The sequence below is a fragment of the Cyrtonyx montezumae genome, unplaced genomic scaffold (assembly GCF_038088225.1).
Source record: "Cyrtonyx montezumae isolate F1298 unplaced genomic scaffold, pur_monq_1.0 scaffold_3, whole genome shotgun sequence".
Lineage (NCBI taxonomy): Eukaryota > Metazoa > Chordata > Aves > Galliformes > Odontophoridae > Cyrtonyx > Cyrtonyx montezumae.
In genome coordinates, this window is record NW_027072034.1 from 39,880,735 (window position 1) to 40,002,630 (window position 121,896).

The window sequence follows — 121,896 nt, forward strand, 5'->3', positions numbered from 1 at the left end:
TAATTATAACACTTTCTATCTTCTTAGAATTTACTTTTATTAATAGCAATTGTTATTTCATATTTAGATTAAAGGAAAACACCAGAAATCTTATGTGACTATTTTCAAATGCAACATGACTTTCACACTTCTGTTTCCTAGTGAGATAATATTTTAGAACTAAAAGCATTCCTGACATTTTATTGTTTTGTTATGTATCTTGACCAGCTCTGACATGTATATACCTTTATAACCTACTGTAACCTATTTTCTCAAAAGAAATATAAGACAGGTCCTTTGGGTAAATAGCTCAAAATCAGGTAAACATTGAACGTGCAGCAGTTGATCTACCTGTGGTAGGTTTCACTGAGTAGAGAGGCATGTTCATTAGGCTGCACTAAAACCAAAAAAAGTAAGAAGAAATCACTGGCATTTGACTTGGTAATAGATTCCATCAGAACTGCCAGAATCAGACCTACTAAGTAATGCCAAGGTTTTGAGACCTACACCTGGATATGCAATAAAGAGTGGTGATGTAAAGCCACAGAAGCTCTGAAAAAACAAAAGGACTTCATGGAAAAACCATTGAGGCTCTACTAAACAAGAACCTATCACAGAAGGATGTAATATCGTAGGCAAATTGTTCTTTCTTACTTTTATTTTCTATTTAGTTTTGATTTTTGCATTTTACTTCTTTGTTTCATGTTTCCTAGTGTATACACTATTCAAGCAGCATGAAAGAAAGGAACAAAGGAAGAAATAAAACCCACACAGGTAGCTTCTGACCTTTTACCAGCATTTAAAGCTGTTGAAAATGAAAAAGCTGAACTAGTTCAAGATAGAAAGAAAAATGCTTTCTACTATTATCTCATACAATAACAGAGTTGAGGTTTTTGTCTGTTAGTTTCCTTTTCTACGAACCAGCTATGAACTATTTTTTTTTCCAAATAAATAGCAGAAGTCCTCCTGCAAAGTACTGCTGTGGGGCAATGGATGACTTATGTTGATAGTTGTCTGAATAGTTAAACTATTGGCTCCTAGTGGCTGATAAATCAATTCTGCAAACATTACAGAAGGCAGAAAAGTAGATAATTCACTTCTGATCCCACCCTTTTTACCCAAAGTCTGAAAAGAAACCTGAGTTTTAGAAGTGACACGGCTTCTTTGTTCTCCTGTGGGATATAATAGGAAAGGAGGGAGAGAGAAAAAAATGTGCAAAAAAATCTAGACAAGGAAGCTATTTGAAATTTATGATTTTTTTTTTAATTGGCATTAATCTGTATATGCATTTTACATTATTATTCTGTTTGCTACATGGATTGTGCCCTGGCAGTGTCAGAAAGAGTCAGCATTGCTCCTATTTATGAAAGATTCCTACATTCTTTCACTTCCTGTCTTTTCTGAAGTTATGTAGCTGTTTTTAGCACTGAAATGTACAGATATTATTTAAAATTATTTGTATGTCATGAACTTCATCTCTTCTTAGATCTCTATAAGTCAGGTCAGTTCTACAAACAGTAATTTATAATCTGACCTCAAGCACATTTATACACAATGCCATTTCAAAATAATATGTAAACTGACATTCAGTGCAGGAATTGAAGGCTCCTACCACTTTCCCTTCTTACAGGCATAATCTACTTTCTAAGTAGGACAAATACTGAAATGTTTCTCTGAAAACTGATAAGAAAGTCCTCACATTTAGTGCTTATCACCACTTTAGACAGAAGAGCAGTGGAAGGGAAATATTATATATCTTTGATCTTACAACTCCTAATTTTGAAGTAAACAGTAATAAACAGTTAACAAGTTAGTTATGGGCTGTCATGGTTTTATGATTTTTGGTATTGGTATTCCACATCATAACATAATGTATTGCATTAAATGTTAAAGAGTTAATGCTCCAGCTCCAAGGATCAATAGTTCTGGGTGTACCTGTCTCAGAAGAGAAGAAGAACTACATTCCCCAGAGGACTGTGCGATGCTTTGCATTTTTACGTGTTTCTGCCCAGAGGGAAAGATAAAAACTGTCTGCAGTCATGGGACGTCCCTCTTCCCTTCGGGACCGAGCTCAGCAGTGGGTGTTTGTTGCAGCCGTCCGCCTTCAGCGTTAGCGTAAGGCCTTCGGTTTATTGGACACTCTCTTGCTCATTTTATTTATTAGCTTCAATTCCAATTATATTGTATTATATTGTGTTATTTTGCTTTCCAATATCTATTTAGTAAATTAGCTTTCCTCTTCAGATCGTTGCTACTGTTTTGTTCCTAGGCCCATCGCCCTTTTTCCTTTCCCCCTTCAGCCCTTTCCTGGGGTGTTGGTCCATGGGTCCCCAAAACCAATTGTCACAGAACTGGGCCGAACCAGCCCGTAAACTGTTGACACAGGCAAAGATTCAACATAAAGTCATAGTTTCTTACATTTGTAAGCAATCCATCCAACTGAATAGTTGGAGGCATTTACTTGATATTTTCAAAGGGAATTAGAATTTCCACAAAACCTTCCATCCACCTGAAGAATCCCATACCAAGGAAAAGAACAAATGCAAGGCTCTATATTTTTAAATTTTGTCACCAGTACATCCCAGAAATTGTCTTCAATTTTAGCTGTTATCTTTTGCTGCAGTTCTTTCTTTGTTTTTATTTAAATACATAAATCATTTCAAACATGTTAAATTTTTTATAGAATCCTGTGGGACTTATTTGTGAAAGGTTATATCATGTTCATGTCAAGTGACTGAAAGATCAACACTTCAAAATAAACATATGCTTCCAACACCAAACAACCAAAAAACACAACAGTAAATGAAAGAATTTGTAGGAAAACATTTTCGATTCAAGTTTATTCTGCTTTTAACATAATACATTGATGATTCTTTGAAATAAGGGAGTCTGAATGTATTGCTTCATATACATAGTACTATAAAATACAAGTCCCTTAATATCTTCGGCATTCCTGATGAGTAGAACCCCTGATGAGCAGAATCCTTGATGAGTAGAATGATTAGAACAATACCAAGCTGGGAGGGAGACTTGATCTGCCAGAGGGTAGAAGGACTCTACAGAGGGACTTGGATAGACTGGATCAATGGGCCAAGTTAAATTGTATATGTTTCAGTAGGGTCAATTGTCAGGTCCTGCATTTTGGTCACAGCAACTCCAGACAACACTATAGGCTTGGGGAGGAGTGTCTGGAAAACTGCTTTGAAGAAAGAAACATTGGTGTGCTGATGGACAGTAGGCTGAAAATGGGCCAGCAATGGGCCCAGGAGGCCAAGAAAGCCAATGGAATCCTGGCCTGTGTCAGGAATGGTGTGGTGAGCAGGACTCTTCCCTTTGTACTCAGCACTGGCAAGGTCCCACCTCGAGTACCATGTAAAGTTTTGGGCACCTCAATACAGAAAGGACATTGAGGTGCTGGAGCAGGCCCAAAGAAGGGCAACAAGGCTTGTGAAGGGCCTGGAGAACTTGCCCTATGAGGAGCAACTGAAGGAACTTGGGCTGTTTAGTCTGGGGAAGAGGAGGCTGACCTTATTGCTCTCTTTAAATACCTGAAAAGTGATTGCAGTGAGAGTGGTTGGTGATTGGAGAAAGGGAAATGGTCTCAAGTTCCACCAGCAGAGGTTCTGGTTGGATATAAGGAAAAACTTCTTTACAGAAAAAGTTGTTAAGAACTGGAATAGGCACGCCAAGGATGTGGTTGAGTCACCACCACTGAATGTGTTTAAAAACTGTCTGGATATGCTACTCAGGAACACGATTTAGTGGTAGGTTTTTAGAGTTATGATAGTAGGGTTAGGCTGAGGTTGGACTTGATGATCTTGAAGGTCTTTTCCAACCTTAACAATTATATGATTCTGCTTTGTCTTTTTTCCCTATTATTGGCCTATGAAGTTATCCAAATTAGGCCAGGACAAGAAGCATATCATAAAGCTTCGCAGTCTTCAAAACTCAGGTGAATTATTTCAGTGAGTCCATATTACAATGCAATAAATAAAAAAGGAGCTGTTTGTCACTGCTGAAATGCAAGTCAACATTTGTAAGTAGTTCACTCTGACAAATGTCTATTTTCACTCCAGATCTCTCTCTTTTCATGCACTACATCCTATCTGATGAGAAATCTCTTAAATTTTTTCTTGTATTTACTGTTAAAAACATGAAGTCCTGCTTGATTTTTTTTCACATAACTTTACACAAGTTATAAGTTTAAAAGGTACTCTATACGCATAACTATATATGTACCTAATTCATCAACATCAATAGAAACACAAAACAAAGTATTCCTACAGACCCCTAGAAATGTTCTACACCTACAGCATCATCTACTGTATAAGTTGTCTTGTTCCATTTTCTATTCCCTTTCTTTCTACATTACTATTTTTATGCCTCTCACATATCTTGCTGATTCACATTAAAAGGCAGATTAGAATTCTATATTTTAATTTTTTATAGCTATCTGAAAAAGTGGTGTCAAAATTGGGTAAGGCTAGTTACAAAGAAAACTAATCACTGAAGATTTTACAGTTAATGTTGATAACACAAAAAGTGTAATTCTAGAGCAGTTGCAAAGGAAAAGAAAACATGCTAATCTTTAGTCAGTATCGCTCAGTGATTAAGTGATGCCTGATATTCATTTAATGCGGAAGTAGATTATAATCTTTAACTGATTAGTGATCAAAATCCTTGAAATGTTACATCAAATTTTAGATGATTTAAACAATTTTTAATCAGAGGTAAGCCAAATTATTAGAAGGTAAATGAATGATCTTGGGAAAAATAAATTACTTCAATGTTCATTATATAAGGGATTTCATTAATCAGTTATTTTCAGGTGTTTTTGTTTTTTTTTTGAATATACTTTTTTTTTTTCAAAATCTAATTTTAAATAATGGATCATCATATCATCTGTATAACATCATGAATAGGAAACAGGAATGTAATGTTCGTTCCACTGTTACTTTTGTTATCTGCTAGGCAGAAATGAACAGTTTCTGTCATCTTCTTGAAAGTCATTGGCCACTACAGATTCAAAGACAAACTTTGTGCATTTCTTTTATATACGTCCCAAGTTACCTGGCAAACATATGGAGCTCTTTATGAGAAGGAATGTCTGCGGGGTTTTGATTGCCATGGTTATTATGTTCTCAGTACAACATTCTCCTGGGAAATAGAAGAGGTCCCTGGTTGTTTCTGCCAAACATGAATATAGGTTTATGACATGCAACATAACATAATTCATAATGCTGAAGGAAAAAATAAGTAAGAAGAAAGGGAAGGTAGCGTACTCAATAACAGAATGAAAAAGAAGTTTGAAAGTATACATCCCTTAAGAGTGGGAAAAGTACTAAGAATAAAATTGACTTTTTAGAAGTTCCTAATTCTGTTTTAACTCTATTTTTCACTGAATCCTTTGTTGATAATCCCAAAATAAATAGAAGTTACAATATACTGAGCACTTAAAATACAGCATGGTGAGTGGCATAGAGAAAACAGTCAATGGGGAACAAGCATTCCCTGTCTTTTCTTATCAAATATCAAATTAAATCTTTTGATTTCAAGTTAAAGCAAGAATTATAATTTCTTCAATATAAAATGAACGGTTACATTACATTTTCAACACAGGATGTTGCAGAAGCAAAACTCACGGCAGAAAATCCATCAGGACTATTAAATAAAAAAATACTTCTGCCTTTAAACACTTGCTCTTTGGTCATATTATGAAAGAATTCAAATTAAGAATTGGAGATGATTTGAATTCTCAGTTAGAAACATGATCACTGCTATCCTTGTCCATATTACAAGAAACTTTAAAAACTGGGAGGAAAAAAAGCAAGAAAAATAAATAAATAAATAATATGACTTTATTTCAAAGTTATTCTGGAACAAGCTAGGTTTCTGTGAAAGACTGAGCTTTCTGCTTATCCTTTAAGGGTATATATCATTCAGAAGGTAGTTCTGCTCTAGACTTGTAATAGCAATGCAATTAAAATAGCTAGTGCCTGGTAATGCACATCATGTATTCCCTATGCTTTAATTTTAAGATCAAATGCTATTTGATGCAATTTCAGATGTTACTGAAGTTCCGCAATTGTTAAAGGAGTCTCCAAGTTTCAGTTGGACAAAATTTTCCGACAAACGATTTTTTTAAAATTTGTTACATTTCATGAAAACAGTATCAATTATGGAAACCTTCTGTGGGCATGACTCTGAAATCAAGTGGCAAGAACCAATTTTCAACCACGTTTGTTAAAGCTATTCTTGTGTAAAGCAAATTGTCTGTGTTTGTACTACAAAGCACTTTGCCTTGAATTTCCCCTAGGCCCTTTGTGCTCTGAGAAAATTATTTTTTTGTGAAAATGTGGGGCATGAGGCTCCGTGTGTTGTCTGAGATTATAAAACTGCTGAGAGATGAGTATGGTTTGAAGGAGCAAGAGCCAAGATTGGGGAAATTTTGTTGGTATGCTGGAATGAATGGTACATTTTACCACAGGCTCCTGCTGTTGGCGCTTGCCCTAGATATGTTGTACGTATGCTTGGACATTGCCAATCCTGTTCTGACATCCTTGACATCTTGTTGCTATGGACTTGTCCAGCAATCACTACTAAGTGTTTGGATCTGACTAGCTTTTTGCATGAGAATTACAGGAGCACTTTCTTGTTGTTGAGGCCAGTGCTCCATCTGCTTTGCTGTCACGAACGTTTCAGAACGTCTCCTCCTTCATTTTGCCTTGCAAAACAGCCAGTCCTTGCTGCTCCCTGGCGGTAGGTCCTTAGTGAAGTCACAAAGGACTGCACCTAGCGAGAACTACTTGGAGCAAACTAAAACAGAAACACAAAGGAAATTAACAACTGATCTTTCTGGGTAATGAGTGTACACATTTGTTCAAACTTACTACCTGGGACCTTTTCCTAACAGCAAATCAACTCAGTCTGTGACTGCACTGATTCACAGAACAGAACTATTCGAAGTCTACATGGCTGGAAGACTGGCAACTGAAAGCTTCTCACTGTTCTCACTACAGCCTCCACACTCGTCTCCCTAGCAGATAACCTGAAAATTCTAAATACACATAAATCTCCACCCAGATCAGGACTCCAGCCCCCTAGAGCAAGAAGTTAGCCTGAATTTGATAGTTCCACTGCAGAGCAGATTTCAGAAATCATATATCAAAGATGAAGGAAGACAGCGTAGGAGGAAAGAAATTGAGGAAATAGTATAAAAATTTTCTTCTTGGTTTTTTTTTTTTTTTTTTTTTCCTCAGAACCCCTCCTGGAAGTACTGAACTATCCAGAGTATTCAAAAGATTCTAGTGCTTCAAACTGATATTACTGCAATTACAAAGAACTGCAGATACTTGAGGAGGTGGGGGACTAGAAAGGGCAATAATATTTACATGTGATTGAATCATAGAATGGCTTGGGTTGAAAGGGACCTCAAGGATCATCAAGTTCCAACACCCTGCCACAGGCAGGGCCAACAACCTCCAGATCTGGCACTAGACCAGGCAGCCCAGGGCTGCATTCAAACTGGTCTTGAACACTTCCAGGGATTCCTGTGATACTCTATCACAGCCTCTCCGGACAGCCTGCTCCAGCACCTCACCACTCTTTCCTCCTTGAGCTTAAAACTATTCTCCCATGTACTATCACTATCTACCCTTGTAAAAAGTTGACCTTTTAATAATCCTCTTTTAAAGACTGGAAGGCTACAATGAGATCTTACCCTTCTCTTCAGCAGGCTGAACAAGTCCAGCTCAGCTTTTATTCATAGGGGAGGTGATGCAGCCCTCTGATCATCTTCATGGCCTATCTCTGGATTCTCTCCAACAGCTCCACATCTTTCCTGTATTGCCAGCTCTGGACCTGGACACAATACTTCAGATGGGGCCCCATGAGGGCAGAGTAGAGAGGGACCAATCATCTCCCTGTCACTGCTGGCCGCCACTCTTTCTGATGGAGCTCAGGATTCCATTGGCCTTCTGATCTGTAAAAACTATATGTATATATATGTTTCTATATTTAACACTATATATAGTACCAAAACACCTATCTTCCCCATTAAAGAAAGAAAAAAACAAGGATTCTAGGAAACGTTAAAGTCCTTCAGATTTCACTGAAGTATACCTAGTATTTGTTACTGGCAGCACTAAGGAAATGATCATAACAATTTCCACACACAAGAGAAACTTCAAATGTAGGTCAAACAGAAATCCAGTGTCTTAATTTTCCTTCTTACAAAGATTTAATTAAAGAGATACTAAAAAAAAAAGTTATATAGCAAATTAAAAGCCAGAAATTATTTGACAGTCCAAATAGATCTACATGTAGATAAGGAAAATACTGACCACAAGGTTCTCTAAAGAACTACTATTCCCACCCCAGATAGTCACTTTAATGCAAATCATAGACTAGTTTCAAAAGGATCATCTCACTACATTGCATAGCTTGTCTTCTCCATCAGCCAGAAGGGTCAATAGCAGCAATAAAAACACCTTATCAGCATTTGATAAAGGAAACAGGAAAACACAGTACTGTACTTGGGATGTCATGGAAAACTTCCAAAATCAGAGAACAAACACATATGGATGTATTTGGAGTGCAATATTTCATATTTGTCATATCTATGCTTAAATGTGGCTAATTGGAGATTGTAAGACAGTATAGATCACTTGGCAAAAATCATTAAAGCAGGACTATGATGTTATAAATCTTATTAACTTCACACAAAGATCTAAGTGAATACTGTAAATGCTGATATCCAGAATACTGAGAACTGTAAGTAACCAGTGACAGAAACTAGGAAAACTAGAATAGCTGAAATTGAAAATACCTAAGCAGACTTACAGTTTTTGTAAAGGAGAGATTTGTATTCCAAAAGTGCGTGTGTGTTTGCAAAGTCCTTAGATTGTTAAACAACTTATTATACAATCTAAGGCACACACTTTGAAAGAGAGCAGGATCAGCTTTGAAGTCTTGAGGCGGATTAGTGCTCAGAGTTCTTGTCTGCCCAGTACCTTTCACTAGATTTTCTAAGGGAAAAAAAGAAGCTCGAGAACAATTCCAGTACCAAATCAAGTTCAGAGGTACTGATCTTGAGGTTGGAGTCCTCTTTGATACATGGCAGAACATAACAAGATGGGAAATGAGCCTAGAAGTAAACCAACAATCTAAAGCAAAAAGGCACTGTGTACATTACCTGAAGATGACTGTTAGGTAGCTTAGTAGGATTCCACAAATATAAGGACTCATAATACACAAAATGTAACATGTGAAATTAAGATAGTGAAATATTTTGACAGGAGAAAAGAATGAAAAAGGATAGTGCTTTTCTTTCTTTTAATCAGAGAGATTTTTAATAGCACAGATTGTACTTACATTGCATTGTGGATTGAGGGTACTTAGGAGATATAAGTAGTTCTGCAGGAATGCATGAAACATTTACTGAGATGCTGCACAGATTTAACATGTCACAGTTTTGCAACTAGCATGTGTCAGAGAAAAGAAATGGCTGATATTCTACTGTAAAACTTTCCATTGGAAACCTATAATACACCAAACCCAACTAATTCCATAATTCTGTTCACATTTCTATTGAAGAATTGCAAAAGTGATTCATTTTTATAACATCAGAAGTAATAGATAATTTTGAGTTCTGTGTAGATCACTCTGAAAGTAATGCCTTTTATTTATTTTCATGTAAACTACAATAGATATAAAAAGAGAAAACAATATTTGATAGATCAAATTCTCAGCTACGAAGCACTATTTTTCAACATAGTCATCACCATTAACTATGCATTTTCACTAGTGATGAACAAGAGCCTGCATGTCATGGTTGTAAAAATCTGCACCAGCAGAGGTTACCGTCACTGCTGACTCTACTACCCACCTCCTGCTGTGCTCACATTCACTCTTTGGTATCCATAAACATCCAGCAAGTATCAATGAATGTCAATGGTGCAATTTTTTCTGTGTGAAGGAATTCACTGGAACAACTCTACTTCATACGCACTTCCATGTCAGATGTCATTTTGTCAGACTGCTTCTTTGCTGCCACCTGTCATACAAGATATTGGCAGAAAGGCTCAACCTGTACTGCCATACCACCAACATCCACTTCTGACACTGTGGGCCAACAGACTGAAGTAGGAGACATCACCCTTGGTACAGATGAAGTCATTGTGTCAATAAAATCAAAAGTAAATATTTCAGATTTATCAAAACAAACCTTGTTTGAGCACATTGTTTCATAAAGCCAAAGGAAATACAGTTTTCCAGAATAACAATTTTAATTCTGTTTTGAATTCATGTTTTGTTTATTAAAAATGCCACTGTCAAATCTGAAAAGTTCTGAAGTTTATGAAATTCTTGTTTCATGCTCTTATGTACTATACTGAGAAGAAGAAGAAAAAATACCATGAGAAACAAGTAGTTCTACAATTGTCTGTAAAGACTAATACTTCTGACTATTTGATTTGGGTTTGAAGTTGTCAGATTCTCAAAAAGCAATGGGCCATTCGCACCAGGATTTCTCTTTAACACGGGATATGTAAGCTTCTACTTCACAACTGAAAAAAAATTCTTAGAATGTTTGGCATATAAAAAAGGGCATATAAAAATTCAGTACAGGGAACTTATGTGCTGCTGTTCATTCTGGTAATTAAACACAGTTTCAATATCCATTAAATGTTTTTCAACCTTATGAATTTCTGGTTTTCCCTCCAGTTTATCCTCTCTCAGTGAATCTGTAGACAATTTCAGAAGTTTTATATTAAAAATATATTACATTTATAAATTTTCATTTCTTAATCACTGTTCATGGAAATATCCTTTACAGAGCCAAGATTTTATACCACTGAATACCAAGCCAATATTCACTGTAGACAGCAGTAATGTACTCTGTAAACATCTTTTTACAGATTTTGCTGTTTTCCTGAGAATGCAACCTTTCATGTAAAAATAAATTCTCACACCCTTTGGCTGTGGAAATAGCTTTCATTTCCTAGATCAATGGATTTCTGTCTTGTTCACTCCACAGTCAAGATAGACACAACAATATAACACCTGCAGAGGTGTGAACGTCTTTCATCTGAATAGAATTGTAACTACAAAAATCAGTCTTTGACTCTTTAAATGCATTTAGCTCGATTTTTTATTTGTTAAAAACCACAGACAGTGACCAAAATCACCATTTAGCTTCCAGTTATTTCTGTTCTAGCAACAGTCAACCTCATACAGCTTACTTCCCAATGTACTTGCAGGGAACCACATGTGACTGTGCAGCCCACAGTCTCACCACCTTGATAAGCAACCCAGGGAACAGTTTTCTGCACAGCTTGTACTGCAACTTCAGTAAGGCCAATTTGGAAAGGAGAGCATGAGCTTCCTCTCCCTCTGCTGGGCAGGTCTGTCGAGGGAATTACAGCCTTGCTAGGTATACAAAGCAATTTAACAAATAGGTTCCAGGTGGCCAAACCTGTATTTTTACACACAGCATCTGACACATACACAGGATATTATGCAAGCTCATTCACATACAACAAAATAAAAGGCATTTCACTGTTTTACATAGGCGAGTGAAAGCCAAATCTAACTGAACTGTATGCAAATTATTTTTGCCCTTCATTCTGCACCATTCTTAGTCCTAGACATAATCATAAGCATTTTTACACTGTGAGAGACTCGCTGACGTCTCATGGAAAATATTGACTAACTCTCAATGCTAGGAAACAACTGACCCCCTTATGAAATATAATGACTAACAACCTCAAGTATACCCAGGTGGAAACATTGATCAAAACAATTTTGCCTATGTTTCATTCTTAGGATAAAAATCATTCATATTGATTTTCCAGTAAAAGAAGAAAGACTACATTGATAAACGTGAGTATCTAATATTATTGGAAGACAGTTTTAGAAGTATTTTACACATTTAAGATTTTCAAAGTAAAAATACTTGCCGCAAAACTAAGCATAATATTAAAACTGTTAAGTTCAGTTTCTAAAACACTGTGAAATAAGATGAACTTTGCACTGTCTTTGACAAGTATCTGAAATGCAATGCAACATTTCCAAAGTTATTTTATGTAAACATACATGCTGTACGAGCACTTTGGTCCTGTTTACTTCTGTTTTCTAGGAATGTTACCATCTTGTGAGTCTTCAGTTCTTCAGGCACCGTAAATTAACCTAACTTTCTCTTAACAAGTGACCCAGGATGATGCAGGACGTTGATCCCACTGTTAGAAGAAAAGACTTTACCTCTACATTGCTATGCAGGCTAGGTCAGTTATGATGAAGACTGCAAGAGACATCAAGAGGTTAGATGTGGTTAGACACTTCCCATAGAGGATGTAGAAAGTCTGAGCACAGTTTTGTTCAGCTGGAGGAGCATGTAATACAAAACGATCACTGGACTGTGGACACATCCTTAGCAAAGACGGTAAGGGTGACTTTTTGGTCAGGATTGGCACTTCTTTAACTATGAAACGTGCTGTGCACCATTTAACTTTTTTCACACTTTACTTGGAAAAAGCAGTACAAGCAAGGTAAAGAAGCCATGGAGTAGGACTACAACACTGGCTGCACAGGAAGCTCTGCTCTGCATGGTGCCTGCAGGCTGCAGGGGAATGGCCTGGCTCTCCATGGACATCTCCTGAGTTGCAGGGAGCTGCTGCTCTAGCCTGGAGCACCACCTGTCCTCCTGCACTTACCCCAGTTTCTCATACTTTTCTTAGGCCACACCTCTCTCACACACTGTCACACAGTGTTTTTCTTGCCTTTTCTTAATGATGTTTCCCCAGCTGAGCCCTGCAGCGGGGCTACTGGAACAGGCTGGAACCACCTGTGTCTGACACACATCAGTCCCTGCCATGCCTCACAGAGGGGCCCTGCAAGCCTCACCATCAAGCCACCAACACCAGTGCACCAGCAGCCTGTGCAGATACAGATAATCTTCATGCCTTCTGGAAAATTCCCCAAAAAACAAATTTTACATCACTTTCTTGCATTTTAATGTTCCCAAGATCGAGATTGCTGAGATGATAGCTTTTTTTTTCCTTTTACAATTTGTGAAAAGCAAAAGCAGGTATGCCTCTATCTCAGATGAAAGCAACCATAAAATTACGGCTATTAAATTCTGTAATCTGCAAATATTTCCAATTATTTCTGAGGCTAAATGCATAAGATGTTTATTAACAGAAGACAGGATGCCTTGATCTTCCTAATTTAGGGTCAAAATTCTTTGGAACAGAGGCAGATAAAAAATGTAGAACATAACCCAAAATCGCAAGAAGCATAAATCAGTCATTGAATTCAAAAATATACATGTGAATTTTAAATAATAAATTAATGGAAGGAAAAGACATAAAAAGTGGCTAGACAGAAGGATGGTGCCTCTGGCTTAATCTACAGATATCATAAATCTGACAGCACATAATTCCTTTTTTTTTTTAATATATTTTTTCTAAGAACAGGAATAATTTATAAACTACATATAAGAAGAGTGAAAAGTATATTTTTATTTTTTTATTCCTGTAATACATATAACTCTAAAAGTCAGCTATCTTTTTAAGACTTAACTCCAGTAAACAGTGTTTCGCTGTCTGTGTAATTAATATAAAATCAATTTCAGTAGAGAATGAGTTTAAAACAAACAAACAAACAAACAAACAAGAAATCTGTTTTCAGGAATGAGAAAGAAGAAAAGCAGAATGTAAGGAATGGATAATCAGAAACTGATGAAGGAAGAATTTAAAAATGACAAATGTGAAATAATTCACTACTATATCTTTTCCTAAGCCAGGTGGTACATTTTCAGACAGTGATTTTTGAGGTGAAGACCCACAGGAATTGACCTTGAAAATCTAAATAAAAGTTTTATCCATTTTCCCTTCAACCTCAGTCAAATAAAAACAGTTAATTGCAGACAAGGTGAGGAATTTCTCTTGGCTACAGTATTTGCAGCAAGTCTGTTAATTGGGAAGGGAATGTATCATTTGTTCTGTTTTTAGTGTGTCTGGAGGAGTGCACAGAGGATCCATAGTCAATAACTACAGCCACTTTAGTGATAGCATGGCTAATTAATAGCAATCCATGTGTACTATAAAAATTTAACTTCTCTTTCAGGAACCAGATGCTCTGTTCAGTAATCATTTAGAGCAAAAAGGATTTTAAATCTCAATGTGTAAGTTCTAGATGATCAGCACTGTATGACTCCAACATCTGTGATCTCAAAGTGGTTCCAAATGCTTTTCTAAAAATGATGTGGGACTTCTTGGTGGTGGTGTTTTTGTTTTGTTTTTTATTTAATTGGAATTGTTGAGGCAGTTTAGCAGAAAGCATACGCTGCTATTTTTAGTTCCACTTTAGATTAAAATTAACCTCCTTGTTCATTCAAGCAAACCTACATCACTAGATTGATTATAAATGGATTGGTGACAGTAGCTGCCACTTTACTGGCAACGTTGATAAGCTAACTAGAAAGGCACAAAGGGCAAGATTTACAAAGTGGACTGAGATAAGTAGTTGTCTTGTTAGCTGCCACTGGCAATTACAAAAATCAACTTATCTGCCACTTATGGTCCTAAATTCCCGTTTGTGCATAATTCTGAACAGACTTCACAGCTAAGTTTACAGCTAAGTTTGAGAGTGGTTTATAGAACAGCCATTCTTATTATTTCACTTACCTACATACGCCTATTCTGTAAGCATTCTCAGAGTTTCTAGATAAATAATGCCAAGAAACTACTATTCAGAAATTTATTATGGACCGTGTATAAGGCATTAAGTATTGAGCTTAATTCTGAGCTCTAATTTTTAAACTGGAATATGGATTTGTTCTTCATTTTCCCACTCTCTCCTTCCTTCTAGGTAAAGCAGCACAGGCATCAGTTCTTCTTACTCTGGTCTGCTTTATGCATACTAAAGCACATGTTTCAACCATAATATAACAGCGACACCATGGAAAAATGAACAGGAAATCACCAGTGCTCGAATTCCTCATTAACATCCTCATCACTGCTAACAAGTTTAACAAGAGAGAATTTCTCACACATTAGTATACCTCAGACACATACAGAAGAAATTCATGCATAAAAGCATGCTTTGCATGGCTGAAATGAAGATTAAAATTAATAGACTATGAGAACCTAAATTTTATTTAGAAGAAATATCTGCTGTGGCTATCTAGTGTCCAAGAAGGAATAATATTATGCAAACAGAAAGACTTCTCTCACAGCAAGATGGTGTCTCTTAGTAGTCAGCTTAGATTGACTTCCTAGTGAGTCCCCTATATAGCTGTCTGCCTCATCTAATAGTCATAAAGCATGTAGTTCTTGTATGTGTGTCCTTACATCAAGGATCTGAGAGTGCTACCAGACCTTACTGCCCCTGCCTAATCTCACCTGATCACCTCCCTCTGACCAGGGGCTTCTTCAGCCCAATCTTTGCCTGTCAGTCCCACTCCCCTCTGTATCGCTGGCATGGTAGCCTCCAGCCCTGACCCTGCTTGCAGGAGGGGCCTTGTCTCTCCTCTGCAGTTGCCTCATCTCCTGGATGAACCCTTAGACATCCACCTTCTTTTGCCTCAGGCTAGAGCTTTGTCCTGGCTCTGGTTCATTGCCTTGCCTGAGACTGTCAAAGACCCTGTCACCTGCCCTGTGAAGGCCTTGAGTGGTCGCCCCTTTGAAGAGGGCACAGCATGCACTGGGGTCATCCTCAACCAACTTATATAACCCAAGAGTTTAATTCAGACTTTTGAATTTCAGTAAGTACATGTGCATGATATTGTGGCACTGAGTAATCTCTGACTAAATTCCTGCTGTAACTATTGCTCCAGCTGCCTCCTAAGCTATATGTCCACCAGAGTTCTGTAGAGCGGGAAAAAGTAACAAGTAAATTCAGGTTTGGGGAAAAGAGAAAATGGAAATAAGTGTTTGATCCCCAAATGAAGCTCATGGTAGCTTAAGGGAACATTCACCTACAGGGAGTAAGTCAGGAAATCCTCACTTGAAGGAAAAATGAAACAGCAAACTTCTTAGTCTTGAACTGACAGAGAAAATCTTGGTCTCTGAAGGTGATTGTCTGCATGTTTCTCAGACATATCTTTAAAAGGCATAAACTTATAGGCTACATTCAAAGTATATGGAGAAGAGTCTGTTACAAGTCCTCACTTTTAGGAATCCAAGTGTAAAAAAAAAAAGTTTTAAAGATATCACTGACACAACTCCAAATTGCCTTTTCTATTCCATGAAAGGAACATTTCAGCACAAAAATTGTGCAGCTGTTAATGAAGCTGTTGAGCTTCATTTTAAATGTGCAACCAGCCATCCATGCTCTGGGTTTCATGGGTTATGATCTCCTTGTTAGTATCAAGCAACAAATTAAGGTTCCTCTTCTTTGGGTAGCTGACCCTGAAGCCTAGCAGCTGATTCTGCAAATAACTTGTGATTTAAATTTTATTTATCTCATGTAAGATATTAAAAGAGTTCTCTTTGCATAATGAATTGGTATGACCATTTCAGTACGCTGAGAATGTATTTCATAAAAAATGCAGCCTCCACGATAAAGGCAGCAGGACTAAGTGTTGAACAAGCAGCTATTTCCTCTGTGAAATATTTAGCTCACCCTGAGTAACAGACTCAGCAATCTCACAACCTCTGTAGCAATTTCACTCAAGTCACTGGAAGTGTCAAAAAAAGTTCGGGAAGTATTACCAGTAACATAAATTTCACACGTACTCAGGTATATGCCCAAACACCAAGTTTCTACTACAATGCCTATAAACAGTGCCACTTATTTCTGCTTAATGCCACGTTTCTGCTCTCAGACATTTGCAGTGTCAGTGCTGTTTTCATAGTTAATAAGCTGCTCAGAGGTCAGCTCAACATGGAACTCTGACAGCCCTCCAAAGTACATTTGTTGGAGCAGTCTAAATCAATAGCAGACTTTGAATAGATCTCGAGATAGAACCATCCTGAAGGACCAGCAAAAATATGAAAGTGTATCCTGAAAGATGTTAGATATGTAAATAATTTATATACTGTCTTAGAAGTAAACAGTCATATTTGTAAACATAAGGCAAAATTCCTCCCTAACAAAAGCTACACATAAAACATATCCATTCTCTCCCAGCAATTAAATACCATCTTGGCTAAACCAGGTCTTTTTCAGTTGCCTTCTTGATTATAATATGTACCTCGTGGCAGCAAAACACCAAGGAAATGAGCATGTAGAAGTCAAAACACCTTTAAGGACCTGGAAGAACAATATTATTTCCCTCAGATTTATTCTTTTCCTTAGATATTTTTTTAGATTATTTTTTCCTTAGATATTATTTTGCACTCTACCACTTCCTGAAGGGGGGTTGTGGTGAGGAGGGGGTAGGTCTCTTCTCCCTGATAAGTAATGACAGGACGAGAGGGAATGGCCACAAGTTGCGCCGGGGAAGATTTAGATTAGACCTCAGGAAGCATTTCTTTTCTGAAAGAGTGGTCAGGCACTGGAATGGCCTGCCTAGGGAGGTGGTTGAGGCACCATCCCTAGCGCTGTTCAAGAAGCGTTTAGATGAGGTGCTAAAGGACTTAATTTAGTAGTTGGGTAGAGATAGTGATAGGAGGATGGTTGGACTAGATGATCTTATAGGTCCTATCCAACCTTATGAACTTATGAACTTATGAACTTATATGCGGTTCAGTAGATTTCTGAGTTTCATCCGGTGGCAAAGGAGATGCCCACATCCAGTGAATTTTTTAACTTCTTATACTTTGGATAAAACGTGCTCCAAAATGTTTTTCTGAAAGACATTTGCTGGCTTCCATTTGTCATAAATTACACTCGACTTGATAAATGGAATATGTGCTCAGTCAAAAATATTTTTGAAGTCACTTGCATTCCACTTGGTTTTGCAATTAAGGCATATCTACAGATATTTTCCAAACTTCTCCCTACTACTCACATATGAATATTTTTAATATATATTCTGATTTTAATATATATACTGATGACCACTGTGACATTCTATATTGGTAAAGAGAACAAAGCAGTCATTTTTCTCATGTATTTGTTTGAAACTTTCATTTCAGTTTATAGGCAATGAAGAAAGCAATGAACCTTATTTTCTGACAGATCTGCATCTTTAGGGGTTTTGCTCATTTAAGATAAAGGTTTTTCCTTTATAAAATAAAATATTATTCTTTTCTGCTCTCATCTGGCTGGAAAGGTGGAAAGTGCTGGAAGGTGTCCAGGCAGGCTTTGGATATCTCCAGAGAAGGTAACTGTACAACTTCTCTGGACAGCCTGTTCCAGTGCTCTGTCAACCTCAAAGTAAAGAAATTTTTCCTCATGTTCAGATGGAACTACCTATTTCCAGTTTGTTCCCATTGTCCCTTGCCCTGTCACTGGACACTTCTGCAAATAACCTGGCCCCATCCACTTGATTCCCACTCATTTGATATTTATAAGGATTGATTTAAGAAATGTTATATGCTAATAAAGCCACGGGATATGTAAGTTTCCTGAAAAGATACGGACCAGAAAGGAGCAGTGTTCTCTAAGCAAGTCTTAAAATAGTTCTAACTTACCAGATGTCCTCCATGAATCCTGGATATTTAAAACTCCTCTGGGAATCTAGTTTTCTTTAACAGTGAAGTGGTAAAATTACAAAATAGAAAACTCTTGAGCTGCTAATAACAACCTGATATTTTGTTCATTGATTCTGGGCTTCTGTAGCCCAAACTCAGCGTATGGGATGCTGAAGAGAATTAACTTCTTATAAAAATCACGAGCAATATTGAAAATAACAATTTGAGAAACCCTTTGTCTCAAGAGTGGATGAAAAGTCTACTGCTTTAAAGAAACAATGTCAAAAGACAATGGAAGAGGGACAAATTTGATGAGGCACAGTTTAGTTGTTGAGTCCGTATTATACAGTACCGTGAGGTACTAAATTCTGACAGATGAAGAATCTGTGTAAGTCATTTTTCATCTTTAACTTGAACAAATTTAAACAGGTCAAGGTCTAAGCTTGAAAGTAGATCATGACTATTTATCTGTAGCTGGCAGAAAGTGGCATCAGTAAATCTTGTATTTCAGTTGACTTAGCACATTGCCTTTCTTTGTGTCAAAATGAAAGGAGTTTTTTGTGCTACTTGGCTTTAAAGACACTTGGTCATAAGGGTTTGTTTTGGTGTATGTTTATATTTCCTGGCTTTGTTTTGTGTGTCGTCCCCCCCCCCCCCAAAAAAAAAAAAAAAGCTTTACTTTTTGTTTTAGTGTCACTATATGAATTTAGTCGGGCAGGAAGAACAAATCAGTGACTTTGAAGCAGCAGCAGTCTCCTGAAAATGACAGGAGCTGGGGGACACAACTCCTTAAAGATACACAGCCACCTTTAAAACTGCACAAAATTCTTTAATGTTTGTTCACTGCAGTTATACACTTGATATGATAACTAAAAAAATGAGTTTTTTGAATTGAAGAATAGACTTAAGTTGAATGATGTCAAAACCATAAATTCCAAGACATAACAGCTAAAATTGAATAGAAAATTTTGCATGCTTCTTAGTACCATATATTCATGTAGGATGTTAAAGAAATTCATAGAGGAAGGTTAATTCATAAAGTAGAGTTGAAATTTAAAACAAAGTTCATAAAATGGTTGGGATGGTGTGAAATGTGGTATAATTACTTAAATCCAGGAACACTACTGAACCTTCCAAACTCAAGGATCTGCTGTGGATGTTTCAGCACATCCTACAGAATTCAGAGACTTTGTTTTCAATATTTGGAGCATTATCAGAGCATCACTAATTGTCTTTATGCTTTCACATGCACAATGATTGTACTCTTTAAAAAAAAGCAAAAAAGACAATTTTCTGTATCTTCCAAATCTGAGAAGAAAGCAGATGACCTGAACATTGACTCTTACTACAGATCTAGACTGAGGTTGAAGGGGAGCTTGTTCATCTCTTTAATACTGTTATTTACTCACCACTTCAAGAAAATTCGGCTCCCTGAAGTTGTCACCATTCAGTGCCTCTCCCATACCAGGGTATTCTCTTCCTGAAAAGCTAGTTTTATCTCTAGCAATGACTCAAAAATGTTCTTTTTCTTTCCTGTCTGAAGGCCAACTAAAAAAGCTAACAAGGGGGAACAACTTTCCATTACATCCAATAATATTAGTTAACTGTTTATTGCTGAAATAAGCATTGTGGCCTTCATGTTCTGGGCATGCTCTCCATGGCTGTCTGTTGTTTATGGGAGCAAGAGCAGGGTTTTAGTCATATGTGTTTCCAAGACTTCTTCGGATTCTACTGAAGATAAAGTTAAAAGCCCCTTTCAAGTTAGATTTCTTTCAATTAGGGAAATAGATGTTTCTTCCTTTGTCCAAAAAATCTGCTGTTGAAAGTACAACCACAAGCTTTCCTTTCATTCCCTTACGGCCTCACATGAGGCATGTGAAAGGGTGTGGATGGTCTTGGGAGATACTCCTTTCTTAATAACTCTGCCCCAAGGGCACAAAGGCAATAAATAAAATTCTGACCCACATATAGCTATTTTAGGTCCCTAGAGCCTCTAAATCAAGACACAGCGATGTGGGCAGTATTTTTTTTTTCCTATTAATTAAAATGAAAATTGGCCAATTACTCAGTATTATCTTCAGTTTCTCAGAGGGAAACAGCAGAAAAATGAGTGAAGCAAAGTCTGTGATATTAGCATCACCATGCTAGGGATTCTAATCTACCTCTTGCATAGTAAAGGATCACAGTTAGGGTAGCATTTTCTAAGCCCTTACCTCAGAACTCTCTGAAGAGCCACTAGAACTAAGAATCAAGTCCTAGAGTAGAGTCAACAGCTAATTATTGGTTGGCAGTGCATATACTGAAGAAAGTCAAACTCTGATGGTTATGAAGAACTCAAGGAATAATTTTGGATAACTAAAAAATAAAAGACTAAAAACGGAATACTGAAATAGATTGTTCTAGTAGTTCCAAAACACAATTCATGTAGAAGCGAAATGACTTTGATGAATAGAAGCATCCCTCTAGGAAACCTAATTAGAAAAACTTCTCATCTTCCCCACTCACCTTATTCAAAATATATATTTTTTACCAGTTTTTCTTATTGTCTTCACAGTTTTTTTAATAGCACTCTGTAAACAGTTTTATATGAAATAACTCAGTTCCAGCATAAGATATGCAAGCAATTCAGTATCTCTTGCAGTCCAGATGGAAATTGCTGTAAGAAAGAAGAACACTTCAGAAACAGAGACAAATTTAGAACTTACACTGGGTCTCCAGTACACCATCACAAAATTGTAGGGGTTGGAAGGGACTGATAGAGTTCATCTAGTTTACCTCCTCTGCCAAAGCATGTTCCCTAGACCAGGTTGCACGGGGTAGCAGAGTAACTACTTGGTTGGAAATGAAGATCAGCTTTGTATTTCTGGAGTAACATACTATCTACAACATTAAATCTTAACAATGTGAACCTGGACTTTTACTGTTGCTAAAAGTACCTGAAAAAGACATCTCATAAAACACTATATTTAAAAAATAGCTGATGACAAATAAACATGTTTGAGTGAACTTGAAATGTCCTTTTTTCTCCTCTTTTTTATTTTTACTGGGACTTCCAAACTTTTTTTTTAAAACCAAAAACATAAATAATATCACCATAATCATAGTTTTTGTTTCATAGCAGGGAAAAAAAATAATTTACTTTCCCTTAAAGGACTGATATATTTTAGATCCCATCCTTTTCTGATTAATTTTATTAAATGTTGATATACCTTCAGCTTGTTTCATGCTAGCAAAGACCAAAGTAGTTGACCTTGCATTTGACTAGAAAGTAGTAAAAATACTAGTTGCTTTTTCAGTTTCTTTAAGTAGTGAATTTGTCTTTTTTATTATGAATTCCAAAAATATAATGACTCAGTGCTTTTTTCATGTAGTTAGGTAGTTAAATTCTGAAGGTCAGAGTAACCCACACCTAGCTCAGTCAGAGGCTGGGAAACACTAGATGAAACATCACACATGATTCAGTGTGCTTTCTATCAGGCATTAGTGCCAAGAGCAGAACGGTAGGTGTAGGTACTTGCTGTGTTCAGGCTTCAGTAAGCCTCTTTGTGATAATTAATTCATGAGACAAGAAAGGTATACATGATTAGGGTTGTTTCATCACCTAGTGATATGTGAGAAGTCTTAGTGTGCTGTTGTTTGTGTATAGGTTATTTGTAAGCCAAGGTTCAGAGGGGTCCTAGAAACAAAGGGCCGTTTTGATGATTTGTGTGATATGTCTTCAAATGAAGTAACAAATATGATGGAAAGCTCCCTAGGGGTTTTCTTCTGCCTGCAGGCATAACCTCCATCTTACCTGAATCTCATTTCAATTAACTCCTCATCAGCTATGTGCTGAACTCAGTCAGGGGCCAGACCAGTCATCAGTCTTCATAACTTGTGACTAATAAACAAATTTGAAAAAAATCTTAACAACATACAGAGTCCTAGCCTTTCTTTCATATTTGGTTGCTAACCATGGATAACTTCATTCAGCATTGCAATGCATTTTTGCACAGTTATTTATGCTCTATTCATAGTCTGAAGAAAGGTACCTTCTCTAATTTGAAATTCTTGCTTTATTTTGTTCTGCAATATCAGTGAATGGATACCTAAACAATTGATTTATGCTTTGATAGTCTATGTTGTTTTAATTTCTGCCTTTCTTTAGGCTTGCTAGGTAACATCTAAAACACTTTATCCCCAAGACATGTAAATTATTTATTACCTGCATAGCTAGCAACTATGTCTATATTATTGTAAAAACATTTGAGTCAAATGACTAATTTAAATGCAGACATAAACATTTAGCCAGAACAAAGTACCTCTTAGAGTGTATTTGAAAGCTGCCCATAGTTGGGCTGGCAAAAAACTTTTTAAAATAGTACTTCTAACCATTAACTGATATTAAAATACATATCATTTTCTATCACTTGAAAACCAGTTTCTGTTTCACTGTCATAGGTTTGTTCGGTATGTCAGAAACTGTGATAAAAGATGCTGCCTAGGTAGACACTTGCTGACAAAAACATACATCTTACTCATAAACATGATGATGAGAAACTATTTTGAAAAAACAGGTAAGTTTAGTATGGCCTCTCAACACACCTTGGTGAACCAGATTTATTCCAACTGTTTAATGGAATGGGAACCTAGAAAAGGGTTCCTAGTAAAGGAAAGTGTAAAATTTCTGAAAAAAAAAATCAGAAGTCCTTGCACATACATAATATAAGTGCTGTCCCTGAGGTGCCGATAATATTCAGCATCTTTATCAATGTAATCAATGGTGGGATTAAGTTCACCCTCAGCAAGTTTGCTGACACCAAGCTGAGTGGTGCAGTTGACACAGTAGAAAAAAAATGGATAACATCCAGAGGAACACAGGCTTCAAAAAAAAAAGAGAAGGTAAAATGTGAAGCGTTGCACTTAGATCAAGCTAAATATAGATATGAGACTGAGAGAAAAGCTCATTGAGATTAGCCTTGCAGAGAAGGACTTGAGGGATGAAAAGCTGACCATGAGCCAGAAGCATACACTTGAAGCCCAGAAGGCCGACAGTATCCTGGGCTTCATTGGAAGAGGTGTGGGAAGCAGGCAGGGGGAGGTGATTGGACCCCTCTTTTCTGCCCTTCTGAGGCTCCATCTGGAATACCAAGTTGAAGCCTGGGGCCTCCAGTAGAGGAAGTATGTGTAGCTGTTGGAACGCATCCAAAGGAGGGCCACAAAGACAATCAAGGGGCTAGAGAACCTCTCCTATGAAGAAAGGTTGATGGAGTTGAGTTTGTTTAGCTTGGTGAAGGTACTGGGAAGTTCTCACTGAAGCCTTCCAGTACTTGAAGCGAGCTTACAGGCAGAAGGGAGACTAACTTTTTACAGCTGGATAACAACAGGACAAGGGGGAATGGCTTTCAATTAGAAGAAGGGAGATTTAGGTTAGCCATTCTAACTCTAGAGGGTGATGAGGCACTGCCATAGGTTGCCCAGAGAGATTGTGAATACCCCCATCCTGGAGTCGTTCAAGGCCAGATTGGATGGGAACTTGGGCAGCCTGATCTAGTGGCTACTTACCTTGCACATAGCAGAGGAGTTGGAACTAGATGCCCCCTCTAGTCTAAGTCATTCTATGGAAATTCTCTGATCTCCACGTCTAGCAGCATGTTTTAATATGTAGCCTGAAACTTTTTTATCAAAAAAAAAAAAAAAAAATAGAATACTCACCTGTCTCTGAGGATTAAGACTTACAGGAAAAACTCTACAGAGGAGGGATGTCCAACAAGGGACTCTTCCTCAGAGACAGTCAGCCCTTAAATGAGGACTAAGAGGAGTGAGCCTGGCTTCACCCCTTCCAGTCACACAGGTGAATTGCTTTCATCTGTGCTCCCAGAGCTGACCAGGTCTTTTCTCCAGGTGCTCATTCAGTTGTTTGGCTGTGACTCAGTAGTTGACAAGGAAATATGGACTGAGTTGTGTATTGGTTTTTGTTTAACATGGCAGTGAGGACATAAGCTTAAGGCAAGCACTGAATGTTATGAATAATTTTTGAGAATTCAAGCAGATCAGGTGATACTGTAGATGCCTGGAGAAGGTTCCTTGAGGAGGATCCCCACTGATATCCTGCTAAATGATCATTTTCAAAATAGTCCATAGAAATTTGATGCAATTCTATGAATGGAAGAGCAGACGTGAAAAGAAAGAAATAGTATGGCTTCAAGCTGTCTTCTGTTGTTGTTTGTTTGTTTGTTTGTTAAAATTACAGTGTTCTCATAAGCAAGTGGAAACATAAATGAAATTAACTAAAAGCAAATACAGCATTAATAAAAATGGTAGAATATAACCTAACTACTACGGGACGATGGGTATACTTTATTTTCTAAGACTAGTAATGTTCAGTATTTTCATTAGTAACCATGAGAGTTTTGGCTGGGATAGAATCAGTTTTCTTCCTAGTAGCTATTATAGTGCTGTGATTTAGGAAGAAAGTAATATTGATAACACATGAGTGCTTTAGTTGTTGCTGAGTACTGCTTACACTAAGTCAAGAACATCTCTACTTTTTCATGCTGCCCTGCCAGAAAGGAGCTGGGAGGGGATACAACCAGTACAGCTGATCCAAATTGGACAAAGGGATATTCTCTATTACAGAGGGTCATGCTGAACAATAAAAAAGGGAGGAGCCCCTGCTTTGGTGCTGGCTGGGCATTGTTCAGCAAGTAGTACAAAACTGCGTTGTATTTTTTTTTTGTATGTTTCTTTATTGTTGTTGCTATTATTCTTGTTGCTATTACTATTTCCCCCTACTTTTCTGTCCTATTAAACTGTCTTTATCTTAACCCTTGAAATTTACCTTTCATTTTCCATTGTCTTCCAACCCACTTGGTGGGGGAATGAACCAATGGCTATATGGTGCTGAGCTGATGCTGGTTTGACCTACAACACAGTGGGATACAGTGATGACAAAATATTAAAATGACATTGATCCAGCACAGGATTCAGGCTTTTTGGAAAACAACCTCAGAATGCAAATTTATCTCTTTGGTTTGTTATGATCATCAGTTGTAAAGTCCTGACACTAATGGTAAAACAAAATGGATGATACTACTAGGTAGCCAAGCAGGTCAGAGTAGGATTACACCAAGAGGTAGATAATGAGCACTAGTGGAAATGGAAGGACATCTCTTGAGTATAGTACATTGATTTTACAGCAACATTTAAGAAAAATTTAGGCTAGTTAGAAAGAATCAAAATGAGACCATCTGAACCACTTAAAAATTATAATATTCAGATGTGAGGAAGGACTAAAGAAATTTTGTCTCTGATTAGATTAGAGAAGACAGAGATTGAATCTTCCACTATAAAAGGTTACTATTAATGAGAGTGATCAATTGTTTTTTATGTCCCCTGAGTGCAGAACATTAAGTATTCAGCTTAATTTCCAGCAAAGAAAATCTTGGATAGATCAGAAAACACACTTCTGACTATAAGGATCATTAAAAGTCAGAACAGTCTGTTTAATAGGCTGCAGAAGCAGTATAATTTCAAGTCTTAAAAGAAATCACACTGGCTCCTTTCAGAGAAAGGCTGGCTGTATCTGAATTGTACCAAAGTAAGAAGACAAAGGATCTTTTATTTATCTATTTATTTATTTATTTGCATTTTTCAATTCTACATTCCTCCTATATTACTTAGCTATTGACACTGCAGTATTAATAAAGCCAGTGCACTAGACTAGGTTTCCGTTACAGCTAACTACTAAAACGCACAAAAGTTCTAAATAAAAATAGTAAAATAAAGAATAAAAATAATAAAAATAATTTTCAGAAATTGAGAGGGAAATTACTCTGAAAAACAATTATTGATAAGTGCTGCATGTTTAGCTAAAAAGGATGAAATTAACTACAATTTGATAACATAGGAAACATTAAAGGGAGTCTTAATAGAAATATAATGTAGGAGATAAAGACTTTAGAAAAAAAATAATTAAAATTCCAGTAATAAAAAAGTCAGCTTTTGAAACACTACCTGAGGAGGAGATATAGTGTAGTCATAACATCATGTAGCTGGAAGGGTAGGAATAGAAGCTATAGGCTATATCCTGAAAAGAAACAAATAAGCTCTAGAACAGCATGTAATTCCCATTAAATCATGAGTCATACTGAAACTATCAGAGACACAGAAGAAAGACATAGAGTAAGAAGAAATTATATTAGTCTTCCATGATGAAAAGTCCAAAACAGTCCAGAATCAGCAGAGAGGAGAGGAAAAAAAAAAAAAGTTTTTTTTTGCTAAAGCAGGAGAACAGTAGAAGACAAATGATTTTTAAACAATCCACGAAAATAAAGCAGAAGAGCAGAGGTTCATGGTCACAGAAAAAGACCATACCATATCCACCTGCAAATCTTGGAAGCAGTTTATCAATGTCTTGCTTGTAGTGAAGCAAATGGGAAGTGAGCAATAAAATTTCTCTATATCAGCTTAGTAACATAATAAGAAAACTCTGCTAATCTTGTTAGTTCAGGAGAGATGTTATTATTTTGTCCCAGAAATATTGGTGCTGCCTCTTTTTAATTTCCTACCAGTCAAAAAAAGGAAAATGATTTGATTAGCTACTTTACTAATACTTATATTTTTCATTTAGTATTGTGCAGTAAGTATTCAGGTTGCAGCCAGGAAGTCTAGTCAGTGTAATGAAAATAAAGGACAATGTTTCAGTGGTATTACTTATTGAAACTTATAGAAGTCAGTATGTTAAGAATCGCAAACTCAGAATATGACAAGAAAATCATTGGAATCCTGATCTTGCTGTAGATGTCCCAACTCAATGCAGGGAAATTGGATTAGGTGACCTTTAGTGTCCCTTCCAACTCAAATGGCTGTATGATTCTATGGCTTTATGAATATCAAAAGTCCAAGGAAGAATGTGATAGTGTCCCAGAGGTATATAAATTATAATTTCTTCCACGAAGTATTCAGACATGGGAAAATAATTTAAAATACTCAGACACTGCATAAACTGAAGTCAGTAGCAATTATCACTTCTCTTCTTATAAAATGACTATTAAAACCTCATATGGAGTATTTTATTCAATTTTAATTTTCTTACATTAAAAATGACAGATATTCTGCAGTTCTATCATTGCAAACGAGTTGAATATTCTAAGATGTTATATTATAAGAGCTTACTGCACTAAGCACCCAGGAGAGCCATACAGGGCAATTCTGTGAGACTGACAATTGACATACAGGTTATGTAGGTGAAAAATACCTTTTTCCATTATGTAAGAATGGAAAATCTGGAAAGAGAATAAATTTGAGAAAAATTCTTATGTGGGAGTTGAGAACATAAGCATTTAGAGAACAATGTGAAATACTGAGAACTTTGTGCATACAAACATTTGCTCACGCGTGTATTTTGAGTTAAAGAAAACTCCAAACATAGTAATGTAGGTTGGTAGGTACGATTAATGCTAAGAAAATTTATAAGACCACTTGAAATATTCTATCCTATCACGCTACCAGTTATAATTTCAAGGATAGACAATGCATAAATAAAAATAACATCTGAATAAATCATTTTTTTAAATCACAAATTGGAATTTGAAATAACAATTAAAAATACAATTTTTCATTGTTTTACTTTATTTGATTTTTCTGTTCATCATTTTTTCTTATTTTGCAATAAAAACACATAAAAAAAAGAACAAACAGGAAGTGAACTGATTTACTTAACTACACTCTGTTGAAGTGCAGTCTCTGTGATATTTCCTCCACAGATAACTGTATTTTTATGTTTCTGTGTTATCATAGACCCAACTGTCCTTTGATCATTGTTACATTTTACAAATCTGTAGCTAAGTTTTAACATCCATCATTCTCTTATTATTTTGGGGAAAAAAAAAAAACTATATACCGAGCCTAAATTTTCAGTTCATGAGAAGAAAAATGTTAGGACAAACTTAATAAAGAGACAAGATCCTCTGAGACTGCTTCTGCAATCTGCAAAGGAGAAGGAAACTAAGAAAATTTATACTGATACTTTTGGGTGCCCCCAAAATGCAGTATTTTTCTATATAAGAAAGGTGCTCAGCATGCTCTAGAACATGAAACGCCTTCAGTTGAGCAGCAAAAAATTCTCCTTGCCTCTGAGTTAAAAAGGAAAAATCTGAAAAAAGTCCTTACGCTTTTCCAATAATTTTTATAGAGAGTCCACAATGGCATCTACAGTGGTGCACAGTATTTCATCTATACAAACTGAGCTCATCAGTTTAGCCTGATAGCTGAAGAAAATTATAAAATTACACCACCTAAGGTCTAGACGAATATTTAAACCTCTTTAAAACAAAAATATCTTGCATTTTTTATTCTCTTTACCTTCAAATACTGATGATTCCATTTAATATACTTAAAAGACTTGTATTCTTTATATATACTGCTTTGTACTAGGAATAGATTGCCACTTTTGTTCCCATTGCAGGCTATTAACTGGAAATTTGTAACATTGAATCAGCCCCATTGTTGCTTTTTCCCATAGGTGTTCCCTATGAATTTGAACTTTAATCTTTACATATTCTTAATCTTTCAATTTTATCATTTAATATTACTGAAATTCAGTATGTAAATGAATAATTTTAGCCATGAGAGAAAAGATGAAGACAGCCAATTGTGGACTTAAACCTTCAGGGAAAGAACAAGAAAGACTGCACTTCATGTGCAGGGCCTTACATGTTCAAAGTGCTGCATGAGCATTCATTAGAGGAAAGTGTCTCCTTTCATCCTCCCATGCTAATTACTAATATAAGTAGAAAAAAATTAGCAGTGTTAGTGCATATACACTGCACAATATAGTACCTCATCATGTATTAATTAGCAAGAGAATGAGAAAGAAAACTTGTACTGGAAATTTTCCTGCAGAGCAAAAGCAGCAGGAAAGGAGAAAGTCTGTCAATGTTCTTGAATACAGCAAAGTGCAAAATCCAAATTAAATAAGTAAATCTGAAGAGAACTGCTGTTTTCTGATTTTGGTTTCTCTTCTGAATGCTCTGATTTTGTCTTACTTTTTTTTACTTTTTTATTATTATTTTTTTATTGTCACACTGAAGCAGGAAGTATTTTTAATGACAGGTTTCCATTCAACCTCATTCAACTTGCTGATACTCAAAGAAAAGAGGAAGTGTTGTCTGAACTTCAAATAAATGATATTCGTAAATTCTCTTCCATTATAAACCTGTTTCTTCCCCAAAGTGAGCTTGTAAATCACACAAATTAACCAATGTGACCTTCTCAGATACTGTGCAAAATGAAGACTCAGATCTCTAATGCCTTATTAGAATTACTCTTTTCCTTGAGAAAATCTCTATCAGGAATTTGAGCAAAATTATTTTTTAGAACTCTGTGGCAACATTTCTTTTTTGCTTGAACCAGTTTTTCTAATTTTCTTCATCAACGAAAAATGCAAAACTTTTATCATAATTTAAGAACAGTATCTATTCACTTATATGGGAGAAATCTTATTTTCTATGGGTGTTTTTTTGGGGGTTTGCTTGTTCACTTGTTTTTTACATAGCTTCTCATTCCACTGGTAACTTATGAAGGAGGAAAAACTGACCTGTCTCCTGGTGCAAGGGGAGGCAAAAAAAGATTGTTTTTGTTGTTAGTTTTTTTTTTCTTTTCTGTAAGTATATAAAGCTAAAATTTACAGTTAAATAGTTTTTATTTCCAAACGGTACCAGAAAAACTGAATATAATTACCCACTCTTTCTCTCCCCCTAAAAAAAGCACCCCCCCAAGTTAGTTATGAATGATCCAAGAAAATCCTCTAAATAGTACAGAATCTTTTGTTTCAAAACAAGTGTATTAACTAAAGAAAAATACCAATTGTTATACCTCAGTCTTATGTCCTTCAAAGCCACGTGTAGAAGAAGCAATTACATTTTTCAATAAAATGGATACCTAGTCCAAGGTAAGACATGTTTTTTCTCCTACTGTGTTCCCTAAAGTTTGGAATCTCTATGGTAGGGAATGCAATTAAAAATATAACTCACATCTGGCTTATGAAATTTTTATTCAAATGAGGAAAGATGGAATATCCTAGAAAAAGTCAGAGTTGATTAAGAGAACAATGCAGCTACATGGAAAATCACATACTATTAAAAAAAAAAAAAACAAACAAAAAAAAAAGAAACAAGCATTTGTACTACACATATTAGTCATGCACATTTGTGCTTATTTATTTGTAAGAAGGCATCCTTTCTGCCAAAGAAATTTTGCCCCCCTCCCCTCCTCCTCCCTCTCCTTTCTCCTCCTCTCCCCTCCTCTCCCCTTCTCTCCCCAGCTGTCCCCTCCACTCCCCTCTCATCTCCTCCCCTCTCTGAAAATATTCAGAGGATATATTCTTTTATATCACATATCACATACTCGCTTGTATCTTATTTATGTTGTTAGTATGACAAACCTGCAAAATATTTTTATGAGATCCTACCTGTGTTCATCTCTGAAAACTGGTAATCTTATCCAGCAGAAGTCCATGAGGACAATCAGAGGGCTAGAGCACCTCTGAAGTTAAGAAAGTCTCAGAGGTTCAGTCTGGAGGAGAAAAGGCTCCTAGGAGACATTATAAATGCCTTCCAGTAATTAGAGTGGCCTATAGGAAAAATCAGAGTAGACTCTACTAGGGAGTATAGTAAAAGGACAAAGGGTAATGATTTTACAGTAAAAAAAGGGTAGATTTCTATCAAACATAAGCAAGAAGTTCTTTACATGGAGAGTGGCGAGGCACAAGAACAGTATGTCTAGAGAAGGTGTGGATGTCCCATCCCAGTGTTCAAAATCAGCTTCTATGGGTCTTTGGCCAACGTGGTCAAGAGGATGATGCCCATGCCTTTGGCAGGGGGTTGGACATGGGTGATCATGAAAGACCTTAAAGGTCTTTTCCAACTCATAACATTCTACGATTCTCCAATTTTCTTACCTGAAAGGGAACATCTTCTGGAGAAGAGGAGGCTCAGAGGAGACCTTATTGCACTCTACCACTTCCTGAAGGGAGGTTGTGGTGAGGAGGGGGTGGGCCTCTTCTCCCTGATAAATAATGACAGGACGAGAGGGAATGGCCACAAGTTGCACTGGGGAAGATATAGATTAGACCTGAGGAAACATTTTTTCTCTGAAAGAGTGGTCAGGCACTGGAATGGCCTGCCTAGGGAGGTGGTTGAGGCACCATCCCTAGCGCTGTTCAAGAAGCGTTTAGATGAGGTGCTAAGGGATTTGATTTAATAGTTGGGTAGGGATAGTGATAGGAGGATGGTTGGACTAGATGATCTTGTAGGTCCTATCCAACCTTATGAATTTATGAACCTATGAATTTAAATGTGTGAAATATCAATTAGGTGAAACACTGAAGATTTCTTCCTTTTTCCTGATACGTTTGTACAAAAGAAATGGACAGTGTGAGTTCTAATTTGTTTCCATTTCTCTCTCTAACCTCATTGTCAGGGGGAGTGAGTGAACTGCTGTGGTGCTGAGATGCCTGCCAGATTCAACCACAACACTGTTTTAAGAAGATTCAAGAGGCATATTTAAGACCTCATGTTACCATTTATCTCCCTGCTCGAAGTATTAAAAATTGGTCATTTTTATCTTTTAATGTGGTTTTACATACATTGATTCCACATTGATTTTTTTGACAGCTGCAACTCTTTTCTCTATAATCTCCAAAATGCTACAGATAAAACAAAAACAAAAACAAACAAAAATAAAAACAAAAATAAAAACAAAATGAAGGAAAACAAAAAAGAAAAAAGAAAAAAAAAACAAAAACATGGGTAAGTAAAAGAGGTGTTGTCTAAAACCAAAATTGCTCATAAGAATTTGTCTTACAAGATATAGTTTGGGAAATAGTATCATAAAATTCCACTCAACTTTTATCACAGTTACTGAGATCTGATATGCGTCATCCTGGAGATCCCAGCGTTTGTAATAAAGGCAGTGAAAGATAAAAAACATGCATTATAATCATTGGTGTATTTTCTATTACTACAGACAATAGGTAGCAGTAACTTTGCTCATGTTCTGCACTGTGCATTTTGCCAAAGTTTCTTTGGTGACTCACTCAATGTTAACTCTGGCAGTAAAATTCTGTTTGCATTTAAAATTGCTTTTTCTAGGCAGAAAAGACAAACTTAGAAAGTGAAGGCACTGCTCATCTCTCAGTAGCCTTCCATCAAAAATGGAAGAGAGAAGGGGACTTTTCTTCTAGCAGCCAGTGAATGGACCAATGAAACTAGCAACCAGACTCTGTTCAGCACAGGTTCTACAGTCACCTTGTAACCTAATGGTCTGGCAGTTTTAATGTCCAGAGGTTTAACTAAGAAGCCATGGGAATGATAACAACCTCTGCAAGATGGGATGAGCGTCACTCAAATGAACAAGGAGGTCAAGAACCTGACAACAAAACATTTGATATTTTCATATCATGTTTCTATTTCCTGTCACACTGAATGCAGAGAATGAATATATTGCTCAGGATGCACTCTAGCCATCCATCTCAAGTTGAAATAGAAGCTTATTAAGATTTTTAGAAAGTGTAAACAAAAATATTTGAATGTCACCTTGCCCACTCCCTGTCCCAAAGGCAGGATGGAATCAACAGGTGGACTTGATGCTGGCAATATGGGCTTGCAATCAGGCCAGCATTTCAGCATCTGCTCTGATATGAAAAGCTGATACATAAAGATCTAATCACAATGAAAATATCCTTCCTGTGTTTTGTACTTCCTTCTGAAGGACAGTTACTCAGTGTGTTGTGAGATTTATCTTCACTGTAGCTCACTGCTAGTTAAATCTTTACTAGTAATTTAAGTCTGTATAAGACACAATCAAAAAAAGTTTATGAACTTCCATCCCATCCACTGGATAGCTTGCTTTCAAGTATGGCTGTGGTTTGTGCCAAATAACCCTCTTTTGAATTCTGTTCAGAAGATAGCACAAGCCAGAGATGTTTTCTAGTGGGCAAACAACAGACCCTGTAGTAAGATGCATTTAGTTGCATAGACATAAAGTTATATTGAGCCTGGAACATAGAAAAGGTCACACCCTTTTTAATATCAATTATTTTGATATTAAGACAGTTATAGTCTTTGGGTAAATGAGACACATCCATTTTTTCGTCAATTTTGTCACCCTTCGTGGTCTGTGATCAATGCTTTCATATCACCAATACTTACCATTGCAAAAACAGGAGTACAAACTTGTCCAACTGCAAACACATACATCTAGCACTGCAGAATTCAGCAATCATGGATTTGGAGCATTCAGACCAGATATAAAGTAAGCCTATTGCTGGTCCTGGAATTTTTAAAATGCTACCCCCAATAACTTCTCTATACTACCCACTAAGCATACACTGCTTTACATTGTCTTCATGCAATTTGTTTTTTAAGTGATGTTGCATTCATATCCTAAACCCTATAGTGTACTGTGAAACGTGTATTTTTAGTCATATTTCCACATTCACAGGATTTCACAACCAACACAAGGCACCTTGACTTCACAAATTACATATTAAAAAGGTACTTTATAGTCATGTTAAAGTGAATACTCCCAAGGTTTCCTGCAACAAACAGACACAAGTACAGCTTGGCGCTTATTTCTTTTTCATGAGAGGATTATGAATTACAATAAAGAGATTGTGATTGCATTCAGCTGTACAATAACAAAATTTTGAAACTATTACTAACCATTTGTGTTCTGTTCCAGGCTGTTCTGTCTCATGGTTGAAAAATTCCTCTAAATCTGTCCAGGGCCTTCCAGACACTTCAGAATATTGACTCCTTTCGACTCAATAATCATGAGTCATCATACCATCAGTAGATATTGATAATATTCCTATGACATCTACAGCACCTGTTTACATGGAAAACTATTATTAGGAGGTTGACGTATTTTTAGTCAAGTTTTACTATAATTCTGCTACTGGAAACCTCAGAGGAATGGTACCACGGTAAAATGATGCAGCTCTTTGTAGAATATCATCAGTTGCTCTGTGGAATGGCACTAACCTGTGTTAAATGGCCACTAAGAACATAATCGCACAAAATCCTTTGAGATCAAGCTATTGTATGGGTTTCTCTAGGTCCAAATCTGACAATGCTACATCATTTTACATCAGCTGACATCTTCTGCTTTAGATTTTGCAAACTGTAACAGCAAAGCTTGGGTGTGTATTAGCCCTGATGTTGTATGGATAAATTGTTCCTTATGACAAACAGTTGTCTGTCTATATATTTTGTCTTACCTAGTAGCTAGGCAGATCAGAAACTCACACTATCAGATCAGCTTTAGAATTTGCTACAGTCCCTAGAAGATTTGGCACCTTCTAAAATAATAAAGGATTTGTGAGACATAAATACCATATTATGGCTTTAACAAATTATTTTTTTCCCCACTAATGAGCCTGGCTAGTCTAGGAATTGAAGAATGTTGTTGGATGAAAAATTGATACTGTAATAGACTGCCTGAAGGGAGCTATACCAGAGATAGAAGTGAGAGAGGAACTTTTCCATTGTCATAAAATTGTAAATTATACCTTCTCTTAAATATTATGATTTTTATTGTCAGTTTTGAGTATTATTTGGGTCTCAATGAATACTAAAAATTGTCATGCTCGATAACTTTCTTAATTGCACAGAATTTCATGTTGTGTGGAATATCTAAGGAAAAAATAAAGAGCATAAATTAATGTAACAAAAAAATTTGCATGGTTTATGAAAGTTACAGTAGTTTGTATCAGCTGAGAATCTATCACAAAAATGAGAGTGGCTAATAGTTGTGAAGTACAGTTCCTTTTGTAAATTGTGGAAGACAAAAACATGGTATTTTTAGAGTTGATATTGTAAGAGATAACTTATGCAGACACAATACAAATGGCATAAGACGATGAACTCTAAAAGCACTCTTTCTCCTTGCTTCCATACCAAAGCATTTTCTTATATTTTACTGATACCTTATATGTGTCTGTTCTTTCATTTCCTTCATTTATGTAAGGTGTTTTCTCCTTTACATGGCTTGTTTGTTCACCTTGATATTTTTAGGATCTGCACATTTATTCTGGGAATATGTTTTGTTTGTCAGGATGAGTCATGCTCATCTCCTTTCATATAAGTACACAAGCAGAACAGAAATGTCTTTATGTCTTCAGAGCAGAAAGATATTCTCTTGGTAGCATGGAATTTCTTTCACATATTAGAGTTCTTATCAGAGGTGAACAATAAACAAAAGCCACTTCTTAAAAGTTGTACAGTTGGGTTTTCTTTTCTTTTGTTAATTTCTATGGAGACTGTCTTTACTACATTAATGTATCTTTAAAGATATGTGGACTAATGCAAAAGCTGTTGGGTTCCTTACTGCTTAGTAAAATATGCACTTATTAACTCTCACATATTTTTCTTGATTCTCAAATTGAGATGTTAATGTTCTGTATATGACCATGCATTGCTTTGTAGACAAAGTCACATGTCTTCATTGGGATGTTTACTTTTCAACATAACTGGAATAACATAGACATTTTTTTGTATTATTATGCATCTATTTTGTTTGCAGGTAAGATTTAATCTAGTTGTGTCTGTATTTCCCTCAAACTGAAATATATTCATGATTGCTGTCTTAACATAAAAGCTCTCTTGCACAAAGGAATTGACACTTGTGCTTACTTGAAATGTGCAATGAATAAGAAAGAAGTAATTCATAAATATACTGCCCCATGCAAAACTTGTGATGTACAAGGTCCTGCATCTGGGTCAGTGGAACCCTAAGCACAGATACAGGTTGGGCAGAGAATGGCTTGAGAGCAGTCCTGACTATTAAGATTTGGGGCTGTTAGTGAAAAACTCAACATGAGCCAGCAATGTGTGCTTGTAGCCCAGAATGCTGACTGCATCCTGGGCTGCATCAAGAGAAGTGTGACCAGCAGGTCAAAGTTATTCTCCCCCACTACTCTGCTCTCATGAGACCCTACCTGTAGTGGGGGTCTCACTCAGTTCTGTGGCCGAAATACAAGAAGGACATGGAATTGTTGAAGCAGATCCAGAGGAGGGACACAAAGATGATCAGAGGGCTAGAGCACCTCTCCTGTGAGGACAGGCTGAGAGAGCTGGGGCTCTCCTAGGGGCTCTCCAGTACCTGAAGTGGTCTCACAGGAAAGCAGGGAGGGACTTTTTGTAAGAGTGGGTTGTGACAGGATGAGGGGAAATAGTGTTAAACTGGAAGAGAGTAGATTTAGACTAGATATTAGGAAGAAATTATTTACTGTATGCATGGTGAGATGCTGGAACAGGTTGCCCAGTGAGACTGTGAATGCCCCCTCCCTAGAAGCTTTCAAGGCCAGGCTGGATGGGGATTTGAGCAACCCAGTCTAGAGGGAGGTGTCCCTATGACAGGGGGATTGGAACTAGTTGATGTTAAAGTCCCTTCCAACTGAAACCATTCTATGATTCTATGACACTGAAAATACTTCCTGTTTGTGTGTAATAGTCTTGATCAATATTTTGACTTTATCTTTAATACATGGATCACTCCAAAAGTAATGTCTCCTATTTATTTAAATGGGAATTACAACAGATACATAGCACAACATCACTATTTCATAGAGCAAGTTCTCAGCTACGAAACAGTAGTTTTCAGCATAGTTGCCATCATAAGTTATGCATTTTGCCAGCAGTGAACAAGAGTCTGTATGTCATACTCAAAACCAGTATGGCTGTGCAGAAGATGGAATGTCTTTCACATCAGTGTCACCACTGTTGAAGAGCATCATCCCCCACAGCACTGTGCTCACATTCACTGTCTGGTTTCCATAAACTTTCAACAAACATCGATGAATGTCATTAGATGCCATTTTTTCTGCATGTAGTAATTTAGAGACACAGCTTTGCTTCATCTGTACTCCCACATCAGACACCATTTTATCCTGCTGCCATCTGTCATATGACAACAAAATGTAAGGGAATATTGGTGTGAAGGTTCAACTTCTACTGTCAAATCACCAATATCAGAATCTAATGTTGTAGGCCAACACAATAAAATAGGATACATCAATTTCAGATCTTTTTTTTTATTTCAGTCCTGGTCACAGTATATTAGTCCTTTACTCAATTTCTCCTCTTAAATTGGATTAAAATTTCTTGAGTGAAAGAAATTGATTCCTTAAAAAAGGTCTGAAACAGCAGAAGAAACCGTGTTCAAGTTTATCCATCCTTTTTTGTGAAATATGCCGAATGTTTTCTGAAGAGGATGTGCAAAGACGGGAAACAAAAACTTCAGAGAAAATACATATACTCTATTTGCATTTTACTTTTTTTTAAGTTCATGGCCATTACACCAAAACTGTAATTATTTTAAATTATTTTAAATTTTTGTAAATTACAGTCTTTTATTTTTTAGTCCCAGCAGTTCATCCGCCCTGTTATGAGTGAAGTAGACTCACAAGGGGGATCATCTTCATCTTGTGTAAGTAACCACAGCTCCATAGCACAGTTAAAAAATTTGAAAATAATTGTATTTTTGAATGTTCACTATCCTGAACATATACAGAAATCACAGGCATACACTGAAATGTAGCTTGCAGCCTTCTTATCATCTGCTTTTTCCATTGGTTCTGACAACATGAGATACTAAGTTCACATAAGTAGCATACGGAAGGATCAGAGAGATAAGTAGGAAATGCAAATGTATAATGCATATGCATCAGCTCAACGCGCAGAAGTGGTCAGATAAATACTTCATAAATTTAATTTATAAATGTGTCTTGGCTGCATTGCTAAAGTTCAAAGTTTACACATCCTGCATGGCCTATTCAACTTGGATCAACACTTCAGAGTGTTTTTTCTCATTTCTAATAATGGAATGTATATCTCATGAACATTTTGCAGTGTAAAATGATCCCAGATGCTATGTTATAAAAAGAAAAATCTTCTATGTTCTTCTGCAGTGCGTTCACTCATTTCCTTCAATTCTTCTCCTCTTTGTTTAAACAACTAATATATAAAAGAGCTTTTTGCCCACTTTGTTACAATATCACTGCTCATCTCTTGTTATAAAAGTTGTTGCTCTTGAGTACATCAAATAGTCAAAACAAAGCAACTCAGTTATGTTTATAGCAACAGTAGATCTATTACAATTTACAACTCTATTGCCTTCTTGAATCATCATTCCTTTCACAGTAGGCAGAAGAAAGAAGATAAGTTACTTTGGCAAAGAAGTGACAATTAGACAATCTGTATTGAGAGAGGCGCATCCAAAAACATACCTGAAATACAGATCCCTTTGAAACTGTACATTCTAATCTTGGAGAAAGCTTCCTCATTGGTTCCTCATTCACAGGTTTCCCACTAAGAAAAATTATGTGGTGCCTGAAAACAAACAGGTACCAAATCATAAGCAGGCACGACATTTGTAAGTTAATCATTTGCACTATTTTTCAGTTAAAAAAAAAAACAAAACAAAACTGTATGTTGAGAAGGATAGCTTCTCAAGCGATAGCTGATTCATAAGCATTGCCTTCATAAATACATAAGAATGTATAAAAATAAATACAGAAAAATATAATGGATAGAAAATATCATGGACATCTTTCCTATGTCTGTGGGTTGCACATTTACCTGATATCTGACTTTAGCTCCAGACAAGTAGTGAAGACAAAAAGGACCATGAAAATTTAAACTAAAGGCAACCGTTGTGTTTACAAAAGTGCGTATCTGCCTCACTGATGAGACATTCCATCAACAATAACTGACAACTAAAAAGAATATATTACCCCAAATCTTTTCCAATTCCAATACATTCTTAGAATTTGTTTTAGATTTATGTTTCTGTTTGTGGGGTTTTTTTTGTTTGTTTGGTTGTTGTATTTTTTTGTTTGTTTTTTGGTTTTTGGTTTTTTTTTGCATTTTTTTTCCTTCTCTAAGCTTGGACATATTGAAAAAGTAATTTAATTTTGCATTCTAGTCAAATTACTTTCTGTAATTTTCATGCTTCAGTTGAGATTCTGCTGAAAATTCTGCAAGGAAATTTTTACCTAAAGAAAACAAAATACGGCAGTTTATCTTTTTTATATTATTAAAATAATTTCATAGTAGATTTTGTTTTTCTGCTTGAGGTAGATATTAAACCAACTTTGACCATAAAATACCTTTTCTAAAGGGACACTGAAAAATCGAAGACTATAACCTCAAGCTCATGTAGTTACAATAAAGTATATTTAATCATAGATCTAGTAGATATGTTTTAGGTCTTTCATAAAGCATCTAGATAATTATCTAAATAAAAACAAGAACTCCTCCACACATAAATTGGAATGAGGATGCTAACTTTTATGAATCATTTAAGTAATACGGACCTCTTGCAATGGCTCTAGCAGCTGCTATATCTTGTAATGAAAACATTAATCTTTTCTTGCTCTTCACTTACTTTTTAAAAACAAATAGCAGTTTGTGTGATTGTTTAGGGAATATGACATGAAGTCTTGTTAAGGTATATTTAGTCACCAAATCACCACCTAGCTAGTAGAATTTAATTGAAGATTTAGCTAAATTAACAGTATCAGGATTTACATTCTTCATCGGGAGGGATGAATCTGCTGGCCATGTAATGTTTATGCTCTAAGACTATTAGCAAAGTTATTCTTGACAGGAAAGGATGTAAGAAACAAGAAGCAAATGTAAGATTTGCTAACACATTGATACTGTGATAATGAGTATCAAAATCCTATACAGAGAGATGTATGATGGTAGTCTTTGGCTATACTTTGTTCAGTACAGAGAATGTTGGGTATAAAGAAAATGCACTTTACCAGAGAGTGGTTGGGCACTGGAAAAGGCTCTCCAGGTAAGAGGTCATGGCCCCAAGATACTGGAGTTCAAGAACTATCTGTATAATGCTCTCAGACATACGGTATGAGTCTTGAGTTGTCCTGTGTAGAGCTGGGAGTTGGTCTCAAGGATTCATATGGATCCCATCCAATTTGGGATATTCTATGACTCTATGAATGAAGAAGACCCAAGCACAGAGATGCTAAAGCTCAAACAGGAAAGGTATGACTTGGGTCCTCATGCCTGTGTGCAGAGTAATGTGTATGTAATGTAATGTCAAAGCGCAGCTTTAGATCTTAGTTCTTTGTTTCAGATAAGGGAGCTGCCATCAGTGAGGATCTTGTAATGGTTCTGAGTCTATGAAAACTCAAAGTAACCTCAAATTCAGGTTTATGAAAAACAGTCAAGCTGAGAATGCCACAGAACATTACTTTTTCTGTTCCTACTGATGAGGACAGAACAATGTATTTTATTTTACCAAAAATGAAGATAAAAATCCTACAGCAGAATAATATGGAGTTTTTAGTGTTTTGGAGAAGATTGTCTTTTCCTGTAGAAGAACTGTGCTACGCACTTTGTGTAATATACAGATTAAAATACATAAGGCAAGTACATATTCAAGGACATAAGATGTGCATGATGGAATAAAGGATGGAAGTCACAGTAGCAGATAGTAAAGGTGATCCTCTTAAAATCTCTCAGATCTGGGGAATGTGAGGAGGAAAGGTTTTTTTATAACAAAAGATCATTTCATTAAAGTAGTTTACAGCTGTTCTAAGCAAACTGCTCTGCTCTCTATATTTCTTCTATATTTTCCCATTAGTACCTTTAGTGCTCAAAACCAGGTAAAAGAAAATATTTACTTTGAAATGTTGAATGATTGTTTCCTTTCTTTTTCTTAAAAAACAAAAACCAACCAACCAGCCAAACAAACAAACAAACAAACAAAAAAAACCATAGCTCTACACAATGTGTATATATATATATTTATATATATATACATAGTACTTATATTAAATAATGAACTAGTTAAAATTAACTTCATTAATATAAATACAATATGATAAATTTCATAACGCTTAGAAAGAGTAGTCATCAGTGTAGAGTCTTGCACCTAGGGAGGAATAATCACATGTACTGGTACTGGAGTATTTTGTCCAGTTCTGGGCTCCCTGCTACAAAAAAAAGACAGGGATCTTCTCAAAAGAGTACAGTGAAGGGCCACAAAGATGATAAAGGGAGTGGAGCACCTCCTTTATGAGGAAAGGCTGAGAGACCTGGGTCTGTTGAACCTTAAAAAAAAGAAGACTCAGAGGGGATCTAATCCATATCTATAAATATCTAAGGAATGGGAGGCAAAGGGATGAGGCTGGACTCTTCTCAGCACTGCGTAATGATAGATCAAGGGGAAATGGCCACAGACTGTAGCATAGGAAATTCCAAACAAATGTGTGTGGGAACTTCTTCACAGTGCAGTGATGGAGCACTGGCACAGGCTGCACAGTGAGGTTGATATAACATGAACCGTGTTATTTAGGAAAAATTACACTACTTGCCCCGCACCACCAGGACTAGCTGCACATTGATAAATTCTTAAAAAATTCTACCGAAAGGAAGGGTCATTCACTTTCAACATTGAACGATGCATGCACTGATGAAGTAAAACTATGGACTGTAACTGCTAACATTTTTGCTTCCTTCTTGGTCCCGGGAGTAGCTGCTGTGCAAGCTCTGAAGCAAATAGAACGTCTTGCTTGTTGGACAGTAAAACAAAGTAACATAACATCTGCCATTCTAGAAGAGGTGCTTGAAGATATGAATAGTCTTTGACATGCAGTTCTACAAAACCGAATTGCCATCGACTTTCTGCTTCTAGCTCAAGGGCACAGCTGCAAAGACTTTGATGGCATGTGTTGTTTTAATTTGTCTGATCATAGTGAATCTATACATAAGCAAATTCACTGGTTACTAAATCACATGCAGAGTATTACTAAAGATCATAACCCAACAGATGATTGGCTACATTCTGTATTCCCTGGTCTTGCCTCATGGGCATATAACTTGATCAAGGAAGGTTTATGTTGGCTATTGATTATTATTCCAGTTGTAATAGTGATTCGGATAGCCTACGGGGTTTTAGTTTGAGCAACCAGCCCTGCGGTGGCTATGTTAACAATTGAGACACCAACCCAGAATATCATTCAAGACTGGCTCAAGGATCAAGGAGGCCATGGCTCTCTTGAGTATTTCACCCTCTGTCCATAAAAGAAAAAGGGGGGAAATGTAGGAAAACAGTAGGACAATAGAGCCTCATGCCTCAGTAATTGGTAGGGCCTCATGCTTCAGTAATTGGTCACGTATAAGATGATTCAGTAACCAAGCATTGCCTTAGTCTCATGGGAAGATAACAATTACCATTGTACATAAGATGATTTAACTATATCCTTTGATATGTGTTCCTTAGCACATGTATTCTTTATTCCTTTGATTTCTGTAGTGTCATGTACCCTCTGCCCTCTAGATATGATTGATGAACTTGACTGTATCTTACTAGTTAAAATTAGATTACTGCATAACATATATAAACCTGTAAGTCACTTGAATAAACTTGAAGCTGCTTCACTCACATTGAGTGGTTGTGCTTCCCTACAGTTATTAGCAGGTACTCTGGTCAAGTGTGTTGCAACAGAATACGGTGGGAGACCATGTCAAAAGCCTTGCTGAAGTCCATGTAGACTACATCAACAGCCTTTCCCTCATCTACCAGTCTGGTCACCCAGTCATAGAAGGAGATGAGGTTGGACAAGCACGACCTGCCCCTGGTGAACCCGTGCTGGCTGGGTCTGATCCCCTGGTTGCTGTGCACGTGCTGTGTGATTTCCCTCAAGATCATCTGCTCCATAACTTTCCCTGATACCGAGGTCAGGCTGACAGGCCTGTAGTTCCCCGGGTCTTCCTTACGGCCTTTCTTGTAGATGGGAGTCACATCAACAAGCCTCCAATCTTGTGGGACCTCTCCAGATAACCAGGAATGCTGATAGATGGCAGAAAGCGGCTTGGCAATCACCTCTGCTAGCTCCCTCAGCACCCTTCGGTGGATCCCATCTGGTCCCATGGACTTGTGGCAGTTCAGATGTCAATGCTTGCATGAGAGCACTATGAGGGTGACCTTTTCATTTATCTTATAATTTATTTCTTCAAGATGAAAAACAGTGAGAGCTTATTTTTCTTGAGAAAGGGGATGTTGATGGCTATATTAATGTTTTTAGCATTCTTAAAAGCAGGATCATTTCCATAATTTCTGTTTAGACAAGAATAAAAACAGAAACTATAAAGTCTTCATATATTATATTCCAAGAAAATGTATTTTAAGTCTTAGAGTTTTGTTTCCTAAGAGATTTAAAGCTGAATATTGTTTGGAAAACTGAAATACTGTGTTCTAGTGAAAATTTTGCAATACAGCCACATCTAATGCTCATAGAGAATGCTGGATGAACAGCTAGATAGATATACTGTTCTTTAAAAACAAAACAAAACAAAACAAAACAAAACAAAACAAAACAAAACAAAACAAAATGGGAATTACTTTTGAAAATAGTTGACATAATTGGTGCTAAATGCATGAAAGAAGAATATGTCTGACTGTTTGGATGGGTTGTTTATTTTTGTTACTGACTTCATTTGGTAGACCTGGAAGTGAATTGAGAGGATGTTTTGTTTCAATATTTTAAAAGGATGAAAGACAGGATTTTTATTTATTTATTTATTTCCAGCAAGGGCTACAGAACCTCTTCTCTTAAACCCACTTGCAGAGATTATTACTGTGATCTTCTGATCTGATCTCCTGCATGACATCGAATGAAATATTTCCCTGAGTAAGTTATTTCAAGAATCAAGGTAGTATTTCAAGGGGGAAAGAAAATCTTTCTCATTCTGATTTTGGTATTTCAATAAATAGTTGATTCAAGTCGTTGTCTATCAAATTGTCCTAGCAGCAACATAGAGTTCACACATGCCTGTTTTATAATACTTATTTTTCTAGCTTCAAGTTTAAGATTTCTGTCTTATGAAAAGTCTGACAAATCAAAGATCTTCTCAGATCCTTTCTCATAGCAGTTGCTGTGAAGCCTGTGATTACTCTATGCTCCTGCCTGACATCTCTCTAAGCACATGCACAAAGCTGGCTTCAGCCTTTCTGTTTGCAGTGTCTCCACATAAGAACTTGTTGACATATCCACAAAGAAGGTCAAAGAGATGATGGTAGATGGGGAACCCCATATCACAGCCTTCCAGCCTGTGCCCAGGCCGATCACAGGAGCCATCAATCTGTCAAAGATCCACCTCCTGTAGACCATGGGAGAACAAAAGCCCAAATGTAGATGGGTATCTAAATTAAGGACTCAGAGGGAGGGACAGTCTGTCCAGCATGTTGCGGGGCTGCTCCAGGAGTATCTCAGTATTGCTGTCCCAGTATGAGTCTCATCTACAGGTGGTATGGAACCTATTACGGGGTGTGAGAGAAGAGCATTTTAGAATTACACAAGTCTTATTACAAGGAGAATAGAAGAAGAAACAGAAATGGTGAGAAGGATGGATCAGGGTGACCTGGGGAGGAACAAGTGTGTGAAAATAAAGAGTTACAAAGGACTAGTCATGTATAAACAGTTATCTAATTGGTTCAGTTATCTGACTGTACTCTGCTCCTGATCAACACAGTATGTCCTATCTTATTGCCAAATTCTACTTACTAATTATTTTCCTAGTGTAGATGTGATACTCAGGGACCTGGCTTAGTGGACACGGCGATAAATTGGTAGTTGGACTACATGATCTTAAAGGTATTTTCCAACCTTCATGATTCTATGACTCTTTTTTTTTTTTTTTTTTTTTTTTATGTTTATTTGGGTATAGGAGTCTGGGTGCCAGCAACTGGGCTGGTACCACAGGCCAGCCAGCAGCTGGGGGAATCTTAGTGTGTCACATCACCGGCCAGACTCAAAGATGGACCTCAGGTCACTGGGATCCATGTGTCTGTGAGGCCACAGCCAGAGTGAGTGTAGGTATGCAGGTGTGAGAGGTAGACTGTGTTTTTGCAGTGGAAGTTTCTAGTATTTTTCTGTATGTAGTGTAGGCCTTTGTGTCCCCACTGCAATTTTGCAGTTCTTAACAGATATGCCTACTGCTTCACTGGGATCTCTTCCCACAGAGCCATCCAATGTAAACCCTGTCATTTCAAGAGCTATAGATTGCCAGGAGAAAGTTCTCCATCCTGTGACAGTGAACTGCATTCATAAATGCTTTGCTGAGGGGCCTAGATAGTAACTGGTGGAAATTTTTCCATCCAAGAATCCAGGCACCTTCCTTCATCTGCTCCACCGGCCCTTTCTCTCCTTCAGCAATTTGTATATCACTTGAAAACTGTATCAGTAATTATTTTTTCCCCAAGACATTCATAACTGTGTTAAGTAGACTAAAGCAAAAACTTAATCCCCGTGATTTAAAATCCATAGCCACTTAACAATGAATTCTGCTTGTAATAGACTTTATGTAGAACGTGCAATTTTTTTCTTTTTCCTTACTTACCAGGATATAGTGCCATATCAAGTCAGTGACAGAAATCAAAGAGTATCACAGTACCTTAGTAAGTCAAGATAAGATGTTTTCCAGAAACCAGTGCTGATTTTCACTGATGAAATTTTATGATTTTGAAAATTTAGTCCTGAATTATGTTTCATTATTTTTTCTCGGACTGACTTTGACAGGCTCACAACTGAATTATTTATTCTATTTATTGTTTTTTGAATATTGACATTTCTTCCAGATGTTTCCTGAGAGTCCTCCATGTTTCAATTCAACCTTTGCAGTGTAGAGAAAGCCTTTGACAATTTTGTTATGTCTTTGATACAGATTATATAGACATGTTGATGGTACATCCAAGCAAGAGGAGAAAGCTAAACATCCTTCAAATAACTTCTGTAATGGAAATTCTTTTATCATCAGCTACGATGGGACTGTATTATCTGGATGTTTTGCAAAGGAGAACAGACATGCTGTAATAGCAACACTTTTAAATTTGTTAAATGACTACTATTGTGAATTCATTATAATTTATTTCACTCTGTTTTCAAACACACACACACAAAAAAAAACAAACCACATCACAAACATAGAATTGGCCAAGTATTTTTACCATTAATTTGCTATCCTGGAAGCTTTGGGTATATGATGTTGAACGCCATGTTCACCATGATGGGCATAGATGGCAAGGTTCCCTTAGTAGTCACCTTAGCCAACACATAGCAGAGAAAGGCATTGAAACATTAATTTCACCAAGCAGCTGAAGGTCTGTAATTGCATTCAGCTCAGTTTATTATTTCTTTACTTTTACATTGTGGTTGTTCAAATGTGCACTGGAACAAAATCAAAAAAGGGCCGAGTCGATTATTTAAAAAAAAATCCACTCAATGGACACTTTAACATTTCTCCAGCCACATTAGGAGTAAGTACAGATTATAATTTTCCAGAGTGTGGAAAGACAGCTTGATTGTATTGATTCAAATTGCCCTGACTGGACATAGGCAAGGTAATAATTTCCTTATTCTAAGATGCCAACTTCTTATTCTGTTGATCAAAGGTAGTGATAAAAAATGAATAAGGAGAAAGATAAAACAGAATGGGGTAGCCTAGGATTTATGTATATTATAGATTTAGGACCCATTTTTTTGTTTGCTATCATTTGATAAATACTCTTGAAATAAGCATTTTATCTTTTTATTATTATTTTAAAGTATGTATATTGTATTAGATTTTGATCTAATTAATGTTTGTATTTGTAAAATTTACAGCTAAAATTAATAGATTAAATAATTGCAAACTGATTACTAAAAAGTTTATATAATAATGTTCAAATAAATTTCCTCTCAGAAATTCAAATGTGTCACTAATACTATACCAGTAGTTAAAATCCTTGTTTCCCTTCAGGTTTGTGAATTTCTTAGTATACAGAATTATATTTTTTGGGGGTAGTGTTTTGTGTTTAATTGCATCTGCACAGCTTAGGTCTACTGATGGTTTATGTCTGTAATCAGTCATGCAATCAGACCACTAGAGGAATTGAATAAGTCAACCAGTTTACACGTGCTTACAGAAAACTTCATGTAGAAGTGGAAAAAAAATGAAATGCTAACATTAGTGAACTACTATTAAAGAGTTTGTGGTTATGTTTTGGACTTTTGAAACAAGTTTAATTCTGTAACAGTGACAATTCCTATTTCAAGCATTTTGGATGTTCAGACAGTTCTGTTTTTCTGGTACAAAGAACAATAGCCACTGAAGGTGGCTATTGATGCCAGAGAGGATTCAGCAGCATCTGAATTGTCATCTGGCCACTATGCTGAACAAGCAATCTTGAATTATACGCACATTTTGCCCATTGTTGTTGTTACCTTTTCTTTCCCTTAGCAGAGCATGACTAACATCAGTTGTTTTATGATGTAGAAGCTCTTCTAGGACATGATGTTCTAGGTATTTAACCTGACTGTTCATGGTAAATGGCCCAGATATTAGTTTTAATCTTTAACATTGTAATTGATACATGTTCCACTAGGGACAGTATGCTGTAGTGAGAAATCTGCTGAGATTCTTGCAAAAAAAGATCTATGTGGGGTTTCTCAAGGGACTCCTTAATAAGATTAAAAATTTTTCCTTCTGAAAAATAAGGTTCAAAGTGTTTTTCATTTAACTAGCAGAATAATTTTTTTTTCCCTTTTCACACTTGAAATGACTTTTATTTATTTATTTTTTTCCCTGGGTACCTTTTACATCAGAATCTAATTTCAAAGGAAAGGTGTCTGTTTAATTCATAAGCACAAACAAATGTGGTTTCTTGGAATTCTTTGAATCTTAAATTTGGAAGAGATTGCTTAATATTTTGTCAAATATTTATTTAGATATTTTATCCACTGAATGAATAAAACTGACTATTAGCAATACATTTTTATCATTTTCATTTAGGTATAAACCTCAAATACTAAAAAATAATCAGTAAGAATATATTTTTAAACATTATTGTATTTTTTTTATTTAGTTTTCAGGGCAAGAAGGATATTTATTCAACATTCACACCCTTGAATAGAGAATTCATCTTAATATTTTTTGTGTCAATCTAAGAGAACTGAAAACTACTGTAGCAGGAATTATACTTTATTCAAGCAGGAAAGATACTTCGGTTATGGAATCCAGAAACAAAGATGGCATTTAACCACAAGGGTAAGAGTCACATATATATTGAAAACTTCTTTAAAGAAGAATCCATCAGAGCAATAGTGTTCTATCATGTTGTAAGTATAGACCTAAGGTTAGGAATTGAAAAAAAAATATATGATTTCTGCATTTAACTGCTAGTACATGTTAAAAAAAATGTACGCATGTGGCAGAGGGGATGAAAAACTGAGTAGTTGGAGAGAGGAAGATAAGCTAAGAGGAAATTGCCTGTATATACTCTTGATATATAGCCCATTTAACAGAGGATTTTATGATCTGCAATTACCTGTACATCTCCTGAGAGATATTTTTGTTTCTAGCCATCAGACACAAACAAAAAATGTATGTGTCACCCATTTAGTCTTATTACTACCACTGACCAAGGCAGGAAGTTGTTATCATGAATTGTCATAAACCATTGAAGTCTGTTGTACTCTTTTTATATTTTGTCTAAACTTGTACAAACAATTATATAGTACATGTTACTTTATGTTATTGAAGTATTGATGAAATTTACGTAGCAAAAAAAGTCATGGCACAAAGTGGACTGGAACACAAAACAAATCATACTGATCTGATATGACTGAATCATAGAACAAATTCAGTGCTGGCAGAGTCAGTTTTCCAGTATAACCCTACTCTCCTGGAGTCAGAGGTTTGTGAAGTCTCTAATTTTCACTGACTGGGGCTTGAAAACGGAATGTTTCAGATGGTATATTTTACTGGAGCATAGAGTATGACTACTTTGTTCTTCATCTACTTAGTTTTATTAAAAATAAAACAAACAAAAAACAAAAAAACCTCTAATATGTAAAAAAAAAAGGTAATAAGAACAGAACCAGTAAAGCTGATATTAGAGAACTGACTTAAGATGGATTAATGGAAGGAAGGTTTCCATATTATTTAACTAACAATGTAGGGAGTTGTAAAAAAAATATACAGACAAACTGGGACAAATATCAATTTATAGTCTCACATGAATGGTTCTAATCACCTTTGTGAGAGGATAACTCAGATGCTCAGAATATAAATCACTCACAGATACACTCTCCCAGATGTTTAGCATTTCATGTGGTCATTACAGCACTTCAATGCAGATATAGTGAACATCCAGATTATCTACAGAATAACTAGATTGTGTACTGACACTACCATAGAAGCATAGAGGTGTAGGTAGATGTAAAACTTAATAGAAGTGAGATAAATATTAATGCAGTTATCTTGCTCTGAGAATAAAACTGTTCCATGATACATGTTGCTATCTGCTAAACAATCAGATTCCATAGTCTACTTCTGGCTCTGTATCACTGGAAAAGGGAATGCAAACCTCTCAGTGGGTTGCTTATAATAAACGTTCAGTCCTTCATGCAGCTTCTCTCTTTATAGCAGAATTTATGGTGATAAGGTTTTACTTCCATTTCCTGGGGAAGGTTGGTAATTTAAGTAAATGTCACTTGAGAAACATCCTGTATTTTCAAAGCCCAGGGAGTTTCAGCTTGGAAGGTGTACTGCCAAATGCATCTCACAGTTATAAAGGTCTTTCATGTCCAAATTGATGATACACTTGATTGAGAGGACTTGGAGCTGACTTAGTGGACATGATGGATTTGGTTTCCTTCCTTCCTCTACTTCCTTTCCTTGGTCTCTTCTCTTTTCCTCTTCCTCTTCTTATTTGATCTCTGGACCTGAATTTTCTTTTTTCTTTCTTTTTTTTTCCCTTTTTTTTCTTTGTATCTAATATATATTCAAAACAAAATTAAAGAAAAACTCAAGCAGAGCAATTTTTTTCTGTAAGATCTCAAAGATTTGCAGGCAAGGTTAGAAAAATGCTGCCTCCATCTTTTTTGCAAGACTTCTTTCTGTAAGAACTAGTATCACTGCTCCTTTTTAATTAATGATATAAGCAGGCATAGTTCCTCCCTCGCCTCTACTGTCCTCATGAGTAAGTATGATTTTTGCAGACTTTGAAATGTTCAGGTAACTGGAGTCTCATCAGGTAAAGCCTTTGTCACATAGCACTTAAAGATGCTTCATATATGCTTAAAAACACTCAGGAGTTACACAACCAAGCTCACTTCAATGGATGTGAGACACAGTTCTACGTCAGTCTCCAGAAAGTTACATTTAGCAACAGGTAAAGATTGAACATCAGAAAGCATTTCTTTACTATGTTGGTAGCTGAGGTCATCAAAGGTTTCTTCCAACCTAAACCATTCTGTGATTCTGTGATTCTGAGAACGTCACTGCAGTGACCCACAGAGGGTTTTCCTTACATCTTACCTTCACCAAAAGATGTCTCCCCTTTCTGGCAATTCAGTAAATACTCCAGATAAATTCAGCACAAGTGCATCACTTCGAACTGTCAGTGAGTGGTAGTCATCTTACACTTCCAACTGATTAAGGCTTTTACTAGAAGAAGGAAGTCAAGTGTTGGTATCCCAACAGATAGAACAGTTTTATTACTCAGATAATAGCTGTCTTTCAAATGTGTCATAATAGCCAAAGTAGTAATGAACATCTTTATGAGACTGGCATCTTAATACAAGAATATTAAATTGCAGTTTCACTTAACAGGATCCTATCGAAGCCAGAGGGAACAACACATGGACCTGTGACATAAGGACTTTACTGTAGAAAGCGAAAGCTGTTTGTCTTGCAGAGCTAGTAGAGCTGGCTGTTTAGCTTTCTTCAAGATTTTATACAGGTGCAAACATCACATACCACATAAAGTCAGCACTCTCTGCTGGGTTTACAAGGAGCATTAATTTCTCATCAGGTCCAGCAATGGTTTTAAGAAGTGCACAAATGACAGCTGTGCAACAACTATTTTCAAGAAGATGTCAAAATGTTCTTCTTAGAAGAGCTTTGCATGCTAGCGTTAAGGCAGTTGAGTCTTTACTAGAAAATCAGAATTTATATGAACTATGCCCCATATACAATTTCACAAACTATATCTCTTCAAACATGCTCAGAAAATATTGAAAATAATTTGACTAGATAGGCATGCAGTCCTTTTGGTAGATTCCAGTCAAATAAATTCACTTTCAACATTAAATTTCAGTTATATATATGCCATAAAAATTCAATTAAAACTTTATTAATCAGAATATGAAACTATATGATTAATAAATTCCCTTAGGGTAAGATTTGATTCAGAGAGGGGAAAAAAAATCCACCATATTTTGCTGTCTCATGTTGCACTGAAAAATACAGACACTTTCCTAATACTTTTGGTCTGATGAAAGTGAATGCCGTGGGCTTTACAACGTTTCAGATGCAGGCATCAATAAGAACAATGTTGAAGGCCATAATCAATAAGTTTACAAGACTGCAGACATAAGCCACCAGGAAATCCGTTTTGATTTAATCAGCTTTCCTATTTTTCAAGTAAAAAAGAGCTTTTTTGGATCATATCCAAGCAATGAAGACAGTCATAAAATGTTTCAATATAGCTTGCACAGTGTTTATAATTTTTAATTCAAGACAGTACTCTAGCAAAGGTTGACATTACATTTCCCTCATCTAGTTTACCCTATTCCTGCCTCTTTTCTGGTATGGCAATAAGAACTATTCTCCTCCTACTTAAAAGTGCTTAATGAAATCCATGTCTCTGTGGTTACTCTGTAGAAAGTTAAATGTGTGAAATATGCCTATGTGATAAAAGCACATTTTGCTGAAATTACTCTACTACAGCAAAGAGACATTTGACAAGATACTACACTTTAACTTTCTGAAAAGGTGAAACACTATGATTTTATTTTTATTTATTTTATTTTTTTCATTACAGAAGTCTTTCCTAAGTATATTTCCCATGGTCTAATGTTTGAGATGTTGAGTGTTCAAACTGACTAAATAAAGAGCTTGGGAGGCTGACGGTGGGCAGCCACTGAACATAAGATTTAGGTTTATACAGGCGTGTTACAGAGATGCTTGTTTGTATTTCCAGCAACGTACAAACATAATTCATTGCAAGTGAAGCTGAAATGCATTTCATATATTTTGCTTACCTTTTAAGATATTAGACAATGCATATACCTTTGTTCTGTGAGAACAGACATAAAATCTGTGTATCTGAAATACCAAGGATGCTTGTTATACAAAAGCAGTACTTTTATTAACAGCTGGAAGAATACATCCCCTTTTTCTCTTGGTCTCAAGCACTTCCTCCTGGAGTCAAAAGAGGCTCAAAATGGTTAATCCACGTGTGTCTTCCACTTGCTTGTGTACATTTCTACCTTGACTTTGGAAAAAGTATTTAGAAATAAAACTATTATCTGTAACTACCATATTTACATACTATCCAAAACAAGTTGCATACACATATGAAGAGCACAAGGTGACTATATTTTTTCTACCAGTCATGGATCTACACCGTCTTCTACTAAATCACTTCCTGGAAGTATTTGATAGAATGTAGGAGGAACCTCCATTTTGAAATCTAATTCTTTGATTTGAGTGTGATTTAGTGCTTTATCTACCTACAGCCATACAATTTCCATACTGGAAAAAGTTACTATTAGTCACATTGTTATATTGTCCACACATCAGTTATGTACATAATAGCAATTAATTAAATTACTAGCAAGACATCAAGAAGATAGAGGAAAGTACTTTTTCAAATCTACAGGTACGTAACTAAACTTCTGTACTCCAGCCATTTTCTAAATGAGGAGGAGTTACTGGCTATATAGTGTTACTTTAGATTACTACTATAGTGTTTCTTTGTGAAATAAGAATTAAATGAAAACTTTATTAATTTAACTATGATATTATAGAATGAGATTTAAAAACTCTTCCAATATTCCTTTCTGTGAGAAAATTGCTCTAGTTACAATAGGAACATTGTAGACTGAACAAATGATGATTTTACTCTCTTAATAAGGGATTAGAGGTGACAGTATGAAATAGTTTCCTTCAGATGTCTTCAGGCTGATCACAGAATCATGGAATCACAGAATCAAAGAATGGCTTAGGTTGGAAGGGACCTCAAAGATCATCAATTGCAACACCCCTCCCACAGACAGGGTTGCCAACTGCTAGATCAAGTACTAGAATAGATTGCCCAAGGCCCCCATCCAACCTGAACTTAAGTGCTTATCTCCGGGGATGGGGAATCCACAACCTCTCTGGGAAACCTCTTCCATCACCTCACCACTCTCTCTGAAAAGAAATTCCACTGACATCCAATTTTAAACTCCCCTCCTCATCATATCACTATTTATTTTGTAAAAAAATAAAAGTCTATAACCCTCATAAGTTCATAAGTTCATAAGTTCATAAGGTTGGAAAGGACCTACAAGATCATCTAGTCCAACCATCCTCCTATCACTATCTCTACCCAACTATTAAATCAAATCCTTTAGCACCTCATCTAAACGCTTCTTGAACAGCGCTAGGGATGGTGCCTCAACCACCTCCCTAGGCAGGCCATTCCAGTGCCTGACCACTCTTTCAGAAAAGAAATGCTTCCTCAGGTCTAATCTAAATCTTCCCCGGCGCAACTTATGGCCATTCCCTCTCGTCCTGTCGTTATTTATCAGGGAGAAGAGGCCCACCCCCTCCTCACCACAACCCCCCTTCAGGAAGTGGTAGAGTGCAATAAGGTCTCCTCTGAGCCTCCTCTTCTCCAGACTGAACAATCCCAGCTCCCTCAGCCGCTCCTCATAAGACTTGTGCTCCAGACCCCTCACCAGTTTTGTTGCCCTTCTCTGGACACGCTCCAGGGCCTCAATGTCCTTCTTGTAGTGAGGGGCCCAAAACTGAACACAGTACTCGAGGTGCGGCCGTACCAGAGCTGAGTACAGGGGGATGATCACCTCCCTGCTCCTGCTGGCTACACTATTTCTAATACAGGCCAGGATGCTGTTGGCCTTCTTGGCCACCTGGGCACACTGCCGGCTCATGTTGAGCCGAGCATCAACCAACACCCCCAGGTCCTTTTCCTCTCTACATTCTTCAAGCCATTCTGCCCCAAGCCTATAGCATTGCATGGGGTTATTGTGGCCAAAGTGCAGGACCCGGCACTTGGTCTTATTGAACCTCATCCCATTAAGCTCAGCCCAGCTGTTCAGCCTATCCAAATCCCTCTGAAGGGCCTCCCTACCCTCAGGCAGTTTGACATATCCTCCCAACTTGGTGTCATCTGCAAACTTACTGAGGGTACACTCAATTCCCTCGTCTAGGTCATCAATAAAGATATTAAACAAGATGGGCCACAAAACTGACCCTTGGGGGACACCACTCATAACAGGGTTATGAGTTATGAGTTATGTTATATATAACATGTTTATAAACTCCCTTTAAATACGACTACATACGCTTCCATTTCATAGCTGTTTGACCAGTTCAAAATTTCCAAGTAAAAAATGAAACTATTTATCACACACATCATCAGCATCAGAACTAAAGTCTTTAATGATACATTTCTGTATTTAGTTGTGCTCATCAAAGGTTATTTACACATATTCACTGATTCTGGATTCCAAGTGTTCTGTTTTATTTGTTCTAAGAAACATGCTATAGAATGTTGGCTCTTATCTTTATAAAACTCAGAGCCTCGTTTAGTAGTCTTCATATATATATTTACTTCTGTTAATTTTAAGATTTTCCTTCTACAATTAATGCTTTTGATGTTTTCCCTAGGGAATAATGAAAGATTCTTGTTTCCTTTTCCTTCCCTTCATTGGCCTGCCTAGGGAGGTGGTTGAGCCACCATCCCTAGTGCTGTTCAAGAAGCGTTTAGATGAGGTGCTAAGGGATTTGATTTAGTAGTTGGGTAGGGATAGTGATAGGAGGATGGTTGGACTAGATGATCTTATAGGTCCTTTCCAACCTTATGAACTTATGAACTTATGAACTTATGGAGTACGGTTCTAGATGGTGTATGGAAGGACTTGCTCCTTTGTCTCTAGTTTCTTTCTTTTAACATTTTTTACCTGGGGTTCCACCCCAAGAATGGTTAAATAAGGTACTCTATGTTCTCAGTGTTCTCTGTTTAGCTGGGGATGACACTGTCCCACCAATGGTTAAACATATTCAGGGTATGATCAGGGATTTACTGAGTATACAAAAGGAGGTTAAAGTAAAAGTTCGAAATGTTCCAACAGGGAGATGAGAAGGTCCATTCAGATTGAGAACATGGGGGTGATGATACGCTTGTGTCATTACAGATACAGGAACAAAATGAGTCCCCACAAAGTGAGTACAGCTGTGGCTCCAAGATGCCATATCAGACCCTTCCTTGATGGATTCCTGACTGTCTGTCACAGCAGGCCCATGGACAGTCCAACTGTGTCAAAACCTGTGGGTAACATTTGCTAGTATGACTGGCCAGGATTCCTTCTAACTCTAGCTATACCAGGAGACCTGTTTCAAACCTACCTAGTGGATATATCAACATAATTCCTTGCATTGTTAAGTTAAGAATAAGATGTTCAGAGGTTACATAAGTAATGATACTGTTTTGCATTGATAGAGCAGATGGGACCATGGAGGCCTAATCAAAGTTGTTTGTCATGGGAGTTGTCTGTATATACTGTTGATGTTTAAAGTGTCTTTGTATTATGACTCTTGTGGAGTCATGGAGTCTGTCGATTTCCTCCCACACTTTTTTTTTTCCCTATTAAATAAAATAATCGCCTCTCTCCCATTTTATCTATCTATCTATCTATCTATCTATCTATCTATCTATCTATCTATCTATCTATCTATCGAATCAGCAATATTCCCAGTGATCATCTTAGAATTTTCAAGTTCCACTTCAACACTGCAGATATTCTGAGAAAAAGGCTGCAAAGGGGTGAGAATTGAAATGCCTCCTTCTTGCTAGGGCTTGTTTTAACCATCTCAGAATGAGACAACAGCTAACATTTTAATATGATGACTTAAGAGTCCGTGGCTAGAAAGACTGAAGAACAGAAGAGGCTAAATAGCTTTTCTCAGAATAATTTGCTACACTCTGCTTTCTGAAGTAATTTTTTTATGGCACCAAAATACCTGGTGAAGACAGAGCCTCCAGCACAACCAGTGAGTTCTACTGCTGAGGCAGTCTTGAGAACTTGGAAGTTATAGCACATACTTTAGTTCAAACCCTCTTTCTCATTCTGTTCTTCCCTTTAAAGGTGATTAAACCCACAATTTGTGAAGCATCAGCCAAAGGGAAAGTTAGCATAATCTGTTGTTGACAGTCAAGTTTCCCTAAGGACAGATTGTGCTGAGAGTTACTTTTCCTCCATTCCAGTCATTCTGTTTCTTTCCACTAACTTGGCAAAAAATCTGTTCTATTTCTCAAATGCAAAACATTGAAAATTCAGTGTAGCCACAAATGAAAACTTAGAAACATGCAAATGTCTTTTTATTTTATTTATTTATTTTTCATATGGCACTTAGAATTGTGGATTTTAAAAAAAAGTTTCCATATGAACAACCAATACTTGAAAATCCCAAGTTTCATTCTGTTAAAGATACAGGCAAATCTTAACACAGCAGGAAATAATTTCTTCTTAATATGCTTCTTGCAACTTTTTTATTATTTATCTAGTTTGGTTTCTGCTAAGGATAATTTTTTTGAATATATGCAACATTAATTTGATTCTGGGTTGAGATTATTGTATTTTAACTACAGCATTATTTAGAAGGATATCTAATCCAAGTAAGGAATGAACATCTCAGCTTTTTCTAATGTTTACTTGCAGAACGCAAATGCCAACCAGCAGAAGTCAGATTGCATTCTGAAATTATTGCCGTTCCAATGCAATGAATTTTTACATAAACATATGAAATGAAAATCCTGCTTAGGTCTATCTTTGCAACCTATCAGGATGAATCCCAACAGAGTTCCAGTAAAATGCAAAACTTACTCCAGTTAATATGCAGAAAGAAATTTAAGTTACAGTATAACATTTCATAGATTCTTAGGTAAATCTAGCTTTACTTTGCAATACTTATCCAATGGCAAAAACTAGATCATGAAGTTTTGCAATTATTTGTTGGAGGGTGGACATCTTCTTAGGATATGACTGCAACACATGTTCAAGATTAAACAGAATGAAAATAAATGTATCCTTAAAATTCAGCCATATTTGCTTAATGAAAAAGAAATAGGTTTGTACTTAAGTACTTGCAGGAACTGAAGTCTGCTTGCTGAGCTAGAGGACAGATTTTTTATTTATTTTTATTAGTTTTTAACAGTCCTTTTCATACAAACACAGATGGAGCATTCAAATGTCCTGACTGCTCACATGTCCTCATGATCGTTAGCCAGGATCTGGTACAGATTTTTTTAGCTCAGTCAAAACAGGACTTCATCTGGAAAGCAGCAGATGGAAGGAAGGGAAAGGATCCAACTTTTTAATCTTTTTTTTAAATTATTTTTTCCTGAGCAGATGTTGTTGAGATGATTGAGCTACAGAGCCACAGATCCAACCAAAAAATGGATAAAGAAATATATACAAACATATGTTGATATTTGGTATACAGTTCATTAGGCAGACTACAGTCATCTATGGCTGCCATGAATATCCACCTCTCATATGATGGAGATGACAAGGTTTTTGCTATTACTAGGCCTGGAAAAATTGAATTTTATCTACACTTTTGATTTGATTCGATTTTTTTAAGCGAGGAAAGAAGCTAGCACCATCACAGATGCTTCAATAAACATCAGTGGATTCAGCAGTGGACTGAGAAGTTGGTCAACAGCAAGCAGTAAGTACATGAATACGAATTTTACTAAAAGGAATGTGTTATCAGACATGGCTCAGGTTCATGGATTTCAGTTTGGAGCAATAATCTTAATGAAAACTGCTAGAAGGGATATTAAATACACAACAGAGTAATTGTGCAGGACAGGATTTACTGTTCAGTTAAGAAGTGAAAGTTTTCTCACTGAATTCTCAGCAAAAGATTATCTTATTAAATTACTATTATAGGGTCTGTTGATTTCCTGGTGATCATGATGAAATAATTCTGATTTTCTGATATCAATTATTTATCTCAATATCTTTAAAAAATGCAGGATTTTGATGTCAGTTACTTCAAAGTAAACTGTAAATGAATTGCACTTTATTTTCTTTTAAATCTCTCCAGTTAAATTAAATAAATGCCAAACTATGAAAAAACTATTAGTGTAGTAATTCCAGCTTATTATTGTTTGTTCTACATAGTAACTTCCTACTGGAATTCAGTAATTATGAAAAAACAGGATCCCAACAGGCACCTCTTTTACACTTGAACTTTCAGAATTTCTGCACAACATTAACACTTTGTGTTGCATAACAGAGAATAATGAAGGAATTATACAGCTATATTTCTATTAATTCAGCTGAGAAGCCCAGAAACTGCATTTACATTGGAGAGAATGATTTTTTTTCACTGTGCAAATAACAAAGGTCTGAATGAAATTGAATAATATGCAAAATAACTGCATCAAAACAGTACTTCCCTTTTTTAACAATAAAAAAAATGCTTCCAGATCCTTTCACTAAAAGCATTAAACTGCAAAACATTTTACTATATGTTCTAGATATCTTCTAGTTCTACTCAGATCATATTTTACTGGCTGTATGGAATATAACTTTCTTAATTTTTTGACACATGAAAAGACTACAACAGTAGAAAACTAACAGTCTATGTCAAAGTCATAAAAGCAGATCTGTTTTAGTTTACGTATATCTTGAAGGAGAAAAAAACACAAAAAATAAAAAACAAAAGGAAAAAAATGAGGAAACTCGATTTGAATCTGAAACACTGAAGCATCTCTGATTCTTTTCTTTTTGTTTTCACCAAAAACTTTCTACCTAAATCAGTAATTGTGAAAATGTTTGGAAAAAGAATTGAAAGAACACAGATGATATTAAAACAAACAAACAAACAAACAAACCAACCCATAAAATTCTTCACATCACACTCATTGTCACAGAAACTAGTATTTTACCAGAATTCTGAAGTACCTTACGGAAAGGATAAATCAATCAGATTTTTCTTTTCAATGTTGAATTTTATAAATGTTATAAGCCAACTCACTGTAGACTACTTTAGATGAAGAAAACACATTGCTTCCACCACAGTATATGTGTACCTTGGATTCCATTAAAATCTGTCTATATGTATAGCATTTTCTAAAGAGGACCTTACTCTTGTCCTGCCAAGATATCAGAAACAGATAGAATTAATAAGGAAAGATGACAAAATAATCATTTTGTGGAAACTGTGTTTGCCAGAAAAATAAAATTTTATATTTTAATCAAACAAAATGTCAATTGCTGCAATTTAGAAATAGATTTAACAAATGTCTCCAAGAAACACGGCAGTTAATAGTTAAGAACAAAAAAGTTGAGATGGCCTAGAGAAAGCTACATGGATGCAGAAGAACTAAAGCCATAACTTTACTGAGATTAAAACAGAGAGATAGAATGGATTCATTTCACATAAAGCAAAGGGAAGGCTACATGGCACATAGAAAACAGGAATAATATAAGGAGGAAGATGAAAATTAGTTTGGTTAAACAGAAGGATCATGTAATCTCATATAGTTCTATTGGAGGCATTTACCATCCCCCAGAGGTCAGTGACAGAATGGAGGTTGTAAGGGACCTCTAGAATTCACCACATCAAACCCCCATGAACAACAATGATGAGAAAAATCCAAACAAAAGAAACAAGCAACCAACAACAACTAAAAGAAACTCACAGAAAGTGTAACAAAAAAATAGCAAATAAAAATATGAGGATATAAAGGGGAATAGGCAGTCAAGTAAACGATAAGGAAATGGTAAATGTGTTTATAGTGTGTAAGAGACTAATATTTTATATCATTGCCTCAGTGAGGCAACTGTATCAAAAACAATGAAATGTGATGAAAGCCAGTCCAGAACAGATTTATGGTTAAAGGCTAAACAGTAAGCCATTCAAATGGAAACTGTGTGAGAAGTTTCTAATATAATTACAATAAATTGCCTAAATGGTTTAATAACATTCCCAGAAAAACATGACATACAGAGAACAAAGCTGGATCACTTCAGAAGATGACATACAGTTTGATTTCACATGCATCATAGGAACAAATATGTAATATTTCAGTCAAATTTCAAAGGTTAGACCACTTAGGTTAGGTCTACAGGTTAGGACATGTTGTTAACAGGATTTCTGTGCTCTAGATTTAAGAAAGAAGGACAAAGCAAAACAATTATAAAACCTTAACATTTCATTTCAGTTTCCTGAATTCCAGTCAAGCTTATGTACACAGACATTAGGCACTGGGGACTGGACTCAATAAGCTCTAGAGGTCCCTTCCAACCCCTACAATTCTTTGATTCTGTGGTTAATCATATGCTGGTAAACCAAAAAGCTCTGGTTTAAAGTCCTCCATGGAATTCAGCAGCAGCGTTGGCTCCTTTTTAAGATCAGGACTTAAATTTTCATCTGGAATCATAACCACTTGCATTCCTGCTGCCAGTGCTCCTTTGACTCCAAGTGGCGAATCTTCAAACACAAGACACTGAGTAATGAGGTGAGGAGAAAGAAGTGAAAGAATAATGTTATTATAAACTTAATATTCTATTTGGAAAGAGTGAATGATACTGAATAGGTTTATACCATCAGGATAACTTCTACAATTAGAACAGGACTAAACCTTTAAATTTGAACACTTGCATGGTAATTAACCTTAAATTCATTTCAGTTCAAAAGAGTATCAATACACATATTTAAATCCCAACAAATGGTTATCCAGATGTTCCTAAGAGATTTAGTTTATAGTGACAGGTTTAAGCAGAGGCTTAATGTAAAGTTACGCATATGCTTACATACCTTTATAAGCAGGCAATTTTACTAAGACTAACTTTACAACTTTCATTTACAGATGTTGCATTTCTTAATGTACATAAGAACTGGAAAGACTAAAGTTCTTAGGTCAATATTAGGATTCTGAGTGAGTGGAGAGTTAAGAAAGAAATTATCAGAAGAGTATTACTGAATTAATATCATTTTTAAATTTCTTTCAAAAGAGTATCAAGAAAATCAGCAATTATACTGGACTGCTAAATCTCAGATAATACAGTTTCATCAGGTTAAAGTTACATATCTTAGAAGGGTAAAAAATCATTGACTAGTGTAATTACTGACAACATAAAATCAAAGCTGCTAAAAATAACATATTATTTGCGTGAATTTTGTAGTTGAACAGCACGATACTGAATAAGAAAACAGCATTTTGGAAATTGAATGGCTATACTATTTTAAAAATAAAAGCATTCATTTTCTGTATTTCAGCATTTAAAGTAAAGTGGATACATTATTGTATCTTTTGGCTACTGGATTAGAAATAAACTTCTCTGAAAAAAGCAAGCACTTAAAATCTAGTATTTTTAAAGTCCTAACTTAAAGTTACTTCTCACTATTTGGTTTGATGACTATAGCAATTGTAAAATTGAAATGTTGTAAATTAAAGTAACCAAAATAAAAGAAGTGAAATATCCTACCACTTTATATAGTATGCATTAGCCATACACGTATATAACTAGCATACAAAGTCTGGAAGAACTTTGAAGGAGGCAACCAAAGGTATTCTCAGAGTTTCAAATTTGTACACAGATTATTGGAAAAAAATATTCATGTGTGATTTAAAGGAACGATCATAAGCTCAGTTCTGCCTAAATGTTTTCCTAAGAATAGGTTAGTTTGTTACCCTAAGAACTCTATGCATCCTGAAACAGTAAACGAAGCCCTGATTGGCTTTCCCTTTTGAAGACAAAGCTTAAATATTACACAAAGCAGCATTATCAAGGCTTTTCAGAAACTTCTTCTAATCCAGCTCATATAAAGAAATGTACTTCACTGCTGTCTTAAAAGACTTAATTGACTTCCATAATATTACTAAGCTTAGTGTATAAGAAGTGATGATGATTATGGAAAGAAATATGCATAATGAACAGCTTAACCAATTCCCTAGAACTAGATGCAATTAAAAATCTTAATTAACAAGGAAATCACGCAAATGACCCATAATTATAGAGCTTTTAACATATGAGGAAACAAAATAAGCGTACTAGGTCTTCCTCCAGTCTTTTTTGCTGCTGACACTTATGGTCAACATCACAGCAACATTTTTAATATATGATGAAAGGTTTACAGAGGTCACATACAACACAGATTTATTAACTTTGCTGCGCAGAGATGCTATAAACTGCTCACTGTCCTGGCCCACCCACATACTAAACTTAGAGATATGAAAGCAGCCAGTTCTTCCCTATTTAGCATAAATATTGCAACATCAGCATCACTCCAACCAAGAGAGACAGATGAGAATTATAGAGATGTCAGCTGAGATTCTGGCTGCTTTTCTACATTATTTCGATAACTTCTACACTGATCAATATTATTACTATAGGATCTCTCAAAAGGTCATACTAATATAGGATAATTTTCACTTTGGAGTGAATTAGATGCTTAAAAAAGTTAAGTAGTAAAGCACATTAATTTATATTTCACTCTGATCTAGCATATAAAAGAAAAAATAATCACTTTACCTAAGAAAGAAATAAAATTGTTGCAACATATAATTACCTTATCTTCTTACATGAAATTTAAGAAAACAAGGAACAAGCTCCTGGTTAGGTCAATGGTATCTATAGCTAGTCCTCTCTAACCTATATACAGTAACTTTCTGGATGGAACAATTACATAAATTACAAAGATGGCCATAAGTGTTACTACTGTTAGTGATAACCAAAAAGTTCTGAAGGATAGGAGATTAACGTAAGTTTCTAAATAAAGAATTTTAAAAGCCTGTGTGTATAATACGCATGGGAAATGCTTATTGAACACATAACTTTGATCACATAGGACATTATTTTACCAGTTCTAAAACAGAACAATAGTTGGGACTAAAGACAACATAACCTATACACATACAACTTGTTTGCAAAATAAACATGACCATTTGTTGTTTTACAAAGAAAAAACGAAAATAAAATCTTCAACTTCTTAAGATCAGTAAAGAGAGCACAAGATTATTTCATATTCTGTTAATAGAATCTTCTTTTTGCTTATTCTGGTCTGAATTTGAACCTTTCAACTCATTAAAATCATTTTCAAACACTGGGACTTAGACATATTTTAGTACTTTGACTATGAGTCAAGATTGTACAGGTATGAGTTACAAATACTGCATTTCTTTTTTAAAAAAAGAGAAAAGTAGGAATTGTGTGTTAATTTCTACCCTTCTCTAAATATTTTATTATTACATTATTAGTAGTATTATATTATTATTACTACATTGTTTTCCTCATATGCAATGTAGAAAATAGCTACTATGGAATTAATAAAAAATGCTAGACTTGGGTTTTCATTTTTTCTGTTATCACTGTTACACTTACATTGCCTTTTAGTCTTTTCAAACTGATACCACTGTGGTTAAGATTTTCACTGGTTAAAATATACATAAAAACCTTTCCATCCTACTGAGTTTTAGAGCTTTTTAAAGCTAAATTAATATATCCTTGCCTTCTAAGGAACTTCTGACAGAATGACTCTCCAACCATGCAGAAAAAAAAAATCGTTTGGGGAAAAATTGTACTGTGACTAAAAATAAAAACACATTCTGTGTATGAAAGTGTTTAAAATTAAAGACTAATAATCCATCTTATTCTCACTTTCTGCTAAATCAAAACAAAAAGGGAAAAGCATCAAATTTTGTAGAGATGGATTTAAAAGGCCTTTGAGAGGTTATGTCAGTATTTCTGCAGCTTCTGAACAAGATCAATTGCTTTCTGTGCTTAGTGAGAAGGAATAGTTGAAGATTATTTTATATCCTGACTTCAAATGACCCAGAAACATTTTTATCAGAATGTTATGTATTATGTTTGAAACTTCTTATGGATTGTATAAGGCACTTCCATAAATTCACTGCTTATCATCATTGATTTCTCTCCTTCATGAGAAATCAATAGGACAAAAGAATAATAAGCTATTTTAAAAATTTCCACTCTGTAAACATTAATTTATGTATTACACGCACAATGTACTCTTCCATAAACATTTAAGGTCTAATTAAAATTCTATCATATCATTTTAAAAACAAATGCTCTACTGACCTCAATAGGTATAAAGGCATCCCCAAAAGAGACCTCCAAATGAAACTGATCAAGTACAACTAGCTCATATCGCTTTCAAAAGTATGTTATTTATCTCTGATAATTTGTTCTGTTGAATTCCAAAAGTATTTTTACTTTCTTCACAAGAAAAAGAAACAAACACCAACCAAACAACAACATAAAAAACATGACCTGAGGTTTTATTAAAGTTCAAGTAGCACCTAAGAAATTAATAGTCTGAAATATACTACTCCTGTACCTGTTTTCTGTTTTGTTTAACAACTTTTATCTCTTCTCTTCGCTTAATTTTTTTTCAGATTTTCAAAACAATTCCACCACTCCTGACCAAATGCTACTAATATGAATGATCTAGGAATTTTCAGGAAATATAATATAATTCAGAATACAATGCAGACTCATCTACATCCCTTATAAAAAAAAAGAGAGGAAACCCCAACAACTTCACTATCATGTCACAGCAGAGCTACTGGGCTATTATTTAGGTAACTTGTGATTCTGTTTTTCTTTGACATACAAAGTAGATGGAAACATGGAAAAAAAAAAAGAAGGTATTTCTCTGTAACTCATTTACCAGCAGACTTACATAAACAATAATGAATAAATGCACTTTAAGTAGCTACAGTATTTGCAGTTTTCGCCTACAACTTTGTTAACTCTGAACATTAAGCAACAAAAACAAACAAACAAAAAAACAATAAAAAGAAACAACGATTAATATTTCATAATCTTTGGACTTAAGCTCTTTCTGGAAAACAATGGGAAATCTCAGTACAAACAATGAATTACACTTAATTTTGTTTAGAGAATGTGTGCCAGGGTCAAAATGCTAATATTAAATATACTGCAAAAGAAAGTCATGCAGTTTACAATTCTTCCCCACCTCTACCCACCTCTTCTCCCAGCCCCGAGTTCATTCGATTAAGAAACTTCAGAAGCAAGCCAAAATGTTTTTAAATGATATAACAAATGAACAATACTATACTGTGCAACTCAGTACAAGAATCAAGTTATTTACTAGAGAATTTACAAGCTGAAAAACAAAAAGTCATTAGCAGCATTAAATCACAACCACCAGAACACCAAAATGTGTTACAACTGCACATTATTAGATTACTCTGCAGCAATTTCCAGCAAAAATGCCCCTCCTCATTCAAGCACATTCTAGCAGCTACTCTCTCACAAACCAGTTTATCAGGAGTTATATTAAGGTGTACAAGAAAGATTAAAACAGACTGAATGGGGAAGAGGAAGAACAAGGAGAAATTTCAGATGTCTTGCTTGTTTTCAAGACCCAATCAAGTGAAAGTAAATGCCTCTGTGATTGACAGTCAGATCCAGACACAGCACCTCTGTGAAGCAAGGAGAAGGTGACATTTACAAGTGGGGTTATTCTGATAATTCTGGACACATAGAGCATTCTTTTTATAGAGGATTGTGTGTTTAGAGGACAGCATGGTAACTTGTATAACAGGCCTCAAGAAATTCCTAGGCATTTCTGAAACAGTATCCAATTATCCCCACAGCAGAATTCTAACTCAATCAACTGTGGATTGGATTAGCAATAGGAAAGTATTGTTCTTTTATGGAGGACACAAGGCTTAGGACTTAGGACGCTCTCAAACTGAAGCTATTCAAACTCAAGAACATGCCCTTTTTTTTTTTTTTTTTTTTTTTTGCAAATGTCACTTACCTCTAGAAGTAAACTGAAAAACGAATTTTGTGCAATGACCTAGTTAATCTGTGATGCCTTCCCTTCCACACAGAAGAGCATTTACTAAAATCACTCACTTTCTTGACAGGTAACACACAGCACACACATATAGCTGCATCCTGAGTAGTGAAGTGAGAATAATTTACACTTGAAGGGATCTCTGGATCTCTGAAGGCCATTTAGTCACAGCTCCTTCTCAAAGCATGTCCAGTCAAAGCAGGCTGCTCAGAGCCTTGACTGGTTGAGTTCTGAGTATATCCAAAGACTGAGAGTATACACACGTTCAGGCAACCTCTTCCTCTATTTCCCCCATCCTATAGTGAAAGCAGTTTTCAGTAGGAGCAAAATAAGTCATAGAAAAGGTATTTGTTTCTTTTTCTCTGAACAACCTTTCCATTAAACTGTACACTACACATTTTAATGGTCTAGAGTGACATCATGAGATATATGTGTGTTACATTTTAACTCTTCATAATCAGTTTTTCCGAAGAAAAACAACATTGGAAAAAAAACAAACAAACAAAGTTTTCCTTCAAACTTCAAAGTGTGGTTATCTTTTAAAGAATATTTAAGTTTCATGGCACAAAGTTCCAAGCATGAAGCCACAAGGACCTTAATGTAACCTAACAAAACACTAAAAAAAAATTAATTATAATTATCTACACATTTCAACTATGGAAAACAATTATTTATCCTTAAAATGGCTATCGTCTGTTCAGCATATATGTGCATTTTATGACAAAGGTTGGAAAAAATATTTATTCCTGATTTGATGAATACCAGCAAGCATCTGACCTGAATCTTAAAATTTATTTTGGAAATAGAATTTTGTAAATTTTAAAGGAAAAAAAAATACAAAACAAAAACATTTCTTGGAAGAATGATGCGACAGTGCTGCCTTCACAGCAAATATGAATTAAATTGGGATTCTAAAAGCTAGATTTACTCCAGAAAAACAAAACAGAATAGGAACAAATGCTGAAGCCTTAAAATCTTACTATGTTGGTAACAGCCACATCTCAAAAGGGGACAAAGAAATGTAAGAGCTAAAGAATAGTAGTATGCTTAAAATAATCAATATTAGGACGATCCATCAGAATCTGAAATAAATGCATTATTTTGAAGAAGTAAATAATTGAGCATCACAGAGAAATACAAGACTATAAGGCTTCGTATTTTGAAACACATTAGTATGATAGTTTGGCACTGGGTCATTTGGGAGAACATTTGCTAAAACAGAATTACTTAAATGTTTTCTTTTGAACTAACAGCTCTTAAAATTACTGTTTCCACTAAAATATGAACTTGCAACTGTAACAGTATTAATAGTAATAGTTTATCATAAAAATAGTTTATTACCTCCATGCAAAGGAAAATATGTCCTTCAATTAAAATGTATGTTTATCATAAACAATAAAATTCCATATACATATTTAAGGCAAAATCAAAGGTGAAAAAAAAAATCATGTTATTTCCTAATCAGAACTCTAACCTCTTACAGGAAGGTACTTCCTAAAGTAGCTATGCCAAAATAATGGTTTGTTGCCAGTGATAGGTAAAAATATTTCTTCCTTCTTTATTTTAATCGCCCACAAATTAGTATATGCTTTCATCTGTTTCTAAGCGATGGGTATTGCATTCATCTGCCCTTCTGTGAATCAACACTACCTGAAGAGAAAATATTTTAATGTTAAGCTCATGTTAAGTGAAATCAATCACATAATCTCTGGGAGAGAACAGGAAGACAGAAGAGGAAGTTCTCATTTTTGGGCAGTGTTTGACTCATAGAGGGGTACATCATAACTTTTGAAACTACAGTTTTATCCCTGGCATGCCTTTCACTTCCATAAAATGCTCCATATGTGTAAAAGAAAAAAAAGCTGTACAAAATTTCGCAGAACCTGCTCTTTGAACACAAGCCCAACTCTAGGCATGGTACTGAGGTTATGAAAGTCAGAATTCCAGAATTTACTTAGCCATAGTATTTGAAATAAGATGTCTCATTACACTGATAATCAAATCTATTCCATTAACTGCACTCATTAATTCAAAACATGTTTTCTCAAACTTTTAGCTAGCAAAGCTGCTCTGATTGTCAAGTCAAACTATGTTCAGAATAATTTGAACTAAAAATTTCTTAGAACACGCTCTTTATCTATGAAAATGTTTATGTACATTAAATGTAGAATTTCAGAATAAATAAATAAAGCATGAGAAGTGTGCAGCAAGATCTACTAGGTCAGTATAGTTACTGCAGAGGTAAATGTACTAATAAGAAAGTTATATGTCAAAATTATGTTTTTAAAGGGTTCAGTAGAAAATTAGTATCTTTCACGTTAATCTCTAAATTTTCTTATCAGATTACTTTATAAATTTTAGGAAAGCAATAGTTATTCTGGTATTTCAAGCTAAGTGAACTTTATGCAGAACCAATGAATATCAAGCAGTCTCATATGATTTAATCACCAAAACAGACACGTTCTCACATTTTTATCCTCTAAAAATTCAAATGATTATATAATATTAAAATTAATATGTCTTAAAAATGATTAACATGGAAAAAAACTATTTCATAGAATCACAGAATGGTTTGGGTTGGAAGGGATCACAAAGTCCATCTAGTTCCACTCCCTCTGCTGTGGGCAGTTGCTCAAAGCCTCCATCTAACCAGGCTTTCAGCTTTTCCAGGAATAGGGCATCAACAACTTCTTTGAGCAACCTATTCCATTTAAGACATAATCTCCTACTGAAATGTATTTCAAAATCCTCTGATTTCTCTAATAATACCACCTTGCTACTTAAAACACTGCATGTCCACATTTCTGAATGCATTCATGATTCACAGTTATCAAATTGTGGTACCACCTATCTGCCTATAAATTGATAATTTCATGAGCAAAGCTCTCAAAATATGCTCAAGTGCAAAGCACTTGCTCATCCAACACAATAATGACTTTTATATTAAAAGAATTATTAATTACGTAATGCATCAGCCATTCTGAAATATTCTGCATCTGCTGAAATTAATCAGTTTGAGAGAGCCTTTGGAAAAGATATGAGGGTTGATTTCTTTCAATCGTGTAACTGCTGAAGCTGTTAGTCTGAAGCTGGCTGCTGTGTTATTATGCCTCTGCGTTATCACAGAATAACAGAATCACAGGGGTTGGAAGAGATGTCAAGAGATCATCGACTTCAAGCCTCCTGCTAAAGCAGGTACCCTACAGTATAGCTAAGTGTCCAGAAGGGTTTTGAATATCTCCACAGAAGGAGACTACACGACCTCTCAGGGTTACGTATTTTAGTAATCCACCACCCTTACCGTAAAGATGTTCTTCCAAATGTTAGTACAGAATTTCCTAGGTTCAAGTTTTTAGGCCATTACTTCTTGAACTATCACTGCAAATAACCAAGAGCCTGGCCTTATACAATTGCCTTCTGTCTCCCTGTAGATATTTATAAACATTTATCAGATCCCCTCTCAGTTGTCTTTTCCCCAGGCTGGACAGACCCAGGTTACTCAGCCTCTCCTCATACAGGAGATGTTTCAGGTCCTTTACCGTCTCAGTGGTCCTTTGCTGGACTCCTGGGAGATTCATCTTTTTTGAACTAAGGAGCCCAGAACTGGACCCAGTAGTCTAAATGTGGCCAAATCAGGGCAGACTGGAGGGGAAGGATCACCTCCATCAATCTGCTGGCCACATTCTTCTTAATGCACTGCAGGGTACCATGGTCTTCTTGGACACAAGGGCATGCTGTGGTCTCATGGGGAACCTGTTGTCTGCCAAGACACCCATGTCCTCTGCAAAGCACCCCTCTGGCAGGTCGTGTCCCAACCTGTACTGATGTATGTGGTTATCCCTTCCCAGGTGCAAGACTCTACTCTTGCTCTTGTTAAACATCATCAGGTTTTTATATCTGCTATGGATAACAGATGTCCACATACTAGTAGGAATAATAAAAACTTGCCCATATGGCCAAACCCTTGTGTTCAAGCTGGTAAGATTAGGACTTAAAAGCCTTTGAAAAATATGTAGTTTGTCCTAAAGTCACGTCTGTTATTTATTTCCATGGAAAAGATAACAGATACTAAGAGCATAATAACACAATTTCATAGAGCAAGTTCTCTGCTACAAAACAATAGTTTTCAACATAGTCACCAGCAGTGAACAAGAGTATGTATGCTGTGCTTGTAAAAAATCCACACCTGCAGAAGTGACTCACTGTTACTGCTGAAACACCTCCCACTGCCTCACTGTGCTAACAACCACTGTTTAGTCTCCATAAACATTCAGCAAGTGTCAATAAATGCCAATTGATGCCATTTTTTTCTGCATGGAGAAATTTGATGACATACCTTTGCTTCCTACGCACCTCCACATCAGACACCATTTTGTCACCATTCTGTCCTACTCCTGCCACCTGTCGCACAGCAACAAAATGTAACAGAATATTGGTGGGATGGTTTAACCTTTACTGCCATACCACCACCATCTGCCTCTGACATCCTGAAACAAGATAATAAAACAAGAGGCAGGACTTTCAGAATAACCCTAAAACAAAACCAGATGTGTTTAGCCATACCTTCAAGACCTAAAAACTCAGAACAAATATTCCCAAGACAATCTTATGTACTGAAGATAAATTTCCGTTCTTTGCCTTCAGACGTATTTGCTCTCTGATTTATAAACTTTCTCTTTCCAATACTGAAACTTATCTATGTCTCACTAGACAAAGTTGAAACCAACATGCAAAGTTTTGAAATACCGGAGAGAAAAACTACCACTTGTCTTTCACTTCTTTACCTGACAGCTTGTCCTCCTTTTTTCTTTTTTTCTTTTTTTTTTTTTTTAGTCACAGCACTTTTTACCTGGTCGCCAAAACATATCTTTCAATAGATTGTATGGCAGTGATACTCTGTCACCTTGACATACCTGCTGAAGTCTAGTTTCCCCAGGGAATCTTATATACTGACTGGAAGCAGAAACTTCGAAGTTATCAGCAAAATACTGCTCATACCACTCAGCTTCCTGTCAATTTATCCAGAAGAATTCTGCAGCAATACCTATGCCAGTGTCTATTTCTCAAGTGATCATGTTGCTGTAATAAGAGATGGATTCTTTCAGTTCATGTGTAGTGATGGTTAGAACAATGTAAAATCAGTTTGTGATATGCTGCGGTAGTTTTGCTAACATACAAATAGGCTTGATTTTTTTTAAAAAAGTGAAGGAGGTGGTGAGAGGGGTGGCCTGATCTTTAGAAGAAAGTGCTTACCCTTCTTAGCTTTTTTTTCCCCAAAATGTTATTAGTACCTAAACCCAAACACTTTCTCAGTTGCTTATTTGTAAGTTGACTGCAAGCTTTAGCAGAGATGGCAAATTAATTCTGATTAATCTGGGCAGAAATTCTAGGTGTTTATATTAATATTAGGGTGATTGAGAGATTTTTCTGATGGACTTTTCTTTGTCCTCATCCTAAGTTCTCTAATAGTTGCTTAGCAATACATTTTGACTGTTTCTTGCACATGTGTCACTCAAACCCTTAAATTTAGAAATTCCATTACAGTGCCATCTGTCTCTATACAAGTGAGTATGGTTATACATTTTTGAACAGGAAAGAAAATTAAGTCGATTTGATCCTCTCAAAAATAAGTAATCATAATAGCTGGTGGACACCAAGCTGACCATGAACCAGTAATGTACTGGAGGTATACTGGGCTGCATAAGGAGGAGTGCTGCCAGCAGGATGAGAGGTGATGCTATTCTTCCCCTCAGCACTGGTGTGGGCACATCTGGAGTCCCTTGTCCTGTTCTGGGCTCCTAGTATGAGAAACATAGACATGCTGGAGGAAGCCTAATGGCTACAAAATGACTGAAGGAGCTGGGACTTCAGAGATGAGATCGTGCGAGGCCAGTGGTAAGCATTATCTGAGCATGCAAAGAGGACAGAGCCAGGCTCTTTTCAGTGACAAGAGGCAATGGGTACAAAGTAAAACACAGAAGGTTCCCTGTGGACATTAGGGAACACCTTTTTTTACTGTGTGGGTAGCTGAGCCCTGGCACAGACCACCCAGAAAGGTTGCAGGGTCTTTGAAAGTACCTCAGAAGGCAGCTAGACTTGGTCCGGTTCAAACAGCTTAGATGACTGAGCTTGAACAAGGGCTTGTCCAGATGAGCACTGGGCTCCTCAGTTAAAAAAAGACAGGGAACTTCTAGGGAGAGTACAGTGGCCGGCTACACGGGTCCTGGAACATTCCCCTTATGAGGAAAGGCTGAGAGGGCTGGACCTGTGTGGATCTTAACAATGCTTACAAATACCTAGAAGGCAGGACTCAAGCGGGTGTTTATGCTGTTTTGTGGGGGAGGCAGACATATATGTGTATTGTATAAGTACACATATTTGGGTGACTACTGAAATTATGTAGTCAGCCTCAATGCTATTTGGATGTGGGGCCATGGAACTGTGGCAGCCTTGCTTCTATCAGAGTGCCGAGTTTAAAACTTATTATTTGCACTTGCATATGTAGCATATAGTGTATCTGCGTCTATGACTATATACAGACAAAACCATATGAATTTACACAGCTTACATCAAATGCTGTTAAAATAGCATTTGTAATTCAGGAAAGGAAGGGGATAAAAAGCTTCTTCTGCAATACTTTGTAATCACTGAAACAAACCGTTAAGATGATATCCACCAGGATGGTATACAATACAGTTTACCAAGGTCTTCCCAAAACAAGGTTACCAGTTTTAAATTCTATCTATCTGATATTCTCAGTATTTGAAAGTTTTCAGTGTAATTCATTTTTCAGTCTAACAGAAACATATGTAATTACACTTTGCCCGCTGAATAGTTTCTAATTAAAAACTGTAGTCTTTGCTAAATATCCCACAGATTTCAGAAAATAAGGAGTAATTCATATTCTACACTGTCACTGTGTGTGATGTGATAACAGATATTAAATTAACATGAATGAATTATGTATCAGATACAGTATGTTATACCACTGATACTGGTAGCCAGTGCCTGCTGTTTTCTCCAAGTGCTTCCATCTCATTAACTGTTGCTGAATTTGAAGAAGGCATCCAGGAACAATTAGACAGATTTCTGTTTTCATTCATGCAAGTGTCCTCCCATTTTCAACTAAAAATTTGTTTCTAAATGAAAAAAAAAATATATATATATACATTTTCTAATCAAACACGTTATCAGTAGCCTAGTTGTAAATCTTTTGCAATACTGCATTCAAGGCATTTACTCAGAATAGTCACCTAGTCAACTTTGTTGGTGCAGCTGGCATATAAGGTAGATTTCTCCTATGTGTCTATGCATAGAAGTGAGAAAAGATGAATCTACATGACCAACACAAAGGTTAGTTTCAAAAAATAAGTTCTCTAATATAAATAAGCTTATTGATACTCGCATAAGCTTATGTGTCAACAGGTTTGGCACTTCATTGTCTGCACCTTGAGAAGAATCACACAACTTCTTGCAAATTAAGGTGATTTATATGAAATGGAACTCATTAATAGAGGCATTTGCAAATAAAATGAGAGAATCATATTTACTGCCTATGTATTTATGAAGAAATAAAAAGGTGTTTGGTTGGTTTGTTTTTGTCAGGCAGCACAAGTTTTTAATGCCTCCAAACATTCAGATCTTCAACTCAGACTTATTAAACTTGTATAATTTATATTATAATAAATAAGCTTATAATATAAAAAATAAACTTGTATAACATAACTTTTTTAAAAAAAATTGTAGTTCACTTCAGAAAAATCATTTCTCTGTAAACAGAAAATCCAGATTCTCCATAAGCAATCTGTCCCTTTCCTTCCCTTCGAAGTGAGGAGGAAGAAATGTTAGATAAACAAATTCTAAGTGAAACAAAGAAAGAAAGAAGCATTCAGAAACCTAAATATGTTAAGATATTCAAAGAATGAAAATGTGTATGCTTCACCCTTGGAAGTTTTCAAGAACTGACTAAACAAGCATGGAGTAACCTGGTCTGAATTCAGCATTGACTTAGTAACAGGGGATTGGATTAGTTACTTTTAAGGTTACTTCCAACTATAATGCTTCAGCATTCCTCTGCATTGGATTTCAAACTCTCAGTGCATTAAGACTGTTTCTAGAGTATCATTAGTACACTAGATGAAAGTCTTTCACTATATCTAATGCATGCTAGACCAATTATTACCTTCAGAAATGTTCATCTGCTAGGCCCAACAGGAATGTTTTCCTTCTTGAACACTCAATTCCCTGACATCTAAGCTATACAAAATAAATTAATAGGTAACTGAACAACTGAAAGATTTTTCTGGTATAGTACTACCATAAACTAAGATGATTTCATTACAATACAAACAATATTAATTTTAGATATCTTTAAGTCTCTCAGTTTATGTCTTGACTATGAGGATATTCCACTTCTTGAGTCAGAGGCTGGTTAACGTAGTAACAGTAAGGTGATAATCCCAGACTGCAACAAATGGAGCGAGAATTGATTCAAAGAACTGCAATAGAAAATATGGCTATTCACACAGATAAAAGCAATACTCAGCTCTCTCATGAACACAAACATCACCAATTGCCTCACCTTATTTCCCTCTCTGAGAACCAAGGATGGAGTTCTGGTGGTGTGAATATACTGTAGTAGGTGTGGCTGGGACTTCAGGATGTTACGCGACAGGACCACCCCGGCTCTGAGACTGATTAATGATGCGTGCTTAGGGGCGTAGACAATGATAGATATATGTATATAAGGAGCTGCCGTGCCTTACTAAATGCCATTTTCTACTTCTCCATATTGGTGTCTATGTGGAAGTGACCCTAGCGTGGAAAATCGCTAGCCCTCAGCGGTCCAATCTCCAAGAACGGAGTCAACAATATATACATACATACAATACATATCCATTCAATTGCAGGGCTCAGACACTATCTAGCAGCTGCTCCTGAATCCTTAAGTCTTCTCAGTTACTTGCCATGGTGGTTTTACACCAATAGGTAGCTAAGCTCCTGCGAAGTAGTCTCTCACTTCCCTGTCCTAAACAGAAAAGGGGACCCTGTGATAGGTCTGTGATTTGGCTTGCAGGGTACAATTTCAGGTCCTCCACCTTCCTTTACTATTCTGTGATCTTTCTGTGGATCTTTAGATGAGCTATTATTAGATAACTGAATGGCTGCATCTTGTGGTAGATCTTCCTTATGCTCCATCCAATTCTTTCCAAGTTTTCGTAATATATGTTGCTTGATCCCTAACATGCAAGACTGGGAATTTAAGTAATTTTCCACAGGTCTTTATAACTCAGAGCTTTCATAACATACACTATACTATACATAGCAATCAACAGGAGAGAAAGAGACACTCAAATCAGACATTCTATTTTTTCTTCCTTTTCCATGCTGATATTATTCCAACGTTCAGTTTGATCCTAAAGCAATAGAGCACAGCATGTCACAAGCATTATTATGTCCTTATACGGCAGAGTAACTGAAATCCTTTTATTAAAATACAGCATTCTGTGATGGATTTCTTCATCCTTGGAGTGACATTGAGCCTGAAGCTCTTACTAGTAATCACTTTATACAAAGCCAGATCACATACTCAACTGTAAGTCGAGAAGCTAAGGACTCAATTCACACACTTTTAAAAAATGGCATGAAAGCTGGTAAGATTGAACTGCTCCTGTGAAGAATGGATAAACGTGAAAATTTGAAAAAACTGTGCTGACTATTCTGAACAGATAGGTTATTTTTGGTTTGTTTCTTTGTTTCTTTTTTTTTTTTTTCTGAATAATATATTTTTGGAACACTTTATTCATCTTTCATTAATATTGTAATGTTAAAACAAAATCAGCCCCCCAAAACATCAAAGAAACAAGATAGTTATTCCTCTGAATATTTATCGTCATAAGAAAATTTAAGGCTGTCATATACTAACGCTGTAGCTGTAAAGAGCTACGAATGACATAAAATTAGGATTTCAACAACAAATCAGTAAAAGTCTTCCACCACCTTACTCAAAATCAACCAATATTTTTCAAGCATACTTGATCTTCAACTGATTGTTAAGATGATATGAAATATAAAAACAAGTAAAAGCAAGCGATAAGCAAAAGGGACAGTCCAAATGTCTTTGAATTACTAGCTAAGGAAAAGTAGAATAGAAATAAACTCTGACATCAGGATTTCTAAAGAAAATCTTTCTGCTTTGTCAGACATGCCAAAGTATACATTTGCAGGTGAATCTTCTTTCCACTATCTTCATGAGATTTTAAATTTAGAAGCGTAACATCCTAAATGTTTGAAGAGATTCTGCTGTAATGTTAGCTCTGTCACTTCATCTACCAATGCTCCTGAGGAAAAATGCTTTTAACACTTCAGTATATACATCATTAACTTACCTATTGTTTCCTGATTCTTCATCTACACTCCCTAAAAATTTTTGGGAAATCATTAAGGATAGATGGGCTACTGCACGCTACTAATGTTTCAAAATTTACAATGAAGCTATATAGAATATAAATTACTTAATACAGGAACAAATTTAAGTTTTTATTTTCACCTTCAAGTCCCTACATTAACTTAATAACAATTACTATATGTCTTGCTTTTATTTCCTTCTACTCCCTAGGCACCTTCTATCCTTTCACTTAATTATGTTCTTTATCTCTTTCTCCTGCCTTCAGTGGTGTTTTATATCAGGCTGACTTCTTTGAGTAGTACAATCTCAATGCATATACTCTTCATCTTTCTTTGGCAGTTTCTTTCCAAATACACTCTTTCAGGGGTTGTTGGTATATTCTTTTCTCCCTCTCCTTCATATTGCTGGGCTATTAACTGAAATTTGTCTTATATCAATTTCCCTCCCTGCTGGACCAGAGCAGTAGAGAATAGAGCTGAAAGGGAATGCAGAGCTGATTGATTCAGTTCTTAACCAAAAATGACCTCTGTTGTTAACTAATGAAGCCTGAGTAAAACTGAGGGATAACACCTGCTCTTCATCTAAAATAGAAACTTGGAGAAATCATTCTCTATAAACATCCACTGTGATAAACAAATACCAAACAATATGGTGTGTGGTGGGGAGAGAGTAGCATCTACAAGATACGTATTTCTTATAGATTTACATGGTTACATATATATAACAGCACTCTGTCACTTACCCAGATTAGGCTCCATGCCTATCATCCAATATAATTGAATTTGATTTCTTTTTCTCCTCCTCACAGGGTAATGTGTATTTAAAGATCATTATAATATAGATGGTGAGCAGTTATAGCACACAAATATCAGGAAACTTGGAACTTTCCAAGTCTATTAATGTTAATAGTATAATAAGAGTCATACATTATTCCCGAATTCTAAAACACCTGATTGTAGGACTCTCAGCTTTCCAAATACCTGCTCCCTACAACACAACTTTTTATGGAAACTTTCAGATTGTCATTTATCTGGTCATCATTATAATTAGAAAACTATCTTCTCAAGGAAGTGTTTAAAAAAATCTGGAAGCATGTTTTGCTGAGGCTTAAGGAAAAAACACATCTTTACAATGAAAATGTTCTTACTGAAAAACTAAAAATTTAAAATTTAAAGAATAATCTTCAAAGAATATATCACAGCTAATTTTAAAGCTACAAGTGCATTCGGCGTAAAGTACACTATCATTCTTAGACAAATAAAAGGTTCTGTTCAACCTTCTCTTTGGAAAACAGCACCATTTAAAGTGGAACACACCTAACAGAGGCAAATATTTTCTATAAAACACATTTTCAGCAGTGGATTAAATCTCATTTACTCGGCTAGTCAGAAGTACCTCAAGGCTCTGAAGCAACTTCATTATGAAGTGAAGGATAATAATATTTCTAATATTAAAAAATATTTCTTATCAAATCCTACTAGTTTAGAAAGTAACTGCAGGACAAAGTAACTGTTGATGCATTTTAAAGTAATTCTACTACCCAGAGAATTATGGACAAGTATGCCTACACATTTAGTGAAGTCTACCTGTGACACAAAGTTCTGTGGGTTAGCTAGGATGAGAAATGTTTGTAAGAAACTTACAGTTAGTAGTCAAATGGTAAATGAAGTAAAATGGTTAAGAAGTTTATGTACTACATATTATATAGAAAGAAACAAATTATGTGCACATCTTGCTACATACAGTTTAAGTACTAGACATCATTGCAGACAGCTCAGTGAAACAGCTTGAAAATAAAAACTATATGAGTTGCTGCAAAACAGGAAAGTAAATAATATGGATGATGCATATAATGCCTCTTATTTTATTATACTGGACCATGACATCAGAGGCATATGTTGGTGGCATGGCAGTAGAAAATGAATGCTCCTGTAAATATTCTGTTACATTTTGTTGCTGTTTGACAAATGACAGAAGAGGGGAAGTCTGGCTAAACGGTGTCTGACGTAGAAGTGCACACAAAATGAAGGTGTGTTACTGGATTCCTCCATGTAAAAAAAATTGCATCAGTTGACATTCACTGACATTTGCCGAAAGTTTAAGGAATCCAAACAGTGGATGCCAGCACAAGGGCATGGTGGGTAGTGCATTTCAGCAGTGGCAACAGCAATCTGAAAGACAAGCCACTGGATGGTCATGCAGATTTTTACAAGCATGGCATGCAGACTCTTAGACATCACTGGCAAACATGCATAGTTAATGGTGACTATGTTGAAAAATAGTGTTTTTCAGCTGAAAATTTTCTCTTTCAAATAGTTTTAATGTGTTCTTTGTATCTATTGTAGTTTCCATTCAAATAAATAGGAGGCATTATATTCAGCGTGACCTATGTACATACACAATGCTGTCTTATCTAGAGTACTATGGACTCTGTACCACAGACACTACTATGTGTTAAATCTCTTTTGATAGGAATGGTGTGAAGAAATGCAATAAAATGTGTCTAGGGAAGAAAACACACACACAAGAAACACAGAAGAAAAACAACCTGTTTGTATGGTAAGACTCTGAACAGACTGAAAAGTGTTTTACTTGAGAAACAAGAAATAAAGAAGGATGTTTACAAGTACTTGAAATACCAATCGACCGCTACTGATCTTTGTAATGCATATCATAAAAAAGGTGACTTCAACGAAGTTAAAACGTGAGAAATTCAGAAAAGAGCACGTAAGAGATTGAAAGAACTCTGGTTGTCAGTAGTATCAGAAGAATAAAGTAAAATGTTTAGTAAAAGTACTTTTTCAGTTTTTTTTTTTTTTAAACAGTTTTCAATTACTTAGCATAGGAGTAATGGAACTTAATTAACCTTCTCCAGCTAAAAGGGAATTATTATTCCTCTAGTATTATCTGCCATCAGAAATGTTACACCATAAAATGGACACTGAATCTGAGCATGAAGAGCAATTCCTACATTCAGCACTATTTTGACAAGAAAGAAAAACTATTCTTGGTGGAACAACAGGAAAATATTCTCTACCATAACTTGGAATTGTTTTCTACTTCAAAACAAAATTACTTAGTCAGACTGAAGGTTAACTTGGACCACCTATGTGTTGGATTTGAGTCATGCTATTATTCAAAATAAAGAGACAACAGAATGGAAGTGTTAAGAACGTATTTTTAGCTGATAAGCTCGTCACTTTATATCTTCCGTATGTTACAAGGAACAAGTCATCATAATAATAATCTATCACAATAATAATAAAAAATCCCAAACACTGCTTTGTGGAGTATATCTTGTAATCATCTTTTAAGTGCATTTATTCTGTGATATAGCAATTAGCCTGAGCAAATGCTTCGTCCTGTTTAGACTATAAATAATTTGCCAATGTTAACTGATGGTCCTGTATGTAGGTCTTCTGAAGACATGCCAAAAAACACAGACTTCACCACAGAATAGAATAAGCAAAATCCTGCCAAAAATATAATCTCTCTGAATTACATCTCTATAAAGCAACTTAAACAAAAAATAAAAGAAGCAAATAATTAAACCTTTCCCCTGCCTCAGTGTATGAAAACAGCAAACACTTATAGACTTTAGTCTTTCAAAGGTTTCCAGATATCCTCCCATGATAATTTTAAAAGGAGCAACCAAAAAATACTGTTAACAATGCAATTCCTTGTTTCAGTCTTGAAATTCTTCATGCTTGCTGTAATGCAGAAGACATTAAAAAAACATTTTTGTGAAAAATTTTCTTGTTAATTAAAATTTAAATATTCAATGAATGCTTATTTTTTTCTTTCTTTCTCTTTTTTTTTTTGGCATCTCCAAAAAATAATGCATAATGTCTTGAAAAAAAGAAAAAGATAAACCAGTGAGCAAATTTTTTTTATTTTTAATTTTTACTACTTAATGTGCATACTTACTATGTGATAATATCCATAATTAGTTCCCTAAAACAATTAGTAATGCATCTTCAGTGACCTGCTAATCAGAATATAATGCTTTAAGAATCTGGAGGTATACTAGTCTCTTTATGCTTACACACTCATCTCACGTAGAAGCATAGAAGGCTGCAGAACATAATTTATTATTCTGCATCACATTTCATCAAGTCCCTTAGCAGCTGCTTGATACATTATCAAGACAAATGCAAGGAAAAAAAAATATTCCTGCCTCCCTATCCCCAAGTAGGGTACCCCCAAAGACTAAGAACCAATTATAATCTCTGTTTCTTCTTCCAATCAGATACATTAAGTGAAAGTAAACCTTGACCAGGTTATTTTCTATATGGAATTTCAATGACTTTTTTTCATCTCCATAAGACAAATACATCCATAAATAAACATGCAGTGCAGTAACAAGGGCAATGTCTGGAACACTTAAGAGCTAAATTACTTTCAAGCCAAGCAACATCTCATTTCTCTTTCACAAATACATAATAAAGACTGCCAGCATGGGGGAGGGTGTATTTGTATGAGTGCATGCATATATGAGCACACATGCCTCAGGAGAAGAGGGAGGAAAAATAAAAATTAACCACATGAACTGAGAGCATGATAATTGGAAAAAAAAAATAGAAAAACAAACAAACCAACCAGCAAAACAAACAATAACAACCTCCCTCACAATTTCCAAACATTCTCATTCTCTTTTCTGTAACTTTAAAAATAAAATTTATTTTTAAAATGGCCTAATATGAACTTAGGGAATGAGTGCATGTGGATATCAGATCTTCAGCCATCCTACATTGTAAGTTGTGGTGAGATATCCAGCACTCTTTATATAATCACCATTCCACTTATGAAGCTGAAAGCTGAAGTTCATCACCATGGACTTCACCACATAGCCAGGAAGATACAAATAAGGGCTACATGCTTTGACTACTAAGAAGTTAAGGAAGGTGCAGGATTCAGACAATAGATTGTCCAGCACTCCACTGCACAGAAAAATATATTCCACTACAGCGCTGAGATCTTTGTATACCAAGGTGGAATACTATTAGAAGCTTAACTATGTGATTTATACTTAAATTGTCTTCCTTCTGTCGCTACAGTTTGTAGAGAAGATGGGCATTTTAGCTGAAAACTGGACTTTCCTTCATTAACATGCATCTGATTTAGAATTAATTTCCCCAGGGCAATATTAGCACAGTTTAAACAAATAAACAAAAAAATCTGCATGAAGAATTGGATGAGAAAATAATAAGTTTTTTTCAGAACATACGCTAAGTAGATATGTCATTGCTGCACCTCCCAGTATTGTGTTTCCTATACCAGTCAATGAGGGATTTGGTAGTTGCTTCTGCATAGACAATGAAATACACAGATAACAAGATAACAAGCCAATAACAAGAAAATCTGTTTTATTTATTTCAAAGATTCTTCCTTTAAAACTCAATAAAAGTACTAGCATACCCTTTCAAAATAATTTTTGGGGAAAAGAATCTGAATTACAGAAACTAGTTTTTACTCAGTCACGCTTTGCCCACTCTAACCTGAAAGATAGAAAGAAAATCTAAATTTGCCTCTAAAAAAAGTCTTTGAGACCTCCCAAATTATTTCTGGAAACATGCAGTTATGATGCTATAATTCTCCTTGTGTGATACTATTTGATTAGGCATGAGCAAATTATTCCACCATATAAATTAAAATGAATGGTGACTGTATGCTGTTCATTTAAGAACAGTATTAAAAAAATCCCACGTGCTCAGTTTGTGAACATAGAAGAAAACAGAGATGATTTCAGTAGATTTGTCTGAGTATGGGGTGATTGCCAGTTTCTGAAAGATTACAGGAAATATAACAAACTACACCCCTATCTTGAGCAAATAATAGAACAAGGAAGGAATAAATTTTAATGGAGAAACTTTCATCAGTGTTTCTATATTAAGATTAAATGAATAATGATGGAGTAGTTGTTACAAACATATCATTTATATTAATAAAACTTCTTTAGCTAGCATTTAGTTACTTCTCTTGTATCTCATTCACTGATAATCCACAATGCACCTTGAAAGCTAAGTTCATGCTACAAACTTCATAGCTAAGCTAAGAAACATGGAATAGCCTGATGTAAGGTAAAAGTGAAAAGATTAATTTTGTGTCTATTTCTAGTCTCCAAGTCTTGTACACATTTACTTTTTACAGTGCTGGGGAATATGCTCAAAAGGTATAATTTATTCATAGTTTATACCTCTAAATTTTGAAAACAACAGCTTCTCCAGTACAGAAAGATAATAACAAAACCAAAAATATTAAAGATATGCTCTTGATTATTTTGCATTGTCCCATAATCGTTAAAATTCTAGAGCAATGCCAACAACACATTCTAAATAATAAAATGTAAACTTGCTCAAATGCAGTCTGTAAATGTAATTCTTCAGATGTAGTGCAAAGCAAGAACAATTAAAGCTTTATGAATATAGAAAAAAAGTTGAGGTCAAGAACATTCTGGAGAAAACAACAGTTGGTATACCCTGTTGTAACTAGGTCATTCGCCTGGGAAACACAAGAACTAGAAGACTGAATTGTCTGTTTAAATAGTGATCAAGAGGCTGTTTTTCTGTTTTATGCTTTTTTTTTTTTTTTTTTTTTTTTTTGAGGAAATATTCTGTTCAGTGGAAAAGACAGGGACAACCTTCTTCTCTGGTTTGCTTTAGAAGGGAAATGATGGTCCTAGATTTCTGCTACAATATGTATAGAGTCAATATTTCTTGATGGTAAGTCTTGATGGACTTTCCAATTATGCTTTGCAAACAAGTAATCAGAAGAGATATTTAGTTCCTGAGAAATAGACACAAGCTGTTCAGACTGGGCAATTTTGGAGAAACAGAAGAAACGAAAAATCTCACTTCTCAAGAAACTACAGAACAAGAAGGGGAGTCTCCTAATACGTTTAGCACATCATCATGGTTAGAAGGCAGGCAACTAGAAATGTCCTGATCTCAAGTCAACTGATACATCTTTTCAAATTATATTTACTTCCTGCATGGAACAACTGAAATAATATGAATAAACAAATGCTGTGGCATACTTCATTCATCTCCCAGTCACTCTCCTCAAACTAACAGTAAAAATCTGTCATACATAACCTTACCCTGTCAATGGAACAATCTCTGCTTTTGTAGTAAATCTGAGCATATATGCAGGAGGACTGGTTGCACACACTTATGCAGAGAGGAATGGATTCACAGCCCTGAACCAGTTACTCAGTAGACCTGCTATCTCCCATGCACTGGTGTCATCAACACAGAATGACAGTGCTGCCACAAAAAGCTTCATAAGGAGTTTGGCCACTGTGCATCAAGGACAACAGGGACACTGAGAGAGAGCAAAACACAGTATTTACTGGTTCCAATCAGTAACAGCTTTATCCAAATTAAATCAATAACAGCTTTATCCAAATTAACCTATGACCAGTTTAGACAAGTGACTCCAGAAGGAAAAAACAAACAAACAAACAAAAAAAACCCACAGAAAAAAACCACTTCCTTCCATCTAAAAAAGTACCAGCAGCAAGAAAGAATATTAAAACAACATTTATCCCTCTTCACTCTGCAAGTGGCTGGTACAATGATGTATTTGCTTCACATCTTGAACAATGGTGATATAGTACAAGCATCACTCATCTGTGCCACTGACTGAAGCCTAATGCTTTGAAATTCAGATTTACTAATTACGGTCACAGGTTATAACGCTGAAAAAAAAAAAAGCAAGTTTCTAGCTAAAATAACTGGTAAAAACTGAAGGTCCAAGAAGATCAGACAGTTGAACATGCGTACGTTGAAACTGATTTATAGCAGACACGTCCAATATGTGGGACAGCTAGTAATATGCTCCACACCCTGCCACCACTCCACCATATTAGTGGCTCTTCTCCCAACAACTAGTCCAGCCAAATAACTGAAACACTAGTCCAAGACAATTTCTCCTCATTCAGTGCAGTCCAAACCAGACAAAAGGTTAGACCCTTACATTATATGGCATCAATAAATATTTGGAAGAGTGTTTTGGCTGAAGAAAAATTGGTAATGTAGGCCTATTCAAAGAACAGACTAGTGCTAAGGCTGAAGAGAAAGCTATTTATGAATGTTTGAACTATGTTGAAAAATATGCATTTTTCTTTCAATGCTTTTGTTACTTCTAAAATAAAATGGCTGATTCATGAATTGTGAACACTCAGAAGTGTGTGTCTATTTATTTACAAAATGGAAAAGGGGCCAACATGATGACTAAAATATAGGATTTAAACAGCAGGGATTCTAATTTACAGCTCAGTGCATTGCCTAGAATGACTGTTCAAGCCTTTGTAATTTCTCTGTCTTATTTATAGTACTTTAAATAAATTAAACTTCCAGCTATACATAAATAACAACAAAAATAACACGAATAAAATAACTTCTTATCTCAAAACCATAATGACTGAAATACTATATGCACACAGTAGAAATGGTTCAATAGAGGGAAACAAAGAAGAAAGAAAAAAAGTATAAGAAATAAAACTTTGTTTTTGACATTCTTTCTACAGAAGCTCACAGTAATGATGGCCACATTAAGTGCAATACCAGCCTTCTAAACCCTCTGCATTCTTGTACAATATAGACCAATAAACACAGTCAGAATGTCCTGAATTTATATTACTCCTTCATCACATCTTTTGTAAGAAAAAGCATCTACAAAAATTTTACTTTGTACTTCTCTTTTCTGTGACATAAGAAGTCCACTGAGGCTCTTAACTTCTAATACCATTTAAGCAGTTAGAAAATTCTTAATGAGCTCTTGCTAGATTTGATGCAGACATTATACGTAACTGTTAGATCAGTTAATTAATTTGAAATGGAATAAAATGCTAAGAAATGTACTTTTAAATTAAGACATTTAAATTATTTTATTTTATTTTATTTTTTTACAGAACACACTGATTCTTCATGAGAGTTCTGAACACTTATAGAAGAAGCAAAGGGTTTTTCCAATCTTAATGATTCTAAGATCATCTAGACCAGCTGTTAACCCATCACCACTATGCCCATTAAACCATGCCCCTCAGTGCCACATCTACCCTCTTCTTGAAAACCTCCAATAATTGTGACTCCATCACCTCCCCAGGCAGCCTGTTCCAATGCATTATGATTCTTTCTTAGAAGATTTTTTTTTCCTAATATCCAACCTGAACCTTCCCTGGTACAACTTAAAGCCATTACCTCTCTTATAATCACCAGTTACACTGGAGAAGAGGCCCATCTAACTAGACCCTCCTTTCAGGTAAATGTAGACAGCAACAAGTTCTCCCCTAAGGCTCCTCTTCTCCAAGCTAAACAATACCAGTTCAAATGGTTAAGTACACTGGAGTATCTTTTTGAAATAAAGTTAATACACATATACAGAATGCAAACAGGAAAAAAAAAAAAAGGTTTAGTAAACACTGTTCATATTATGGCACATTCATTACAACTTATTTCACTTTGCATTCATAGACAACACAAACACCATTTCCACTCTGGGTGAAAACACAAGAGAATGAAAGGATGAAGAATCTTAGCTAATCATTTCTTATATCTTTGCATACACATTTTTTTCTCAACAAACCTATAGAGAAATCAGTAATCACAGTCTAAAACACTTAAAGTTGTTCCTTAAAAATTAGTATGCAATGCATTTTTCTGCAGTAATGAAACTCCAAAACATCAGAATTTATGTTTCACTCAGACAAGAAGTGAAAAAAATATTTTCAGGAGAATTACAATTTTATTTGAAATAAAAAGAACACATACTTTCACTATCAATTTATATTTGAGATATTCTCCCTACAGATTTTTATTCCAAAATCAAGTTTCCGAAGTTTTATATGAAGGAGAAACTAAACATTGCTACTAGGGAACGATTTTCAAACTTACCAGTCTTAAATCAGAAAACAAGAAATATGTTCTCAAGAGATTTAGAATGCAAGGGGAAGGAGATGGATTAGAAAAAATATATATGCCTCTTTATCAAGAAGTATCTTCAATGTTTAGGTAAATCAGCCAGGAAGGTTTGAAAAGCGAGCTGATCCACATTTAAATTACTGTTTCTAAACTTTAAGTAGTGAAGTTATACTTGAAGATTTATACAGAGAGGAAAATAATTGAACTTTCCTATGCAGAGTACTAAATCAGAGTAATCTGCATTACAAACATTTTATGCAGTGAAGAGGAATTGCATTTTCCTCTTACTTAAACAATATAAGCATCATTGAAAAAAAAAAAAAGAGAGAGAGACATTACTGATTTTTCAAATGTTTGTTTGTTTTAAATCCCAATAGAAATATTTATAATATTGAAAAATTATTCAGGTAATCTGTTCCCTCCCCTTCTTACCTTCTCTGGAGGTGCAGGAGGGTGAAATCTCTTCGCACAAACTAGAAATGCATCAGGATGTGGCTTGCCACTCTTCACCTCAGGGTCATCTCCCAGCACAATATGATGGAAAAGATTGAAGAAGTCTTTGTGTCTGGCTGTTTTCATCTGAAATGTCACTTCAGCTGAGCTAGTGGCAACAGCTATGGGTATGTTGTGTTTGTGTAAATGTTGGATCAGTTTATTGACCCCTGCAAGACAAATACATATGTACATTTTATTCTGTATTTATATACACATATTTGCAGTTACACGTATTAATATTTTTGTGTATTTAAAACATACTTAGCAATATTTCAAAAACTGTCTAATTGAATGTAACAACCTATTCTGATTGGTTAGTGTCAAAGAGAATTCTTGTTATATTTGGAAATGTTCCTGCTCCATGCAAAAATCAAGGAATATTCCTCTAAGTATATAATGATTCCATCATCAAATGCTGATTTTCTCAAAAAATACCCAAAATAAGTTCATCACCATTGTATCTATATGTCCATAAGAAGCTTGCTCAACAACGTCCTCAACTTTATATACATTTATTATTTCAAACATATCTAGTGTTATGTTCTTGGAAAAAAGAATAAATAAATAGATATCAAAGAAATATGCTCTTCTCACTGACTGGCACAGTCTTTAATTTCTGAAGCAGGTATCCAACTGGCTTAAACCAGCACCTCAGAGTCTCTTTTCCTTAGTTTCTCTTTTACAATTACTAGATAAAATAACTGGGCAGAAAAATGGAGCTGTCAATCACAGTTGTTAATACCAGAGCTTTATCTATTGATGATGTGAACCCAGAGTAATGAACACCTTGACCACAATAGATTTAAATTTTAATCTGCTCCAATCTTCTAGTGAAGGTTAATGCCAAGAATGGAAAAAACACAGCAGTCACTGTAAGAAGGAAATGTGTTTTGTTATTCAGTGCAAGTTTTTAATTTCCAATGCAAAGGCTTCAATGTTTCTTCATAGCAGCATTCTGAACAAGCAATACGTCTCTTCAGATTGCTAATTATCTTCAGCCCTACTGCATCAAAACTTCAGCACATCTACCAGTGTATTTAACTCTACAGTTCTACTGGAGGTAGCCAGCCACAGAAAAGCACTGTTGATAAAAGGTTATTTATTCAGGGTTCTCTCCTATATTCCCTCAGCACAGGTCACGATTTCAGTGCATAAATGTGTGTGCCTAGATTTACCTTATCTTTTTGCCGTGCATACCTATAAGAGAGCTAGAATGCAGCTTTAATAACACCTTCAGAGAGCAAATATTTGCATTACTCAGAAAATGTACTTTAATAAAAATATATAATTTTAAAATTTTTACTTGAATATGTGTAAAAACAGCTAAATGGATTAAAAAAAATATAGAGAGAGAAAGTAGGAAAATTAACTCTGCAGGAAAAAAAAAACACTAAATTGCCTACAAGAGAATACCTAGCATAACTTGGTAAGCTAAAGACAGTAGCAATTAAAAATATTTTCATTCAAGGTTCGTTTTTTTTTTTTTGTAAAAAAAAATCTACTATTGGTTGAGTCAATTCCCACCAATATATATCTCTAGACCTTTTTCCACCACACTAAATTACTAATATAGTCACTGTATTAATTCTGCATATAGTTCTTTATTAGGAAGACATCCTTCTCATCATTTTCCTGATGCCTTTTTTCTTCTTCAGAGAAAGCCAGCAGAAAGGGAAATGTAGAACTGATTTGAAGATCTGGAAGAAGCTTCAATTGATATACACTTCTTTGCTAAATTCCCCTGTACTTACAAAGAATATTCAAATGAAATTACATCAGATACAACCAATCAAAAACACAATGGCTCTGAAGAAGTATAATGAAAACTCCTGTGCACTCCTTTACCAGTAGCTAACAAGTATGGTATCAGAACCCGTCCACCACAGAGAGACCTAGCTGCTAAGCTTCTTGGCACCATCCTCTGCTCTTCCTACTGGATCAAAAGAAACAAGGTTATCTGTTTTTTCAGCATGAGTTATGGAAGACTTTCTTGATGTGGTACATTCACAGTTACCAATCCAGGCCAAACAGCATAATTTCTTCAAGTAATAATATAAGGAACAAAGATCTTATAATGTTATGATTTATTTCCAAACATACTCTTCATTTTAAATAACCAAAAAGATAAACAATGTATTTTTCTTCTATCCCTTTAAATATTAAGCTTTAAAAGAGGCACACAAACTTACCATTTTTCTGGGGTAATAGATACTCAACAATGACTATTGTTAAAAAAAATCAGGTGAAAAGAGTTGCACACTAAATTCAGATATGTAAGCTGAAAAGAAGGATCAAATTTAAACATCTGCATGTTTAAAAAGATTTTTCACAAATGTCAATGAAGTTAGAAACTTTGGGAGAAGAATAAATACAACCAAAACCTAAACCAACAGAAAGAAGTTAACAGTCTTGAGACTACAGGTATATTTTCAAGAAACAATTAGCATTTTTGTTGTAACACATTTTTTGGCAACATGAATTTTTTTATAAAGAAATAATATTCCCCAATTAGTATCCCGAAGTGTTCTTCATTTTCTTTAGTCAGTTGAAATCACCTGACTAACACATTGGATCAACTAAGAAAATGAAGACTTACTTTGAACAACAACACCCTTCAAATAATTGTTACACTATCCCTTTCAGTGACCAATACAAACAAGTAATGCAAAAGTTCAGGAACTCAGATCCCTCCATTCTGATCTCCATGCTACATAGCCCTAGCTCTCAGCCTCTCCTCAAAGGGAAGTGGTCCAGCCCCTTTGTCATCTTGGTGGCCCTCAGCATCTAATTCTAATTCTATCTTCTGATCACCCGGTGAATGATTTCTTTTCATCATACTTCTGTCTACAGTCTATTCATTTGAAACCATAACTATAGCACCAGACAGAATCAAATACTAAATTCTGCCAGCATCCTAACCTGAAAATCAAGTTTTTATTGGTCTTACTGGCATGGGCAAAATCCTGCAGTCTTGTAGCTTCAGGAATACAGCTGGCCTGTGTACAGAGGGAACAGTGTAGGAACGAATTCACAAAATCCCAGGTCTACACAGATAATCCCAGTATTTTCTAAGCGTCTACTTCAATTCTAAAAAAATGAACATACACTATGCAAGAAAAAGCCTCTACAAAATTAACAGAACTTCCTGGAGCCTTCAAAAAGAATGCACTACGTTTAGAACTTCAAGAAGTAAATATAGTATAATTTACAAGATAGCTCTAAACCATCAAAATTAAGCCTCAAATAGACAGTGTGGCATTGTTAGTGACAAATTCTTTCATGAACATAACCATGTACCCTGTCTCTCATTCATCTCTGTGTGCCATCTATGTACTAATGACATCCAATTAACGGTTTAACTGTTAGGCAGTCCCCTGAATTCTGGAGTTTATTTACACTATGTAGCCAATGCTCATATAAGTATGCTTGAAAAGTCTTTTAGCTGAGATGTAGCACAATTTGTGGAAGAAACAACATGGCTAAAGACTCTCTTCAGAGAACAACCTTGATCAACAGATTTTTGCCTTGTGCACTGAAATTTTTGTTGGAAGAGATACACAGGTCACCATGCAGTTTCTTCACATAACTTGCCAGAAAATTCTGAGCACAAGTACAACTTCACTCTCTTCTTGCTGACTTTTGGCAATTGAAGTTGTTCTTCAAATACATCACAGTGTTGCTCCCCATTCACTGTGCCAGAGATAGTCTCTACTCACACTAACAGCATGAGTGCAAAGGACACCTGACCTCTGGAGTCACAAAAAAACAAGGCACTTCAGAGACTCATACTCCAGTCTACTAGTTATTACACAGAAGCAGTAGTCTGTGAGGCTTCAGTGGGCATTAAAAAACATTTACTTCTGAAAGTAGCTAAAGAAATGCTTCACAAGCTCCTTAAATTAACTATACACATTAACTATGCTTGTCTTGTATTATTTATGGCCAGTTGTGAACAAATAGAAAACTTAAAAATAAATATAGTTTATGTCTAGAAAGACTGCTCTTCTTTTTCAAAATAATTTACAATTACTGTGTTAAATGTAATATCATACCCAAATTGAAGCTTTTCAAGATTTCTTCACTCTTTTTAATCAAAGAAAAGCTAACATTGCCACTCACAGCTTTGTCAAGTTGATTGGATTTTTAGCCAATTCAATAATAATCCTTTAAGAACTTAAAAGCAATTTCAGTAAAAACATCAACAGCAACAAAATGTAAAAGGCACCTAAAGAGAAAAATAAATCTTACTGACAACAATAAGAAGCTGTCCGTTCACCTAAGTCACAAACTGATTTTAAAATATTTTTATGTGCTACAATAGCTAGAAGCCCATCAGAACAGTGCTATTCATTATCTGCACATTCTCTATCCTCAGGTGGATTCAGCATTGCTGCTATGATAGTGATAGAGTAACCGAGGTGGGGCTATCCAGCACTTGGTGCAATTGCCATGAATCTCGTGAGACTGTGAAAATGTCTCTCATATCCATCTGTTTCTTTTTTGTTCTGAAATACCATTTTCTTAAAAAAGCTATTTGTAATGGTACATTATCTATTCAATGGTTTCAGAAGTAGAGATGGAAACTCATAACCTGCTCCTCAACTTGGAAAAATAATTGGCTATAACAAATAATTCTATTTTCTCATCTTATTTCTCTCTAAAGAGCACCAAAGATTCTTCTGGTGGCATAGCATCTCCTTGTACATCAAATCAATAATTTAGTCTAGACATTCTGACACAGGTAAGGCCATGGGAAAAAATGTAACTGCTAAATTTTACATAAATCAAAGCCTCTGTCAACTGTATTTATGACCTCCTGGTAAAAGTATTTTGGGGTTCCAGCTCTTCAGGACTTACTGCAAAGGCCAAATGTTCGAAATCAGCCAAACAGACATGATCGTTCCCAATATGCAGTAGTTAATTCATAGATCTCCCAGAGTTACAGGTTCACAGAATCCAGCATGGACTCACCAGTTTCTTACCATTGTAACAATAATAGCGAGGAAAAGAAAACATGGTAGGAAGTCTGTTAAACTGTTACAGGCACAGACACTAATCAAGGAAACAATAGCTAAAACTAAACTAGAATGCTGGTTAAATAAAACTGTTAAGATCTAAAAAAAAAAAAACAGAACAAAACAGAACAGCAAAGACAGCTCTAGAGTAAGTTCTCATTGGAAATTGTACTACTTCTCTCCTTGTAATTTAAGACTCACTTTATTCTGTGTGAAAACTAAGCTTTGAAAATACCTCCTTCAGTCTACAAGAGACAGTCAATCATAATTGAACAGGAAGACTGTTTTCACTTCACATTCTGCATTGGCTGAAAAGGAACTGCAAAGGAAGAAATCCCAGTTATCACAAAGATGACCCAGGAGGGAAAAATTTCTGAAAAAAGCATACTACCACATAATCTTCAAGCACCTGTGATTTGTTATGACACTGAACCAAAGAAATGAAGATAGGTATGAACGAACGGCATTAACTTTGACATGATAATAGTACCTACTGACAGCTTCATAACTTGGAGTTAGATTTTTCTGGCTGTGTATACATTCTAGGTTTATGTAAAGCCCCAGTAACCTATATATGACATGTCTATACAAATGTATATATTTTTCTTCTGTTACATTTGTCACTCCTTCTGGTGATCTGTTTAATGGCAAGCAATACTGCATTTACACAAACAGAAACCTTGTATTTTTCTATTGCAGATAACAATGTCAGTATTCTGACAGCAATATTTAGATAAGCAGCAAAACTAGCAGCTCTGGTATTTTGTCAGCTCTGTCTTGAGTTAATTCTTTCCTGCAATAAATTAAAATTAGCTTACCCTAAGATTCTTTCAGAATGAAAGATAACAACTAAAAACTCTCCAATACTTACTGGGAAAGTCCATGTTAGAAATGAATATATATTCTTCACAGAACCATAGAATGGCTTGGGTTGGAAGGGACCTTTAAGATCATCTAGTTCCAACCCCCCCTGCTATAGGCAGGGACTCCTCCCCACTAGACCAGACTGCTCAAAGCCCCATTCAGCCTGGCCCTGCAAGCCTCCAGTGCTTAAGGTGTATTCTTTGTCTTGAAAGAGATATATCTGCTAAGTTAGTCTTAGAAGTTTGATGTGAAAAATGAAACAAATCCCTCCATTGTTTTTGTTTTCCTATTGAGTTTAACTAGGCTTACAGTTTTAGGTGGATCTATATACAAGAAAGACACAATGTCAAAAATCCTGCATATAAAAAGGAAGACAGAGACATGCAGATAAGCTGGCTGTGCAAGAGATTCAAGTATTTAGTTACCTAAGATAATTGTATCATTTATTTTTGCTTCTTTTTATTTGGTCTTAACACATCACATATTTTTACACTTAACCTCTTAATGCCTTGTAAGACTAGGTATTAAAAGGATCTAAAATTTAAAACATTATCATTCATATGCAGTAGCAACTGCCAGAACAAAACCAGCATACATTAAAAGAGGAAACAATCCCAAAAACTATAATTGTTTCACTGATATGTAGTGATCTCACTCTAATATGTATATGTTTCTTTGTTCATTTCTCCCACAGTTCCTTTTTTTCCCCCAAAAGTTATTGATATTTGCTCTGTGCTTTTTTTTTATTTTCTTCTTCACAAAAAGTTAACAGCAATCCTAGCTTTAAGTATTGCTTCTCTCTTATTAAGGAGGATAAGAGGATTGAGTATACCCTCAGTAACTTTGTAGATGACAACAAGTTGGGAGCTTGCATCAATCTGCCTGAGGGTAGGGAGGACCTCCAGAGGGATCTAGATAAGCTGGATCACTGGGCTGAGGTGAATGGGATGAGGTTCAACAAGGCCAAGTGCTGGGTCCTGCACTTTGGCCACAGTAACTCCATGCAGCACTACAGGGGATGAGTGGGTGGATGACTGTGAAGAGGAAAAGGACCTAAGGGTGTTGGGTGATGCTCTGTTGAACATGAGCTGACAGTGTGCCCAGGTGGCCAAGAGGGCCAACGGCATCCTGGACTGCATTAGAAATAGGTCAGGAGGAGCAGGGAGTTGATCATTCCCCTGTACTCAGCACTGATGAGGCAGCACCTCGAGTACTGTGTTCACTTTTGGGCCCCTCACTATAAGAAAGACACTGAGGCCCTGAAAAGTGTTCAGAGCAGAGCAACAAAACTGGTGAGTGGTCTGGAGCATGAGTCTTATGAGGAACAGCTGAGGGAGCTGGGATCGTTTAGTCCGGAGAAAAGAAGGCTCAGGGGAGACCTCACTGAACTCTACAACTTCCTGAAGGGAGATTGTGATGAGAAGGTGATTGGCTTCTTCTCCCAGGCAACAAAGAGGACCTGAGGAAACAGCCACAAATTGTACCAGAGGAGGTTTAGAGATTGGGCATAACGAAAAAATTTTCCTCTCATGAAGTGGTCAGGCACTGGAATGGCTTGCCCAGGGGGGTGGTGGAGTTGCTGTCCCTGGCAGTGTTCAAGAGGTGTCTGGATGAGGAGCTACAAAATACAGTTTAGTAGCACACAGTAGCAATAACAGGTGGATGGTTGGACTAGATGATCTTGTAGGTCCTTTCCAACCTTGTGATTCTATGAGCCTCTAAGAGAAACTTTTATTGACATCAGGTTAAAAAAATTTACTTGGGTTACCATTTACCCAGTTATACAAGCAGTTTATAAATACAAAATAGAAGCATACCTGGCATCAATTCAGCTGTGTGGAATATCTTCTCCTGTTTCATTTTACTTTCATGTAATAACTCTTCTTTGGTTATTGGAAGATCTAGAACATCTCGAATAATTTGTGCCCCTTCTAGTGCTTTTTTACCCATGACCATTGATTTTATGTCCCAGGTATAGGTCTTTCCAAAACGCCCACATATCTCTTCAAACACCACGGTATAGAGACGTTCAGTATCTGACAAAAAAAGAAAAACAAAAACAAAAAGCCAATAGATTACAAATACACGCAGTCAGTTGACAAACCAGTCTTAACAAACAGGATAGTGTAAAAAATCATACAGCAATCTTCCAGGACTAAGAAAGCATACTGCCTCCCTTTGCTCACCAAGAGGAAGTCAGACTTCTAAGATCACTTCAGAGATATATAAGTCTTTCAAGCTGTCACTTTTGTATTCAGAAAAGGATACTGAGTTTTACAACAAAGAACTATCTAGACCTGTTCTTCTATCAATACTCTTTTCCATTGGCACTTTACATTACAAATCAGCAAGCAATGATTTAATTAAAATACTGGCTTTATTCCTTGAATGGGAAAGAAGAGAAGGGAAAGAAATCTGGCACTCAGGGATGTCATTAAATATTCCATGTAAATTGGGATAAAAAATTAATTATTTAAGAGTGTCTTTGAACGGAAGCTTCAGAGTGCTTTCAAAAGACACTACAGTCATTATTGTAGTGCTGCTGGCACCTCTGCATTTACATGTGATTACTTGAGCAGAACACATCTACTTGGATTTCTTGGATTTCCAGGGGGGTTCAGGCTGAGTTTTGCCAGTGAAAAGTGTTTACAGTTTCAAAACTTACTATTATTTTTCATTAAATATCAGCATACCATCCTTCCTGTCTTCTCCATAAGATAAATCATTAAATGTAATTGACCTTCTTTTTTTAGTTTAACACCAAATGGAGGAAGTGAAGTCCTTTCAACTCTTGTTTTAATTTTTGAAAAGATCCTGAACAGTAGTAACTAGACTGCTTATCTCTGAGTTGCCTCCTTTGAAACAAAGGCTGCTGCTGTTAAACACCCCTTAATTTCCTTCTCATGTTTTTTTTTTTTTTTTTTTTCCCTTCTGTTTCTCTAAAAGTCTGCTTATTATCACTTTAGCAATGAAAGACACTAGCAATGAAACAAAGTAGCTGCATTTAGGAAATTTGTTTAAAAGAGATCAGGGACTTCTCTTGTCACTGCATCTTTTGCTATGCAAAAAATATTTTTATTGGGAAAATAAGGTACTGAAATTATTAATGAGCACCCTGCCTTACTTTCTGGATATTTAGTATGTAAGCAACAGCATTTAAATTATAAGACTTAACATGAATACTATGAAAAAGACGGACTGAAGAAAGACAGCAGAGCCTATGACTACAGTATACCCAGAGGCCTTCCTCTGCAGTCTGACAAATGCTTACTGCTTAACCAAGCAATTTGCTTGTCCTGAGATCAGCAGATGGTTCTGATCTAAAATCAAATGAGAAACATCACTGCAAAATATCATCATGTGACCACACAACAGTGCAGAAGACATACTCTGCTGCCTGACAGAAAAATCCCCTTCATCTTTCCCTTCACTAACCAGAAAAGACACTGAGCCAAAGGAACACCAAGAGAACCAACGCAGCTGTCTGTGCTGTTTAACAGGGTAGCAAACCATTTACAAAAACTTTCCACAAATATGAGAGAAAAATAATAAAAGCTCATGTACAACTGCTTACAAATGCTTTTCAACCAACCACACTTAATGGGAAAATGTTATGATTAACCTAGAGAGTTATAAAACACGCACCAAATATATCACACTATCATTCTGAATTAGAAGAAACACAAGTAATTTGGCATTAAAAAGTCATAAGCTGGCTAGCACCAGGAAGAAAAAAACAAACCTTGTTTGCTTTACATTGTCAGGTAGTACTCTCAGAAAGCTGAGAAGGTGAGTTAAGAACAAAATGCTTCAATTTTCACAGTTCTTTCCTTTCCTTCTATTTCTCAGATGCATTGATTTTTCTTGTACATCTCAGATTCAACTGTTGACCCTAAGTTGAAAATTGAAACTGAAAATTAATCCTCACCTTATTAAGCAATATAGCAAACTAAGCAGAAATAAATCAAAACAAGGAATTCAAAAAACAAGTTGTAAGACACGATTTTTTTGTATCTGTACAATTCATTAATCTGTTTGAAAGTGAATGTCTCAACTCAAATTAATAGCCTCCTGCATTTAAATATCACACACTATACTTGAGAACAGAATCTTTTCTTCTTAAATAAATGCTTATAGATGTCTAGATTACAGATTAAAAAAAAGTAAGATAATGCTGAAGTTTGTAAATCAAAGAGCACTTGTAAACAACTTTGCATCAGATGTATTAAAATAATGTAATATTATGCTACTTGTATCATCTTAGAACTTAATTCTCTTGAGGAAAAGTAATAACTAAAAAAAAGAAGACAAACTCTGGTCAATACGTAAATGATCAGTAAATATATTTAAATGTGAGTTAGTCTCACTCGTGCTCAAAGCAACACAAATACTTAAATAAGATGATCAAAAAGAAAAAGCCTTCATTCCTTCCCTTTCTATATTTTACTTGCTCCAACAGACACGGGCCACTACACAGCACAGAAATAAAAAAATGAAATCTGGGAAAAATAAGTTACAACCATCCTCACACACACAGCATACCTCCAATCAGAATCTGAGAAGTCTGCTACTGGAAAAGACAGTTTTTGTATAAGTGTAACAGATAAGGACATACAATCCTTTTGACTGAAGAAAGAAAAATCTATACACTCTTATAAGCATGCAGCAGTAACTAAATACTAAATACCAATACAAATTCAAGTCTTCAAGCCTGGGAGATTTCAAAAAAACTTATCAGTTGTGACCTGACAATATGGAAGACGAGCAGGTTCTTTAGGGATTCTTCTCAGACCAAGGGTTGGTCACAGGACTGTGGTTACAATTAGAGATTTACCATTGCATAAAATAATTAGCAATCACTGTAGGTTATTACATATAATTTGTAGCTCTTAGCGTAGCTTATATTTGCACAGACTTTCTAAAATTTTGTGTTACATGGATCTCAGTCACCTGAACTCTTCAGATTCAGTCAAACTCTTATCAATCAGCATGCAATATAATCATAACCTAGAGTCAGTCTTTACATAGAAGATCATGTCTCATTCAGTCCATGGAGAAAAATGTCAGTGGAGGCATCCTTGGCCATTAGACAGCATAGGTTTTGCTCTCTGGCTGCAGATCCAGCCTAAGTCCCACTTAGGGGTTGGAGCTTTCTGACTTTATAGCACCAGACAGTGCTCCATGTATTTTCATGTTTCCCTGTTCAAAGACAGGGCTCATTACATCCTAATGACACAGCAGCTAGGAACTGGTAATGCTGATGTTTTTAATCAGACAGTCATTGGAGTACCCCACACTTGAGCCATGGTATCTCTAATGACCGTATCATTCTGACAGTGGGCAACCCTACAGTTCTGTAGACAGAGAGAAGGAGAAGGGGACAGAGGTGTAAATTAACAGTACACTTGCACGGTATGGATAGTTGCCTTACTGCTGGTTAACCATACCAATGGGTGTCAGGAGCAGTCACACATACAGCTAGACTGTTTTCCCCCAGCTGTAACAAGAAATAAACAACAACAGCTGATTTACCAGAGTTTATGTTTTCTGACTGTATTTAATTTCAAACTACTGTAAATCTTCAATAAAAAAAATCTAACGCACGCAGATAAAACATCAACAAAATAAAACTGTGAGGAATTAGAAGTTCAATTCAAGCACTCAAATATAGGCGTCTAGTGGTATCTTAATATGTCCAAGACACCCATATAGTCAATATTAAATAATATCTGGATGAGGCTCACACCAGACTGCAAGAGCAGCTGAAGGCTTAGCCAGGTGCCACACAGAATCCCAAATGTTAATAAACACATGTTTATGAAAGTGAATCTGACCCCAGCTGCTTGCTCACATCAGGAGTATTTATTGAGAACACAGCAGGACACATGTGATCTGTTCCAACAGGAGAAAGAAAGAGCAAGATTTCTTAGCCCCTAAATTTTGCAGCAAATGTACTGACTTCATCTTTATTGTCTTCTGCCTTTCAAAATATTCTTAATCTTTCCAGTTCTCATCTCTTGGTGCATCTTTTATGCAGACATCATCAGTATGATTACTGTTCATCCATTAACAACAGTTCACTGTCACATATCATCTCGCAGTCATTTTTATAAAAACTGCTCTACATAAAAAGCACAGGCAGACCCACTAATGCTGTTTACAGTGTATAAAAGCCAATCACAAAACATAAAAATAAAGTGAAAAGAATGACACGGACACTGGATTGCTCAGCTTTTGACTAAGCAAAAAAATTATCTTTGTAACAAGTTTCCTTGATGCAATATACCTATGATTAATAAGTCTAAACAGAATTTTAATCCTATGAATTCAATACGTTCTGATCAAAATCAGATCCCATCTAAAATTTCCAAGATGACTATTTTGATGAAGAAGAGACAGCCTGCTAGGTAAAGAGAAAATTTTAATTCATAGAATGCCCTGGGTTGAGAAGGACCTCAAAGAAAATCTAGTTTCAACCTCCCTGCTGTGGGCATTGTCCCCAGCCACTACAGCAGGCTGCCCAGAGCCACATCCAGCCTTGGCTTGAATGCCCCCAAGGATGGGTAATCCACAAACTCCCTGGGCACCATGTTCCAGGGCGTCACCACCCTCTGAGTGAAAAATTTCCTCCTAACATCTAACTTAAATCTCCCGTCTTAGTTCAAAACCATTCCCCCTTGTCCTATCATTATAAACCCATGTAAACAGCTGTTCCCCCACCTGTTTATACGCTCCCTTCAAGTACTGGAAGGCCACAGTGAGGTCTCCCCAGAGCCTTCTCACCTCCAAGCTAAACACAACCAGTTCTCTCAACCCTTCCCTCACAGGAGAGGTGCTCCAGACCTCTGATCATTTTAGTGGCCCTCCTCTAGACCTGTTCCAAGAGCTCTACATCTTTCTTGTGCTGGGGGCCCCAGGTCTGGATGCAGTACTCTAGATGGGGACTCACAAGAGCTAAGTAGTGGGGAACAATTACCTCCCTCTCCCTCCTGGACACCCCTTTTTTAATGTAGCCCAGGATACAGTTGGCCCTCCAGGCTGCAAGTATGCACTGCAGTTTCATGTCCAGTTTCTTTCCACCAAGACCCCCAAGTCCTCCTCCACAGGGCTGCTCTCCAGGAGTTCTTCCCCAGGTCTGTATAAATACCTGGCACTGTCCTGGCCCAAGTGCAGCACCTTGCACTTCGTCTTGTTGAACCTCATCATGTTCACACAGGCCCACTTCTCCAGCCTGTCAAGGTCCTTCTGGATGGCTTCCCTTCCCTCAAATCTGTCAACTGCACAGCTCAGCCTGGTGTCATGCACAAACTTGCTGAGGGTGCACTTGATTCCACTGTCTATGTCACTGATGAAGACCTTGAAGAGCATCAGTCCCAAGACCGACCCCTTGGGGGACACCACTCATGACCAGCCTCCATCCAGACACAGAACCGCTGATCACAACCATTTAGTTGCAACCAGCCAACCAGTTCTTAATCCTTCAAATCCATACCTCTCAATTTTAGAGAGAAGGGTGTGGTGAGAGACCATAACAAAGGCTTTGTAGCAGTCCAGGTAGATGACATCCGTCGCCCTTCCCCTGTCTACCAATGCGGTCACTCCATCACAGAGGGCCACCAGATTGGCCAGGCAAGATCTGCCCTTGGTGAAAACATGTTGGCTGTCTCAGATCACTTTTTTATCTCTTATGTGCCTTAATATGGTAACCAGGAGGATCCGCGCCACAATCTTCCCAGGCACAGAGATGAGGCTCACTGGCCTACAGTTCCCAATGTCAATTTCAACACAAAGTTTATTATATCTATTGTTATGAAGCAGATTTCTCCCTGTGTGCATAAGAGAATAGTCTTCAGTATTCAGTTAAGGTAAATTCAAACATAACTGGTCATTCTTATAGTGATTTTGGCCCACACATGAAAATGCCTTGTGAGATTTTGTCATCATCAACACTGAATGAATTCACACATATTACTATGATTTTGTTTTCCTATTAGTATTTCACAATGTTCCTTTAAACCCCAGAGGATATGCAACAATGTATGAACCCATACAAATGTTCATTTCTGGCACAAAATGTAATTACAAACCATAATATAATTATAGAAGAGGAAGTGTTTACTGTGCTTTCTGTAACTTCAAGACAATTAGCACATTATCAAGTGGTAACCTGCAAACAAATCTGTGCAGCTGTTGAAATTGTGGGGGAAATAAACATTCAAAAGGGTACATTAGATGTTCTTCTACTCACGGAGTTATAGAAATAATAAAAGCATATTTATATTTTCTGTCATTTCTGAATGTAAGGTAGAATAGACCTTGATGTGATGTTTTTATTTTTTTTCTTCCATTATGTCAACAGAGTTGGGAAAGTACACTGGATATAAATATAGTAATGGCAAATCCAAAACAGATTATCCAAAAGAAAGACTAACTTTGTCATCTTTGTCAATTATCATATACAAAACTCAATCGATAGTCCTCCAAGCTTCATGCTCACCTACACCAATATGCAAAATCACGAACTCGCAGCCCTGTTCCCTCTCCAGGCTATGAGAAGTACAGCTGATAAGCTCACTAATAGTTGAGTTGTATCAAGTCTATGAGACTCAGAAGCTCAGTTGCTGCAGCACTGCACAAAGGTTGGGGAACAAATGTCCCTCAGGAAGACTCTGTGTTCTAAAGTGATTCATCATCAAGTCCACTGTTCTGCAATACCTCTCCTCTCAAGTAGTGCATGTACTTGGTTTGTTTGATCATAAAGGTGGACCAGTCCTTGAATAGTCCACATAGCTGTGGATATGAATATGAAATACCATTTCCAAATGACATGTGGACTATAACAGAGATTATGAAATGTCACTGCCAAGATAAAACCAGAATAAGTATCCACAAATCTTTTAAGATCTTATTGGTGAATTTGGTAAGCAGGAAAAAAAAAAGAGTGGGACACATATACAATGGAACTTAGAATGAAATAAGAAACATTCCCTTAACCAAAAAGTAGTTCAAGATACTACACAGAAGAAGTTTATCAATTACAAGTTTCATCTAAAAAAATTAAGATTACTAACATTGCAGATTACTAAAAAATTAAAAAATTCTAAAGTATTATACAAGTCAGTCACTGAAGCAGCAAGTCTATTCCACTGAATAAACATGTTGTATAATCCATTATTTTTCTATCGTTTACCATTTCTTTCAGCTGGAATCTGAACCTTACGGTTTCAGAAGTCAAACAAGACAGCCAAAAGCAGCATAAACAATGCAAAAACCATCAAGCAATTGTACAACTGACACTGGAACAAGTCGGACAATGCAAAACTGAGCTCAAACCATCCAGAACCACTGAAGATTTAGAGATGAAAACTCCTGAGATAGCACAGCAACCAATGAAAAGAGAAAGAAGAATTAAGATTTTTATTTTAAATAATCTTTAGTAGACACATCTTGTGATTTGTCTTGCAGACCAAGACCTTTCTGTTCATCTTTGCATCACTGAGAGAATTAGATTAAAAATGCAAGACTACCACTATTTGTGATGGCTAAAAGATTAAGAAAACAGCAGTTTAACAGCAGTCCTCAGAATCACTTACAGCAGCTTAGCAAGAGGGTGGATGAGAAACACAGGCAACAGAAATTGCTTTCTGCACAATACCATAGCACTAGTCCAGAAAATGAGCTTTAGCCTTTCAATCTATCCCTAGTATCTAAGCCTACTTCTCTAACGTCTCAAGAGATTTTTGTTTGATATTATGCGTGTATATAACACACACACAAACTGATGTGGGGGAGGGAGAGGATTTTTAAAGGCAACAGCTGACTTTTAAACGTAGATGAGCACTAGCCAGTGAATCCAAATCAACCTGGAGCAGTTGACTTAAGGACACAAAGGGTTGTGGGTTGAAACACCTCAGCAAAGAGGGCCTCCTGAGGATACAAGTAACAAGAATGTTCTATTCTTCACTATATTATTCTCCCCTATAGCCTCCAAATGAACTTGCTTATGAAAAAATGAAACCTAAATTTGTCATCATACAGAGGCAATCATTTCAGTCACCGTCACAGAAAGAAACACCATTTCTATGTGTGCTAAATTAAACATTTTGAGCCATGCCTCAGTTTCAAGGTACAAGGTGTTGATGTCCAGTCAGGCAGGCTGAATCCAAATGCAATCTGGCTCATGGAAATGGTCAAATGAAACTCTACTACAGCATTCAAGTCTTACACCTGTGGACTACTTTGGATCTACTTTCATAAGTACTAATAAATTTATCTTATTGTTACTTAAAGCTTAAGGTAGGTAAATTCTACACTAAAATAAGCAAGCTCCAAGTAATAGCTGCTTCAAAATCAAAAGGAGCAGTTTATTCAGTAAACCATTTTACATAACTGATAAACTGTAATTTCTGAAAGATAAAGAAAATATAATGACTATAATTGCTGAAAATTAAAATTACTGCTCCGATTTAAGCAATGATTTGCAAATCATTATATTTTTGATTAGCACTTAGAAAAAAATCATTGAAATCATCCATTATTCATTTTAGTAGAGAGCAGGAAGCCTGCTTAGGAGCTTTAATTTTTGCAAATCTATTTCTTATGTTGTGCTGGAATATTAATAGAAGTACACTCTAAGATATACCATTGTGCTACGCAGTGATTACTTAGTCACTAAGTCCAAGGAAAGACACTTCCACTGGATAATTCAGTTAAAGCACTGTCAGTCTGCTTGTCCATCTCTGATGCAAGAGATCTTACCACAAATACAAGTTATTGCTAACAGGCTTAAAAGAAAAGTAAGTTTAGTGTCCAAAAAATAATAGCTGCATAGAACTGTGCCCAAACAAGCATCACACATTTGCCCCTCTGGGCTTATCCTACTGGGAGAATTCTTCTGTGGAGCTAAAGAGGAAGTCAATTTCTCATTTTGTATGCAAGGAAACATTTTATTTCTTTGGGGTGGGGAAGAAGCTTTTGTATAAATTCAAAAGGCTCTTAATTTGCATTAATAAAGCAGATACTTTAATGCAATCTTGTATTCACATATGCACCTTATCCTTCTTTATAAAGCCACAGGGAACTGAAACAAAACAAAACAAAACAAAAACAAACAAAAAACCCCACAACAGTTTGAGAATAAGCCAAGGAAACAGTTTCCTGACAGGGAGCTGTAAAAAATAAAAATAAAAAAATACCACCAATACAACAAGCACATGAGAAAGAAAAGATAACCTGCATTTTAGTTCAACCAAACTAGGGAACCCAACTTGATACAGCAGACAATATATATGACTTAATTAAAAAACATTTTAAAACTATACTTATTAAGCATCAACTATGTGACAACACCAATTAGTTTAAAAGTAGAAAAGCTACTGATGCACAGAAACTATCTGATACACTCTTAGGTATTCATGAAGGCCATTAAGGATTTAATTTAAAAATAAAAAGACCACAAAAACAACAGCTGACATGGTGCCCACACATTTGCTTGTTAGGGCTAAACCTACAGCTTCAGAGGCATGGATTTTTAAGATGTATGTGACAAGTCACAAACAGTTACACTCTCATTTGCATATGCACAACTATAACACGGCAGCAGTATACAAGGACTACTCACCCAGAAGAGCAATTTCTAGCTCCTGGAAGAACATGTCTACATCAAACTCAGCCTTTCACCAAGGGGTTTAATCTTCTTCTTGATACACAGTATTGTCTTTAGGAATGCAAAACAGGATTTTAGAAGTAACTTTGAAGTGAGATGCTCCAAGGCACCTGGATAAACTACTATGCAAGGTAGATGAAAGAAAAAGAGTGAGCTGCTCTGTTACTGAAGTTAGCAGAAGAAAAATCAAATAAATCTTAATTAAGATATACTTCCTCGAGGAAAACCTATAACATAACCTTCCCTGAACAAATATCCCAGAAATTTTTTGTTTAAGTCACACCCTGAAGCAGAAAACAATGGAAAAAGGAGTCTGAAGGAGAGGGGAAAAGAGTCAGAAAACGTTATTCCTCTCTACAAGCATAAAATAAAATAATAATTTAAAAAAGCATTAAAATTATCTTCAGCACACCACGTTCTCTCCAAATACCAATTTCTTTATTATCAGGAAAGTTTTACATGCCCAGAAAAAGTACATATATATAAAGACTCAAGTGAGTTGGGAATTCAACATGTTTGACTTTCAGTGTTACATTTTTTTTCAGTCACTCTCTGGAATCTTGCCCCAAAAGCCAATTTCCTAAATAGTGGAAACACTTCAAAAGGCAGAGTGACTTTAATAGAAAAGAAAAATATTTTGCCTGTGTAGCCTCTAAACCTAATTGCAGCAATGTGTCAAAAATATACTGCCACAAGGGATGTGTAAAGGACTACAGATTAATAAAGTAAATCCTTCCGCTCAAAAATATCTAAAAAACTTGAAGTAAACCAGCTTGATAGATAATTTCTCTGTGGCGGTAATATTTAATAAGAGAAAACCAAACATCATCAATGTGCTTGATTTTCCAAGAGAGGACATTTGATCTTGGCTGGCTACAGTCTAGGGGAAAGTTTGAAAAATACTGCAAGATCTGACAATATTATCTCTCTAAAAGCAGACTGCTAAGAACTCCTAACCTTAACTAGAAGCAGTAACAGCAACAACAATAAAGCAAACAAATGCACATCATATGGTAGGTGTGAGAGAGGAAACTGAAAATTACATTTCATAAGCTGAAATCACTGCCTGAGAATCATAGATGAAACCTCAAAATCATTCTACAGCTACCACTTAAAGGTACTTCTAATACCATATAAATATGGAATTTTACCCAGACAAGTCAGAGGGCTCTCTGAAATCGTAGACTGCAAATGTTGTCTCATACATGGGAGGCTGAGGATTGGCGTCCAGGGCCATTACTACTCCGCAATCTTACATAACGACAGCAAGTGTTTCCCCCCTTTCTTTTCTCCAGACTCCTGGTATACAAGAGGTGTATCTTAACAGACTCCAAGGACAGCAGCCAGCCTACAGCAGGACCACGTGAAGTTAAATAGTGGACTGTCGTGACTGCTGGTTTATCAGCTTTTTTTGTTTCCTAACACCATAAAAAGAACTACAGAACTACCAAAGTTTTTGCCTATAATCAGGTACTTCAAAATTGACATGAAGTCAATTTCAAAAATTTATACTTAGCCAAAAAGCTTTCAACAATTAAGCCTCACTAAACCCACTGATAGATACCTAAATGCTTTTGTGTTTCTGTGCTTTCCGAGCTCAAACAATATCTTCTCTCACTATCTGTGTTGAGATAGCTTTTATCACAAGAGGAACTTTTCCTATTCTTACGAAAATAAGCCTTTCTGCTACTCAAGTGCAGTTCAACTGCATTAGTATTCTTTTGTAGGAATACTCCCCAGTAAATTGCCACCTGTAGAATTTAGAATGCAGTAACAATCATTTAATAAAATTTATTTTCTTCATGAATATTCACACACTAATTCTCAAGACAGTCCATGGCCTGATGAAACGTGCTGAACAGTTTTCTTTCCAATACAAATTCAAAATTTTGCTGAAAGTCTTTAGAGTCTCTATATATACGATGAAGTCTGTCTGGTGGTAATAGTAAATATTAACAACAATAGTGAATATATTACTCATTTTTAAGTGGAAAAACTTGTTTTAAGCCAGGCTGCAGCTGTGAAAATTATGTGCTAGGTTATATTATGGCCTGTCCACAAATTCTACCTCCCATCATACTTAGTATTTAATATGGAAGATGCAGACGGATTTGGAAGACTGAACAACAAAAACAAATGTGAGGCATGCAGTTCCTGTAAGGTATGAAGAAGACATTTCAAAACTAAATATCTAATGCAAATACCTGTGAGATGGATTAAAACCAGTTCAGTCTGAAGTCACTTCAGAGATCTCAATTTTGGAGGGAAAAAAAAGGCATCAATCTGCCTCCACTGCACACAAAAATAATTCTATTTTAGCAGAAGTGTCTACAGAGAGACTTCAAATTTGGCACACATCAGGTACCAAAATGTGGATGTACTGGATAAGTCTCAACTTCCACATAAAATATTTTAGGTTTTAAATCTTTTCTAGAATAGCATTTCCTAGCAGAGAGGACATGAATGAGAATAGATTCTCCTTTGATGTCCTGTTTTTGCACAGAACTGAGCCGGCATTATGACATTTTTTGGTGCATTATAACTGTAAACTAGTATAAAATCTTAAAACATTTAAATTCATTCAACCTAACTTCTTCCCGCTTGTTAAAAACATGGAAAAACAACCATGGATGTGATATTAAAAAAAAAAACAACAAACAAAACACCATAAAATATCATCCACATTGCAATCCTCAAAGAATACAGTGATTACAAAAGGTTGCAGAGAGGGAACCTCACTAGCACCTTGGTGCTCCCAGTTCACATGAGGACTATAGGAGCAATGCAAAGCTGGAAGAAGATTTTCTGACAGCAGCTATTAAGGTTATATTTTCAGCCACCTCAGAGGGGAAAGGTTAAATCTTATTTTAGTAGAGAACGGTTCTGGGCATAATGAAAATGTTATGTTATGACTGTGTTTTGAATGTGACAGCTTAGAACAAAAAAACCACTGCTTTGTATCTTACTAAATGAAATAAAAAATACCTGTTCTGAGACTCAAAGTGTGCAAGAAACTGTAGTCCATCATGTCATTCTTCCACACGATAAATGTGCTAAAAGAAAAACAGATATTCTGGACTGAACTAGCTGCCATTCCTTTTTCATTTGATCTCTCTTTCCTTCTACCTCAGTTCTGTAAGCAGCGGTCAAAGTTTTTTGTCTTAATTAACAAGCAGTACTCTCCTGTGGTTTATCTTTAATAAGCCTGATGCAGGAGTTACATCACTGGGGTGTGCTTAGTCCTACTGTAACAATACCTGCAGAAGATAGGCTGTTAAAGTATGAGCTCAATAAATACATGAACAACATTTCTGCTTTACTTCTAAAAGTACAGCCACCTTCCTTCCTTCTAACCAAAAAGTAAAGGAAAAATAAACAAAAAACAAAACAGGAAAATATCAAATAATCTTTCTCTCACTGCTCAAAATTAGAAACAAATCTCCTGAATCAATTAAGGCACAATGGTACAGGCAAGAAACAATCTAACTCATTGTATCTAAATATAAATACCTCAAATAAGGTAGGCATTTCCAATTCCATAGTAACTAACCTGAAATTAGATCTACAAGAAAATAAATCTTTGCCCCATAGCAACAATTTGCTATCACTCTGCTTGTAAATGAGCAAATAGCATCTGAAGTGTAGTGCAGACAGCTTCGTACTTAGAAAAGGAAATGTGGAAAAAAATTAATGAACACCTGAAAAGGTGTGAGAAAAACTAACAGCTAGAAATCATTAATACAAGAATCACCTATAGAGAACAAGAACCACTAAAGAGCTGATGCTTTTATCTTTCAATTCTGTCAATGGTTTACAAGCTGGTTTGGCCTGGTTCTGTGACAATTGATGTGGGGACCCATGGACCCATGCCCTGGGGAAAAGGAAAGGGGAAAGGGAAAAGGGAGATGGGCCTAAAAACAAAACAGCAGCGAATGATCTGAGGAAAGCTAAGTTACTAAATAAGATATTGGAAAGTAAAATAACACAATATAATAGGAATTAAAGCTAATAAATCAAATAAAACGACCAAGAGCTGAGTCGATCCCAAAGGAAAGAGAGTGTCTCATGACACGCAAACAGTTCTTATCTTTCCCTCTGAGCGGAAACACGTAAAAATAGAAAGCAATGCAAAGTCCTCTGGGGTACGTAGTTCTTCTCTTCTGAGACAGGTATACCCATAACTATCGACGATCCATGGAGTTGGAGCATTAACTCTTAATGCACTATATGTTACGATGTGGAATACCAGTACCAAAAATCATGAAACCATGACAAATTCTAATGGTAACAATGAAATAAAGATCTTTGTAGTTCTCTATTACAAGAAATCTCACATGTTCCACAATGTCTTTTTCTATTAGCCTTCTGTCTTCATTGGAAGTACTTTTCATACAAACAACACAGTCATAAGACAGTTTTCCAATCACATTATATTTCCTTATTAGAATACAACAGTTTAAATAAAGATCTTGTATTTATTATTCCAAGTGCAACTCTTGGAGATGTGTAAGATATGATTAAACAGAAGCAAATTATCAGGCCAGGATATAGATTTACTATCAATCAGCTATTCCCCTATTCATAGGGCAAGAAGACTGCTTTGAAGAACTATGAATAAAGAAAAGAAAACGTAGTATCCAGTGAGAAAGAGTTAATATATACTGGAAGTATGTTTATGTTTTTAAATACACTTTTTGAGATACACTTAAAAACAAGGTTAAAACACTTAATAAATATAATCTCTTGAGCACACATATACAATGCAGAGGCTAACAATTTCAGTATGTAAGCTACTGTAAGAACTACAAGTGAAAGGTAAATGACCTCAATTGAAGAGTACGTGGAGAAAAAAGAAAACATTCTGACAACATCTACACATGAATTTAGAATTAGGTGTGTCAAAAAGGAACATCTGTTTTATTCCTATGAAAAGTGCAAGAAGAAAAAGTCAATCTATTTCATGTTACAACTACAATATTAGAAATGGACATGGATAAATACTGGAATAAATTCCATGGTTTTGCTGCAAATCTTAAATCTTAGGGTAATGAGAAGAGAGGGAAAAACACCAATTTTAAACATCTTCCCCAGCTGTCACATGTTGGCAGGGTGGGGTGAGTGGAGGGTGGTGTGTAGAGAGCAGCTATAACTAGTATAATGGAGAGAGGTTCCAGGTACACAGATTCTGAAATGTAAACTCTTAGAGCCAAAAGCAGTGAATAAGGAAAACCAAGGTTTATAATGCAGAATTATAGAATTCAATTTTATTATTAACTCCCACTTATGGAAACAGATTTCTTCAAGAAAGTTTTGACATACAGTTTAGGCATTTCTCTTTGCAGTTTCAGAGTTACTGAGAAATCACTTATTACTTTAATACATTTTTTGAATAAAAGATACTCTCTTTTACATTCATAAAACACACACGTGAAAGGACATTCCCTGTATCTCTAAAGTTTTCTCTAGGCACTGTAAATTTTTGTAGAGCACTGCAAATTTCCTGTCTAGAGCACTATTTAAAAGATTCCACATTTTGTGAAACAAATTTGCATTGGATACCTAGATATAATTTAGCAAATACAGAAAGGTAAACACTGTGATGAACATTCAGTAGAGTTCCCTCTGGTTATGAAACAAATTTGAGATAAAAACAATGCTAACATGATTTACTCAAGCAATTGTAACTATAGAATTAGAGAACAGTCTGGAAAAATATAAATTGAAAAATAAAAGAAGTCCCAATGCTACGACATTCCCCAAAATGCCATCGAAGCTCAAAAGTTTTCTCAAAGATGTAGCTGTCACGTTATGACTGCCATAGAAAGTATATTTGCAATGTATACATATGCACATACGTATTGAGATGGCCAACACATACAGCTCCAAATTTTGGAACTCATAGGCTACTTCTGAGCCCTGGGATCTAGAAGCACTTAAGACATATGTCAACTCTTGCCCAAACTACGCACAGACAACTTCCACTCTCCACCACCCTGTTTTATACTGAAGAAGAATTATCTTCACAGCAATAATGGTGCTATAGAAGATTCCAAAAAGCTCTCCCATCAGGACTGTTCAGAGTTTTAAACTAAATGCTTCTACAGCATTTCCAAGTGCACACACTGATAATCTGCTCTCTGTAACATGTTCCAAAAGATGGACAAGGGAAAAGTTCGGTTCCTTTTTGAAAACAGGTGAAGCCAATGTAAAGGGAAAATTCAGAGTCAATGGTGAATCAAATCTTTTTACAAACTAAATGTTACAATAATGTACAATTTGCAGTCAAGTACCAGATAAAAATTTGAAAGTTCTATAACACACAAAATGAGACATAAAAGAATAACAATGCTACATCTTGCTCTTTATTCTTCATTCACAATTCCTTAAGTTTAAATTAAAAATGATATACAAAAATAATATGAGTTCATGAGGCATTGAAGTATAAATTGAATATGTTGCAATACCTGAGTGGCTCAAAAATTTTGTTTTCCTGAGAAGTATTTCCTATGAAATATTATTTTTTAATATAAGAAAAAATAAAAATTACTTGCACTGCTATACAACCACTCAACATTAAGTTCCATCTCCACAAAACCAAAAAGCAAAGTACTTTTTAATAGCTAACATAATGCTATAGGGAGGGCTAAGTCTTAGCATAAAGATGATCATTTCGGGTAGTATATTTGTTTTCAGTAATGGTCTTGTAGCAGAATTTTACTTCACAGTCATGCAAGGATCTACTCTCCCATCCTATAGCAATCGGAAAGCTAAGGAAACTTTCTCTATGTAAATTATAAAGACATCCTTATTAAAAACAACAGCAACAACAACAAAAAAACTCTTTACCACACAGCAATTTATTAAAATGAAATTGTATTTCAGTGCATTCGTGGTTCACCTTAAATCCAATAATTTCCACTATTTCAGCCCTTCTGGTACACTACACTGTAATCCCATTTTCTTCATTAAATATGCATTATCTTTCATTCATTCTTCTCTGAATATTAGTGCAATGCTTTATTCTTTTCCTTAGATATGTTCCTGAATGAAAATGACCAATGTCAAACTCACAACAAATTATAAACTAAGACAGAAACAACGCACGATGGCTGGTTTCTAATCAAATAAGGGTCTATACTTCGACTATATGACAGTTCACATTCACATGGATTGATAAAAAAGAATAGTTTCAAAGACAGCATCCAAAAAGATGCCCTGACATGACTGCACAATTGGCAGCATACAGTCATACTGTGAAAGAGAACCTGAATTAACTAATATTTATGCAGAGCAGATGATCAGTGTTCAGGAGCAAACATTAATTGCTTGGCAGCAAACCCAATCAGTTCAGCAGCCACAAGCAAAGGACAAGCAAGTACCTTCAGAGAGCAAAGGTTATACAAGGGCTACTGGAACTATTACATCAGGTCAGAGGAGGAGTATTAATGAGCTGGGAGAACTAGATACTGTATCACACTGTATGTATTTCACAATGACAAAGGTTATTAATGAATTCCTATGGATGGTAGAGAAGACTAAGCTGACAAATAATAAAACGGGCTTTCTTTTCAGTTTTCCTGTGTTATCCACACAAGAAGAACCACTCATAAGCACAGCGGACAGGAAAACCAACAGCAGCAGCAGAAGATAATATATGCAACGATGATACATAACTGGTGCCCAAAGGCAAGTATTGAAGAGAGACTTAAGAGAACTTATTTGATGACTTAAAAAAATAAAACTACTTAAGCCTTAAAAGAAAAGATGAATAAGATCACATTTTTAATACAGTTATATATAAAAACAGCAAAACCGTACTTAGGAAAGAACAAAGTATACATAAAGTTCTCCTAAGTTATAGAATCAGATTTGTTGCCAAATTACCATGGAAAATGGTAATATAAGAGGAATTAAAAATAATGATAAGCTGCAGAATAATGGAAGCATACACAGAGGTAGCAATTACTGATACTGTCAACAAGTGTACAACTCTTCAAGAAGTAAAATAGGATGAAAAAACTGGCTGCCATAAAAATAAGCCACTTGAAACTGACAAACATTCTTTTTCAGTTACTGAAGTAAAATATGACATAAATAGATAGGAGATAATCAACCTATTTTAAGTGCCAAAAATATCCTAATAAAGGTCAGCAGTAATCTAAGAGTAGGAACATTATTATAATAATCAACATCATCATGGTAGAGGGAAAGGAAAAAAAAAAAACAAGGTCAGGAATTTCTGTTGGAATCATTATAAGATACACAAATGTTCTTGATTAAATGCATTGCAGTAGTGTTATGAAAAAAATATATATGATTAATATGGAGAGGTATAGAAACACAGAACAAAAGCAGCAACAAATACTAGTGGTCTCTATACTACCCACATAAAAAACTAGTTTTCCACAATAAAAGCAACATATACCAAGAGACAGTATTTAGCCTAATTGCTTTTGTGTCATTAGTTAATATAGTTCCCCATTGTTAAAAGAACAGCAAGCATCCTGTGAGAATGAATACCACAGTTAACAATCTATTATCAATTAAAAGAAAAGTTAAAAATAGTTAAAATAAACACCCCAAAAGAATTCTGCAAACACAAAAGCAAGTATTCCAAGATTAAGAATCCCTCTTGGGAAAAATATATCAACAGAATTCAAGAGCAGAATTTGGCTGGTAAACTACAAAGAGAAATTAAGGTGCCACTAAAAATTAGACTCTTGAGAGTTCAGTTAGTCTGCTGAGAACAAGTCTACACAAATGAATTGCAAGTAGTCAGAAAAAGAGATGAAGAGCTGGGCCCAAGATGGCCACTATACACATTAACAAACCCAAGTTTGTTAACATTTTTTTTTTCCTCAAATATAAAGGAAATTGGAGTGTGGCAGCTGGAAATAGTGTTACTGAAAGAGAAAATTCTACACACATTTTCTTTGTCCAAAATTATATTCCATTTATAGCACCTTACTATTTAGATTCAAAGCAAAATAATTGAAACTTCATACACAAAACAGTGCATGTAGTTAACAAATATAAAACCTTATCACCTACAAACAGACTCCAAAATCTGCACTAAGGCACAGAAAGAGACTGACTTTCACAAACGGTCAAACTGCTGAATGCATTTTTAAAATCACTAACCAGAACATTTAGATTCTCAGCATCTCCAAAACATATCTCTACACTTGATAGAAAGCCCTCTGAAAGAACTGTATGTGTTTCACATAATTAACATAAAAAATTTGAAATCTCTTGGGATTTATATATTTAACATGTTGGGATTTCTTTTCCTTTTAAATCCAAATGCTTTGAGTCTGACAAAACAAAAATAAATAAGCACCAGAACAGCATGGAATTTGCGTGTAATTTATATGTAATATTAAAATCTAGTCACGAGTCTTTCAGCTTGGGAGCACTGCACTCAATTCCTCAGGGAGAAAAAGAACATCATTACTAATGCTGCTGAGTGCATTTTGATATGCAATAATCATTACAGAAACAAAAAAAAGAAAACTATTCAAAAGATGCTGGACTGAGTTCTAAATCTGGATAATTCTAACCACAAACAACAGACAAAGGTGATGGACAATCTGCAAATCAATCATGGAAGTAATAAAAGTTAAGACTCCAGGATAGCAGATTTGTTACACCTTTGCCAAAATTCTTGTGCCAGTTAAATGAAAATGTTAGCTTTCAGATATGTGACAAACATTTCCTGTTCTATTTCTGGTTAGTTAATTATCAATGAGGATCTGTTCTATGCATCTTCATAATTTGCTCATGAGCCATGTAAGAATGAAGCTAACAATATCCTTAATTACATTGTTTTTGCAACAAGATACAAGTACAGAACATAGGGGAAAGAGTATTTTTGTTTCCTTTTTTGTTTCCCAAACTCTCATGAAAACTGAGAGTGGCAAGAAAGTAAGTTTCCACTATCTGGAAGCAGGAAATAGGCTTATCAGATTGCCAGTATACATCCCAAAAAAATTAATTCCTGCACTTAAGCCATAATAGTGGACGATCCAGAGAGGACTGATGTTTAGCTGAATTGGTGCTATTTGCTCTGATGCAGAAGAAATAGGAAGCTATTTTAACCTTCCATTCACACTGTAAAATATTAGACAGCATGCACATAAGCAAACTCCAGCATGGAGCTCTTACCAGTTTCCCTGTAATAGAGATCTCCTAGGCAACTTGTGCAATGTAATGAAAGTGAGAGTAAACTTATGACTTCCAACCTTGTGACAACGGGCAAGTAACATTGGAAAGAAAAAAAAAGCCAGAACTCTTCTGGATCTCACAGCACTGTAATGAATTCTGATGCAAGTTAATTTCAACTATCTTTCATATCAGATTCCCTGTATGACTAGCAATGTGTGAATTGCTAAGAAGTGGCACACTTCTCCATGCTAATGAGACAGTGGTTGAAAAAGGAAAAATCTGATTCTGGTTGCCTAAAACCTTGCCCTTCTGCAAATGGTCAGAACATCATGTGTAGGACATCATGATTTAAAGTTATGGTAATGATATCTTGCAAAACTAAGTTGTTTAAGAAACAATCTCTCATATCTGCTTGAATATGCTGGTTTATCTAATGTAAGGAAACTGTTTCACTGGCAAGGTTAATAATTTACATAAGGCTGTGGCCACTCCTAATAAAACAAAACAAAAATAAACATAAAACTCAATTTTGTATAATAAAGTGCATGTTATTTTAACTTCCGTTCAGCTTTAAGTACAAAATTAAGAAACATTTTTATGGCAGCTTCCCTAATTATCAGTTACGATAGATTAATATACACATCATTTGTACAGAACATAATTTCCAGGTTAAAATATTTTTAGCTCCCTAGAAATCAAGGTCCCGATTAAATGCAACATTTAATCCTATTTGTTTTCTGCTTTGCCAAAATTCCAACACAATGACCTTCTGGAATTTTCTGCTACTTATTGCATATGCCTGAATTTCTTCTCAGTGAAATAGGAGAGTCAAAGCCTGAGGCGACAATTTCTTCTCCAACACAGGTTAAGGTATAGTTTTTGCTTACAGTTGGGTCTCCCAGCTTAGATGACCCACAGAGTTTTAAGACTTAAATATGCTAACAGAAAAAAAAAGATTTTAAAAATAATTTAGGTTTTTCCTTCTTCTATGATAAGTTCTGAGAAATTCTATACATTTCAGCTACCCCACAATTGTCATTAAAAGTGTCTACGGTACAATCAGAAGGTTCCCAGTTCACTGAAGGTATCTTTTCCTGTGTCAAGCTAGCTAGCATTTTTCCTATTTTTCTTACTAAATAACTTCCAACAACAATACAATGGAGCTTTTTTTCAGCTACAGAAGATGCTAAATGTCTTGAAAAACTGTGCGTAGCTCCCCTATAATTCTTCATTCCATCTATCTACTAAGTTTTCAGAAATACTTGCAGCAGTCACCTTAAAATTTGTGTCACTTTCATTTTTCAGTTAGCCACAATTCCATGTGGTGCTCTTTTGTCTCAGTGAAGTTGTTTACTGTAACAAACTCCAACAAACCAGACACTCAGTTCTGAGAAATAACAAACACAATGTTATCATTTGGAGTCACTGAATTATGACACCCGACACTGAAAATCTATTGTCTACAATTACGCCTTGTCGTAGCTCAAAAGACAACCTCAGCATGAAGTAGAGAAGATCTTAGAGGGCCTTACTCTTATATATTTTGTATAAAATCAGTAAGTTTTCTCTTTCTTCAACACTGATTTTGCATATTTTTACCATATGCTAAAATGCCAGTATCAGATAGTATGCAGTGCAAACATATCAAAAGTGTTCAATGAAGTACCAAAGATCTCTAAATAACGCTCTCTGCTCCATTGTGATTTCTGATTTAGCTAGCCAACTCTGTACAGTACGTAGAGAAGTGTAATAGTTAATTATATTGTGTATTAGCAGTTAGATCAGTAGTCTTTTGTACTAAAGGACTAAAGCAAGAGAAAAAAGAAACCTACTATGCAAATTCTGAGCATTTACTGTCAGAATCCAAACCCCTTTGTCAAAGGAAAGCAAATAGCAATTTTAACCTAAAATATGATCATTTTGAATAAATAAATAAATATTAGTTTATCAAAAAATAAAATGTAGTTATTCCTGTTTCTCTGGGGTTATATTATACAGTGAAGAGAGCAACACTGCTAAACTACATAAGTAAATCTTGCTGCATACCCATAATCATGAAGGATGTAACATTACCATACTAGTACAGACAATGTTTATTCTCTAACAGCTCATGCACTGCTGGAGATTCCCAAAAAAAAAAAAAAAAAAGTCCTTTGATTAATTTTACCTACTCAGTAACAAGCTGTCTACTGATGCTGTTCACATATTTTATTTACTAAGTGACAGCGCTGTGTTCCAGCGTTTTAATTTCCTGGCAACAGCAGCTGGAATGATGAACAAAAAAAACGATTTCATCCAACAGCTCAAGGGGAAAGAGAAGGTAATCCAAAATGAGAAAACTGCAGGCAAAGGGACCACATTGCTTATAAGTGCTGAAAAAACTGTGTCAAGTAATGCTTCAAAGAATGGTACAGAACTCTAAAACAACCAGAGACAGTTCAGGAACCAAAATTTCTCCGCTGAAGGTAAGCTGATTTATCAAGGTGGGACTCAAGGACAACTTAATCAGAGTCAATTATGTTAAAATGATGAGGGAGTTAAAAGTCACAGGAGATTAGACTCGGCAACACTAGGCCTAGCTTTAGCCACATAAAGTATATGGATTTAGGTTATACAGTAGAACACTGGATTGTTTCCAAAGTCAAATCAAGTCAGGTGAGCACCTCAGACATCATTTAAGAATTACACTTATGTAAATTTGTAAATACCTTGCAAACCTTCCTACTTCAATCAAAAGCACACGTCAGCTACAGAAAACAAGAATATTACACTAGATCACTTCATTGTTCAATTTGTCATTGTATATAGATCAACTAATATTTGTTTTATAGAATCAGAGAAATTTAGATGAAAACCTCCAAAACAAGATATATATTTTCACATACTACTTCAGAGGGAAAATAATTGCAATATTTAAAGCTTCAGATTCTGAAAAGAGCAACCAGTTATGAAAGCACTTGAAGAAGTTACAAAAAAGTAGTTCTAGACATTCAGTACTGGAAACATAGTTTTTCACTTTCAAAAGAAGTAATTCATATGGATGTCAGTGGCTTGCTCTAGGGTTGTGGGGTCTCCTTCTCCGGAGATATTCAAACCCCATAGGGATGTGATCCTCTGTGACCTACTGTAGGTTTTCCTGGTCCAGCAGGGGGATTGGGCTAGATGATTGAATGAGGTTCCTTCCAATCTCTGAATTATGTGATTCTGTAGTTTCTAGAAATAAGTTATTTGTTATATCATCTTCAATAATTACTACGTAATACATAAAATATTTAAAACAAAAATTAAGGATTGGTATTTTATTTCTTGCCTCCATTTATAACTTAACATCAATACAACCACTTGTCTCATTAAGAACATAAACACTAGACAGGTTATGCAGAAATCATCTAGCATGTGTATCCTTTATTTCACACTTTCCTCCAAATTACTCAAAAATTATTAAAGTATAAAGAATCTTATAGAAACTCAGAATCATAGAATTGCTCAGGTTAGAAAAGACCTTCAAAATCATCAAGTCCTACCTCAACCTAACCGTACTACCCTAACTCTAACAACCTAACTCTAAATCACATCCCTGAGCACCACATCCCGACTGTTTTTAAACACATTCAGGGATGGTAACTCAATCTCCTCCCTGGGGTGCCTGCTTAACAACCCTCACTGTAAAGAATTTTTTCCTGATATACAACCTAAACTTCCCCTGGTGCAATTTGAGACTATTACCCCTTGCCCAGTCACCTGTCACCAATGAGAAAAGACCAACCCTGCTCACACTGCAATCTCCATTCAGGTATTTGAAGAGAGCAATAAGGTCTCCTCTCAGCCTCCTTGTGGAAGTTAAAGCAATCTGCTGACTGTCTTCTGCTTTGTACATATAATTATAAAGCAAACACATTTACTGAAAATTATGTTAAAGTTGTGATAAAACTTAGTCACACACAACTCTAAACATGGTTAAAAGTATTTAGAGGCTGAAACATACAAGTTTTCTGAAGGGACATTTATGGTGTGAAAATCATCACGGTGGCATCCCTTTGATGTCTCTGTACTAGAAGATACTGAAGAGTACTTTCTGTCTGACTATACAGACAATTATGCCTTTCATCACAGCTTAAAGATTACTAGAATACAATGCATTCCTTCTATGTAACTTTGCAAATGAAAGAAATTACATCCACAATATACACATAAGAGTAACTAGGGGAGAAGAAACATGAAACAATAATGAAACAATAAATACTTCACTAGTGTATGATGTCCCATTTATATGGATAACAATAAATTTTATCAGCATGCATAAACTCTTCATCCAGAAAATGACAAAGTGTTTATCTGGTGCTGCACTTTAAAGAGGCAGATTTAATAACAGCAAGGAGTGGGTTTATACCTTGAGTGCCTCAATTTTGGCAAACCTAGGTTGAGAACTATGGATTCTTTGTGATTTATTTTCCCAGCATGACGCATAGCTCAATTTAAAAGACTTTTAATGCTTCTTAAATGTATAAACCCTAGGAGTCTGGAGAACTAAACATGATTCAGAATCTTCCTCCCCTCCCTGTTTGATATGTTACAGAAAGGTAATTTCTAAATACAGACAGATAGTATTCTGTGAATAAAATGTCTACAGACCACAGAATATCATTCAGTGCTAACTTACCTGTACTTTAAGTACTCATGCTTAATAAGTTCACTTAAAATTGATTTAGTATTCTTAAACATCCACATCACCGAGGCCTACACATTCATACTGCTTACATAGACAGTCCTGCTCAGCTGAGTACTGCATGAAATTACACTAAAAACCAACAGGAAAAACAAATTCACAAAAAAACAAGAAAAAACAAAAATCAAAAAACAAAAATCAAACCATCCAACCAACCAAACAAACAAAAAAAAACCACCAAAAACAAGTTTTCTGAGGCTTCTAGGTAAGAATTCAATTAAAATAATTGCTTCTAGATAACACAATAAATAACCCTCAGGCTATTTCAGATTCCAGCAGTTACACAGAAAGATAGAAAGTAACTGAAACAATTTCATCTTAATCAGTGTTTTACACGCTGCATTGAGACTGCAGGTGGTGCAAACTGAAATTAGCCAAAGATTGCGTGTAACTACTCCTTGTAATAGGAGCAAACCCATTTTTGTTTCAAAGCAAGATATACTTATGGCTTTCATCGTGTAAGGTGAAAGATAGAGAAGGCATCATTTATTGGAAACAAAGTAATTCTATTTGCCCTTTACACCTGGAAGGAAAGGGAAAGAAACAGACATTTCTTGGAAACAGAACTCATTGGACTCCACAGCAGTCTTTCTAGAAACTACAACCTGCGTTTTGCTGACGGGAGGCATATGCAGCAACATAACGCTAAGAAATCCCCCACATCCAAAGGTGCTTCCTCTACTGTGCTATATAGCAAGTGCTCCGAAACTATTCCGTGATTCTACCACGCAGCACAAGGCCCTGATTCAACAAGCAGATAAAGTAAACATAAAGACTATGCTGAATATCCAACCCCGCTCGGCCCCGCTTCCTGCAGCCCGGGAGGCGCCGGGGCAGAGGGGCGGCGCGTTCGGGGCTGCCCACCGCCGCAGAGCCGCGTAGCGGGGAAGCTGCGAGGGAAATGGGGGCGAAGGCTACACACCCAGCAGCAGGCCGTCCATGTCAAAGATGAGGTGAGTGACCGGCCGCAGTGAGGCCGTGGAGGAGCAGCAGGAAGTCGACATAGCGAGGCCGCAGCAGCCGGAGCCCTGAGTAGCGGCAGCGCAAGCGCGGCAGCCGAAGCGTGCGGGGAGCGGTAATGCCGTAGGGCCAGGCGGGCGGAGCAGCGCAGGGCGGAGGATGCCGGGCTGTTGCGTGCGGCGCTGCCCTGCCCTGCCCCATTGGCCTCCGGGCGCCCGCGGGCACAGCCGCTGGGTGGAGCGCAGGGCGGGCGCCGCGGGGCGGCCCGCGGGCAGCGGTGCCGAGGGACCGCTTAAAGAAACTTCCCACGAAGTTTCGCCCAAGTAGGAATTCTCAGGGGCACATGTACTGCTGGATCGTGGCTGGAGCTGTAAATAGAGAGCCTCAAATCCGCATAAAAGTGTTGCTGGAGAAACACCAACCAAGTAAAGCAGCGGTGTGTAAACATGAAATCAGTTGGTCTGAAGGGCTGTTGAGTGTGACTCTAGTTTCTTATTTATTTATTTATTCATTCACTCTGGAAGTTCAAGAAACAAGCCAGTGTTCCTGAGAATAAGGAAACGCTTCCAACATACACCATTAACTGGCTGTCTCTTGAGTAGCCGAGAGGGAAAGCTGCAGCTTTCCTTCAACAACCTTCATTTTCTCCGCTCATTTTGGTCATTAGTTAAAGGCCAGAACCCGGTTGGCAGAAGCAGACATGATGGTAGCTGTCTCATGCTCCCAAGGTGCCACGTTGACCTGAAGATTTCTGCTGCTCTGAGGTTCTCTGTCAAAGTGCTGTTGGAAGGAAGTGCTATTCATCCTGTAGGTAGGCTTTCCTGCAGTTCAGTTGTCTCTGACAGTTTTTTTTTCATTTCACCATTTTACTAAACTGGTGGTGGTATTTTTTTTTAAGCTCTAATTGTAGATGTCATGCGATAGTATTTGAATTTTAGTTTAGACCCCGTCTGTGTCTCACCTACCCCAACATCTGTCCACTAAATGAACCCTTACCCAACATTTGTGAGAAACATCCTAGACACAGACTCATAGCTCTTTTCTTGTAAGTGAGAAGAGATAAGCTATCTGTGGCCTTTATCTTTTTAATAATAAAATGTATCTTCAGAGGGTTTTTTTGTCATTTTTGTTTTGTTGTTTTGTTGTCATTGTTGTTATTTGTTTTTAATATCTCATTTTCTAATGA

At 36.0% G+C, this 121,896-nt stretch overlaps 1 protein-coding gene across 1 annotated transcript; it reads right to left on the minus strand.

Moving 5' to 3' along the window:
- Window positions 1-60,480: 60,480 nt before the first annotated feature.
- PUDP (pseudouridine 5'-phosphatase) lies at window positions 60,481-120,831 on the minus strand. The gene is made up of 4 exons (XM_065741302.1): window positions 120,673-120,831; window positions 95,013-95,231; window positions 87,254-87,483; window positions 60,481-61,145 (listed from the first exon to the last, which is right to left on the minus strand). The coding sequence occupies exons 1-4, from the start codon at window positions 120,752-120,754 to the stop codon at window positions 60,969-60,971; spliced, it is 708 nt and encodes a 235-aa protein (XP_065597374.1). The 5' UTR covers window positions 120,755-120,831; the 3' UTR covers window positions 60,481-60,968.
- Between the last annotated feature and the right edge of the window lie 1,065 nt (window positions 120,832-121,896).

Bases quoted from the DNA above. Each gene is read 5' to 3' on its own strand.
- PUDP (XM_065741302.1), bottom strand. From the start codon at position 120,754: ATGTCGACTTCCTGCTGCTCCTCCACGGCCTCACTGCGGCCGGTCACT. The intron at 95,232-120,672 runs GTGTGTAGCCTT...TTTTTTTGTCAG, and splicing joins CATGGACGGCCTGCTGCTGG to ATACTGAACGTCTCTATACC. The intron at 87,484-95,012 runs GTATGCTTCTAT...TTTGTCTTGCAG, and splicing joins CACAGCTGAATTGATGCCAG to GGGTCAATAAACTGATCCAA.